The following is a 140,977-nucleotide window of genomic DNA, read 5'->3' on the forward strand; positions in this document are numbered from 1 at the left end:
CTTCAGCTTCTCTAGAATTTTAGAAGACTCTTCATGCTTACATGACGCTTCCCGTTTGCCAAGCGTCATGGATGACGTCTTTTGCTGACGTCTCGATGACGCTTCGCGCTTTGGAAGACGTCCGCTCTCCAAAGGCGTCCTACTTGGCGTCATAATATTGGACGGAGCGTCATGTCTATGCTCCGTTTCCAATGACGCTTCGCGTCTAACAGACGTCTTACGTCTCTCTGGCGTTACGAAACTCTCGTAAGCACCTGTTCTCGCTCTCGCACTAGACGCTTCTGTAAGACGTTTAGCCGTTTCCCGTCTGTATGACGCTTGACGTTGAACAGGTAAGAGAGGACGAGACTTCTTAATTGGAAGCGTCACGTCCTTCCGACGTGGCGCTAAAACTCCCACTAGAGATGACAGTTGCTCTTGCACTGCTATAATGATCTTTCTTGACGCTTCTTCCACGTCCAGTGCATGACGTCTTTCGTCATCACTCGGTGGAGAAGAAGGAAAGGGTACTTCCGCGTACACTTCAGGTGACGCTGACGCCCCCTTCGCTTTTTCTTTGCTAGAAGGACGTGGAGCGTCATCTGAGAAACGCTCTTGACTAGAATCCATGTCAGGCGTCATATGACGCTTCAGCGGTCTCGACAAGTATTCGAATTCCCTTCACGCCCTCGGTTTAGGTGAAGGGAGAGGGAGAGGACGAGAAACACTCGCGAAGGACGCTTTTTCTAAAGCGCCCTTGAGCCGCCTGCAACGAAGCAGAGCTAGCTGAAGGGACGTCTGACCGTTGGGGATTCCCCACAACCTCCTTAAGGCTTTCGACTTTCCTTCTCCTCTGGGCTCGTGAGCTTGGAAGAGGTCTAGGCCTGGGAGCGTCGCAGGGACGATCAAACGCCCCCTCCACAACACTGGGAGAACTCACTTCACTGTAATGCTCACTTTCACTAGCCTTACCTTTGAAGTCAGCCATCTTGGACTTCATGTCTCTAATTGTAGCTTTCAGATTGGCGATTTCCGATGCCGAATCCGAAAAAGCACTCTGAGAATGAGATACATAGGGAGAATCTACATCAGTAGGAATAGAAATATCAGTGAAAGGCTCAATAGGCCTTGAACTCACACCTTTCAATCGTCTAATTCTATCCCTCTCTAACTTCTTCAAATAAGAAGTCAAAGTCTTCCACTCTTCTGCATTCAATCCCTCGCATTCCTTACAAGTATTAATAGCAGAACACTGAAACCCCCTACATTTACGGCATACAGTGTGAGGATCAACCGAAGCTTTCGGTATCCTCACCCTGCAGCCTACATTCACACACATTCTCACACTCACATTAGAATCAGACATACTGAGAAAAATCCAAAAGAGTTATTCCAAAAACAGTCCACTGTAGCGAATGCCAAAACACGATCCAAATACGTCACCAAAAAAGCCGAAAAACGATGATCAAAGGTTGAAAAATGAATCTAAGTCAGGAGGTAATAACAACAATGTTGATACCACCGGCGACAGAGAAAATATGATAGAAAACGGGGATGGTTCCTAGTCCTGCCACCCAGGGCAGGCCGGTAGATCACCTGACCTACCTGTAGCGAGTGGCGCGAAATTTGAATTTCTGTCGGGGACGACGGAGTCTTAGCTATGTATATATCTGACAGGTAAGTTGATTGTATGAAAATTTAACTTATGATAGCGTATGCCTAGCCACAAATCCAAGTCAATAATCGAAAGAATAATTAGGATACTTAAGCGGCTAATGAAGTTTCAAAATCCTAGGCGGAGGTCTGTAAACAGTTGTTTACCGACCGGCGAAAGAATAAATATGAATAGAAAATGGGAATGGTTCCTGATATCCGCCTCCCAGCGGCGGGAATGGGTACTACCACCTGGCCGCCCACTGCGTGTGCCGCGAATTTTGAAATTCTGTCGGACTTCAGAGAATAGCAGCTATATATATATCTGTCAGGTAAGTTTCATGAACAAACTTAAGGGCTCTTACAGGACATAAAGTCCTCTCCGGCTCTTCCCCCGTAATAGAAGAAAACCCTTTTACTTCTAAGCTTCTTGGCCATGGCTTTGATGGGTTCTCATTCTTCGCTAAGAAGAGAGGCTTGAAAGAGCAAATAGCAGAGCTCTTCTTAAATCCAACTCTGCCTTCCAATGCTTGAAGCTCACCTACTCTTTTTGCTGTCGCTAGGGCGAAAAGGAACAGCGACTTCCTCGTCAAGTCTCTAAAGGAAGCCTTATGAGAAGGTACGAACTTGTCCGACATAAGGTATTGAAGGACCACATCCAAGTTCCAACTAGGGTTCTTCTTGGTCTGGCTTTTCGAGGTCTCGAAAGACCTAATAAGGTCATGCAGATCCTTGTTCTCTGAAACATCTAGTCCCCTATGCCTGAAAACAGAGGCTAGCATGCTTCTGTATCCTTTTATTGTTGAAACGGCTAAATTACATTTTCTTCTTAGGTAAAGAAGAAAATCCGCGATGTCAGTTACAGAGGTACTGGAATAGGATACCTTCTGAGACTTGCTCCATCTTCTAAACACCTCCCACTTCGACTGGTACACACGTAACGTGGAAGGTCTGGCTCTTGCGATGGCTTTCGAAGCCTCGCATGAAAACCCCCTCGCTCTAACAAGTCCTTCGATAGTCTGAAGGCAGTCAGACTTAGAGCGGGGAGGTTTTTGTGATACCTGTCGAAGTGGGGCTGTTTGAGAAGATCGCTCCTTAGTGGGAGTGATCTGGGAAGATCCACTATCCACTCCAGCACCTCTGTAACCCAGTCTAGGGCTGGCCAAAAGGGAGCAATTAAAGTCAGCTTCGCTCCTTCTGAGGAAGCAAACTTCCTTATCACTTCCCCTACTAGTTTGAAGGGGGGAAAAGCGTACCCGTCTATGCCCATCCAATCCATCAGGAGGCCGTCTATGGCTATTGCTCTTGGGTCTGCGATTGGGGAGCAATAATTCTCCAGTCTCTTGTTCCAATTGGTCGCGAACAAGTCTATATTTGGTCTTCCCCATAACTCCCATAACTGCTCGCAGACTTGTGGATGGAGGGTCCACTCCGTGGGGAGGACTTGGTTCTTTCTGCTTAGCAGATCCGCCCGAACGTTTCTTTCTCCCAGAGCAGCAAATCCTTCGCTGTCTCGTAAAGGGAGAATGAATGAGTTCCCCCTTGTTTCCTGATATAGGCGAGGGCTGTCGTATTGTCCGAGTTGATCTGAATGACAGATCCTGAGATCTGCCTTTGGAAGTGGATGAGAGCTAAATGAATGGCTTTTAACTCTTTCTTGTTTATGTGCCAGGACACCTGTGCTCCCTTCCAGGTGCCTGACACTTCTTCCGAGCCCAGCGTTGCTCCCCATCCTGAATCCAACGCGTCTGCAAACAACGCTTGGAGAGGGCTCTGTAGGTGCAGAGATACTCCTTTGCCGAGCTTCTTTGGGTCCAGCCACCATCGAAGATCCTCCTTGATCTTGTCCGTCAGCTGAAAGGAGTCTCCTAGCTCCTGGGAACTCTGGTCCCATCTCTCCTTCAGGTAATACTGAATGGGTCTGAGGTGTAGCCTTCCTAAAGAAACGAACTGCTCCAACGAGGAGAGGGTTCCCAGCAAACTCATCCATTCCCTCGCGGAGCAATGTTCTTTCTTTAGAAAAGTTGCAACCTTCGCTAGGCAGCGTTCTATTCTCTCTTGTGATGGAGACTCTAGAAAACCCAGAGAATCCATCTGAATCCCCAGATAGACGATGCTTTGCTGGGGATCCAGCTGGGACTTCTCGAGATTGACTAGGAGTCCCAGAGACTGTGTCAATTTTAGCGTCAAAGAAAGGTCCTCCAGACACTGAACCTTTGATTTTGCCTGTATGAGCCAGTCGTCAAAGTACATTGAGATCCTGATCCCTTTTAAATGTAGCCAATGCGCCACATTCCTTAGGGCCCTTTCACACTATGCGATTCTTCTCGGACCAAGATACGATTGCAGTGCCGGATCTAAATGCGGCACAAAATTGCGCAAATCGTACATTTGTCCGACTGCCGTACAAAGTGATCCAATTATTGGCTTGCAGTCTGCTCTCAGCCTGTAGTGGTGACTAGATGGACAGGAGAAGAAAATTATTGTCTTTATTTATTACATTTGAGAAAAAAGAAGAGATAACCTAGAATTCACTGGGTACACCCTTTGAATACACAAAGGCACTTGTATGGCGCATTTGCCACAATTTTCGAGAAGCTGAAGAGAGATAATGATAAATTTTTTGATTACTTCAGTGTCTAAAACAACCTTTGAGGAATTCTTGTCACGTCTACATGACCAGTTGCTAAAAGAAATACGCATTCAGAGATGATATTTCGCCAGCACAACAACTGGCAGTTACCATCAAGTAAGAGGAAATAATATGGACCTTTCCTTGTAAATTTGCTTTTCCATATAGAAATTAAAAAGGAGAAATGAAAACAACTAGTGTTAGCTGAAACATCTCTATTTATCAAAAGTATAAACTGATATATCTATATAAAAAACTAAAATCTTTTACTTTGATATAAAAAATCCATATCTCTCTCTGTTTCATTAATTAATGTAAATAAAACGTAAGTGTTAACTATAAAAACTTCTCAAAAAATCATATATATCGAAATCAAAAGCTTTTAGTCCTCTTTTATATCAATAATCTGCCGATTACCTTCTAAATAATTTCAGTATCAAAACGTATATGTGACCTTAATGAAAAAAATTGTTTAGTAAATCATTTCTCAGTAGTTTATACTTAAGCTATCCATACCTGTAGTTCTTTCTTATTTACGAATAACACTATTGTTATTATTATTATTGTATGGTGTTTTTTCGTTGCATGGAACCAGTGGTTATTCAGCAACGGGAATAACACTATTTATATCCCTCAAATGTTTTCAATACCCAATGCACCCGATCACCAGAAGCAGTGGAAGTCTACTGCTGTCACACATATATGCAGGAAAAAATCGCATAGTGTGAAGACACGTATTGAAGGCAATGGCCAACTGCAATCGCGTCTGGGTGCAGCACCGGACATGGCCAGTGGGGCCTGTCGGCTGTAATGCGATGCCGGACCGGCAAATTTGCCGGACCGACATAGTGTGAAAAGGTACATTAGAGATAATAATCGACTGCTAGTCGCATGTAGGTCCGACATCGTGTCGTATTTACGTACGGCATAGTGTGAAAGGGCCCTTAGGATGCCCGTAAAGACTTGAGGGGCCATCGATAGACCGAAGCACAGCGCTCGAAACTGGAAGACTCTTCCCTGCGACACGAATCTCAGATATTTCCTTGATGCCGGATGAATTGGCACATGGAAATATGCATCTTGAAGGTCCAGGGTTAATAAAAAAAAAAAGAGGAAGGCGCGAAAAACACATCGTAGGTAATTTGCACAACAAAACTGTTGAAATTTGTGTCAGATATCTGGTAACTTTTACAACAACGAATATTTTCAAACTACGTAATTATCTTCAATATGTAACAAATTTATGCAATTCATAACCACATTCTGGTATTTAACTAATTATTTACATAATCATCTAGCGCATTAGTTATTCTTCTTCCCGAAATATCACCAGGTTTCCTTGGCTGCAACTTCGATTGTTGTAAAGTGTACCAGTGTCTACGAGTACAAATGGTTTGCGGATTTAGCACAGGAAATGGGAAGTTTGTTTACGCAAGTGACACCGCAAACACCGAAATGATGTCAATCTTCTATACGGTAAAACACTGCTGTGCGACCATTGATTGGGAAAAAAAAGACCACTTTTTCACTCTATATTTAATTGGTGAAACAACAATACAGTTGAATACTTAAGCATACCATTCAAAAGATTGAGGTTTCGTCAAAAAAGTGAGATATATGAAACTACCATACAAAGTAAAATAATCATGTGAAGTCTTCATAAAATGTGTATTCAAGGAAGTTTTCAAATCCAATATGGTGTGTGAGGGTTGTGCGTGCAATTCGGTTCTACAATCAGGACCACGTCTTTCCCAGTGCTCATTTGAACAATATTTGTGTATATGTGTAACATTTATTGATATTACTCAAAATTGTATTGTAATCAGCACAGTAAAACAACATTTTGTTGCATATCTAGTGAAAGTATGAGACGTCTTATTCCCGGGATCATGTTTTGAACTGAAATGCATTTTTACCTTGTAATCGGTGATTTTATCCTTATTGCCATCAGAACTGAAACCCCACAGTACTTATTTGATAGTAATTATACACACCTCATTCTTAATTCACTCCAAACTCCACTTGAAATATGTGAGTTTGTTTACAGCACCCATGGTGGGAATAATTTTTCAACCTTGTTGTACATCTGGCAGCCAGAATCCACGAGCAGCAGACGAAGGTGTAGTGAATTGTTTATGACAAAAAATGTGTACTTTTTTGCTAGCACTTTTCATTTAGTTAAGTCTATATTACTATTTTTGCTCTTTTTTTTATTTTTAATAATTGTATGGCTGAAACAATGTAACCTTGAATGTTTGCATGCTAGGAATGGCAAGTCATCGTTGCCAAATTAGTGGAACTTGACACATATGCCGATGCCTTTACAAACTTATTTCCATAGTTTAGTGTAGGTCTTATCCCAAGTTTGGAGGGTAAACATAAACCAATTGGCAACAGTGATAAAAAATAGGAAAGCACAAACAACACATCATAGTTAATGTTCACAGCAAAACCGTTGAAATTTGTCTCAGGAATCTGGTTACTTTTACAACAACGAACATTTTCAAATGAATTATCATGAATAAGTAATAAATTTATGCAATTCATAACCTAACTCTTGTGTTTAAATATTCTTCTTCTTCCTGAACAATCACCAGGTTTCTCTAGTCACAAGCATAAACACCATAGTTGTTTAAAATCATTGTGAAGAAAGTGTACCAGCATCTATGGGTACAAGTGGTGTGTGGATTTGGCACAGGAAATGGGAAGTTTGTTGACACAAGTGACCCTGCAAACATTGAGATGGCATCAATCTTCTATATGTTAGGTGTTTTAATTAAAAATTTCAAAAGCGTTATGGAGGTAAGTTAGCACTGAACTTGACTAGACTTTCACTAACTTCCGTTTAATTGGGAATTATGGCCTTAATTTCTTACTTGGGAGAAAACACTTCGAGAGTAAAGTAGAGGTCTCAAGGTGTTGCCTCCATGGAACTTGGCTTGTGACTAACCTCCAACTTAGCTTACTGGAAGTGCTAAGTTATTTTTTGGGGAAAGTGGTCGCGCTACAGTACATGCGGTCGCCTGGCCGCACAGCCGTGTTTTACCCTACACAAAATGTTAAAGTTGATTTTTGGGATGGTGGCCATGCTACAGTCTAGGTGGCCGCCAGGTGGCTATTTGGTCGTTTGCCCAAGGCTACTTCAAACGTTTCTTGAAGGTGCAATAGGGTAAACAGCCGCAGACGATCCATCGTCATCGTGCTGGCCAGGCCTTATTCACTCGATATTTAATTGGTGAAACAAGAATGCAATTACAACTTTAAGCATACCACTCAAAAGATTGAAGTTTCGTCAACATAATGTGATATATGAAAGCCCCATACGAACTAAAATAAGCATGTGAGCTCTTCGTAAAATGATATTGTTATGATACAATAAAGTTTGTTCACTCTTACCTGGCAGATATATATATAGCTGTATTCTCCGAAGTCCGACAGAATTTCAAAAACTCCCGGCACACGCAGTGGTTCGCCAAGGTGGGTAGTACCCATTCCCGCCGCTGGGAGGCGGGCGTCAGGAACCATTCCCATTTTCTGTCAGATTTTTTCTAGTGCCACTGTCTCCTGAGGGGAGGTGGGTGGGCACTTTGATTATATATATCTGCCAGGTAAGTATGAACAAAACTTTATTGTATCATAACAATATCATTTTTGTTCATGAAACCTTACCCTGCCAGATATATATAGCTGAATCCCACCTTTGGAGGAAGGGGGAGACAGACCGGATTTGGGAAAACAATTGCATTTACACGATTGATATCTTGGTTCCTTACCTGTTAGCATAGCTGACTTCGTGAGTACCGTCACCCAAGTCTGCTTCTGCTTTACTAGAGACTCCAGCAAGGTAGTGACCTGCGATGCTGTTGAGTTCTAGAGGATCTGTCAACTGGGGCGTGACCACAAAACAACTAGATCCTACATTATAGACCTCCAATATTTGGGTAATGCATTCCTAGAGGTGCCAGCAAGGACGTGACCTGTGTAGCTGGTGCGCTCTAATGAACTGTCACGGGGAGCGTGACCACAATGTGACAGATCATATAGGTGTTGATTAGACACCGAATGCTGTTAATGCTTCACTGGAGGTGCCAGCAAGGACGTGACCTATGTAGCTGGTGCGCTCCAGATGATTTGTCAACGGGTACGTGACCATAATGTGACAAAAACATTTTACCCTACTATGAGGGCGAAGCAAAAACATTACCACCTGACCTAGCCTATCTCGTTAAACTTCGTATAACCAAGGCTAATGGAGGGAAGTCCGCCTAAGGTGGCCGACCCAAGACCACAATAACCTAAACACCTAAATAAGCATAATAAACCAAAAAATAAAAAATAAAAAGAAATAAAGTTAAAAAGTCCAAACTAACATATTATTTCCTAAATGATAGGAAGAGTGCTACTCTCTGTCCCCAATATAGTGTCTGCTGCGACATATGGGCCCAAAGAGCAACAGTTCTCGTATGTAGTCCTCACCTCCCGAAGGTAGTGAGAGGCAAACAAAATGTGGCATTCAAGATGTCATTGAGTGCCATGTTCTTTTGGAAGGCTACCGACGTAGAAATAGCCCTCACTTCATGCGCATTCACCTTCAACATTTTCATATCACTGTCTTGACAGGATGAATGCGCTTCCTTGATGGTGTCCCTCAAGAAAAAAGCCAAAGCATTCTTTGACATTGGTAAATTTGGCTTCCTTACCGAACACCACAAGTTATCAGAAAGACCTCTACAATCCTTAGTCTTCTTTAGGTAGAATTTGAGAGCCCTGACAGGGCAAAGAACTCTCTCTGGCTCGTGCCCAACTATTTCGGCCATCCCTTTAATTTCGAAGGTCCTAGGCCAAGGGTTGGACGGATTTTCATTTTTTGCCAGGAACGTTGGGCTCAAGGAACAGACCGCGTTATAACCTTTAAAGCCCACGTATTTGCTAATCGCTTGCACCTCGCTGACTCTCTTCGCCGTCGCCAGAGCAGTCAGGAAGATAGCTTTTCTAGTAACATCCTTCAGGGAAGCCGTATGCATAGGTTCGAATGGACTGGACATGAGGAACTTCAGAATTACATCCAAGTTCCAAGACGGCAACCTGGGTTGTTGAACCTTCGTTGTTTCAAAAGATCTCAAGAGATCGTGAAGGTCTCTGTTGTCCGCCAAGTCCAGGCCTCTGTGCCTAAAGACAACTGAAAGCACACTCCTATATCCCTTGATTGTAGAGACTGCAAGTTTTAGATCCCTTCTCAGATATAAAAGGAAGTCAGCAATCTGGCTCACAGAGGTCGTGGTGGAGGAAATGCCGTTCTTCTTGCACCAACTCCTGAAGACTGCCCACTTCGATTGGTACACTGCATTGGATGAAACTCTTCTTGCACTGGCGATAGCTTTCGCCACTGACCTAGAAAAGCCTCTCGCTCTGGCCAACTTTTGGATAGTCTGAATGCTCGTCGGCCAGAACGGGGCGATCAAAGTTATTCTCGTCCCTTCCGACGCCGCAAACTTTCTCATGACTTCCCCTAGGATCTTGAACGGGGGAAAGGCGTACAGGTCCATCCCCATCCAGTCCCAGAGAAGTGCGTCTATCGCCACTGCCGCTGGGTCGAGTACTGGGAGCAGTACAGTGGAAGCCTCTTCGTTCTGGACGTCGCAAAGATGTCCACTAGCGGACGTCCCCATAACCCCCACAGCTCTTGGCATACCTCCTGATGCAGAGTCCACTCGGTTGGCAGAAGTTGACCTCGTCTGCTGAGGAGATCTGCCCGGACGTTCTCTACTCCTGCTACGAACCTTGTAAGGATCGTGACGTCCAGTGCCCTTGCCCACAGCAAGATCTCCTTTGCCAGGGCAAAAAGGGATCGAGACTGTGTTCCTCCCTGTTTCTTCAAGTACGCCAGAGCTGTGGTGTTGTCTGAGTTGACTTGGACTATTCGATGAGAGACTTTTTCTTGGAAAAACTGGAGAGCTAAAAAGATGGCTGCCATTTCCTTTAGGTTTATGTGCCAGGACACCTGTTCCCCTCTCCAGGTGCCTGACACTTCTTCCCCACCTAATGTTGCTCCCCACCCCGTGGTGGACGCGTCGGAGAACAACACTAGGTCGGGGCTCTGAAGCTTGAGAGACACGCCCTCCGACAACTTCACTGGATCTAGCCACCATTTTAAGTGATGTTTTACCTCTCTTGAAATTTTTAAGCTCATATCCAGATTCTTGTTTTCTTTCCAATTTTCCTTGAGAAAAAATTGTAGCGGTCTGAGGTGCAGTCTCCCCAAGGAAACAAACTTCTCCAGCGAGGAAATGGTCCCCAGCAGGCTCATCCATTCCCTCACCGAGCACGAATCTTTCCTTAGGAAGGCTGACACTTTGTCTAAACATTGCTGCTGACATCCCTGGGACGGAAAAGCTCGAAAAGCCACTGAATCCATCTGGATCCCCAGATACAGGATGGATTGGGTTGGAATCAGATGTGACTTTTCGAAATTCACCAGTAGTCCCAGGGACTTCACCAACGATAAAGTTGTTTGAAGATCCTTCAGACACCGCGTTTGAGTGGAGGCACGAATGAGCCAGTCGTCCAGGTACATAGAGAGACTGATATTTGCAAGATGAAGCCACCTCGCCACGTTCTTCATTAAAGTCGTGAAGATCATAGGGGCCGTGCTCAATCCGAAGCAAAGCGCCCTGAATTGATAAACCGTCCCTTTTAGGACAAACCGAAGATACTTCATCGACTGTGGATGGATGGGGACGTGGAAATACGCGTCTTGAAGGTCTAATGAAACCATCCAATCGTTTGGTCTTAAGGTCCCAAGAACTGACTGAGGTGTCTCCATCTTGAATTTCTGCTTCTGTACGAACCGATTCAGACTGCTCACATCTAAGACTGGTCGCCAACCTCCTGACTGTTTCGGCACCAGGAATATCCTGTTGTAGAAGCCTGGGGATTCCAGGTCTACGACCTGTTCCACCGCTCTCTTTTCTAACATCTGCTCGAGCAGATTGAAAATGATTTGTTGCTTCTCCTGATGGTAAATAGGGGATAAATCCTTGGGTGTCGTGCACAGTGGGGGAGGTTTCAAGAAAGGAATCTTGTACCCCTGCTTGATGACGTTGAGCGACCAGCTGCCCGCCTTCCTTTCTATCCAAGCTTTTGAGAATAGTCGAAGCCTGGCTCCTACTGGTGGCTGAAGGATATCTGGTTCATTTCTTTCCTCTGATCTTAGCTGAGACTCTGCCTCTGGAACGTGTACTTCCTCGAGAAGATGTTCTCGAGGAAACTCCACCTCGAAAGGGCTTCTGCTTCTTGAAAGGTTGCGTCCGTGCAGACGTAGAAGAAACAACCGTACGTTTTGCCGACTGAGCTAGGAGGTCTTGGAGGGTAGCCTTCTCTTTGTAGACTGACAGCCAAGAATCTTTGACCATAGCCTGGGGAAAGAGATGGCTCGAAAGAGGCGCATACAACAATTCTGCCTTTTGAGAGATAGAGACCGCCTTTGCAGTAAAACCACAATAGGCCGCTCTCTTCTTCAAAATCGAAGTGCAGAAGTGCGAGGCCAACTCCTCCGAACCATCCCTGACGGCCTTGTCCATGCATGCAAGCACGCTGGACAGCTCCTCGAGGCTAAGCGAATCAGGACTACGCGACCGGTTATCCAAGACCCCTAAACACCAATCCAAAAAGTTGAAAACTTCTATCGTACGGAAGAGTCCCTTCATATGATGGTCCATCTCAGAAAGGGTCCAGGGCACTTTCGTCATTGACAAGGGATCTCTTCGGTGCATCTACCAGGGTAGCGAAGTCACCTTGGGACGAAGAGGGGGCTCTAAAACCTATCTCCTCCCCTGTCTCATACCAAAGACCTGCCTTGCCTGTCAGTCTTGAAGGGGGTAGGGCGAAAGCATTCTTGTTTCGGGCTTTTCTTGACTCCATCCAATTCTGCATTTTCTTAAAAGCCCTTTTTGTTGATAATGAAGTAGCCATCTTCAACAATCCTGGAGTCTTGATAGCCTTAGACGATAGCAATTGTGAAGGAGGCGACTGCGGGGCTTCAGGTTTAAACTTCTCTTCAAAGGAGGTTCGAAGTAATTGAACCAAAACCTGGTAATCTGAAGATACTGTTGATGATTGTTCTTCAGTTTCCTTCTTGAGATTCATTACTATCCTCCGAATCTCGGCGAATGTCTGAAGAAACATTACGTCGTGCGTCCAGCTGCGCGCCATGCCTGGCGTCAAGCCGAGCGTCCAGCCGAGCGTCCTGCCGAGCGTCACGCTTGGCATCCAGCCAAGCGCCCCGCCCGGCGTCGAGCCGAGCGCCCAGCCGAGCGCCCAGCTGAGCGTCAGGCCTGGCGTCACGTCTCGCTGCCGCCTTAACGTCATGCTCTGCAGACCTTCGTGCACGAAATCTCGAAGGCGAGGTAACAGGAGAAAGAGCAAGGCGATGAGAAGGAGAAGGAGACTGCCTGGATCTCTTGACTGGCAGCTTATCCTTCCTCCTGTGACGTGAATTATCCTCTTTCTCTGCAACTAATAAGGCAATTTGATGTTGCAAATTCTGAATCTTCTTCGATTTAGGGCTGATCCTGTGAGAAGACGAGGGGCGAGGGGAAGCCCTCCTCCTCCTCACATGGACCGCAACCAGGGCACTCAAAAGCATTGTCGTCAACAGACATCCTCTCCGGCAACGATCGCAACACAGAAGAAGAGAAAGGACGTGAAGCGTCCTTCTCCCTAAGACCAAAGGTGCCGACCGCCTGTGCGACATCTTGCACCTTTGCTCTCTTTTGCGGTGGAGAGTCCTCGAATTGTTCTGGAGACGACCGCAAAACAGAAGGGGCTAACGGATGTGCAGCGTCCTCCTCTGAGGAATCAAAGGCGGCGGCCGCCTGTGCAGCATCTAGCGTCTTTGTCCTCTTCAAAGGGCGCGATCGCTTCCGAAAGCTCCAACCGCTGCGCGGGGAGGACGATTCTGATGACGAAAAACACTCTTTCAAGATCCGTTTACGAACTTTGGAAGCCTGGGAAGCGCCCCCAGGTCTTGCCGAAGGAACGTCAGATCGGTTGTCCGACCCCCCTTCCGGTACACTCAGAGCATTATCACTACACACCTCTGCACTATTAACACCTTCTAATGCTTGCACTTTTGATTCCAGGCTACGCAAAGATTCAGGAATCATCGATAGGGTATTACCCTCCACAGACACTAATGTAGGGCCCGAAGGCATCACAGGTTTAGGAGGGATAAATTCCACTGGATGTGTAACTGGCGTTACACTCCTCCTTACCCTATCTCTTTCTATTTTACACACATATGATTCATACGCCTTCCACGCAGAATCAGACATACTCTCACATTCATTACAGCGATCATCAAACATACAAACATGTTTCCGACAATTCGCGCACACTGTATGAGGGTCTACCGAAGATTTCGGTAGCCTCACCTTGCATTCTTCCACACAACATACTCTGGCGCTAGTCGAACTAGATCCAGACATCTTAAGTTTTAAGAAAAACAAGCCAAATTCAAAAAACAATCCACAATTAGCGTATGCCTAACCACCGATCCAAATCAAAAACCAAAAAATCAATCGGGATACTCAAGTGACCAAAAGAGTTCCAAAATCCAATGACGGAGGTGCAGAAAACACTTGTTGGCTGCACCGGCGACAGAAAATATCTGACAGAAAATGGGAATGGTTCCTGACGCCCGCCTCCCAGCGGCGGGAATGGGTACTACCACCTGGCCGACCACTGCATGTGCCGGGAGTTTTGAAATTCTGTCGGACTTCGGAGAATACAGCTATATATATATCTGGCAGGTAAGGTTCATGAACAAAATATGTTTTCAAGGCAGTTTTGAAATCCAATATGGCGGCAATCGCGTGGCTGGCCGTTCTAACCACAGACAATCCACCATATTTCTTAGCCTTCCCAGCACTCATTTGAACAATGTTAGCATATATATGTAATGTTTATTGATCTTACTCAAGATTGCAGTTGTAATCAGCACAATAAAACAACATTTTGTTGCCTATATTAGTGAAAGTATGAAACTTTTTATTCCCAGGGTCATGGCTTGAACTGAATTCATTTTTACTTTGTAATCGGTGGTTTTATCCTTACTGCCATCACAACTGAAACTCCACAGTGCTTATTTGATTGTAATTATACACATTTTGGTCTTAATTCACTCCAAATTGCACTTGCACCACGTTGCTGTTCCTGGTTCCTAAGCACTCACTCCACAAACACAGTTAACAGCAGACAACTACGCTGTTTATGAGGTGCAAAGCTTTATTCCCTTAATTGTTTACTTTACTGATTATTTAGTTTAACTTTACTTCAAAATTTTTATGTAATTCATGTCTATTATCCCTTTTTTGCAACCAAATTAACCCCGAAAAATTACAGATATTTCTGAAGCACGAGCAGACGACAGCAAAAAGATTCATCATGCCAATCTTGTGGAGCTTCACACATATGCTGATGCATTTACAAACTGTTTCCATGAATTCTAGTTGTCATAGTAATGTAGTAATGATAAAATTGCTGTAATTACAAATAGATACGCTAATTTCACTTATTTCCCCGGTTTTGTGTAAGTCTTAAACCCAGTTTGGAGGGTAAACACATACCAATTGACAATACTGATAAAAAATTGAAGAGCGCAAAACACCGCAAAGAATGCTGTAGTTCCCTTAGATAAGTACTGGTTAGAGGTCGGGTTTACGATTGTTGTGATGAAAGTGCCCCAGCGTCTATGGGTACAAGCGGTGTGCGGATTTAGCACAGGAAATGGGAAGTTTGTTGACACAAGCGACTCCGCAAACATCGAGACGGCGTCAATCTTCTAAACTTTTTTAATGGTAAGTAAAAATTTCGAAAGCATTTTGGGGTAGTGCGCACTGTGTTGGCCACACTTTTCATTACCCTCTGTTTAACTCTTAAAATATTACCTTAATTTCTTAGAGGCCTTGAGCTCCTGCTATCACCACCAACTCATGACTGATGACCATCTCCGGTGTCAGGATGTGTTAAAGTACTTTTTCGGAGGGTGGCCAAAACCGCGGTAGTCAGTGAGTTGGCCAGTCCACTCGGTTGTTTACCCTAAACTTCGTTTTTTATTTTTCCAAAAAGTCTCTTTATCCCACTGGAGTCCCCCATAATTCACACAAATAAGGGAGTGATGAGAGGCAAAAATACGAGTGGTTTCCAACAACAAAGAAGGTCAGAAATGCATGAAAAGCAAGATAGGCAGTCATAAAAATACTTGAACAGTTAACGTAGGGTACTACTCAAGAAGAAATTTTTGGCATGAAATTTAAATACCATAGTATTGAAAAACGTATGTTGGACATTATCTAAATATAATAATTACCACAACCTATGCAGGTAACCTGACTAAGCTAATAATTATTTCCCAACGTCATCACTGTCACAGACAGTAGGGCAGCAGGAGATATATTATATGTCCATAAAAAGCAATAACATTCAATAAATATAAGTTTTGTCAGTGCATAATTCAAACCGAAATATAACTGTAACGAATAAACTAACATTCACTTTCAAAATTTACCTCTTTTCAGCTTCTCGAATATGAGCAAGAGCCTCTTCGATTTTCTTCTGGGTTGCAGCCATGTTTGTTATGATCGTCAAATACCAACAAGAAACGTTATTATAGGGTGGATACGTTTCCTATACCTTAATAATTACTGTTGGAGTGTAGTAAAGTATATTTAATAACCATGATCAGTAATGTATTTATAAATAGAGAGAAAATTCATAAAATCAAAATAAAATACTTACTAGGAGGCTTAATATAAGAAGCAAAAGAAAAAGCCACATCTAAAGCCTAAAATGCTTTAGTAGAAAACGGCTCCAAATGCTAGCATCTTTCATGCGTCTTTATCTTTTGACAGTTCTCTTGCATCGTCTGACATGCGCAAAGCGGAACCAGGTAAAATGAATATTCTATCACAAACACAATGGCATGATCAGATGTTAGTACTAAATTAATTTTGACGATGATGACATTTGAATTTTTACAGAGAAGCAGATGACTGTCAATTCCCTGACACAAAAAATGAAACAGGTCTGAAAAATTAAATATTTTAGTACGCATCCGCGGTAAGGTTCCTGCGGTGCACTTTTATCAGTGCTGATTTTATATATGTTTATATATATATATATATATATATATATATATATATATATATATATATATATATATATACCTATATTATATATAATATATTATATATATATATATTATATATATATATATTATATATATAATATATATATATATATAATATAATATATATATATATAACCTCCAGGGGATGTTCCATGATACAACGATTAAAACATAAATTTATTCTAAGAAACGTTTCGCACATGAAATTTTGTGCATCATCAGTCTGTGAAAGATAAAGACACATTTATAAATAACAAACAATAAAAGTGTAAAAAACAGGAATTCACATATATCAAAAATAGTCTTAAAATTACATAATAGAACAAAGTAAAAATGATAAAACAGGTTAAAAGAGACTGCTTAAACACCAACCGTTCATTGTAAGGAGAGAGATGGAATGAACTAAGACAAGTTAAACAGAGACTGATGAAGCACAGAGAATTTCATGTGCAAAACGTTTCTTAGAATAAATTTATGTTTTAATCGTTGTATCATGGACATCACCTGGAGGTTTTATATATATATTATATATATATATATGTATATATATTATATATATATATATATATATAATATATATATATATATATATACTATATATATATATATATATACATATATATATATATATATATAACCAATGATAATGGGCAGCAGGCATATCAAACTATACACCATGTCTTTAATTATGCTGAATTTGCTTTGCAAAATCAGACCAATGAATAAAGAAAACAACTTCCATTTTAACACATATTTTATCAACACTGATAGGCAATTCGAAGCATACGCTTACATATTTTTTGAGGTGGCACGGGTTATGCAAAAGATGTAAGATAACCTCGAAAAACAGCTTGATAGAAGTTAGGACAACAGTTCAGTTACAATAGTCTTCTTATCTGGCCCCATTTCACACAAATTCATTTGATAACAGCGTACTTATTATTGTCAAGTCCACACTACCATACCATTAAGAAAATAAAATCTTTTTGATTATGGTTTATGGACCGATAACTATTGTTGCAGATGCTATGCCCTGCGCCTATAATATTCCATACCGTATAGGTGAAAGGTATGAGATTATGGGAGAGAAAAGCTAGTAGTCCATGAAACTGTACTATGAGATAATGAGATTTACATTCAGAAAACCCTCCGGAGAATAGAAACATTTGTATTGCTTAGCAATCTTTTACTGTGGTGCCTTATTAAAATGTCTACTGGATTTATTCAACGACGTCTCCTACAAAAGAAATCAAATATCTCAACTCACAATTCAAGAAACAGGAGGTGGAGTTCCTCTAACTGGGAAAAACTTTTGTTGCACTTGCAAGTGAGGATTACTGTACAACAAACCTTTTGTCTCAATGAAACGAGGGATATAAACATTTTTAAGGCTGTAAGTACTTTGGGTCTGGAAATAGGATGCACAGTTTCATGGGAAATTGGAATGAACACCGAGCGTTCAGTGTTACTTTAGAGCACACGCATTACTATTATTCAGACACCATTCATAGGAAATGATATCTGCCTAGGAAACATGGAACACATTGTTTGATACAACCATCATTATAGTGAGTGCCTGTGTAGTAGCAGTTGTAATGGCAATTTTAATCACCTGGCTTTGGAGCTGTTCCATGCTATTTAAAGTTTATGAACTGGTTGACTGATTGATTTATGAAAAATAGGCTGTTAACCCACGCACTAGGGTACTCTCGCACTAGGGAGCTGGTGTGGCAGGACAGCTGGAGAGAGAGAGAGAGAGAGAGAGAGAGAGAGAGAGAGAGAGAGAGAGAGAGAGAGAGAGAGATCCATATAACAAGAAATAAAAATACAAGGATCTAATGGTGAAACTGGGAGAAAACTTCACAATTGCACTACGAAGTGATAGTCAGAAAGATTGGACAGGAAGACTGAAGAAAGGAGGCGGGAATGTACGTAAGGCGAAAAGCTAGGAAGTGGGTGGGGTTAGAGGCCGTAGAATCATTGCAAGCACCCGTCAGTAGCGCCTAAAGTGCACCTTGTGAGTTGCACTGACGGCATTAGCCCCTTACCGGGAGGAAGAAAGGAAAGCCCGATGTTACGTCATCAACAGCCCCACCACTTCCATAAGTACAAAACTGCGCTCCTCTCTCTCTCTCTCTCTCTCTCTCTCTCTCTCTCTCTCTCTCTCTCTCGTGTTATGTAATTAGTTTTTCGTTGTTTACAACTCGGCCAGTCGTGTTTTAAAACGTATTATTATTGTTGTGGTTATTATTATTATTATTGATACTATTATTATTATTGATATTATTATTATTATTATTATTATTATTATTATTATTATTACTACTCATATTATTATTATTTTTTATTATTATTATTATTATTGGGCCAAAGAAATCCGGTGTCATACGATGTTAATGATTTGTTGGTCGTCAGTAGCTTTCGCACTTTTTACAAGCACCGTTTACAGCTTAAAATTTTGAGGACTAACAGATTATGTACATCTGCATTATCACTGCCGCTATTTTTACCCACAATCAAAGTATTTACATTTCACTAATCTTAGAAAACTGTCCCAAGTTATTCTAAATTCCTTGACAGTACTTCAATTGACAGTGGTTTTGTTTCACACTCTATCTAAAAAGACACTACGGTTATATTTCCGATAAACAAGCCTATCTGCCTATCTGAAACTATGGTAGTACATGAAAGGAAACTGTGAATACATTGTAAGGCAAGACGTCAATTGATATATATATATAGATATATATATATATATATATATCTATATATATATATATATATATATATATATATATATGATATACAAAACCTGATGTTAAACCTACGGACATGAAACATAATGTTTAAATTTCCCAGAGTTGATTTGTTTGTATGGTGTTTTTACGTTGCATGGAAATTCTTTCCTAGAGTTGACGATCGGCAACAAACTAACAAACAGATATTTTCTATTTGGGTAACCGTATTTTTACAGTGAGCGGAATTCGTTCTGTCACTTAACCTACCAGTAAAAGTAAATTGACTTAAATCTGAACACAGATATATGATTGCGAAATCAAGGTTTTTTTTTTTTTTAGACGGAGTTATACCTCAAATTGTCCAGGACTCTTATCTAACCTTAGTTAATTTTGCTCCCAACTTCTTTGCAAAGGATTTCCACACAGGAGAATGACTCAGGAGTGTTACCCTTTCTTTCTTATCTAAAGATAGAAAACGTATTTGCCCTCAGCCTTCGTAGTATTTATTGCATCACATGCTCCTCGCAAAGACAACATATCTCGTCAGAATACATCGAGATGCACGATGATATTTGAAACATGAGTTAGAATTTAGGACAGTAATCAATTTAATTTTAAATAAGTTTATTCACTTTGCACGCCATGAAAAATGTATAGTATGTCAACTAACTTATGTGTTGCAACACATGAAATTATGACTGAAGTCGTCTTATTAAACGAACTGATCACATCAAATCAATTACAATAATATTCTAATTTACAGAGGAAATAATCCACAAATCAGACGGGCCTTGTGAACAAATAGTCTATATTACTAGTTCTATACACCCTCTCTCTCTCTCTCTCTCTCTCTCTCTCTCTCTCTCTCTCTCTCTCTCTCTCTCTCTCTCTCTCTCGTGTTTAAGGAGATTGTTGTATGTTTTGTCAAGTCACAATTTAATCCTGGGTTCTCTATGACAATGAAGACGCTAGTTATGAGTACCATATCACGAAAATACTTCAATAAAAAGAGTAAGATTTCTAACACGATCTTATTACTATTACCAACGTTATTATCCAGATGACTATCATAAAAGCCTCGTAAAGGACTTAACAGAATCGTCCTTTGATAAATTTATGAACAGTTTTTACTAAGTTGCCCGGCTGCAAGTAATTTTTTCCTTTGATTACCAAGGGAAACGATACCTGCTTTCAGCCTCAAAAGAAAGGGCGACTTTCTTTCGATTTCTTTTCAAGCCGAAAGGATGGACGGTTAGGGAAAGATGAATTAGGAGGAAGTGACCTCAGGGAACGTTGGTCAGAAATCTTTGCGCTTATCAGCAGGCCCAGGAAAGGAGAGAGAGAGAGAGAGAGAGAGAGAGAGAGAGAGAGAGAGAGAGAGAGAATAAGCATAATAGATAGAGCTAATGATTTTGTGTCTGAGTTAACTTGCGCCTGACGCTTCGCAGCAGTCGCTTGTTTGGTTCAACTTCCCATGGAGCGCTGGAAAGGGAATCATCCTGTAGTAGATTCACATCAACCGTGAATTTGATGTCTAGGCCAGTCCCTTACGACGTTCCTGATCGGCCGTTGATAAGCCAATCACAGGGCTGGAATTTCTCAGTCTCTCTCGAGAGTTCACATGGGTAGGATCTACGTTCCACCTCTCCTGAGGGATAAACCTGTCAAAGTATCCCCCAAGAGAGGTGGAACATAGATAATAACCACGTGAACTCTCTCGAGAGATTGAGAGTTTCCAGCCCTGTGATTGGCTTATCAACGGCCAATCAGGAGCCCCGTAAGGGACAGGCCTAGACATCAAATGCACGATTAATGTGAATCTACTATAGTACTCGTACCAAGTACAGTGGATTCAAAGTACATTAACCACATCAACGCGCGTTCAATAAAGGGTTCTCAACTTTCAGTGAAAGCAATATTCTGATGTGCCGGGACACGCTGTTTGATAACTCGCCTTTCAAATATTGGGGTCCCCACACACAGTTTGCTGCCATACCAGTAAAACTCAGAACCAATAGCTGCAGGCAAGTAAAAAAAAAAAAAAAAAAAAAAAAAAAAAAAAACTGCTGCAGTGTCAATTGATTTACACACGCACCCAAAAATTATATATGTACACACACACACATATGTATATATATATATATATATTATATATATATATATATATATATGTGTGTGTGTGTGTGTGTGTGTGTGTGTGAGGGGGGTGGGGGGGGAGTTAGATAGTGATAGACAGATAAACATGAATGCATTTTAACCCCAAGGCCCAAAAGGGGGAAACCGGAATAATCCGGTTCTGGAAGCTTTTCTACACGAACAGTGACCCTTTACGTGGAAAGTAACAAAGCATTGGCGCACCTTCTAAACTTGGAGAAAGTCTCTTACAATTCAAGTTTTTTTTTTCTTTTTGTCAGTCATGCGAGGTTCTGCACTCGTTCTACGTATATGAATAAGCGCATGTATATAACACATTCAGAATGTTGTAAGCATTTACCTTATGCAAGATGTGCTCATTTATTTTTATCGTTTCAAGATACGTGCGTTATATTATGCGTGTCAGATATATAAACATTGACAATACGGATCATTAGTGTCCCTAAATAGAATTTCGAAAGCCACCAGAGCAATACAGCCATTCTATTTTTGAAAGCGATTCGCTCAGGTAAACCCGAGTAAAAAAGAAATCAGTAAGTGTTGGAATGTCCCCGGTTCGTGCAGACTAAATCGACCTTAGCGAGCGACAGAGGCTTTCGAAGAAGCCATGTAAAAGTGTGAGAAGGTCAGGCGGGGGTCAGGGGGCAGGGGAGGGGGATTGGAAGTGAGTGTTTGGTCCATCTCTTCGTAGGTAATCTTAGTTACACAATGGCAATCACATTGTCAACACATCCTCACCCAATTCGACTCTGCTTGGTGATGTTGTTCTGTGCTGTGCGCAAGTCATTTGCTTTCACAGAAGTACAAGTTCTTGTTGGTTAATATGCTTCGCTGATAAAATCACGGGATATACTATAATATCTCAGATATTTACGAAAGAGTTTTTTTTTTTTTTTTTTTGCTTATGATTATATTAAAAGAAATTCGATCTTCATCATCCAAATAAACATGTGTAGAGTTGAAGTGACAGTTTTTAAGTGGAAAGACTGATTACCACTTAGAGGAACAATGTGAAGTGGGACCCATAAGTAACCGAATGAGGACAACAACACAAATTAGTGCAACACATATTGGCCCTTAGGATACTATGATTCTACCTTTGGAATTAACAACACCAAGATGAGGTTTCCACCAATATTCATGAAAGGACGCCCTCGGGCTATGGGTAAGTCTATTCCACCCTCTTCAAATGTTATTAGTGCAGTAATCTGTTTCTAATACCATATGCCTTTCCCTTTATGATGGGATTCCATTTCTCATATATATATATATATATATATATATTATATATATAATATATATAGTATATATAATACATACATACACATGTTATACGCCACACACACATATAGTATATATATATAATATATATATATAAAGATATATATAATATATATATATATATATAATATATATATATATATATATATATATATATATATATATATATATATATATATATATATATATATAACTGAAGGCTACTACCACAGCCTAGTTCCCGCCAGTCGCCGACCTTTCCTTTATTTTTTGTTTGTCCATTGTTTATGTTTACGTAATTTGCTGTTTTTTGTTTGTTTTTTAAAATCATCCACACGGGGCTGGTAATAAACACGGCGCCAGTTTTACAGGTAAACTAGCATTTATCCAACCGGACGGTGTAATTGATAATAATATTAAATAAAAGTCATACTATACTTTTTATGGTTCCTAGAGTAGCCTTCAATCCAGAATACGTAAGTCACCCTAGATTCCATATACAGAGAACGGGAATTGCTCGTCAAGCCACAAAACTTGTTAGTTTTTCTTCTTTTTTTTCATCGCATTCAATCCTTAATCCCGCTGTACACTGCACTACTACGGCCATGGAGAATCTTTCTTTGTGAAAGCTCTCTCGTGTAAACCACTCTGATACTGCCGTATGCATGTTATAACCGTCATTTACACAAGAGAAATGTCAGATTACAGTCTTGAAAAGGAGAATTTCCAAATGTTTGTAGAGCAATAAAAGAGTATTACAAGCAAGAGTATGGACAGTTTACTAATGATGGACGAAATAATGAAACAAAGGTTGAAGAATACAAGATAGTAGAGTTAAAGAGAGCGAGAAAATTGTATACAAGAATTGTAATGAAAAGTATTGCGAAGCATTGCAATTAAAAAGGATAATCTAGAAAACAGGTTTGGACGTACCAGAAACAAAGCATTACTCACTAAAGATGAAAATAGCAATCTGTCGGGAAAAAAAAGACAATAAAATAAATATGAAGATACCGACGAGATAAGAAACAGTATAGGATTATGCGATAAAACAACTCAACGGTCAAAGACGTAAACTAAATGAAGAGGAAAACGATAAACACGTAAAGTACCAACGAAGTATATATATATATATATATATATATATATATATATATATATATATATTAATATATATATAGTGTGTGAAAGTTTGTCGACAAACGACATTGCTAGGTGTTGCTAAGCAAGGCGAAAAGACTTACGCGTGAGGATTGGTAACGTTATTATGTAACCACTGAAGTAAATTAAGAACTCCAGTGACACAGAATAAATAATATAGATAAAAATTCTTTAAAAAGGCTGAAAACTAAATAAAAAGTGAAATGGATTGTTTAAAGTCCGTCTCCTTGAAAGAGGAAAACGAGAGTAAAATTGGTTCAGAAACTTTCGTAAACAGTTACGTAAATCTTGGAAGGAGCAGGAAGACCAACACAAAAAGGAAACGAAAGAGACTTAAATATAAAATCGTTCGTTGGTAAAATATTTTTACCAGCAGCAGCCATAATAAACGCAATTTCATTAATGAAATGGAAAATTACAGAATTATATAAAATCAACTCTTACAGGAACGATGGTCAGCATCACGAAAGCGTTAAGCGAAATAAAATAAAGGAAAGGAGTTAATAAGGGAAAGTTATTAATCTTCTGATGCGCTTGGGGCCTAATATCTTGTAGGTAGATGATATGTTGTTTTGGATTAAGCTGACCTTATGCCAGCACAGGCTCTTGCTTTATACAGAGCAGCCCGTAATATAGATGATACCAGCACCGAGAAGAAACGAGCCTGAAAGCTTCATTATCGTGCACTGGCAACTTGTAGCTTCAGGGGAGTGTTCGAGCTTTCCATAAATTGTAATTAATGGCCTCGAAAATTAACAAAGCAATTGAGTGCAATATTATGCATTCTTTGCTATTAAAAATAAGACTATAATTGGTGGTATTCGTCATTGGTGCTTGTATATTTGGACGAATATTTTTCAATACACATTATATTATACACGAAACAGGGCACGATAATGAAACCTTTAGACTTGGCCTCGGCTACAGGAGCTACGAAAACTACAGGAACGACCAGAATATCCTCCACGGACAGAAAGCAGTGGATGAGAAAATGTGGTATCTTCATTTAAAGAAGAATGGTTGAAAAGTAACAATGGAAGTGCAAGAAAATAAGGACAAAGGTGGGAGAGAATTAACAGGAATCTGTAGAGGAAATTCCACTGCTAAAGAAACCGAAAGCAGCTGAAGTTTAACTTAATTTTCTAAAATAACATATTTACCTAAGCTGGGCGTCTTTGGGAGTGGCGTCTTCAGATTCTTCTTGGGGGGGGGGGGGTGGCGTTGAGGCAAAGGTTTAGAACTTATGGTACGGGAAGGGTGGAAAGCGAAGCAAGCCCTCTCAGCTGGGGGGGTAGGGGGGCTGCTGTAAGGCGACCCCCACCCCCCAAAAAAAGAAGGGTTGGAAATTTGTTTGCATTTTGATGCCATATAAGAGCTCTACTGAGTTAATAAAGCAGCAAACCTTTGCGACAAAGGGCTGGGAATATTTCATCTCTGCTAAAACCCAAGAAAAATAGCGAGATGTTGCCAAAATTAGGCAAGGGGGGAAACCAAGTCTGGGAGTTGGGGATCCGTGTCTTGAGGGGGGGGGGGCAAGTGGACCCCAAGCCCCGCAAAATGACACCCCTGCCTAGGGATGCTTGACCTCAAGCACTGACGGCATAATATGTTGCGCACAAATGAATCAGAACGATGCAATTGGAAGAAATCTACAATTTTGGAATAATTCAGCTTCAGAGGGTTCTCTCTGGAGAATGAATAGTGAGGTTAGGTCTAAGAGACGAAATTCAGGGCAAGGCAGCACACGTGATAGCCCCTCATCAGGCGAGAGCAGTCAGCGCTGCTACTGTCTCCTCAGGATACATACATACATACATACATACATACATACATACATACATACATACATACTACTTTCATGCCACGCTGCTAATAGCACGTATAGGGAAGTCTTTACACGCTACATAGCACTTACCGAGATTGCTGCCAAGTGCTCACTGGTATCCCTTGAACCCACAAGCCCTTTTAAAAGTGTAAGTGAGGTACACGACTGTGGTAGGGGCTCAGTTACTTGTTGCACGGCTTGAAAGTAGGGGTCACGACCATATAGAAGTCGGGTTCACTGATGTCCTCTGACGTAAAAAAAATAAAATGACGGAAAAGTATGCCTGCAGGCTACCCGTGCCTATAGTGGAAGATACCGCTGGTTACGTGACCACGATATTATGGGTAACCTAAGTGATTATGACCCAAAATAGGTCAACTTGAAGATCTGTTCGTCATTTTTGCAGGTGGTATTGTCCTGTGGAGAGAGAGAGAGAGAGAGAGAGAGAGAGGAGAGAGAGAGAGAGAGAGAGAGAGAGAGAGAGAGGCTGAATGACGAAACAATTACAAAGACAAAGGGCTTTTCTTTCTCTGCTTTATATGCTGGGTAAAAGAATTGCATGACTACTTTGCGAATGGATAAAAGGAGGTTCATGAGAATATCCACTTTCAAATGATTAACAAGAAGATGAAAAAGGTACTGTAATCAACTTAATTAGAAAGAGGTCCCTCTTAGAGCATGAAATAGTGTATATATATATAATTATATATATATATATATATATATATCTATATATATATATATATATATATATATATATATATATATATATATATATATATATATATATAATATAAAATCTTATAATGTAAGTTTTGTAATGCAATTATAATTTGTGGTAATATTATTAATTCACCTCAGACCTGTGTATCATGTTATGAAATAAATATGTATTGTGTTTCAGATTCCCACATTTAAAGATAACACATGTTAAGTAGTGTAACTTTAATTTTTAACTTACTAAGTGGAGAGAGGAAAGACGTACGTAAGACAGAGAGAAAGAGTAACAGAGAAGGTTGTTATTCACACCTCGAGAAGGCCTCAGCCAGCTGATTTCTTTATCCGTGCAAACACGCATAGGGACCTCCCATGCCGCATCGAGTCCTTCGAGAACCTTCCCTACAATGATGTTATTCATGTTTAACGTAGAGAGATGACGTAATGTTTTCATCTTGAACTCGATGCTAATCGCCCATATGCCATACGCTTACGGGGATAGAGAACGATTCATTCAATTCCAAGACCTAGCCGCTGGCGTGAGGGATAGTATCTCTCTCTCTCTCAAAGCTCTCTTTCTCGCGCGAACTGTTTAATTTCCGTAACATAATTCATGCTTATATATAAGGTGGTCACTCATTTTTATATAATTCTTAGTAATATATGTGTTGTTTGTGGAATCTGAACATTGTGTTATTCTTATTAGTTTTGTGAGGGCGCCCAAGAAAGTGTAGACGTATGTAACAGGCCTTTTGTTTGAGTGAGAAGTTGCAGCTGTGTATACAGGTATTTTTCAAATGTTTTGCAGTGTACTTCGAGGTTTTATTTTACGGGTGGATAAAATTATAATTTTTATGCAAATCTTCTGTTGCTTTGTTCTTTTGACATGTCCATTTTTATATGCTTAATGTTTTTACTGTCAAAACTTTGTTTTCATATTATGCATTATGTTTTTTTTGCATTGTCTTTATTTTGTTTAATTAGTTTGAATTATTTTGATTGTGTAAATTTTGAATCTTACACTTGTGAATTAATTTGTATTTAATTAAATTTCAATTCAAATATGATTATTGCTCTTGTAATTTAATTTAATTAATTTTCTTGATAAACTTTGATTTAATTTTGCTTAATAATTAATTCAAGAATTAATTAAACTTTTATTTTCAAGTAATAACAATTTCCCTGAGATTGTGAATTTCAATTATAAATTTTTAATTTAGAAATAATTTTTTTTAATTTAAAATTTACATGAGCATTTAATTTAACCACCAGTATTATATTTTATTTTCGTTTAGGTAGAAATATAGTGATAATTGTGCCGTTTACACAAATAAATCAGAATCAGGGAAATACTTATATTTGAAATTGTAGAAGGAGTGATGCGCTTTAGTTAAGATTACCTCACATCTATTTTAACGAACTTAGACTGATTGTTTTCTTGACTGTTCAGTTCTATAAGGGATCACTATTACCTTTAGAGTATTCAGTCGTTTAGTATTTGTGATGAAGGGTCAGGTCTCTGGCTGTAGTGAGGTAAGTAATAACCAGGTAATTGAACAAACTGTGCCCTAAGTACAAAGGGTGTCCCAGACCCAGGAATAAAAGGGCCTCTTGTGCTAACAAGTACAAATGGTAAGTGAAGTAACCAGATACTTGGCAATTTGGGTTAACAAATATTAATGGTGTCCAGACACAGATCTTTGGCTACTTCGTGCACCAAGTATTAATAGTGTCCAGACCCAGATACTCTAGGCCACTTCGTCACAATATATTGTTACGACCTCATTTACAGCCGTAATTTCAAGGGTTCTTGTCTCTACTCAGAATTTGCGGTCAGTAAAAATGCAACACAGCAACTTAGGAAAAAAAGAACAAACACCTCAACAAAAGTTTACAATTTTATATTTCCACAAGAAAAGGTAATGGTTGGCAAAAATAATAATCAAAATGAATATATATATCAAAGCAGAAACACCAACATTAAGATCTTTAAAGATCACCTATAACTAAATTAAACCCTAAACCAAGAAATAGGAAATAAATATGAAACTTCAGGCAGGTACCTTTTCAAATTGTGGCCAGATATATCTAACCTAAGAAACTGAGTTAGTTAGAAGGAAGCAAGAGAAAATAAGAGGGGAAACTTAAAATTATTTCTACCTAACACATACAAACTAACTTAGATGCTAAACTTAAGTTAATAAACAATACATTACAAAAATAACCTTACAAATTGGTTGAAAGGAATAATCACGAAAGGCTTAGTGAATCTCTTCTCAGGTCATACAAGATCCATAAGACCGTACTGCAAACAAGGGCGTGCAAATCTACAGGTACCCAGCGATTCCGATCGTCTTAATAGTTATGAAAAAACATCTCTATACCTGTAGAGAGCCGCCCTACTTGTCTCCACGAGTTCCAAGAACTCACTGCGCTGATGCAGAGGTCAACCGTTGGTCAAGCTGCAATGCTACAGGCAACCCAAAATACCCCCAACGGGAAAACAACGAGAGTGGTAGCCTCCTTCGAGAATCCGGGACGTCAACGGATCTCGCACGCCACACACTGCACCGTTCACAGTAGATACGGGCCAACTCGTTCAGAATCCTTCCGACGAACGAGGGAAGGGGCGTGGCTGAGAAATGCGCGGTGACAAACACCAGCGACCACACACAAGGCAGCGAAGGAATAAAGATGCCGTGATCCAAATCTCCATACAAAATTGTTGAAGTGACCATAAATAAAGTGGCGAAGCGTCAGGATGTGAGGAGGAACTCGAACTAACCCTGTCACGAATCATCACCCTTACGATCAAGCCTTCCACTCGAGTCAACAAAGCTCATAGGAGAGAAAAACAACGATCGTTAATAAGGCACTTCAATGGTTCACTCAATACCGGGGGAGAAGGCGGTAAACAAAACCAAAACTGCGAAGTCATATGACTCCCTTACAGAGTTCATCGAACTAATAAACGATACTAACTTGTTAAAAAAAAAACTTAACCTAAAATAAGATCAAAAGGTTGGACAACTATTAACAATTATAATTAACAAATTATTAATTTCCTTTAAACTAATAATATATATATATATATATATATAACATACATATATATATATATATATATATATATAATAGATATATATATATATACATACATACATACATACATATATATTATATATATATATATATATATATATATGATATATATATATATATATATATAATGCACACAACGCATACATTACCATACGTAGCAGCTGATTTAATATTTTCAACCTTCTTTGTGTTATTATTCCTTTTTCCATTAGCCATGATTTTCTCGATACTTGACCTATGTATACGTGCAATAATAATAACAATATAATTCACGCTACATGATAAAGTTAGTATCTGTATGTTATACCTGTATGGTAGTCAAACCCTTTAACGATCTTATTTTCAAAATACAAAAATAAGATGGGATCATTATAACAAAATATGCTTTTTAGCTCGATTCGGCATACCGTGATTATAATAATAATAATAATAATATGATTGCTGCTTCAGCACTATTAATCTTGTAGAGAGTCTCTCTATTTTTTCTGATGACGGCTTTCTCGTTGTTGCTTAGACTGGCGAGCAAACGCATCAAAGGGCATGGTAAAATTCGTGAGTTATTTGGTTTATTATTGCTTATACAATTCTCTGTCTCTCTACAACGCGACGTTTCTTCCTGATCCACAGGACATTATCAAGCGATGACTGCTGAGGGACTGAATTCGAGTGGCGACTTCAGTCCCTCAGCAGTCATCGTTTGATAATGTCCTGCGGATCAGGAAGAAACGTCGCGTTGGAGAGAAAGAGAGAATTGTATAAGCAATAATAAACCAAATGACTCAACCGAATTTTACCATGCCCTTTGGTGCGTTGCTCGCCATTCTAAGCAACAACGAGAAAGCCGTCATCAGAAACATAGAGAAGACTCTCTACAAGATTAATAGTGCTGAAGCAGCAATCATCTTTAACAAAACATGTCTACGAAAGGGTCTCCTTCCGAAAATAATAAAATAATAATAATAAATTAATAATAAATAATAAAAAATCAAATTAATTTAAATAAAATTAATGAATAAATAAATTAAAAAATAATATAAAAAACTTCCGAATAATAAAACTAATAAATAATAATAATAATAATAAATAATAATAATAATAATAATAATAATAATAATATACTTGCCCACTTACCTGTAATAATTAGACTGCACTATGTTTAAGAATATTTCAATTGTCTAAAACAGTGGTTCCCAGCCTAGGTGGGGCGCCTCTCTAAGGGGTGCCTCAGCAATTTCCGGGGGACACGCGAGCCCTAGGGAAAAATTAAAAATTCTCTAATTATATTCGTTATCCTCTTCACAAGAATGAGGAACTCATATTCAGAAGTTGATGAAAAAATGGAAAAGTATCACCTTCTAACGTTAGTTTCTTATAGTCTACTACTGTAGTTAGACTCGTTGTAACATGTTTTGTTTTTATTGACCTCCCTCCCTATTACTGGAAACCCCCTCTCTTTCTCTTTTTTTTTATTTTCCTTTAAATCTGGGAGGGAATTTTACTCATGGATGCTAAGGGGGAGTGGTAAATAAAAGGTTAAGAACTACTGGTCTAATAGGTCATGACTCCAGAATGAAATAACAATTTGAAATCTTCAGTGGAGTACCGTAGACTTCGGGTCAATTTTAAATATTCGCGAAATCTGTGATGCTCTTCTCAACTTGGCGCATGCGCAAGATCCTGAATGACAGAAACAACGTCACTTCTGTGGTAGGTGAGGTCTGTTAAAACACTGCGGCCTTTTGGTCGTTATTTGGCTTTATAAAAACGTCTCTTGTTTCTACAGTCTCTCAGAAAATGTGGGAATGGAATTGAATATAGAATTTAGGCCACAGGCCAAGCACTGAGACCTATGAGGTTATTCACGCGCGTTGGAACGGAAATTGACAGTTTGAAACGTGTAACAGGAGGAAAAACCTCGCAGTTACATTATGAAAGAGAATATGAAAGAAGGTACAGTAAAAGGAACGAAAGGGGTTGCAGATAGGGGCCGAAGGCACGCCGCAAAGAACCGAACGTAATGCCTACAGTGCACCGCATAAGGAAGGGTCCAAGAAAATTGTAGGGAATCTTGATTTTCTCTTGTAATTTGCATAATCCACCATTTTGAAAGATGTAAGGCGAGACATTGATACGACATATTAATATATGATAGACTGAAATAGTTTTGTTCAGTGGAGATCCTTATCAGAAATTTGAAGGGTTTTTGACACTTCTTTGACCTCGTGACCTTGAAAGTGGGCAAATGTAATAACAATATAGGTCAAATAATCACCGGACGAGTATAACTCTAATAATAATAATAATAATAATAAAATAATAATTTAAAGTTTAATTAAAGGGGAAACAATTAAATTTCGGCGTAATGGTGATGAAGTTTGCTAATGTATACATCACGTTATCGCAGGCAGATGAGGACAATTTTTATTCCCAAAAGCACTTTATATAACTTTGCACTCATAGCTTTATATAACTCTGCACTCATAGCTTTCCTAATAAATGTAGAGGTTTTAACAATTTTTTTGCACTCTTCGTATTTTTACCATTAAAGCTTTCATAAAAACTAAACTATTGCACGGATAGAAATGACGGACTCAGGTGTACTGGAACTCAATTTAACGTATAATGACAACAAATTGGAAAGCAATTTATTCCGATGTTTTTGATACCAGAGATGAGAGAAGAGATGAGAGAGAGAGACAGAGAAGGACGAGAGAGTAGAGTAGAAGAGATGAGAGAGAGAGAGAGAGAATGCTTTTGTTGAGGGGGCTACAGAGATAGATAGAATTTCTGAATTTTCGTTCGCCATTAGGGCAGGTTTGTCTCACCAGTTATGAGGCTCTATCCTAATAATATTAAAAGTTATTGGAGGTATAATAATAATAATAATAATAATAATAATAATAATAATAATAATAATAATAATAATAATATAATAATAATAATAATAATAATAATAATAATAATAATAATAATAATAATAATAATAATAATAATAATAATAATAATAATAATAATAATAATAATAATAATAATAATAATAATAATAATAATAATAATAATAATAATAATAATAATAATAATAATAATAATAATAATAATAATAATAATAATAATAATAATAATAATAATAATAATAATAATAATAATGCTTCTTTGTGTCACACCTTGTTTAACAGGTAATACTGTTGGTTTCTCGTATCTGTTTGCATTCACTATCAGAGAACGAGTTTGTATTCAATTGATTAATGAGAATTAATATTATTAGTTTAGAAAATAACCAGAATAACCTGGGCCTATACAAACCTAGTCATACAAACATTAATATGTACATAGTTAATAGTTTTACAGGAGTATATGTGTATGTATGTATGTATGTATGTATGGATATATATATATATATAAATATCTATATATATATATATATATATATAATATATATATATATAAATATATATTGTTTTAATACTGTTTTTCATTTTTGTTGATTATTTCGTGTATATAATCATCACATTCGCCGCATTAACCAAAACTACAAGAGTTCATGTGATGAATTACAGTTGTTACCTACTGTCTTTGCTTTTTACGGAATTTTGGGTTTATTTTCCTAGCACTCGCCTTCATGGCCACATGTGTGTCCCTTGTTTTCACCGGCCAACAGTAGTAGCAGGCAAAAGGAGAGAGAGAGAGAGAGAGAGAGAGAGGAGAGAGAGAGAGAGAGAGAGAGAGAGAGAGAGAGCAGATAATATAGAGAGCGGGAGAAGATAGGGGCTGGAGAGAAGAGGGGAAAGGGGGCTAAGCTTCCCCTTTTCAGCACCCCCCTTTCGAGCTTGCAGGGGGCGGGTGTGTCTGTGCCTCCTCGACGTGGGGCCTTCTTCGTTCAGTGTTCGACTGGCCAGGCCAGCGAGTAGAGCGCGTCTGTCGGTGGACTGAACGCCTTCACTCCGACGGACTGAAAACAATGGAAAGGGACCATATTGACATGAGACTCATTCCACATTCAGGGCGTCTGTTCTTTTCGAGCGTGTCTTTCGGAAGCTGAAACCGGCGTTCGTGCACCGAGGGACACCGCGGCGTGAATTTCCTCAGGAGAAGGAACGCGGCAATTTTGCAAAGATGGGCGGGAGAGTCGAGGCATAGCAGGAAATTAGAGCGTTTGTGTCTGCATATCTTTTGCGGTGGTGATACCGGATGAGTGCTACAGATGTTTGATGGGTGAACGAGACAGTGTCATCCAGCGACAGATGAAATCGAGGACTCGTTCCCAAAGAGCCACCAGACTCAGGGAGTTCCTGCACCGCTTTGAAGCCCCGTCCACGATTTCAGCAGGAAATTCCCTTCAGAGCTGACCGCTTCAGCAGCATTTCGTATGGGCCTCCGTTCCAAAGTAGTGAACCAACAAAGAGGCGAACAAACTGTGGAAAAGCCTTTGTGTGGGAGGGGAACGTGTTGGGGGGCCCTTCTTGATCGGAGGGAGTGTCTGACGAAGGCTGGGCCTTCAGACTGGGCTTGCGGTAGGTAGCGCATTGCCTCAGGATGTTGGAGTTTGGTCCTCTGAACTCTGGCCCTGGACGGGAGGGGCTGGATCCTGGAAACCTAGGCGCTGGAGGAGCCGGGTGGGAAGACCCTCTGCATCCGACTGGAGTGACAGGTTAGGAGAGGTCGCTCTCTCTCATCTCTCTTGCATTCTCTCTCTCTCTCCATTTTCATCCTTCTTTCTCTCCTCCCCCACCTCCCATTGCTAAAAATAACAGAAAAAATTAGGAACAACGTTTTCCTTTCTTGTTTTAGTATATGTAACAAAACACATCTAACATGTATAAGTGTTCGTTGCTCATATCCCAAATATATATACGTATGTGTATATATATATATATATATATATATATATATATATATATATATATATATATATAGATATCATATATATGTATGTATAAAATATAAACGTTCACATACAAATTGCTCTAAAAAGTACAAAAGGAAGCAGATGAGTTTTTCTACTTCCAGTGTCTTAATCTCGTCTTCCACTCCTCTTATTTACTTTAGTACCTTCAGGGTCATTTTCTCGTTTCCTAGGGACCATTCCATCTAGCTGAAGCTGATTTCATCCTCATGCATAAACGATCATTCAGAAACCTTCGCTCGTTTAATTTTTCAGTTTCGCTTTGTAACGCTGGAGTGTCATGCTTTCCGGCACTGAGGCCTTTTCTAATTCCGCTCTACAGCCGGGCTGGTTCCTCTCCTTGAATGCTGGCAGCATCATGGGATCACACTTTCTAATCTACTTTTATTGTTATGCCTACCGACCCTCCATTTTGTTACTTTCCTCTTTAAAATCTTGTTACTGTTGCTCTCGCTTCCATTCCCATTTCTCTATGCTACTTCATGGGGTCCATTCTTGTCGCTGTCTAACCTTCATACTCTCCTCTATTGCTGTGTTGTCCTTTTCTCAAGAGTTCCCCTGTGTTCGTGTCAAAGGCCCATTCCGTATTTTCTTCAAGGAAAAAAAAGATTGCCCAGTATTCCCCACTTGAAAGGTTTACTCATTTATGCTCCCCAGGAACTGCTCAACATTCCCCTAAAAAGTTGTTAAATGCTCCTGAGGAAATTGTTCATTTCTTGGTACCCACAAAGAGCCCATCATTGTTTCCTTTCAGGGAGTTTTATTCCATTAAAAGGAATGATCTAATTTTTCCCCTCAAAGGAAAATTTGATCAGTTTTCCCATGACTAATCTTACCCCCCTTCCCTCACCCCTTTCCCCTAACCCATTACGACTTCCTACACATTGTCATGATGTTAGATCGTTCGTTTTTATCATTCAGGCAAATGTCTGGCTTCGATTTTCCACCCGGATTCACTTTGCTTTCGTCCATGAACTTCAGTTCTCTCAAGTAAAGATCTCTCCATTTTTTCTTCGAAAAATTGTCACCATCTTTCCATTCGTTATCATTTTCCCATTTACCTTTCGTCTCTTACCTTTATCCATTTACTCCAGTTACTCATTCCTTAATTTCGCTCATTATCTCTTACCTGTTGAGACCCTTCTCCTGCCTTCCCCAATCCAACGCCCTTTCTCAGCCACTTCTTTATTTCTTCTTTTATTTCGTGTATCCAATTACCTCTCTCTCTCTCTCTCTCTCTCTCTCTCTCTCTCTCTCTGGCTCCATTACTTTGGGTTTCTCTTTTTCCAGTCGTTCATTTTGCCCTTCTGGCAGTTGCCCCTTTTCCTTATCTGCTACTATCGACAATCTATAATTGTTCTTTTACTTGTCTCCTTATTCCGTTAATTTTTGTCCCTTTTGCACCCTTCCACGCACTCCCCCATTCATTTGTCTTTCCTCTTATGTTTCACTGCGCCCTACCTCATTTCTCTTCAGTGTTTGCTCAGTCCTCTTGATGGTTTTCTGTTTCCATCGCTCTTTTCATTTCTTGCTTCGTATTTCTGTCATCAACTTTTTTTTTCTTCCAAGTCTGTTTCAACATTGTATTGTGATGTGTTTCGCTCTTTGTCTTAACACTATTGAAATACTTCCTCATCTTTCAGGTCTGATTATCAACATATGATATACCAGGCATAGGCTTTTTCATACGATATTATATAGAAGATCATAGATTTATTCTGTTTTAATTTAAAACACATAAAAGACTTATTGTTTCTGGTGCAGAAAAAAATATTTTCCCGCAGTCATCACAAAATCTCTTCGTACTTTCGAATGGCGAATTTCATTATCCTTCTTTGAATTATTAATATAACATATTTATCCAGAAGATAAATATGTTATATTAATCATTCAAATATCTCTCCAGTATTATTAGGGATCTGTAAAATTTTGCAGTATGATCATCACAAGTTCAATGGCGTTGATTTCATTTCATTGTAAGTATGACAAAATAGCAGTAGCGTTTACTGATAATAATAGAGATAAATGTCCGGTAAGAGATTGCACTGGATATGTATCGTAATATTTTAAGGAATTCTTTATAGTTTCATGATGTTTCTGTTTTCGTAAATTGTATATACACACATCAGTGTGCATGTACGTGTATATATATATATATATATATATATATATATATATATATATACTATATATATATACGTATATATATATATATATGTGTGTTGTGTGTGTGTGTATATGTACATATATATATATATATAGTATATATAATATATATATATATATATATATATATATATATATACATACATACACTATTACACAAATAAACAAACAAACCACTCTTCATTGCAGTAAACTTCCCGTCATTCATCAGGAACAGTAACAAGATCTCTCTCGGCGGAAGGAGGATTCTTTACGGTCAATCTCCTCTTCTTGAAATTGCATATTGATAAAAATGGTCACATTCTCTCTCTCTCTCTCTCTCTCTCTCTCTCTCTCTCCTCTCTCTCACAGTTTCATGACGGCAATTGATTTGACGAGGCAGTTTGATTGCCGAGCGACATGCAGTTCTATAGAACGGATCTCTGGAAAATATCCAAAAGTGGACTGCGACTGACGAGAAACAGCGAGAGACAGAGTTGCCTTTTTGAGAACCTCGGCAAAATAGGGAGCTGTAATAACATTTGAGGAATCTGTATCAGGACACGAATCCGATGGTTTTTTATATTTACTTTTTCGGAAAAGTAAAGGTATCGTCTTCGGTTGCCGAGGGTACCATCTCTTTACTCAGCATACACTAAATGTGTGTCACGGCGAGCGGCGCATTAAGATTTGTTAGTCCTTTGCTAACTTGTTTTCTCAGCTGAGAGAGAGAGAGAGAGGAGAGGGGAAAAGGATTCCGTAGCCTTACTGTTGAATGAGGCACCGGGATGTGTTTGTGCGTGTGTGTGAGTGTATGTGTGCGTTAGCTCAATAATTAAGTGGATGGTTGTTGAATAGGGAGATGAAAGGAGACGCTGTTTGCGTACATGTGGAGTCGTATTTCCTCCTTTTCGCTTACTTTGATATCCAGGTTTATTCGGCCTTATAGCGGCGGTAATGGCGTCTTCGCAACCAGGCAGCATGGCGAGGATTCTCTTATGCCGACAGACATCTGGTCTCGCATTGCTTGATGTTTATGGCGGCGTAAAGCTGTCAAGTTGTTAGTGCGTTTGGATGCGACCAGGTGAAAGTCACTCCGTATTATCCATTTCGCTTTTCGTAACCTAACTTCCAGAAGGAATTGTGAGTTGTATCTGCGCTGCTGGTTTCCTTTCACTGCAAGCTCTCTCTCATCTACAGGCATGAATTAGCTTATGAAATCATTGTTTTACACACTGATGATAGTAAATCACCGTTTTTATTCGATTATGATAGTCCGAACTCGATGGAAACTCATCAAGGTTATAGAAGGGATGGGCAAAATATCTATATTTCAATTCGGAGAGACTCCCTTCAAGCAGTGTTGCCAATTGGTATGTGTTTACCCTCCAAACTGGGTATAAGACTTACACAAAACCGGGGAAACAAGTGAAATTACGTATCTATTTGTAGTATATATACATATTGGAGCAGTTTTATCATTATTGCATTACTATGACAACTAGAATTCATGGAAACAGTTTGTAAATGCATCGGCGTATGTGTGAAGCTCCACTGAATTGGCAACAAGGCCTTCAAGTTTGCTTGTAGACCTACGCACGGTTAATGTTTCTATAGTCATAACTTTCCACGGACGGGTGCTTATCAGTAAACAACTTTGATGTCAAGGCTTGTTGTGCACCGCTGGAATGAATGCCTTTATTCAGACAAAGGTGCCGATATTCATTTCAAGCTGGTTCCAATATCTTAAAGTAAGTGGGCAGTAGACTGCTAGTATTTTTCGAAGTGTACTGTGTCTATCGTAACTTAACGCAATAAAGTGTTAAGCAATCTTTTTGACTCCTTGAGTGCAAATGGTGCAATATTTAAATAGCAATCTTATACGTAAATGCTTAAAGACTTAATTAAAATATTTCAACGCCCTACATACCTACTGTTGATTTAGCGTTTAGTAAATGGCAATACAGATGTATTTCGCATATTCTTAAGACATTTAAACGCGCAAATAGATATTCAGGAAATGGATATCTAAGGAAATTAATAGTTTCAGCTAACGGGTCTTTGAGTCAGATACTGCTGAGATATTCCGCATCAGAGTTTCAGTCAAAAATAATTAAAGTTTTGGGGAGATTATGGGAATGTTTAGGTGAAAAGAACAATATTTACTGAAATTTAGTTTCTGTTGGAATGCCATGGAATAAGAGTAGGCGAGAGAAAGGACCACTATCCCCCACTCATGTTTAAGGGTGGCCAGGAAAAAAATGATCCTACCGAGAGAGGAGGGGCGAAGATTTAAATGAAAATCTGGCGTTTAAATATGGGGTGTAACAGCTTGGAAAGGCTAACTTTGCTGGGATAGCACATTATGCTAATGTGCTAACTTAACGGCTTTGAAACCCATTTTACTCTGTCGTCGAGGATTCTTTTACAAAATATTAGCAGCGCAGGTGCTTACCCCGCCGTCCTCTGACCCTTTCCACTGTTTTCACCGACTTTCAGTAGTTTTCAGATCTTCGTTAAGACTTAAATCATGTTGAATCTACTGGATGTCCTCCTGTCTGGAAACAAAGGTGACGAATTCAAGTAAGGAATGGCGTCTCTTAGCAAGCAACGATTGCTACTATGATAGCAATTTTGTTTTTATCCTACAGTGAGTCTGTTAACCTGTAAATCTCAGGATGAATTCTCCCTTGGGGGTCCTGTTTTCCTGTTTGCAAAGTTGCATATCGGTTTTGGAAGAAGAGGAAATCTGAGAGACTCAAATGCCAAAAAAATAAATAAATGAAATAACGGGAAGCAGTAAGTTATAGGGTCTTTTGTTACAAATCAGAAATTGACCATAAACTTCACCACTGAAATGAGTTCCGAGCAAACTTCTTTTCTTTCGTTAAAGGTGAATGAAGGTGTTAAATTCTACAACTCATTCCAGCTCGTAGAAAGCTGACTGCTAAGAAACCCCATTGCCACTAATGGATGCAGCAGGTCCTGGAAGGTATTCACTGCGGCACCTGTATCAATAAATTTTATCTTGGCTAACAGAGTATGTCATAGAAATATTTCGAAGAATAGCAGCACTCAGCATACCTACACTGAGTACCTCATAAGCAACACTTCTGTTTCTTATGACTGACCTACGTAAGGAAGGACGTATCCGGTGCCATATCTCTGAAATCTAATGACACGTTGGGACGCACTTAAGAAAGAGAAGGAAGCGTGAGCTAATGTTCGGTATATTGATCCAGCGGTCATAAAATCCCCCTACGACACTTATATTATGGCGACACGTCTACCAATTACCGGCTCTGCCTTGGGTATCACATCTACATAAAAGTACGTTCCGTGACTACTTCCGGGAAAATGTTTGGATGGCCGAGGTCGAACGCGAGTTAGATTACCCCAGCAAATGGTACTCGGCAGACAGATCTCATTGGATTGTATTCTGTGTTAGCAGACAAATTAGTTTGATAAAATGATTGACTGACAAGGAAGTAAGGAATGAGATTTTCAATACTATGATCACATTTTTTTTTTTTTTTACATTTACTCATAATATTGTTTAGTTTAAAGATTGCCAGGTACAAATAAAAATTGAGAACTGTTTCTTGTCCACTCACCAACACCTCCCCCACCCCCCAACAAACAACCCCTCCACCACCACCCAAAAAAACCCTGAGATTTTTAATACTATGATCACAATTTTTTTTTTACATTTACTTATAATATTGTCCACTTTAAAGATTGCCAGATGTAAAAATTGAGAAAAGTTCCTTGTCCACTCACCATCACTTCCCCCCTCCCCAACAAACAACCCCTCCCCCCCAAAACAAAAAAAAAAACAGTTACATATCACGAATATACTGATGATATCTGCTATGTCTGCTACAAATAATCAATTCTGGACGTCCTCCTGGAGCTGCTATTCCAGAGGGACGAAGGCTGCATGAGTACATTCAAGAAAAGAAGAAGAAGAAGTAAAAAGAACTGTTTCAGTCCCACCAATAAACACAAATTTGGAGTTGACTGCGATAGCGACATTCCGCTAAATGATGAGGATCGTTGGTCAGATATGTTTTTTTCGTTTTTAAAAGTCCTTTAACTGCCAAACATCGAGTAATGGCCTCCTAAACTTTTATTTCCTTCCCTTTGTGTGTTCATTGGCAACAAAACTTAGATATAACGTCCATATCATTCAACTGTGGCAATTTCTCCAGGGGAGTTTTACAAAGATAACATCTCGTATGTTTTGTTTTTGTTTTCGTTTATTCATTTATCTATCTATTTATTTATTTATCTACTCCCTTGATGCATGATTTGTAATTGGCCTAAATTCTATGACGTTGATGCTACACATAATTTTTCCTTTTTAGCTCATTCACATCTCTCTCTCTCTCTCTCTCTCTCTCTCTCTCGTCTCTCCGCTCATCTCGGTCTCTCTCTCTCTCTCTCTCTCTATATATATATAATAAATATATATATATATATATATATATATATAATATATATATATATATATATATATATCTATATAAGTAAAACTGTGCCCCGTGATTGAGCATACGCAAGAAAATAGACGGCCGAATGTATCCAAACTCCGCACAGATTTCACAGAGAAAAGAAAACCAAGCGAATATGTCCCTGGGGTTAATGACAGCCTTTCCTCTTGAAAATAAAGATCGTACTGAGCTGGGGAGGCAGATGAAGAAGGTAAGGAATGTGAGAGTTTCGAAGTTGAGGATAGGAATGCACGGTCACAACCATTGGCTCCACAGAAGCTGCGGAAATGGCAGCTTATGGGACAAGTTTCGCTGGGAATCGCTCATAATCGTTTAAGGGAACTAGCAACAAGGTCAGCCAAATGAGATCTGGTTCCAGAATGATTATAAGATGATTGATACGTAGGGAAGGGAGGATCAGGTTTGTCAGAAACTACAGAGTTGGAGAAGCTGGCCCAAGACTAGGACTTCCTTCTCGGCAAAGGCAGCAGTTATCTCGACTTTTTCTTTTCAACATTTAAAGCAGCGAACACAAATGAAGATTTAGTAAGTTCCAAAACATCTTGACGTTTGCCAACGTAAACATTCACACTAGCAGGTTGACTTGACATTTGTACACAAAGAATCATCTTGAACTGGTATTTTTCCTGTCCCTTTAGAAAGCTTTTCAGTTCATCAGTGGCTGAGCTGAAACTGAACAGCAAGCAAAGGTTGAAAAGAACTGAAAGAGCACAGGGGCTGTTTTACAGATGGCCAATAATGACAAGGAGTGAAAGGGGATTGAAAGAAAATTGTCTTCAACGGGAACCAGAAGGAAGATGTTAAATTACCTCAGCTGCTGTAAAGGAATTCGACAAAGAATACGAGGGAAATGAGGTTTTTGCACCTGTGACAAAGATACATAAAAAGGACCTTGGTTTAATAAATGCTCAATACTGGGCCATGCCAAATATCTATTTAGAATCAGAATAAATTCTTGGAATAAAAAGTGTTTCTTTATGAGCAAGATTACCAGAAAGTCTTGCACAGCAGATTTTTAATTTATACGACCAGAGGTATTATGAAAGGCAAACATTAGAAAGGACTGAACAGTCTGCTCATGCTAGAAGTCAAGACGAAAGCAAAGAAACAGTTAAAACAAAAAGAAATCTTTCTTCACACATACCTCAGTGGAGACTCATATTTAAGATGGGCGTGAAGGAAACGAGTCTGTAATGAGAGGAGACAATCAGTTACGTTGCCAATTTTCTCAAATAGTGAATAAAAAAGCTGTCATGCTAATAAGGCTGCTCTTCAAGTAACCAGTTTGTATTGCAAGTGGAAAGGGGGGCCCAGGCCATCGTACAAAGACCAAGAAAGTCTCGTACATCTCCTCTGTAAGTCTTTGATCTTGAACACGAGAGGAAAAGTGGAAATTATTAGTAAAAGGATATTCTTTGGAAATGGCACAACAGAACAACTCCATAGAAAAATAACTTTCAGAGCATAAGTTACTTGATACAGATAAACTTTGAGGATTCTGTGTTTATAAAATTTGCAACAGCTCAGCAGTAAACGACGTGTATTTTAGTAAAAGGTAATGAAATGATAGAGGAAATGCCGCTTTTGGCACTTGATAGCTTGTGTACCTAGCATATATCTTGAATGTAGTTGCAATTACGATTGTCATGACTATTTCATGACAAATCTTTTTTAAAAATCGGGGTTTCTTACGCCCACAATGAAGTCAGCATATACGTACATACATGAGCAAGAATAGTTTTACATATATAATGAAATACATGTGTACCTCTGTACCAAACACCTTTTTTCAAAGGGTTTTTGACTGTCTTTCTTTGGGAGATACAGAGAGGCAGAGATGGAGTCCTTGGCTTTACTTGAAGCATGTTCGTACTAACTTTTACGTCAGAAGCATTTGCCACCTTTTATACTGCCACTGATTTGAGGAAGATGTTCATATACGTGTGTTATCGACAGAACTGAATATATTTGGTAATGTAACAATCTTAAATCTTATTTTTCAGTGAATATGATTTTTTTTAATCGCTCATCTTTCCCAGAACTTCAGTCTTTTTCATGAAAGTAAGTTTCTTCGGGCAGCTGATAAACCCGGAGGAAAGGTATAGATAATTAAAGGCCACATTTACTTTCGAAAAGATTCTTGATTATAAAAAAAAATGAAGAAAATGGAGAATGACGAAGATGTCTCGGCTGCTGCCCTTCACACTGACTTCTTGCCACAAGGAACTTGTCGCGTTGATGTCGACGTGTCCTTCACTGGTCTTCACAAGGGAAAAAAAAGACACGGAGAATTTCGGCAGTTTTTCCCCACAGCATCTTGTCTGTTGACTTATCTTTTGCCTTTCTGATGTTTCCGGTTGATTAACGACGCCGAGATTGGTTATCATCGCGCAGCTGGCTTCACGGTATCTTGATTATGGATGCTCTTTTGATAAGAGGCTTTTAATGCAAGTTCTCTTACTTTGCCTCTTTCTTTTTTGAAGTCCAGTAATGTAGACATTAAATATGAGCATGACGGGCTGAAATGACCGTAAACATACTGATTGTATTTATTACAGAGACATCTATGTAAGTATGTTTATATATAAATATTGTATATATAATATATGTAGTGCCTACTATACATTATATATTTCTTACTACATAATAAGTAGTTAGCCAGATATAATATTACATATTATTTAGTTGAATAATATAGCGGTTACCTAGTATTATTATTAACTAATTTATAATTATACTGAAGATTTTATGTAGTGCATGACTGATTTTCAGTGATTATTAGAGAAATCCTGAGAGATGAGCTAAAAGCGTAGTCACTTCCATGCAACATCATTATCATGCAGCCAATTCTAGGCGTGAGTAGAATTCCACAGCTAATTGCAGCACCCAGTACGGCATAGCCATTAAACATAAGCGATGGATATTTCATATTGATGGTACAGCTCGGTGCCAGATATGTTATTGGGTTAATACCAGCTGTCAGTTACACAAATTAGACTCATATTCAATTTGAATTGCAGGCATATTGCACAAGTCATCTGGCAGTTAGGTTTTTCCTCTGGCAATTAAAAAAAAACATGGTGGAGAGACGTGACTTTTAATGAATTTATTTCGGAGTTAGCTGCAGAATGCGTTCGCTTACTCGTTGTTTCTTCACCGAGATTGAATGACATTGATCTCAATGTCTTGTGTGCTTTTTGCATTAGGCGCTTCTCTCACGCCCCTCCCCCCATCTCTCTCTCTCTCTTCGCTTCTTCTCTCCTCTCTCCTTCTCTCTCCTCTCTATGTGCTTTTTTACAATTACTTTCTCCTTCTCTCTCTCCTCTCGCTCTTCTCTATCTATGTGGCTTTTTACATTACCTTCCATCTCTCCTTCTCTCCTCCTATATGGAGTTTCACGAATAATTTCTCTATCTCTCATTTGTGCTTCTAACATTAGTTCTCTCTCTCTCTCTCTCTTACGTGCTTTTTACATTAGTCTCTCTCTCTCTCTCTCTTCTCTCTCTCTCTCTCTATCTCCTCTCTTCTCTTCTCTCTCTCCTTCGTTTTACGTGCTGTTTTTATATTAGGCCCCTCCCCTACTCTCTCTCTCTCTCTCAATATTATGCACATATATGTTTTTCTAATTCATCACAAAACTACTAGTATGGTCTTGAAACTCATGGACTTTGTATATCACAAAGGTATTGTACTCCACTACAATACTCCACTGATGGAATATCTGCATCTTGCTTTTCGGCATATATACTTTGCAACTCTGCTGCATCCCTGTATTTAATCTTAAAAGACTTCCTGAACTCCATCCATCAAGATTCCATACTCTCATTTTTCTTACATTCCTTCTGTTTTCTTGTTTGCAAGTTCATGTGGCTAATGTATTTTTTTCTGTGTTAAAAGTTTATAATCAAATCTCACATAACAAATTTTCTTTAAACGTACACTTTACATCTCGCATGGACGCTTTCACGCTTATAGATCCTATGTTTGTGTCATTATAAGGGTATCTATTCAGACACAGACGTACGTACGTACATGCTTATGTGCATACATGCACACGACGAGTTTTAGAATACACAACAAGTCATTCTAAAACTGAATGGTAATCAGTATACTATAGACATTGCTGACCCAAGAAATGCCAATTATCTGGGACAGTATGCGGCAGTAAGGGGTTGTGAAGCCCTTGGAATACAAAAGACAACTTAAATAAATCGGGAGATATTGTAATCTTAGGATGACACCAACGCATTGCTTCAATATGATGCCAGGGATCACACACCACTTATTTTAACATATTTTGGGGAAAAATGTCCGGATATTAAGGTCGTAAAGACCCGGGGGGTTGGAGGTCGGGGTTGGGGGTGGGGGGTGGGGGGTTGTTGGGAGGAGAGTACCAGGAGCTTTTAGGATTAACAGTGAGATATTGTGAAATGGTGATGACTGTAATTGTAGGGCTTAATACTTTATTACGAATCATCACGCGAGCCTCTTTGAGGGGAATGAATCCCATCAACAAGATGAAAGGAACAGGAGCTCTCTTTGTAGAGGGAATGATGACAACATAAATGCCTAGTTATTATATGGGAAATAAATTGTTCGTAATACCCGGGAAGGTGCGTGGCAGGGCGTCGAATGATAATGAATTACTGATGATCATAAATTTCGAGCGCTCATTGATAAATGACTCGGTGACAAGTTTGAGAATAAAATTAAATATATTTTGCAGATGTTAATTTTGAGAAGGTATGTGAAAAAAATCATAAAAATAGTAAAGAAACAAGTTCGGAAAGGCTGTGAATGAATACGAAAAGAAAAAAGACGGTTGCACATAAAACAAAATAGGAGCACTCAAAATGAAAATTAAACGTGGACTAAAATTATGAATTTGTATGTGATATGATGCTGAATAAGGACAGTGAAGAGAGAGAAGTTTTAGAAACAGGAAAGAGATTTAAAGATGATAAAGCAGATAAGAAACACGAGAAATGCTATGTTTAAAGATCAATTACATGAATTACATCAGTTGAAAACATTTAATGTTTTAGTCTTCAGGAAAAAAAGCTTTGTTTGAAAAAAATTTGATGAGAACTTTTGAGTTTGAACGAAAACAACTCAGATATTTTAGTGTCCATGAGAACCGTAATTGTTTATATTCTTTTGGAGCGAAATGCTCCCTCAGTGCAGAGAGAGAGAGAGAGAGAGAGAGAGAGAGAGAGAGAGAGAGAGAGAGAGAGAGAGAGAGAGAGAGAGCAACGTTTAATATCAAACAATATATTACGACACACGCGTGACAGCTCGCAAGCGAAACAAAACATTTAAACATTTATCATTCCAGGTACAAGTTGTGCCAAGAACATTCTCCTTCTGAATCTGTCTCTACACAATAACAGTTTTGCAGGGACGAGTTATGTTGATATTACCACAAATATCAGCATTTTCCCCCTTAAATATAAAAGCTCGATACAAATGAACGCCATTCAAAGAAGATTCGTCGAGGCTTCTGTGAAATAATACCCAGCATTAAATTACTGTAGTTGCCCAACGTATCTCATGCAGAGCTTAACATCGAAAGTCAAAGGTCTGTAACAAAGGACGTTGACCTTTTGAGAAGCAAAGGGATGTGTAAAGCAATTTAAACGAGTTGTTTCAGAGTTATGAAAGGCTTTTGCGTTCTTTCAGAATTCCCGTTGCACAGGATTGGAAGGTATCGGCAAAGTCCTTTGAATAATGAAGTCGAAACTTCATGAATTTTCTAGGTGAAGTTCGCCGTCAAAATAAATTGCCGAGCGCGCGTATTACACGTAAATGCTGATGTCGGCGAAAACTCCGTTTCTTTCGTTCAGAGAATTTTAGTCATAGTTTACCTTCGTAAGTTTTTTAAAACTCAAAGGTCTCTCTCTCTCTCTCTCTCTCCTCTCTCTCTCTCTCTCTCTCTCTCTCAACAATATTTCCAAGCCTTCAAGAACTTCAAGGGAAACACCTGGAACTTTTTGAATGCATTTTATTAATGTGCCATACAAAAGTTTAATGGGAAATCCAAAGAGCGTAACATTAAACTAACTTAAAAATTCGTATAATTTGTTCTAGAAAGTGTGTGTCAATAAATTTTAACTTTAGTTAAACACAAACCCTTACAAATATGTATGTATGTATGTATGTATGTATGTATGTATGTACTATAAACAGATGCAAACACAGACATGGAACTAAGTAAATGGATAAAAAAAGATCATGAAAGCTAGATGAATTTTATAACTTTTTCCAGGAATGCTAAAAAAGATAATACTCGTTTCTCCGGCCGTAATAATGATTAATTGCAGCCCGCACCAGACCCCCAAGGGTTTTTTATGGGTTGATAAGCACGAAGGAGGACAATAGGCATATGGGGGGTAACTATTGGAGAGAGAGAGAGAGAGAGAGAGAGAGAGAGAGAGAGAGAGAGAGAGAGAGAGATAAACATTCACTCTAATTTTGTAGTTATTATCTTCTAAATTTCGTCACAAAAGTCTGAGACAGCCATTCGTCGTGGAAATGAAAAATTACCTGAATGTTATGGCAGAAAAGGTTGTCAATAAAGTTTGTACATATATACCTATAATATTGTGTAATATATAACATATTTTTTTATATTTTTTTACATAATACAGCACAATTATTATTATTATTATTATTATTATTATTATTATTATTATTATTATTATTATTATTATTATTATTATTATTATTGACAGGAAGCAACATATAAAGTAAATCTACATGGCCAGAAACTTGCAAAGTCCCGAATGAGAAAAAATGAGAAAAGTAAGGAAAGAAAATTAGTAAATAATGAGAAATAAGAAAAATAATTTGAAAAAAAAAATGCAAGTCGGATGAACCCGTAACTAAGTTATCAGGGACAGAAAGCAGATATGGGCGATAAACAATGAAACGCCGTATATTTTAAAGCTTCAGTTTGATAAGAGTCTGAGATTTTACGATTGAGTCTGGGTCACCGTTTGAGTGTTTTCCTGCTACATTCTCTCTCTCTCTCTCTCTCTCTCTCTCTCTCTCGCAATGACAGAAAAGGCTTTATAAATTTTCGAAAATTTGATATTTCCTTATACTAGGAAATGGAGAAATTAAGAAGTCTCTCTCTCTCTCTCTCTGTATACATACATAGTCTATACATACATACATACACATATACATTGTGCTGTATCATGTAAATTTTATAAAATATGTTAAATATTACACAATATCATAGGTACATATACAAACTTTATCAACAACCTTTTCTGCCATAATATTCAGGTAAATTTTCTTACATACATACATACACATACATACATACATGCATACATACATACATACATACATACATACACACACACACACACACAAACATACACCATTAAGCCGACTTTTCCCTCTGCTCCGTGTCATGTAAGTCAATGAAGGCTTCTTCACGTAAGCCGCATCCAACAGGGACGGCGGGAGTGAGTTTAAGAGTGACTCACTCATTCGGTTATCGACCTCCTACATCGAGCAGTTTTCGGGATTTTCCTCTGGCCCTCCTGAAGCCACATAGATCAATAGTTTCACTCGGCATAATGTCAAGTCCTGTCTCCCTGGAACATGTATGTTTACTGTATGTGTGTGTGTGTGTGTGTGGATTTCTATTTAGGATGGATCATTGGTATGTGTTACTTGCATGCGAATGCACACACATGCATATATATATATATATATATATATATATATATATATATATATATATATATGTGTGTGTGTGTGTGTGTGTGTATAAATATACACACACACATAACATATGTGTGTGTATGCCATATGATTATACACATACATATATATGTATATATAGCCTACGCGAGTTTATGCATTATGATTTTATGTATACGTATATATATATATATATATTATATATAATATATATATATATATATATATATATATATAAGCAAATACCACAGGAAAAATAACATTTTTTCTTTGTTATTTATTTATACTATGAAGTGACGTGCATCTACAGTGATTTTTTAGCAAACACACACACATATATATGTATATATAATATATGTATGTGTGTGTTATTAGGCTAAGTATGCGTAACTTTGCAATGTACAGAGTGAACTGAAATTTTATGATATCCCATTATGAACAGCCTTCTGAAAATTTAACAAAAGCGACTGATGCATTATTAAGCATAATTACTGCAGGTTGGTGACCTCGTTTATCCACTAGACGACGAAAGGAGCATTGACCATCTGAACTATTACGATAATATCCTGATCATTCTGTTGGGACATTCGTGAAGAGGAGCCAATATTTCTTTCCTTCATACACACGAAATAAAAAATAAACTTACTGTCTTTTGGTCCTCTGAAAAATCTTCATGTAAATTTCACTCTCGTATCATAAATTTGACTAAGGAAGTCGTTAGCACAGTTTTGGGTGGCCAATGGTACATGTCTACCTTTTATTTTTCGTCCGTCCCTAGAGTAGTGGGTGGGGAGGGAGGTAAAGTAGAACGAGCAAGTGAGCCGTTTCAAAGGCAAATCCCAACGATCACTACTAATGTCAGGGGCGCCGATCGGATGTGTTATTGCTCGATCTCTAGACATTGTGCGATTGTGGATTGACTTGTCGCACGCTTCTCAAGTTCACGAGCAACTTTTCAAGCTTAATTATTTAGGTTTTTCTCGGCATAGCTGTTCATCTTCTTTAATTTTGCATGGTTTCCATCTCAGATTTCCGCTGTTAATAATACGAAAGCATACATATTTTATTGAGCTTAACATAAAACAATTTTTCTATGAAGAGCGCACAATGTTTCATTATAACTTATTTTTTTTCTAGAGCTGTCTAACATCCTCGTACTTCTGTCTCACTATTGCTTCACAGAAGCAGAGCGATATAGAAGAGAAAACCCATGACTGTTTTCCCAGGAGAGCAAGTTTCGCTATTTGTAGCGCTTGGAAATGTGAGCGCTTTCTGTGACAGATTCCATAGTTTGAATGCATTTGCCATTCCAGTACCTAACATAACCGGGAGAATGTTACGGCACAGAAACCATTCGAACACACTGTTCTGCATAAACAAAACACGGGATTCTGCGTCGAACGAACTCCGTTAGTGAAACATGGCTTCAGTACATGAGCAATCACTGCTAAACTGCTAAGTTTCAAATGGCCTTACAGCCAGACAGAAAGCGGTGGAGATATAAACTTGACCATCGGGTGCTTTAGATACCTAGAGTGATGTCAATAGATCCCCTAAGTCATATAGATAGAATGAATCAAAATTAGTAAAATCAAATACTGCTAAATGCATAATCTCAGCCAAACAACAGTTTTTTACCTTTGATATGACAACAGCATTAACGCAAATACAAATATACATACACGCAAACACACACACACACACACACACACACACATATATATATATATATATATATATATATATATCTATATATATATATATATATATATATATATATATACATATATATTATTATATATATATATTATAATATATAATATTAATATATATATTGTAATAAATATTATATAAATTAATAATAAAATAATATATAAATATATATATATAAATAAAATATATAATATAAAAATAAAATATAATATATATATATATATATATAAAAATATATATTTACACGTTTATATATATACATAGGTGTATTACGTACTTATATAATATATTATATATATATAATATATATACGATTACAGACAGTGCGCTATTCTTGTTACAACTCTCGGCTCATGTTAGTTAGGGTTAGATTCGCTCCCAGCTTTCTGTCCAACTGCCCAGTCAGCAATAAAAGGGTACTAGCGTGATATATATATATATATATATATATATATATATATATATATATATATATATATACTTTTTTATCAGAAATGGATGCTTTATTCAAACAATGGATGACAGAGAAAGATGTGAAACGAAAAGAAATCGAGAAACTCTCTTCATATTTCAGAGTAACCGTGACTCTTAATATTCTATAGGTACGATTTAAACGTCACATTCACAGGAACATGTCAGACATCACATACGTATTCCTGTGATTCTTAAGTTCGAATTTATTTTAATTAAAACCAAATCATACAATGCACTGAACCAAATTTCCATTGACACGTGATGGGGGTCTCCTCTGCCGCTGGTTTCAATGGCCTGCAGATTCATTCAGTGTCCCGACCGCCTTTAAATGTTCTTTGCAGCAATGTTGAGGCAATCTCAGGGGATGAGCGAGGCCGAGTAGCCGGTTGCATATGTATCGTATTATAATATGACCCCTGACGTGCCTCTCTCGTATTCTCGTCTTCGTTCATTATCCACGACAGAAGGCGACTTCTATTCTTAGATGGTAGTGATAGCTGCTCTTCATATAATTATGGGGGTATCGATGGTCTTGTCGTGTGTGTGTGTGTATATATATGGATACGTTTTCGCTGGTAGTATATTCTACAGTAGTTTTAGTACGAGTAGAAGCCTTCCTACCATTTTACAATCCAGTTTTAGTCTTTTCGAAAATATTGACGTAAATAAACGAAGACACGCCCACTCTCTGGGGAAGAATTTATCAGTTGCGTTAACGAAAACAGTGCAGGAATACCTTACTTCTCTTCCTCTTCTTCTTCTTATTATTATCCTCCAGGAAAGTTCTATTTACGGCCCTCTAAAGGGCCACTAATGACTGTATGCGGGGACCTCGTGTCAATATTTGTTCTTCGTTATCGAGTACCGAGAACCCTTCACCGCGAGACCAGTTCATAGATGGTACAGATATGTGACAGAGAACAATGTACGTTACCACAGTGAGAGAGAGAGAGAGAGAGAGAGAGAGAGAGAGGAGAGAGTTTCCAGGTGAATACTGCAATGGAGGAACGAGAATGGACGTGAATCGTGCCAGTCGACTCCCGCCCGATCGATTTGTCAACTTTTCCGCATCCACTAAATATAGTCTCGGGTTGCTAATAACCTGGACCAGCAAAAGGTGGTTGCTACAGAGAGAGAGAGAGAGAGAGAGAGAGAGAGAGAGAGAGAGAGAGAGAGAGAGACATTGCGTGGGTGAGTCATCGTCATTCACCTAACGAAAATAAATCGATAAGTGGCAACAATCACACATATGCGAGCAACTAAAGGCAAGGCGGACACGTGTTGTAGCTTCCTAGCAGCTGGCATCGTGTACAAATAAAAAATAGGAGAGCCTTGTGTTTTATGCCGCCATAGAACCATATGCAATAATATAATGGGGAACTGATACCTGCCTTGTGGTATAATAGGGACGTAGTCAGTTTCAGGGATTCGCATTTCTACTACAATCGTTGTACATTAAAAGGGAAGCCTGATCACAATGAACTTATTTTATAAATGATCATTTTTTTGTCAGCCATCACGAAGTTGATTTCATTGTATGTAGGAAGTTGAATATTATTTGCAATGACCAATTTTCCCCTTAGTTTGAACTAAATCACGTCACGTGGCATACTACTGAGTACAGAACTATATTGACATTCAAGCCTAAGTGCCCATATACGATATATCTCCTACCTTTTCACAAAAGCAGTTCAAGATAGAGAGCCGCATTTCCTCTTGTTCTGTGCTTACTTACACGTTAGAGAAACATGCAAAAAATTTTGGCTATTCTTGCAATGTGAATGAAAGCGCATACGTAATATTTTATAAGCGCAGTCCATCAGGCACTCCTGCCATCAATTACTTGATTTCCATGAATCGATGGTCATCAACAAATCTAACACAAGTCTAAAGTAAAGAAATAAAAATGCACGTAAGTCTGTTTCTTTATGGAGCCAAATCGGGGTTCCATTTAAAGTTTAGCCTTACAGTTATTAGAGAATAAATTACGATATTTCAACATGCTTCCGCAAACAGTGGGGCCACATGTAGGGCAAATAGCAGCGGCGCTATTTCACCGGTCCACTGCTGATACCATTTCAGTCGTGCGTTCTATATAACGAAAAGTGTCACGGCATGCTACGATCGCCATCAATCCTTTTCATCGACCATAAATACGTAATAAGGACTTGAGTTGTCGTCACGGTTCCAACAGAAGCTTACGTATATACCTGCTCTGCCGATGCGCGGCGGGAACCCTGAAATCGCGATTACGAAGTGAAAGAAGAAAGGGAAAAAAAAAGCGAAGACTGCCATGCGCACCTGTATTTTCTATGACAACACAAAAGAGCTGGAATGAGTAATGTGTCGGGATTAGGAGTATCAGCTCTCACGTTGCCATTGAATGGACGGGAATATGGCCGCTTAATATTATGTATAGGCCATCTCGTGTGACGTAAGCTTTTGATCTTCTCCTTTATCATGGATGGATTTCAAGCCACGCACTTTTTTTTTTTTTTTTTTTTTACGTGGCTGCGGTTGGTCGATTGAGGATTTTACACATGCACGCACTCTCACGCACACATATATAAGAAGCACCCAAATATTGCGGGATTGTTAACGGGCCAGGTACACTGGTTACTCTATAAAATCCAAAACGGCAACTTTCGTATTTCACGCCATACCGAGGGTCGTAGAATTCAATGACGGTGATTTTACTCGTATCGACGTTCTGAGAACTTCGTGCGTGATTTTGCTTTGACGCAATAACCTTCTTTCTTATTCCTCAGGAAAATATTGACCCTAACCTGTAAGAATATTTGTTCATTTCTTTCAAAATAACTTCAGAAGTTCACTGAGGGACAGGTGTTGTTCTAAGTCCAGACACAGTGATCTGTACTCGATGGTATTTACAAATCTTCTGTTTGTGAGATTTGTGGATGGTTCGGGTAAATGAATCAGCGTTAGTTTCGTTTCCATTTATTTTTCATAAATACCATTCATAAATGTACTCTCGCATTTCTTCGCTTCTAACACTGACTTGGACTTTTGTTTTTTACAGGTAGATCATGTGATGTTTTCATGTAACATTAATAAAATGAAATTATGAAGAGGATATTAAATGGTTAATAAAAGTATACCATTGCCTTGCATTCTATAAAATATCATAACGTCCATAGCAAGCCAAATGCTCATTTATAGTCCGCAAAATAAAGGTTTTTATAATATAATCTAAAGGATGTGAATAGACTCAGGATTCTTATGAGTGCCTAGAATGGCACCACAGTTAGCCCCCACCACCACAACCACCTCAGCCTCTCGAGAAGAAAGCCCCTTTCTTCATTGTAGTGTATTTTCATGGTCGGTAATATTCCAAATTTACGTAAATTGATTTTGAGAGAGAATTTCGTACAAACTTGATAGTATATCGAATTTGACCCAAATCGGTCTTATTATAAAACTGATTTGGAGTTAACGACATGTAGTGTTGTAAGAACTTTCTTTTTCTGTAACGTATTTATAGAGCGTATATATTCATACGAATCTACCCGCTTTCATGACTAGGGTAAGATTTCATGCATATGATAAAGCCTTAAGCAGATCTCTTTTCCAATTTTAATTTGTATTTGAGCAGCTCAAGATATAACAAAATGAAACTCTTTCATGATTAAAATCAAAATTGAGTTGTGATGTTCACAGGTAACTTCGAAGGCAATCAGTCGCTTGATCGCTCACCAGATCAGAAATCAATATTGTCAGAATCCGTTGTCTTTAAATGAGAAGCAATACTCGTACCAATAATACGTCCGTCTTTGTTCTAGTGAAACTTACTGGTAATTCAGTTCTCTAACGCGTAGAATATTTATTATAATAGGAAAAGGGGAATGCTACAGTCATTTATACTTCGTTTTTATATCACAAACGCGCGCACACACTCACACATACAAGGAAAGATAGAGAAAACGTAAGAGATGAAAATCAGTGTGATTTTTTTGAGCTGCTCTCGTTCCGTTGCACAGCCCAATCTTCGAAGATGTAATTACAGGACCAAAAAACCCAGTAATTCGTCACAGAAGAGAGATCCATTCTGGCGTTCGCTGCTACAACACTTCGCCCCTCGGGTTCCAGAATGGATTTCAATGGCGAAACCTTTTAAAGCTCTCTCGAGGTCTTGTAATAATAGATTCGGTTACAGGAGGGTAAGCGGGACTCCGTTGGCGCCAAAATAGGTAACTCGGTCTATCATGCACGCATTGGCGGGGAATAGTTACATGGTTCTTTTCTCCATTTGAATTATAGTTTTGTTTTTTTATTGTACTTTAGTTATCTTTCTTTCTTCTTTCAATCATCTGCTGGAAAGCCTTATAGAATATAAAGCCAAGAGGGTTCCCAAGGGAAATCAGCCTGCAGAGAGACAAGTTATAGGAGAAGGTGATATATCAATGAATAGAAGGGAATAGGCTATAAAAGCAATACACCTGAAGTCAGGAGACTATACATTGGCCTCTTGGAAAAAAATACATTTGGGTGGAGTAAAACTTCAACGTTTAAGATGTGTGTGTGTTTTTTTTTTTTTTTTCAAGAGGCGCCACGATTATGTACCTTTTATCTACAACCTGGGAACAGCAATTTACAATAACGATACATTTGTTTAACTTCAAGAAACGACGGGACTGAGATTATTTCTATCGGCCGCAGGAAATCGAACTTCACATTGCAATGACGATTACTTACGGTACACTTGGGGTCTATAATTCTGCCACCCGGGAAGGAAATACTACTGTTTCCCTTTTACGCAAAACAACCAAATAAACATTTCACGGCCGCGAATTAAATGGGAATTGACGTGAATGAATAATTCTCATTCTCCATGCCTATTTACGCTTTCGTTGTAGTGAAAAGTTACGTAACCCTTAGAACGCCGTTGTAGTGCTTCTCAGCTTGAAAGTTTCCTCGTGTCGTCGAGTTTCCTTCAAGATCTGGGACGGGGGGGAGGCTATCAAACCCAGTTAGCCAGACGGACCCGTCCTGCCCGCACCCATCGGCTGGGTCTCTTTTGGGTTACGGCTTTCTGGATCATTTCACTAACGGAAGCGGAAGCCAGCATTTCTCTCTCTCTCTCTCCAATTCTCTCTTTGTCTGTCAGGTATTGGAGAGAGAGAGAGAGAGAGAGATTTATTGTTTCTTGTAGTATTAAATACTCTTCTTTTTTCTGAGAGAGAGAGAGAGAGAGTTATTGTGACGCTATTCCTCATAACATGAAGTACGATTGTGCCTCCTGATAAGGCACATAATCATTGGTACTTATGATGATATATCTTTATTTGATGAAGCAGTTAAGATATTACATCCATTGTCTGGAAAAATGAACGAAGTGGGATATAAATGTACTGGGGTAGATGTATGGTTAATTGTAGATCGGCCTGACATTACCAGCGTTGTTTTCTTATGTATGCTTCGTTGAATAACATTGTAAGTGAATGAAAAACATGGTGTGTGTGCGTGTGTGTGTGTAAGTCCGTCCGTATATACATGCGCACGAGGATCTATATAACATATATATTGTATATAATATAATCTGCAATAACAATTTCAACTCATCCACCTAACGCCAGTTATATTAGTAACGCCTCCTGGATTCCTCTGTTTTGAATTGGAAGTTGTACTTCTGAAAGAAACGCACAGACACGTAGTCCTTGTTTGTGAGTGTATGTGTGTGCATAAGTATATGTAAGTGCGTCCATATATACACACGCGCACGAGGATCTATATATATATATATATATATATATATATATATATATATATATATATAATCTGCAATAACAATTTCAATTCATCTACGTAGTCCTGTGTGTGTGTGTGTGTGTGTATGGTGAGCATCACCACCTCATAAGGGAAGCCTTTTGTTCATGCTGGTTTCTTGTTAAGACGAGATATGTCCGGTCCATTATGTTAATTGTTCCTTGTTCTTTTCTGTGTTGCTTTTGTTTGGTATGAACTGTTTTTTGGTCAAAAGCGGTATCGTTTTGTTCTACGTTCACCCGCATGAGTGGGACAAAACTCTTGTATTTAGAAGCATTAGACTGAACAAAAGTATTGTTTCAAAATTAATACCTCCCCCCGCCCACACACACACACACACACACACACACACACACACACACATATATATATATATATATATATATATATATATATATATATATATATATACACATACATCGCCAACAGTGTGCATGCGTGTGTATTTGTGTGCGTTTGCATGTGTTAGTGTATTTTAACTCCTATAATTCTCTTGCGTATGTATGCAGTCGAATATGACAGTAAACGACACTATTTCAGATGGGTATATGTTCATGTATACCTGTGGGACGAAGTTGCGCAAAAATTTTATCATCACCCACAGCAAACGTAATGGCGAGAAGTGGCCATTTCCTTTTTACTGCCATCTATCTGTTGACAGTAATTGTCAATAGATTCTACTTTGTTTATTTGTTTATTTTACATAAAACCCGCATCGTTATTTTCTAAATTTCAAGTCCTGTTATTTCTTCTTAACTACTTAAATTCTCTTCTTCTGAATGTCTGCATTAGGTCTCTCTTCTGTCTATGCTAATTCACCCTAAACATCATCTAATTTCCCTTTATCAAACTTCATACTAATCTATATAAATAGTCACATAATATATATATATATCTATATATATTATATATATCTATATATAATAATATATATATAGATAATTATATATATATATATATATATATCTATATATATATATATATATATATATCTATATATATATATATATATATAACACACACACACACGGTCTAAACAAGCTGACCTTGATCGCATGATTCTCAAAAAAAAAGAAAAAAAAATTACAGCCATCTCTTCATTGCATGATTTCAATACAGAATGCTGAACCGCTTGGATTCACCGCAGCCACATGCAACGCATATGATTGAGATGAAGATAGCTTTAGCCTGCAATCACGAAGATAATTTGCTGGCTTTTTTGGAAGTCTTGAAATGCACATCTGATGGTATCTCTTTTTTTTTTTTTTTTTTTTTTTGCTTGGGATTTAATCTAAAAATAGCACCACTTAAGCCATAGGTGGTCAAATCATATTGCACAGAAATGGAAGTCTATAAATAATTTCATGGTCACAATAGAAAAATAATTATAAAATATACTATTGTAATAGTAGTAGTCTACATTTGATACTGATATTCACGGCCAATGAAATGCAAGGGTTCTCAAATAGTTTTAATTCTCATGAAGAATAAATGGTACGTGTATAATAACACGACACGCAGGCAGGAAAAACAAACAAACAAACAAACAAACACCAACATATTCCTGCCATGCCAAGCTCCCTGTGAGCACAATTTTCATCGGCCAGAAAGTGTTAGTTCTGGGGATTCAAACGAAATAGTACAGATTACGAGAAGACATAACGTCTAATGAAACTTTCTCTGCAAAAAATATCAATGTTAAATTTGATTTCTGAATAGTAATAGTAAATACAAGTAAGAATAAATTTGATTTCTGCATTAGTAATAATAATAGTAAATTTGATTTCTGAATAGTAATACTAATAGTAAAAAATAGTACAGTAAATTCTATTTCTGAATAGTAATAGTAAATTTTATTTCTGAATGGTAATAGTAAATAATAGTGATAGTAAATTTTATTTCTGAATAGTAATAGTAAATAATAGCGATGGTAAATTTTATTTCTGAATAGGAATAGTAAATAATAGCGATAGTAAATTTTATTTCCGAAATCTACAGTAACAGAACTTCCCCCCAAAAGTGACAGTCCCACCTCGGGAAAAAATCTTAATCCCTTACTGCCAGACACGACGTCCATCTTTCGTAAAATTCTCGTAAAAATGCAAGCGTCACATTTTACTTGATTCTGCAAGCATCCAGACAAGCATTTAAGGGAAATTGATGTCCTTTTCACTGCGTTCCAGAGATCTGGATTTTTGAAGAAACTGTTTTTGGAGAGAGTTGTGGCTTAAGAAGTTTTTTTTTTATTTACTTTATCAGACTTGCAAGTCCATTTCCTTGGCATAAACGTCCATTACTTTCCGGATTTATGTCCAGTGGATATAGTTTGCATCTCACAAATATGTTTTTGTATTTGCCTACGTAAACGATAAACCTCCCAATTTGTTTAGTTATTTACTTGCTATGTTCATTCAATTCCAGTTTGTCAGTTAGGATTTTATTTTGAGTGAGAAGACGACAATGAAAGAAAATATGGAAACTACAGGTCACTCATATAATAACAAAATCCCATATGATAAACAAGGGAAACTAAATCGACCAAAAAGTGATATAGTGGTGTTTCCTTCAGCTTTTGATTTTTTTCCCTCACAATTCTCCAAAATCCCCCGATGAAGGAGCGGGTAGAGAATTGGGCAGGACAAAGATTAGGGGTGAGAGAGGGGGGGGGGGGGGGGGGGGAGGGGAGGGAGGGGGCCTGGTGGTTCAGGAACGGATGTTGGTACGAAGGATGGCCGAGGGGGGCTTAAGATATTGGGGGAAAAATGTTGGGAAAATCGCAGAAAACTACTTGATCCTCTTCGCATTTGATCCAATACAATACACAAAATTGGAAAGGGACGCAAAGTGTCCTCTGCTTTCCAACAAGATAGGATAGGGATTCTTTCTCCCTCGAGCGCAGAGCCTGACACTGACACAGACATAGACACAGGCAGACAGACAGACAAATACACACACACACGTATATATGTATATATATGAATGTGTGTATGATACACACACACACACACACACATATATATATATACACACAATATATACACACAATATATATATATATATATATATATATATATATATATATATACAACTAGCCACCTGGGGGGGCAACCAAGTCCTTAGGGTGCCGGTCCAAGCCCGGATAAATAGGGAGGGTTGGTGTCAGGAAGGGCATCCGGCTGTAAAAATCTGTGCCAAAACCAAAAATGGAATGAGCCGAAATATGGAAAGAGGTAATGCTAGGCGTACTCCGTAAACGACGCACAGAGACATCGCCCTCCCTACTCTGTGGTAAGGCGAGGGCTACTGCATCAGGAGCGGGAGCAGCTAAAGAAGCGAGCTCACATTGGGTTCAGAGTATGTCAGCTAAATGTTGGTTCCATGACTGGGAGAGGTAGAGAATTGGCTGACTTGATGAGAGAAAAGAAAGTAGATGTTGTGTGTGTGCAAGAAACGCGGTGGAAAGGAAATAAAGCTAAAGAGTTGGGAGATGGATATAAGCTATATTATAGTGGAGCAAATAAACAAGGTAGAAATGGAGTTGGCATAGTACTGTCTAGTGAAAACTAAAGAACTCGGTAATAGAAGTGCATAGAAAGAATGACCGTATCATCAGATTGAAGATAATGTTATGGAGGAGAGATTCTGAATATTATAAGCGCATATGCACCACAAGTTGGTTGCACAGAAGAAGAGAAGGGAAATTTCTGGAGAGACATGGATGGAATAATGCAAGAACTGGAAGAGCATGAGAGGGTGATAGTTGGGGCAGATTTGAATGGCCATGTCGGAAGTGAAAATGAGGCGATTGGGCGGGTGCATGGGGGCCATGGAATTGGGGAGAGAAACCCAGAAGGAGAGAGTGTAGTGGACTTTGCTGTGTCATTCGACATGGCAATAGTAAACACATTTTTTGAGAAGAAAAGGGAACACCTAATAACATATAGGAGTGGGGAAGATTCCTACCCAGATAAGACTATTTCTTGTATAAAAGGATAAATCTGGTGGAGGTCAAGAACTGCAAAGTTATTCCAGGCGACCATGTAGCCCCCCAACACAGGCTGCTATGTATGGACTTGAAGTTGAAAAGGGAAGAAAAAACCAAAGCTAAAGGGATAAGGAAAATTAAATGGTACGAATTACAGAAGGAAGGGGATAAGAAGAGAGAGTTTAAGAGGATGGTTTTGGAGGATATTGATATAGGGATTGAAGATGTTCAAGAATGGTGGGCACGAAATGCAGCAGTAATAAGAAGGCATGGAAAGGAGCTGCTAGGAGAGACATCTGGTATCATATGGGAAGAAAAGGATAGTTGATGGTGGTGGGATGAAGACATTGAGAAAGTAGTAGAAGATAAGAAGGAGGCAAAGAAAAGATGGGAAGAGTCACAGTCAGTGGAAGACAGAGATAGGTTCAGAGAGAAAAAACAAGGTGGTGAAAAAGGTGGTAGCCCAAGCTAAAGCAAAGTCGTATGATGATGTGTATAATGAGCTGGGGACAAAGGAAGGATTAAAGAAGATGATGAAGCTATCAAAGGCTAGAAATAAGAGCACCAAAGATATTAAACACACATCAAACAAATAAAGAATCAAGAGGGTGTAGTGCTTAGAAAGGAGGAAGACATTGTGAAGAGATGGAAAGAATATTTCGAACAGTTGTTAAATGAAGAAAATAATAGACTAATAAGAGAGGATGGGCAAGTGAACACTGGCATGGTAATGAGGTTTTCTAGGCAAGAGGTACTAAATGCACTGAAGAAGATGAAGAATGGGAAGGCAACCGGACCAGACATGATCCCGGTGGAGGCATGGAAAGCATTAGGAGATGAAGGAGTGGATATACTGTACGATCTTATGATAAAGATCCTTGAACAGGAAAAAGATACCAAATGAGTGCGGTCTGGTGGAGTATATTGATCCCAATTTTTAAAGGGAAAGGCGATGTCCAAGAGTGTGGTAATTATAGGGGCATTAAATTGATGTCCCACACTTTCAAGATACTGGAAAGGATGATAGATGGTAGACTGAGAGAAGTACAAATATGTAAAGAGCAGATTGGATTTATGAAGGGAAGGGGAACAACAGATGGTATATTTTGTCTGAGGCAATGATGGAGAAATTCGGGGAAAGGCAAAGGGACCTACATATGGTATTCATTGACCTTGAAAAGGCTTATGACAGAGTCCCGAGACAAGAGGTATGGAGGAGCCTGAGGGAGAAGATGGTGCCAGAGAAGTATGTGCGATTGATACAAGAGATGTACCGGAATGTATTTACCAGAGTGAGGAGCAGTGTTGGGGAGACAGAAGGTTTTGAGGTGAGAGTAGGATTACACCAGGGGTCAGCTCTGAGCCCATTTATCTAACATAGTGGATGGATGTTATAATAGAGGAAGTAAGGGAGACAGTACCATGGAACATATTGTATGCGGATGATATTTGTTCTGTGTGCAGAGAGCAGGGAAGAGCTGGAAGTGAAATTGGAAAGATGGAGACAAGTACTGGAGGACAGAGGAATGAGAATAAGTAGATCCAAGACAGAATATATGTGTACCACCACTGAGGGGGATGATAGAGAAAGTATTCAGGACTTGGTGGAGAGCAAATAAGGAGAGTTGATAAGTTTAAGTATTTGGGATCTTTGTAACGCTGGAGGAAAGTATGGAAGAAGAAGTAAAACATCGGGTACAGGCATGGCTGGAACAACTGAGAGCGGCCTCGGGAGTTCTTTGTGAACAAAAGAGTGCCGCTTAGGTTAAAAGGAAAATTTCACAAGACGGTGGTAAGAACAGCAATGCTGTATGGTACGGAAACAGCAAGCATGAGAAAAGCAGAGCAGAAGAAGATGGATGTGGCAGAAATGAGAATGCTTAGGTGGATGTCTGGGGTAACAGAGTGGATAGGATCAGAAATGACTACATAAGGGGGTCAACTAAGGTGGTGGAAGTATCAAAGAAAGTGCAGGAGGGAGGCTGAGATGGTATGGACACCTGTTGAGGAGAGATGAGGACCACGCTGGGAGACATACTATGGGAGTGGAGGTGCAAGGAAGAAGAAAGAGAGGGAGACCAAGAAAGAGATGGAAGGACTGTGTGAGAGGAGATTTACATGAGAAGGGAATTGATGAGGCAGAAGCGCAAGATAGAAATAGATGGAAACGCTTCATCCGAACGGCGACCCATATAAAAATGGGAAAAAGCTGGAAGAAGAAGAAGATATATATAAATATATACACATATATATATATATTGTGTGGTATATATAATATATCATATTGTGTGTGAGGGGTGACTCCAGAAGGCGCAAGAATTCCTGTTTTCGTAAATTAGTTTGGAATAAGAATGGCAACACCTTACCTTCAGCAGCATGGCTTTGACTCACAACAGTAGTAGTCCAACAGACAGACACCTGATCAACTGCACAGATCAGAAAAGGAGACGTTCTCTTCTCTGTCTCCCTCATTTTGCAAAGAAAGAGTCTGTCTATCCATATAGAGGCCTGTAGAAAGACTTCTTGAATGTCGACGCATCATCTCCTGAAGTTACCTTTCGTGTAAATGAGCGAGGACATAATATGGCTTCAATGAATGAGAAACCACCTGATGCTACAAGGGAGCAAACTCGAATGATCTGACGATGTCGCAGAAGGGGCTCCTGCCTCTCTACTTGACAATGGAAGGTCGATGGCTCTAGACAGCACTTTGCTCTGGAGGGAACAGTGGGGCCTCTTGATCCGAAATCGATCTTCGTCATTCAGACGCTGTCCTAATCCGGATGAGATGATATGTCGTTTGGACTTGTGTTTCGATGGACAGTGAACTGTATTGTATTTTGGCCGTAAGGATGTATGGGTGTGAATGTGCTGGAATTCAGTTTGAAATTATCAGGAGATTAGAAGATGCATTGACGCATATAAACCGCAGATGTTTATTTTATCTTGGTAAAAAAAAGCAAACCTTTAAATACTCGGATTTTTACCTGGCTGCATTTGTTACTTTTATTATTATTATTATTATTATTATTAATTATTATATTATTATTATTATATTATTATTATTATTATTATTATTATTATTATTTTATTATGATTATTTAGGTAGAAGACCCTCTTTCAAGCATGTTCTATTGAAGGAGATTGCTGCTTCAGCTGCATTTATTTTTATAGAAGTTATTTTCTATTCTTCTTATTACGGCTTTTACAATATCATTTAGGTTGGCCAACCTACATAATATTGAAAAAGCCGTAATAAGAAGAATAGAAATTAACTTCTATAAAATAAATGCAGCTGAAGCAGCAATCTCCTTCAATATTATATTATTATTATTATTATTATTATTATTATTATTATTATTATATTAGAATATTATTATTATATTAATTAGAAGATAACCCCATTCTTATGAAGGAAGAACCCACATGAGCCATTGACTTGAAATTCCAACATCCAAAGACTATGGTGTTCAAGCACCAAAAACCACTTTTTCCACTCTGTTGGCAAGAGCTAATATCATTGTTTTTCTTTTCCAGACCATGAATGTCCCGCTACCTTATGCCCCCAACTCAAAGGACTCGCTACCAGACTAAGGTATTCCAGCAGTCCGTCACAATACTCATCAAATTACAGGTGAATCATAATTTCTATATTTTCTCATTTAATAAAATAAATGTCCTCCTGAAATCACGTATACAAACACACATATGTCTTTATATACATACAATATATATATATATATATATATATATATATATATATATATATATATATATATATATATATATATATATATATGTGTGTGTGTGTGTGTGTGTGTGTGTGTATGTATGTATATGCATATAATTATATATATATATATATATACACACACAGTTCATTTATATAGAAAGCACCGTGTGCAATTGCATGCAAAACCTAATTTGCAAAGAGAGTCTAATTGGAGTTTTGGCGGGATATGCATATGCAATACGAGATACGACGTACCTACTACACGAATTCCAGAGCCATGATAACACCTCATCTTTAACTGCCCTTAATTGAGTAAACTCTGAGGCATTGTTAGATAATGTCACATTATGCATCTTTTGTCCGCGGAGTCATTTATTGGCACTCATTAGAGAGAGAGAGAGAGATGGAGATTTTACCTCATGCTGTAAATGACAGCCATTGAAATCGAGTCTGGGTTAAGGGCGTTATTATGATTTGAACATGACGGGAAAACAATTAGTCTAGTGCTCTGTCGAGATCACTTTTTATCTCTTTTGATAAGGAGAGAGATGAGATGAAAGCTGCCAGTCCGTATTATCTCTTCAGAAAGATCACACGTTTCAAGGTTGCAGGTTAGGAGATCATTTAAAATTGTAAATACAAGTTTGCCTTCATGGGGTGAGTCACTTGGAGTGTATAGAATCTATGCATCACTAATATTAGGTTACAAACTTCATCCCTGAAGAGAAAATATAATGATAGATTTCAGCATAACAAGCAAATGAAACCGCGCACCTTTTTCTTAACCTGGTCCCCAGTACGTAAGAAAATAGAAAGTATTTTCCTCGACCTTACACAGAATTCTTTTTAGGAGAAAAAAAAAGGAGCAGGAAGAGAAGGTCTTCCTTAAGGAAAACAACGAAAGAAAGGAGGGAGATTTCGTGTGCAGCTTGCAGCTAATTCCCGTAACGACAAAAAGGGAATTTGGGAAAGAAGGGATTCCTGTTTCCATTCCAGACAACTTTCATTAGGAATACCAGTTAATGAAGAGAGAATTTCCTATTCAGGGTATAAAAAAGCGTGCAACAACGAAAAGGCTCACTTTTAAGACTTTTGTGGAAGTCTTGAAAGTATAGGAAAGAGTGAAACAATGAAACATGTTTCACTTTTAAGACTTTTTCAAGTCTTAAAGGCATAATAAAGGGTGAAACAATGAAATAAGTTTCACTTCTAAGACTTTTGTGAAAGTCTAAAAGTACAGAAAAGAGAGAAACAATGAAACCTGTTTCACTTTTGACACTTTTGTTAAGTCTTAAAAGTACAGAAAATAGGGAAACAATGAAACCTGTTTGACTTTATGACTTTTGTGAAAGTCTGAAAAGCATAATAAGAGATCTGAAATAATGAAACATGCTTCAATTTAAAGATTTTTGTGAAAGTCTTGTAAACATAGAAAAGAGTGAAACAATGACACGTGTTTCACTTCTAAGACTTTTGTGAAAGTCTTAAAGGTACAGAAAAGAACAAAACAATGAAACAGCTCTCACTTTTAAGACATTTTACTGAAAGGGATGAGGAACTGCGTAATACAATGATATTATAGAAGTAACCGATATAAGCACATAAGCTTAAAAATATCTTTTTGTAATACTTTCGGTCATATTCCTTCTTGACTATTAGAAAAAAAAAGTTAGAATGGCTGCATTGTTCGGATTGCTTTAAAAAGAAATGGAATTCTTCCACCTCAAAAGCGCCGTCTGAGAATACAGGAATAAAAAGATATATATATTTTTTATTTCTCCAAAAGTTCCTCTCACTGAATGGAAGAAATCGTCCGAATATTCCTCTAGAAAATAACTGTAGGAATACGAAGTAACTGTAGGAAGGGTCCATGGTATATATATTTATTTTGTATATATCAGATTTTTTTCATTAAAGTTCACAGGTAGCACAAAAACAAGAAGTTTTCAAACCTTCGAAAATATGGCTATACTCCTGTGGTGTTTTTGTATGGTAACACTGCGTCCCGGGCTTTAGATAGTTACCGCTTATATGTTTTAACTTTTAGGTAAATAAAAGGATATCTGGGTGTACATTTGCAACTGAAAAGTGTTTTAATAATTTACTGTATGCGAATTACACCGTTAATATTCGAAATAGGATATTATTATAATCGTTGAATGTAAGCTGAATGTAACTATCTAAAGCCCGGGACGCAGTGTTACCATACGCAAACACCACAGGCGGATGGACAGATGGAAAAAAAAAAAAAAACAGAGTATAGCAGGAATTCACACAAATAAAAATAAAGGCCTCTCACACTAGAGAATATTCCAGCCTTGAGAATATGAAAGAATATCAAAGAATATAAAAGAATATCAATGTTCAGAATTATATTACATCTGTGTTTCTGTTTCCCTAGAGTTCTCTTACGCAATTTACTTAAATGACAACAAACGTTTATCTAATAACTTTAGAAAAACCGCGTTAAAATGGAAGCAAACAAAAACACAGTAAGTTTAGGCCTCTTTGGAATTTATTTTTAAATGCAACATAACGGGAATTTGTATTTTTCACGTTAGATATTTACATTTAAATTGTAACGTGGTGGGGAGAATTCTTTTTCACTTTGGAAAAATCAAGTGTAGGATTAGCAGGCTACGAAATCATAAGATATTTAATTCCTCGACTGTTAATAAAAAGGACGAAAGAAATATGTCGTCATCACGGGAAAATGTAAGATTTTCAAATAATTTAAGGAATTCTACCCGATTAACTCATAAAAACAGCATGTAGTTTTGGCTAAAATTTAAAAAGTTTATTAAGATGTTGAAAGATTTTTTGAAAACTTTTCATTAGTATCACCAGAAAAATTACAGTTGCAGGAAAACAAATGTGAGGGTATGTTTCCCCTTCCATTCCATTATGGTAAAAAAACTGAATAATTAGACTGATATCAATTACGAAAAAGGAAATACTATTCCTCTGTTAATTGAAGATAAGATTACCATTTAACTTGCAAAAGAGAAAAGTAATGAAGGACTCCCACTTAAATATAGTAAAATGTTCTCTCTCTGATTAAAGAAATACAATTTGAAAGTAGATCTCCAAATTCATGACCTGCTTACGTGTTGAACATCAGTGACCTTGTAAAAGAAATGACTATAAAACTGACGAAGGGCCAAGCAGACACTTTTAGCGAAGCGGGTGTTTAAATAGCCACCTCTTTATAGATTTATATATCTATGTTTTTTCTTTCATTACCGCCATTAATTCCAAATGAGCTAACGCGGCTCCTGTTTTCCTCCAACTCAGATCTTTCTGCTAATTAGTTGGAAGTCAATTAATCTTTCATTGGGTATTTGTTTTAGCCAAAGCCCCGATTTTCATTACCATTATCGGGCGATTTTTTTCCCCCACCGAAGTTTGACGAGCAAAGAAATTAATTGATCTGGAATCGAGAATTTTATTTCATTTTTTTTTATTCCGCTTCAGGCTTTGGTTTCAGCATTAGATTTATATAAAGAAGAAGAAGAGGTAATTTTTTCAGAGCAAGGCAAGGTGTCAGTTTCACTACAGATGAGGACGGTTTCGTCGTTTTGTTCTGTCCAATATTTGTTTTTATTGTAATGACAAACAATGCTAATCAGTAATGCTGTAATAAAATCATAAATTCACACTTGTATGAAGTTCACATAAGGCCCCGGAAACATCAACTGTAGGAGAGTTGTAATTTTTTATTTATATAGATTCCTGGCATTACGCCAAGCACTCGGGCAACTAAGGCCATTCAGCGCTGAAACGGAAATTGACAGTAAAAGGTTTGAAAGGCGTTACAGCAGGAAAACCTCGCAGTTGCACTATGAAACAATTGTTAGGAGAGGGTGGACAGTAAGATGGAAGAACGAGAGTATGAACGGAGGCACAGTAAAAGGAATGAAAGTAGTTGCAGCTAGGGACAGAAGGGACGCTGCAAAGAACTTACGTAATGCCTACATTGCACCGAATGAGGTGCGCTGACGGCACTAACTCCCTCCCCCCACCCCCGCCCCTACGGGGTAGGAGAGTTGTGGATCAAGCAAAATTCTGCCATGAATAAAGAGATCGCTGACGGAGGGCGAGACTAATGAACTTCTCATTTAATCAGATCAGTCATTAGGGTCTGCAACTTATAATTAAAGCCGATTACTATTTTGGATAAGCTGCCACCACAGATGTTGGAGGGAGGGGAGCAGGGGGGGGGTTGGGGGGGGGGGGGGAGAGAAAGGGTGGGAAGGGTTAGTGAGAGGATATCTATTACCTCAGAATATCGCCTCTCGTTTCTTTTTCTGTCTCTCTCTCATCTTTGGGACGAAAAGTAAATAGCTGATGGACTGATTGATTGATTTTCACAGACTGGCATTGCAAGAACTATGATCATTGACCTTTAAAGCTTCTTAGACGAATATTGAAATAAATGATAATCTCAATTTCCTTATGAAGAAAGTCATATCAAACTTTTCGATAGCCGTTTTATGAATGTTAGTTAACTTAAAGGAACTTAAAAATACGAACAGAGGTTTCCTTTAATCCTTAATAAATAACTTAAAAAGACAAAGAAACAAGACCCAGGATTTCCCCCCCTGTATATATTTAAAATCTGCTCCAAATCACATAAACAAAAAGACGATTCGGCCAAACCACACATGACCCCAAAAAGCCGACTAAAACAACACGACTCTGAAATGATACAAAGTAATATTGATTTTCTATTATGTCCGCGCCGCTCTATCTCGTCATGACAAAAATGGTTGGTCTTACTTTCCCCGTATGTGATGGTGTCCCTCGATTATCCCTAATCCCGGAGGTTCACGGCTGAATGGTGAATAAACTGATAGAATGGATAATACAGGCGGTTGACTTTCCATTGCAAAACGTTGGAAGATTGATTGCTGGTGTTCATGTGTGGGGCGACTGATGCAGAATCGCTTGTATATCTGTGGTTATCTATTCCTGCCTCTCTCTTTCTCTTTAAACTACCTATTCACTGCTTTAATCTATCCAAGATAGCCATAGATTTACAGTCTATCCTTTTAGCGAGAACATACCTTTATATTATCTCTCTCTCTCTCTCTCTCTCTCTCTCTCTCTCTCTCTCTCTCTCTCTCTCTCAATCCGCTTTGCCTATTCACTGCTTAGGCTATCCAAGATATCCATAGACTTCGATTCTATCTTTTAGTAGGGAACATTCTCTCTCTCTCTCTCTCTCTCTCTCTCTCTCTCTCTCTCTCTCACTGGGAAAGTCTGTATATACTTTCCGGAAGTTCAGAAAATTAGAAACTTTGATCTAAGGTTAGTTTTTAACTCGAAATAAACCCACGATAACCAGAGCGATAATGAACACTATCACTTATTCGTATAATATTACGTAGTCAACAGAGACGATTTTTAATGGAGTTAGGGTAGGACATTTTAGGTCACCTCCTGCGAGTATTGCAAAAAAAAATTCAGAAAGGAAAATATTGTCTAATTAGTATCTGAAAGTATCCATCAACGAACCCAATTCACCAACGTCATATGAATAACCTATTTTCCCTTCTTTTTCAGTCCAACAACACAGGCACCAGAGGACCTTCGATATCAGAGAGGGGCGTCGCTGTAGGCCCCTGGCGGGTTCCGGAGGACCAGCTACCTGTCCTCGTGGGCACCATCACAGGTGCCTCACTCCTGGTGCTGCTTCTCCTCACTCTCCTCCTCTATACGTGTTGTCACCACAACCCGAGACTCAAGAACTATAGTGAGTAAAACAAGAGTTGTTGTTATTTTCGTCCAGGTTGAAAATATACGTAGCGTCACATGTGGCGGACCCCTTGTTTTCATCCAGGTTGAAAATATACGTAGCGTCACATGTGGCGGACCCCAGTCACATCTCTTCTGCCCTGTTCCATTTTTGAAAAGGGATTTTTGAGGTAATATACAACTATGGAATCTCGTTCTGGCTGAATCACGCTGGGATCATTGTTGTGGGATCAGCTACGCCTGTTAAAGCAGATCGTACAGAATGGGCGTTGACTCACGAAAAGGGAAAAGCACAAACCAAACCAAACTGCTGATAGTATGAAGCAAACAAACTTTCATGGATGAGAGGAGAAATGGCGTGAAAGTGTTCCGGGAAAGAAAGAACATCAATAACAAGGGAGCATGAGTGTGCGTGCAAGTTTCGGGTAAGTGATGCGAGGTGTCAGGTGTTCTGTGTGGGTGTGTGAAGTGACTAATGTTGTGTAAGGTATACTACACAAGTGGTTTACCCACGATTCAGCAATTCCAGCATAACTGTGGCATGTATGTTTTGTTGTTATTTCTCTGATTCCATCAACTCAGGGAAACAGCTTGATGTTGACAAACACAAAATGTGAATCAAAATTATTCATACACGCGAGATAGTTCTGCATATATATATTTCTCGTGTGTATGCGAGCATTAGTATATGTCTACATAGCATAAAACTGTAACTTCTCACAACAAAATCGCACACACATACACACAAGCAAGCATTCCGCTCAATGTTAACGAATATATCATCAGCTATTGTACAACTACGAAATCTAGTCGCCTCGACAATAAAAGGCTTTCAGTGAATTCTGTTTTCTAAGTGACGTATTGAGAGCCATCTCTCGCACACGAGGTCAGAGTTTTCTATTTCAGTCTGCAGCACAAAATAATGAATTAAACGAAGTGACTCTATTCAAAGGGGGGGCAAGAGCGCGTGGAAAAAAATAACACAGAAAAATATGTCAGTTATATCGCTAGGTGAGACTTTTAACCTTTTACTGGCAACGGGTTATTCTATATCGGCGATTGAGATGTGAAAGAGAGAAAACAAAGTTAACAGAAAAATGTTTAGATAGATGATAGAATGGCCGTTGTTCCTGGAACCTGCTTCTTGAAGGTAAATTGATTTTTCGATCGAATATGGACGAGTAAGAACCTGATTTCTTAAAAGACCTGAAGGTACACGGATAACAAGAGAGAGATAAACAGGTTTGTTATGGATTGGTCTTCAATACTGTGCGTTTATCACATAACAATTTAGCCGGGCGCGTAGTTTGTGACAAATTGTTGTGGAAGTGAGCGTGCAGTTTGTGACACATTGTTCAGGAATAAGTTTGCAGTTTGTGACAAATTGTTCAGGAATAAGCTTGCAGTTTGTGACAAATTGTTCAGGATGTAAGCGTGCAGTTTGGGACAAATTATTCAAGAGACCTAAACAAGGTAACCGAAGGATAGATACAGAAGTAGCTAACCTAATAAGAAAAAAGTTCATAGTAGTTTCTGATCAAGTTCTCGAAGTAAAAGCGTGGATAAAAGGACACTTTGCATTTAAATATTACATATCAAATACAAAAAGAGTAAGTTCTCAAAGTAATTACTCTTAATGCCAGAGAGAGAGAGAGAGAGAGAGAGAGAGAGAGAGAGAGAGAGAGAGAGAGAGAGAGAGAGAGAGAGAGAGAGTAACTACAAGACCGCGCAAGAAGATAAAGAAATGTATGAGTAAGATCACTCAGAAAACACATCATTTTAAAGAATGGGAAGGCAGATATAGTAGCACTTCACCTGCTCTCACCCCCTCCCCCCAAAAGGCACTGTCTCTTTGCCGGGGCCTGTCAGACGTAGACGTGCGTTTAAGAAATTTTATTGTTCCTAAGAAACGCGGCCGTGTTCTCGGAAAAGGCCTATTCACGTGAAAGGATAATAATGCACAACACAAGCGAAGGGGTTTAGAAAATTAATCTTTGTTATAGTCCTGAAAGAGCGTCGTCTGTGAAAAACGTGTTAAAATCTGTTTGTTTTTCTTTCAGTAGAGTGTTTGTCTGGATGTATGAGTGTACGCACGCACACACACACCACACACACACACACACACACACACACACATATATATTATATATATATATATATATATATATATAGATATATATACATATATATATATATATATATGTGTGTGTGTGTGTGTGTGTGTGTGTGTATGTGTGTGTGTGTGTGTGTAAATCCTCTAACGGGGGCCGGTTACAGAGAGAGAGAGAGAGAGAGAGAGAGAGAGAGAGAGAGAAGAGAGAGGGTGGGGGGAAGACAATGTTCAACCCCACTTTACAGAAAAATAAGAAAAAAAAAAAGCTTCAACGAAACCTTGAACATACCAAAACATTAGACGCACAGAGTACTCAGGAGCCACATACCGATCTTGCGACTAAGGCCCGTGTTTTCCTAATACTTCCTGAACTCCATATATCAAAAGCACTTTACCACGGAAAAATGTTTAGTTGGGTCACTTATGTTTTCAGCAGTTGTAGCATTATCAACTTTACCATTTTTACCTCTTTGCACTTATTTTCTATGTAGGCAATTCATTTTGCCGGAGATTCTTGGTCAAATGAAAAACTTTACCGCTGGCGCTACAGAAATACGTATTTTATGAATTAGAATAATAATAATTTCAAATAAATTAAAATTTTTTACCACGTTATTGTGTCTTCAATAATAACCTATTACCGAAGTGACGTAGGGAAGGCAACATAACCTTTAAAAATGTCAGAACCTTAATTATTTTAAAGAAATTTAAATGACATCAGTCAGTTATATTATTAGAGGGATGGAGAGCAATGCTTTGCATCCTAACGGAAAATGAAACTGAGTATTTGTAATGATTCTAGGTAATAAAAAATATTGACTGAGGAGCCGTCAATTGAAAGTGATGGTTCATATTTTCACTTTCTGTTCATAACAGATTAGTCAGATAAAACCGAAAGGGTATTTGTCTTAAAGACTCACCAGCGCTCCTCCCCCAAATTCGGGAAACACGCCATCTTGGGAGCGAACGCCCGCTATGCAGCATTAATTATTATTCCTCCCGAAGTTGGACGCTCCTGAGACTTTGTTAACCAAGTTTTTAGGTTAAGCAAGAAGCCGGGATGGAGAGGCGTTAACGAGTACTCTGTTTGTAGTGCCGAAGGAAACGGGCCAAGAGAATGCCTAATGAGAACAGAAACGCTTTTAGGCGTAGAGCCTACAGGGGGAATTAACTGACAAAAAAAAAAAAAAAAAAAAAAAAAAAAAAAAAAAAACAAGGTGAACTTTAGGTGACTGAGTGTTAAGTAGTTCCATGCTTTAGGCTAAAGTTATGTCGTTACTCTTGCGTATAAATACTTCACCAAAGGAACAAAGAGAATAATGCTTTAATAGTTATATCAGCATAGGTCTAGAGCTAAAAGCGAGTGAGAATTCATCGTAATTGCGTTGCCCGGTCATCATATACATATAAGTTTGGGAACTGCTTTTGTTTGCCATATGGACAGACAGACCATCAGTATTCAGGGCGTTTCGGAACATCTCTTGTATTATTCAGCAGCTCGCTTACGAACTGTTCTGGTATCTGCTGGCTAAGAGAAAGGATCATGTTATGGAAATAATATAGCAGTACTGTCTGATCCATATGGCTTTCAGATCTTCCGCTGGCGCTTCGACATCCTGTATCAAAAAGGGTTGCATAACTGTTTCTTTATATATATATATATATATATATATATATATATATATATATATATATATATATATATATAAAGCACCATTCTACATAGCTTAAATTATATAAGAGAAGACGGATGAAAATACCAAAATACACGAAAATCAAGCCGTGACTAAGCTAGCTGGCTCTAGTTGGGAAGACTGTGACTTGTAATTTTCTTATGATAATTATTTTTCAATTATCTTCTTATTGCCAAATGTATGATAACATCTACGATAATGATCTCAAGTTACCCGCAGCACAAGTCAACGAACTTTATTTTCATTTGCAGGATGCTACGAGAATGAAATAAAACTCGAACACTGAGGCAAAACCTCGACTTTTAGGCGACTATTTCTTTTGTCAGCATTTATTCCTGAAAATATGATTTGCAATTCATGAAGCATTCTACCAACAAGCGCTCGAGAAAATATTCGCTTACTGCTGACATATCTTTGAGCCTACGAATGAATTATGAGATCTAAGAATACGCGAATGAAAATTATTAAATTAATATTTATATTTTTCTACCTTATTAAATGAGACGCCGCAATTATCATATAATTAAGTAGATTATTATGGCAGAACTAGAAATGTTTCACTACTTAAACTAACTTAACCACATGCTTTTATATGTTCATGTGTGTGTCTACGTGTGTTATGCAAAACTAATGTTATTCATTTCCACGCTTTTGTTAGAAGCTTTACCCTTTAAAGGCGGGAGACTTTTTGTCTTTTATCTAAACTCTGAAGTATATCACAGCTTATGTAAAGGGCAAAATCGTGCAATGCGGAACTGCGGTACTTGGCAGAGCTGCCAAGTTTCCACCCTTTAGTACTAGAGGTTTCACGCAGAGGGACTTTCGGAAGTTTTGCCCTTCCGTTTTCTTTGATGTTTTCATTATTTTTCATCTTCTTATCTTCATTCATCTATTCTACAGTATCAATTCCCCTTGTACTTTAAATGCTCGCTAAATCAGTATTTAGCACCATTTTCTTCTGCAAATTTGTCACTGTATAAGATGCACTACCGTGGAGGAGCACCTAAAAGTCTAGATATTTTAGATCTCTCAGATATGTAAAAATAACCACTTTTTGCTAGCTAATACTCCCCCAAAATTCAGATGAAAGCACAATCTCCTTATTTTTAACTCAAAAACGCCATAACAACTCCCCTGGAAACAAACAAACCGATGAACGTCCAATTTGAAAGAGGAGGAAACTCTAGACTCATAGAGTCAGCGCGAGGCGATCTTTTGACGACCGTCTCGTTGCTTCTCATTGGTCGTCGATCCTCGCCCTTCAATTTGAGAATGTTCCTGAGGATTTTTGTTCCTCTCGTCTTGATCTGCCTTTTCTCTTCCTCCTTCTCCTTCTCCTCCTCAAAGGCTTCATTTGGCGTTATTGGATTCTGAACCTCGTGTGCGAGAGTTCCCTTTTGTTTGTGTGTGTGTGTGTGTGTGCGTGCGTGAGTGTGTGTGTGTGTGTGTGTGTATGTATGTTGAGTGTGTATGTGTAAGTGTTTGTCCACTTTCGATAGCTGTGTATTCATGCCTCGACAGTTCCAGGGGGAGAATGATTTTTGCTTTTGCTCTTGAAATAAAAACGTGGCTCTGGGCATACACACATACACACACACGCATGCACACACGCACGAGTTCCCGTGTTCCAGCAGTCAATGGCCCCAGCCACACGTATTGCAAGAATATTGTCATTCTATCAAATTAACCAGAATCGGGAATGAGATTAGTCGCTGGGTTTGTCACCATCAATAGATATCAATGAAAGAAATTGCGACCGTTACATCCATTTGCATTTTGACTTTGCATTTTTATTCCGTGAAATGTTTGAGCTCGATTCAATCGGCTCGCTTTGAAATACATGTAAATAAAGACAGGGAGCATTAACTGGTATTTGTTTTATTGCATGGGAAGTTATCAAGATAATTCAGTATGCAGGCGAAAGTAATGATAAATAAAAACGTGCATTAAATGCCTTTGGAAAAAGTGTGATTTTTATGAGAAAAAAAATCTTAAGATGAGAGAGAAAAATAAACAATGTTAAGAAAATGAAGATAATTTCGAGTACTGATTCGTCCAGGAAGTCTTCTAAAAAAAAAAAAAAAAAAAAAAACTTTTATCTTTCTCCTTCATTGGAAAACGATGAGAAAAAGATTTCCATTGAAAGAGAGGATTGGTTTGCCAATAAGCAATTTGTTCATTACTATTCATTTATGGTAGTTTCTTTCTTTGTCTGGAGGTCGATACGACTTAGCGTTAGAATAAATAGTGTTTTTTTTTTTACGTTATTTCATCGATAATTTTCATTGCATCTATACTCTTGAGTTCACCTAATCACTTGATCACATATGCAGGAGTTTTTTTTTTTTTGCTCTCTCTCTATCTCTCTTCAGTTAACTAGTGACCGAAGTTTTTCTGCCTGTCAAGAATTGAGACTTTGTTGGGCCAACATTTCGCCCGCAAGTTTTCAACTGATTTCCAAGTTAGTCCAGATTTACAGGAGGCTTCTCCTGTTCACATATTCCCTATAAACCCTTCTTTAATCATCTATGGCAATTTTTTGTTCCTCAACGATAATTTTGACACTTTATTGAACAAAACAATGGAAAAATCCTTTCCATGTAACCTTGACTTTCGACGGTAAACACTAACTTTGCATTTCTGCACGATTTTGAAATGAACGAAATAACGTAAATGTTTCAACCTTGTAATCTCGACTTTCGAAGGTCAACGGTGACCCAGTTTTCCTTCTGGATTCAAACCTGTGACCTTGTCCTTCAAAGGAAAGAGACCTCATCGTCCAAGGAATCGTAGCCTTAACTGGCAAGACTTTAATGGTTCCGAAAAACGTTCCTTGCATAATGGAGTTGGGGTGTTTTTAATCCCTCGGAATACGCTTTCGGGATTTTATGATTTCCAGGGATAAATTCTGTCTCTCGGTATTATTCTGATGGGAAAACTTCGTATCTTAGCATTAGTTCCAGCCTGCGGAGTTCCCTCACTTCCTATTGATTTCCAGGGAGTTAATTTAAAAGGAGGTTTCCAGCAGTATTCAGAGAAGGAAACTCCTCCAGAAGCCAAATGATTAATCTCCTTCCTTGCCCAAGTTTTACCCGAATTTTTCTCTGTGATGTGTAGATGGGAATTTCAACCAAGACGGCGGAGCAAGGGAGTTGAACAAGGCGTGACCCAATCTCCAGCTTACTCGAGACGCGTGCAAAATTTTCCTCTCACGCATAAGTTGTAAACACTATATTCCTAACTTTTAACGTAAATTAACACGTACTAATATCCACAGTCGAATAGTCTTGTCTCACCAACGAAAATTAAAACAAATACGCTACATTTTCTTAGAAATAATTTTTCTGTACTGTTTAACATGCACATTATTTATTCTTTATATTGTCAATCTAATAAATAAACCATAAATATCCTATCCTAAAATTCCTGTATATTTAACTCAACGCGAACCATCTTTTTCAGAACTATTTAGGCTCTTCCATAGACCTTTCCTACCGTCCCAACAACAACTACAACAACAACAACAACAAAGTAAGCGATAAAATATAGCCAAGAGACACAGGACAAGAAGGAATTTTATTGGCAGGCTCAGTAACATATAAAACATAGAAGTTATGAAATAATGGATTCAAAGGTTGATCATGAAATTTCCCCAAGTTGTTAATGGGTTTGCAAAGCTAATGATAGGTGTTCTAAAGGGCAGCAATTATCCTGTGGTAGAATAATAGTTTCTTAATATTCTTCCAGTTAAAAAATATGTCAAATCTTAAGAAATACAAACACACACAAATATATATGCATATATATATATATATATATATTATATATATATATATATATATAATTATACATATATATACATACTTTATAAAACTCTCAAGATATATTCAGATTTAAACAATGCCCCTTTGAATTATACGAAAATGAGACAAAGATTATGATAAGGATCATGACGACAGCAGAGGTGACAAAAAGATGAAATTCTCTCAGATAAATAGTATTTCCCCCTGGCAAAACCTTGCTTTGTGAAATAATGGGCGTTGGTTGAAGTTAAAGATTATCTGTTGTTAGGACTCTCTCTCTCTCTCTCTCTCTCTCTCTCTCTCTCTCTCTCTCTCTCTCTCTCTCTCTCGTTGCTGTTTTCAATTTTCCTATAAATGGTAAAACGGTGTTTTCTGTCTAGAACCTCGACCAAATAGAAATACTGCATTTTTCAAATTCTGCTCTCGGTGTCTCCTGCGAATTTCTCACAAAAATTGTCGCTGTAATTAATAATCCCAGTGATCAGATGAGAAACTTTACCTGCCTTTTGAAATAGGTTGTTGATAATTAGTTTCAAACAAGGCTAAAGTGACATAGTATAGAAATATAATAACTTAATTATGGCTGATGAAAAGTTTTATAATTATAATGGGTTGTGACAGTGTGTCAGTACAGATCTGCAATTTCCAGAAGTAATGAAATAATGGATAATGTAAAGTGAATTAACAATTTTTCTATTTATCATACATTATATCTCGCTTAACTGAGATTCAGATAATGTCTCCAGTATGTATTGATTTTTCAAACAGTATCCTTATGTAGTTTATTTCCTTTGTTAATGCCTGAATAACGCGCTGGGAATATGGATAGACCTATGCTTTTTTGAAAGTTTTGCCTGGATGTAATGACAACATTCACCGTGAAATGGTCCTTTCATTATTAAAAAAAAAAGCTAGGCTTAAGTGTTTTATCTTGCTCTAAAATATTATAAAAACATTCACCGTGAAATATCCCTAGCATTAATAGAAAACTAGGCCTAGGCGACTTCTCTTGCTCATAAACATTACAAAAACATTCACCGAGAAATGGTCCTTTTATTATATATATAAAAACAACTAGTCCTAGGTGTCATCTCTTGCTCTGAAATATCTTAAAAACATTCACCGTCAGATGCCCCTGTCATTAATAGAAAACCAGGCTTGGGCATCTCCTTTGCTCCTAAATATTGCTGTGAATTCTCTGGCTAGGGTTTGCGGCTGTGAAGATTTGCATTGTCCATTATTTTGAGTTTCGGTTTTCTGCAATCGATGTATTGCAGTTTTTCCTGGCTCTTGCGTGCTCTGCTTTTCACGTCTGTGAAGAGATGGTCTCAAGTTGTAGCACTTCTTTCAGGAGTCCGGAGGTTTCTATGCTTCTTTCTTGAAAGGAAGAAACAAGCGAACTCCTCATTGTTCACGTCGAGGTTACTTACTCTTGTTCTGTCCAAAGAGTTCTGCAGAACAGATCTTCCTGTCTTTCAACAGAAACCGTTTTTTATCTCTTCATGTCGAATCAGAAGTCGAATATAACGTTAAAATGCTCTCTGTTGAAACTATACATGCGTTGTTCAGCCCTTTTCACACATGTGAGCTACGTGGTTTTATTAGTCAGTTCACACACACACACATATACACGCGACGCGCGTATTTTACTAACGAGTATTTTATATTTCATTCCTACTTTCCACTTCCTTTATTCCATTTTTTTTCATTATTTCTCTCGCAAAATGTACCTCTTACTTAGCGTTTCACTCTACCTCGGGAGTGAAGCTTCTTTCTCCAGTTCGCTTTCAGATATTTCAGTCTTTTCCCCAGTGGAATCCAGCGTCACTCCCAGCTCGTTCCTTCGTGTCAAAGTAAGCTCGGTTGATGGCAACATTACGACGTACCCCCTCCGATCTCTCTCTCTCTGTCTCTCTCTCTCTTTCTCTCTGAGAGAAACACATAGGACGTCTTCTCGCTTTTTTATTTTTCTTAAGCAACAATACTTTCAGCTCTGCCACATATCATGGGTCTATACCGAAAGGTGGAATTTTCGTCGTCCGGAGATAAAATACGGTAATGTACCTTTCGTTACGGAACTACTACATCATCATGTCCCTCGTAACTAAGTAATACTTCTGTCCTCCCTATTTGGTAGACGCATTCATCTTTAGGCTGCCGTTCGGGTAATCCTCTCTCTCTCTCTTTCTCTCCATAGGAAGGGGTTTGAAAAGGGACCTCTTCAAGTACACGAAGTACTAAGGTGTACTTCACGTACTTACCGTGTTTAATGTCGTTTTCTCCCCTTACACGCGAGTTGCCAGGTTTCTCATTACCCGTGTTTATTGCTCTGTGGATTCCTGTGCTTCCTTACCGAAGGGTTTTGATCTCATATATGCGTGTGTGTATTATACCATATACATACATTCATATGAACTAAGATCGTAAACACACACACAAGTATATATATTTATATTTGTGTGTATTATACTATATATATATATACGTATATATATATCTCCACACATACACATTATATATATATACATATACAGTACTACCATTTCTGTAGTCCGTAAATATATTTTGGATGGATTTGCAACCACCACTCCTAAAACTGCCCTAAGTGTGTTAAAGGCTATACAAACCGATGACGTTTGTTATCTTTTAAAAGGTCACTTTTACAAGTAGGCCAAACTCAATATGCATATATATATATATTATATATATATATATATATATATATATATATATATATATTATATATATATATATATAGTCGTCATTACATACCACAAATATTACGAGAGACGGAGTACAAACAAAAGCTCATTGTTGTGAATCTCATTCCAGATATCAATCCATTTGCTTTTGTTTCGTAAGGACTCTAAAATAAAAATAAAAAAATCTTTAAAAAACGAAAATATTTTCGTTAATTGCGCAGGCAGCAGCTTTCCTTCCAGACGGCGCATTTCATTCGCCTCTTCCAGGAACATTTCATTAGACGGCCGAGCTCTGGAAATGCATTTATTCTCATTCTCTCGTTTTAGCGCAAACTGCGTTCGAGGAGTTTGGTTTCAAACGTTCCTCGAACTGACTGCGCTGATGTTTTACAAGTATGGGTTATTGAAGAATCGAAAGGCGCAATTTGTCGTGACGCCATGGTACATTTTTGCGTCAATCAATCAATCGAAAGGCGCAATTAAAAGCAGTTACGTGACAGAAGAATGAGTTATTCACAACAACCAATTGATACGAACTTGGAAAAAGACCCCAGTGAGACAAGTAATAAACAAACTCTTATTTTTCTGTTTATTGCTTTCCTCTGTCCTACGCTAGAAAAATGTTTTAGGTTGCTCGTCTATTTTCCTATTGACTATTTTCCTCGGGCCTGGGCTAGAAAAACGTTTTAGGTTGCCCGTTTTCCTATTGACTAATTTCCTTGGGCCTGGGCTAAAAAACGTTTTAGGTTGCCCGTTTTCCTATTGACTAATTTCCTCGGGCCTAGACTAGAAAAACGTTTTCGGTTGCCCGTTTTCCTATTGCCTAATTTCCTCGGGCCTGGGCTAGAAGGAGCCATTAGGTCGCTCGTCTCGTTGACCTTTGCTCTTGGAAATAAAAACGTTATTATTCGGTTCGAATTAAACGAGACTATTTATCGTGAATCATTTCACCATTAAAATTTTTGCTCGTGAAAAAGCCAAAGAATTTTATGGATCAGTTTTCAGGTTTTACAAAAAATTGAGGGAAATTTCAGTTACTTTTCATGAAAAAAATGTAAGCATAAAATGTGAGTTTCATGGTGATAACGGCTAAATGGATTATGGCAAGGGTTATAACTGGTATGATTTGAATATTGAATCATCTCTGGTATATATATATATATATATATATATATATATATGTATATATATATATACATATATATATATATATATATATATATATATATATATATATATATATATATATATATAAATCTGAGCTTTAAACCAGTGTTTTTAATGGGCCTTTTATACTTGAGACGTATCCTGTTTTAACAGAAGAATTTATTTACACACACACACGTACGTATATATATATATATATATATATATATATATATATATATATATATATATGTGTGTGTGTGTGGTGTGTGTGTGTGTTTGCGCGTATGCGTGTGTAAACCACGCATAAAACTCGTATAAGACACATTTAGTTGACGTGTCTCTAGCTCGAAAAAAAACACGAATAAAAACTCGGATGCTATATAGTACATTTGAAGTCATTTGAAATCCGCAAAAACGACGCAAGAACTTTCCACTGACCTTGTCGATCGCGACCTGAATATGGCTAAACCTTCGTAATGTTTGAGAGACAAAGGTAAGAAAAATGTATCGTGAGAAAGATCATTTTACCTTCTATAACTTATCCTCCTCCTCCTCCTCCTCCTCCTCCTCATCTTCCTCATTCTTTTTCTCCTTCTTCTAGACCTCGGAATAAGGAGGAGGTGGAGGAAGAGGAGGAGGAAGCAGAACAACAGAAGGCGCAAAGGAAATATCGAATTTATGGGTCACAGGGAGAGAATAGATACTGATTGAAGGGAAATGGGAGAAGAGCAGTGTGGCAGGATGTCGAATAAAGGAGGGTTTGGGAGAGTGAAGAGAGAAACAAGTGAAAGGCGAATGATCGAAGGAAAACTGAGGGAGTGAAGAGGGGAAGAAATGAACGAAGGAAAATGAAAAAAATTAAGAGAGGAAAATGAATAAGAGAAACTAAGGAAGTATAAATAGCACATAATTGAAATTCAGTTCAAATTAAGAGAAAAGGAAAGGCGCAAAAGAAGGAAGGAGAGAGGAGATATAAAGAGGATACATAATAAATGAAAGAGAAAAGGCTACGGAACAAAGAAAATAGGGTAAGTAGAGAACCATAAGCAATAGCTTGATATACGAATTAGACAATACGAGCAACGGAGCAAAATGTAAAAACTGAAGCAAGAGAAGGAAGGAATAAGGAAAAAAGCAATTAAGGAAAGAAGAGCAAAGGAAAATGATAAACGTAACAATGGAAAGTCACAGAGGTAAAAGAAAAAAGTTAAAATAAGCGAAATAAAATTTAATGAAGATAAAAGAGAAGGGGGAAATACGAGGAAATAATGGAAAATTGAAGGGAGACTGAAAAAAAGAATGTACGAAAGCTTGAGGCAAATATTGCTGACAGGAAACGGAATCATAGAAAATAAGAGAAATAAGAGGAGAAATTAAAAATGACGTAATAATTTAAGTAACTGAGAAAGAATCGCAATTTCATTAAAGTGAGGTAGTAAATGAGTTAGTAGATAGAATGTAGGAAAAGCGATTAAGAGATAGGCAAGGGGAACAGATACGGAAAACTCAAGAAGGTGGGAAATAAAAGATGGGAATGAGAAATGTAGGAATTGGAGCATTGAAATGACAAATTCTGTAAAAACAAAAAATAATAAAACAAAGAGAGAGAGAGAGAGAGAGAGAGAGAAGTAAATTGAGTATAAGAAGCATAAAATTAAAAGAGAAAATGTTAAAGGAGTAAAGATTACCCACAAAGGGGAAATGGATAAATGTGAAAAATGGTAAGCCGCTTTTCAAAAGTTAGCAGCCAAAGTTTTCGTAAGATTTGCCGTGTCTATTCTCGTAATCAAAAGGACTTTCCTGAGTCTTTTCGTTCAATAATTCGAAATAAAATTTCCTCATAATATGGTAGCTCTTAGTGTGTTTGGTCTAAAATCTCATAAAAAATTATGGAAACCTAATTTATAGAGTATATATATATATATATATATATATATATATATATATATATATATATATATATATATATATATATATATATATATATTTATACATACATATAACTGAATCACGAAAGTTTGGAACGTGATAAATCCATAAATAAAGGTATAAGCCACGAAGGAAGCTCCGTTGTTTATTTTTCCTTCGTGGCTTATACCTATATATATATATATATATATATATATATATATATATATATTATATATATATAATATATATATATATATATATATTAGGGTTTTATAATTTTTCATCAGATTTTATATGTAAGAGGGCATTGGTGGGTGGCTATTACAATTTCGTACACACACACTCACACACACACACCCATATATATATATATATATATATATATATATATATATATATATATATTGTATATATATATATAATTTAAACTTTAGTGGAAATAACTGTAAGCACACATGCATCGAAATGATTAGATTTCATTCATTTTTTTAAATTAATTTTTTGGATTCGAACCAAACTGACTTGATAAAACAGCGCAGTTCGCAACTCTATCAGCAATTCTTCAATCAGCAATGTAAAACTGGCGCTGGAGGATAGGGAGAATATGCCCCTTCCCATTGGTGAGGCTAATGAAAGGAAATATTTCATTATATAAACCCCGGGCCACGCCCATAACAGAAACCGCAGCTAGCCTGAACTACTACTACCCACTCTGCTTGGATTTAGATCCTCCGAGGTCGACCCCTCCAGCGACTCTTTTTGCTTTCGTTCTTTCGTTTTTGTTTTCGTCTCTCAGCGACGCGACTTGGCAGAAAAACAAATAATTCCTCACCTGGAGCCACCTGTGGTAATATCCACCGCTTAAGGAAGATGAATAACGCATGTGCTCGAGAGCAGAGAAGACTCGGGTACCTGCTTTATTCTTTCTACGATTCTCCTTTTTTTTTTTTCTGCTTTCGTTAGGACGTCGGGTCTCCTCTTTCCCCACAAAGTCCTTGTTTGTTGGGCATGGTATGGCCGCTTTTAGATTCACCCCAATGACGTTGTCCCTAATTTTCGCTTGTCAGGTGAATTCTTTTCAACTCTACGTTGAATTCCGCAGGTTTTTCAACAAAGGAAAATCGCTTGTCAGAGCCAGAATTAATTTGATTACCATTCAGAATTTTCCCCTGTTTCGTGAGTCAATGACAGATGTATTGACAGATAATGGACACGTTTCCCCTGATATTAAAACGCTTATGAACCGCATGAGCATCTCAGGAGACTCCATATTGCGCCAAGAAATACCAACCACTGGTCCTTTTTCCTTTTACGTTAAGGGCTCCCTATGTCCCCCATCTATTCTTCTACTCTATAAGACCTCTTCCTCTATTCGGAATTTTCATTAGTAGCAAAATGACTCCCCTCTGCTCTATTATAGAGCCTCGGGTCGGTAGGTGACACAGAAATTAGCGCAAATGGCTGGGGTAAAAATGTTGACGCTTTTGGGGGCATTTTAAGGGGGGCTTGTATCCCACAGAAAGGTAATTTTACGAAGTGAAGGCTATCACGGTGTGCAGGCATTATAATGCTACGTATTCAGCCGACGTCTGGCGGCCTCTGGCAATAATTACGCGACGAAGTTTGATGACCTGGCAACTGAAGCGAGAGAGAGAGAGAGAGAGAGAGAGAGAGAGAGAGGAGATGGAAAAATTTTGAGAGGGTGGGAGGGACGCTGATGGGAAATAGAGAGAGAGAGAGAGAGAGAGAGAGAGAGAGAGAGATAAATTCTCAGTAGAAGGAAGCAAATGGAGGAAGTGAGAGAGAGTGAGAGAAAAGCTTGTTGGTATATGTCAGTGAGACAGAGAGAGATGAATTGTGCTGGTGGATTTCAAGAGAGAGAGAGAGAGAGAGAGAGAGAGAGAGAGAGAGAGAGAGAGAGATACACACACCACACATGCTGCTCGTGGAGACGTCGGCAGCAGCAGCAGCAGCAGCAGCGACGAGGGCAACAGAAAACGGGAAATAAAGAGGCGGAAAGAGAGCAGAACGGAGTAAACACGACTACAGTACAACCCCCTAGCAACATGAATTACCTTCTATTTATAGTGGACGTCATTTAGGAGCTCATTTCGTTAACCCGGCAAAAGCTCCGAAGTCCTGTATCACGAAAAAATCACCCAAGAATCCTAAATCACAAAGATTGACCATAAAATCCTAAATCACAAAAAATCACCCCAGAATCCTAAATCACAAATATTGACTCCAGAATCCTATATCACAAAAAATCTCCCTAGAATCCTAAATCACAAAGATTGACTCCAAAATCCTCAATCACAAAAAATTACTCCAGAATCCTAAATCACAAAAAAATTGAAAAGATGAAATGCATGAGGGAATTAGGATAGAAGAAAGGAAGGAACAAGAAAGGCAGCAGATAGGGGAAGGAGAGAAGGAAGGACGGAGGGAAGAACTAGAATAAGGATGGAATGGGCGAACGCAAGAACCAACGAACGGGGCGACCGAAGGCGTATTTGCAAAGCATACCTTAAAGTTATAGTATTTCGAGGCTTCTGAATGGTGGCAGAGGGGTTGGAAGGGATAGCTTGGTGCAAGCCACACCTCGAGTAGAGAAAGAGAGAAAGAGAGACAAAGAGAGAGAGAGTAACAAAGAGCAAGACAGAAAAAGAAGAGAGAGAGAACACAAATACAAAGCGCATGTACGAGTAAAAGGGTCTTTCTTGATCGGTTGAATCAATTAACACCATTTTTTTTCGAGGTGGGAGGGGGGGGGGGGCGTTTTTACGCACATAGCACCCTCCCAACCCATCCACCCACTCTTCCTCGAGCAACCCCCACGACCCCTACCGCCCCGTAGCTATACGCATTACGCCGATATCACGCTAAGCATCTTACCATGGTTGTAGCAGCATTCTGAAGGTCAGTTAAAGCTAAACACAAAGAGAGAGAGAGAGAGAGAGAGAGAGAGAGAGAGAGAGAGAGAGTTCAAGGTAGCAAATGGAGAAACACTCAAAGAGAGAGAGAGAGAGAGAGAGAGAGAGAGAGAGATTTCTGGCTAGATGAAACAAAACACAATAACTGGGACATGGAACTGAGTTTGCCATAACCGGCGAGTCCTATACGACGACAAAAGGTCTTTCAAAAAGGGATTTTCGATGCATTGTCATCCCGGATTGGGACAATGTTTCTACGCCTGCTCCTTTGCCTTCATATGGGGTCTTTGTTCCCTGAACAAATGGGAGAGTTTGCTTGGTGATATAAGCATCTAAATTTTGTGTGTGCATCTTTCGTAAGGGAATTTAAACTTCTATGCTCATATATATATAATATATATATATAATATGTCGATATATATATATATATAAAACGTTATAAATTATGAAGAAGGGAAACATACCTTTCTTAAATTCAAGATTCTGAGAACTACGCTTTAACTATTACCGCTATTTAACTTTCTGGTCAAAAAGATACGAATTATATCTCTCTATTACGATCTTAAACCACCTTCCTCTTTATTATAAACCAAGAGGCAATGATTCAGGACTCCATCGCGAGTTGCCAAAACGCTTTCAGGCCAGCAGCAGTGTTTCCACAGAGAACACTGGGGTGTTTTGAAGCATAGCCATTCTTTTAACGTAAACCGACCACCGCAGACTTCATGCCACCGTCCTTTTGAATACAAATTTAGCCTTTGAACTTTTGGGCTCAAGTAATTTGCGTACGTTCCCCTGGCCGTGACAAGCGACTGGTATTTGAGAGACGCAGGGGGATGTGCATCTTTGTTCTCCCCTTGTGAAATGAGCTTTTGCATGCGCGAAATTAATTCTCTCTCTCTCTCTCTCTCTCTCTCTCTCTCTCTCTCTCTCTCTCTCTCTTTACGGGAGGGCAAGGTTTTTCTCTATTGCTCCTCATCTGGATTCAAGGCTTGCAGTAATATTTGTAACCAAAAACTTGTTTATATATATGTAGATATACATATTTTATATATATTTATATATATATATATATATATATATACGTATACACTTACATGTACACACACACACACACACACACACACACACACACATATATATATATATATATAATATATATATATATATATATATATGTATAGACATCCACCAAAGTTTTTTCCTCTTAGAGGGAATAGCACCATAAGGTGTCAGTCTTGTGGTTTCCAGCAAGTATTTACGGGCGGGGTGAGGCTGAAATCCCAGATATGTGGAATATGAAAATTCTATTCGATTCCCCGAGGCAAAGGGTCTTCGGGGAATTCTATTACCGAGCTGATTGACTTTAAATCGACCTTTATGGAAGATTCTATGGTTGGGAAAGAACTCTCCGGTCATTTTCACGCAAGTAGATTTGAAGTTTGGATCGCGAATACGTACAAAAATTATTTTAATGCTAAATAAACGAAATATTAAGTATGATGAAATGTAAGTGACTCAATAGATCTGTGGATACAGAATCGTGTCTTCCTGGTTATAGATATCAGTATAAGTAGTATAGAAAACTGCTTTAAGTGACTCAAACATTTTAAGGTATGCAACCTTTTAAGAGTATAGGTTTCTCTAGTGAGAAGAAACGATTAACTAGTTTTGGGAGGGTGAAAAAGAGTAAGGGAAGGTCAAATGGTAAATTTTAGAGGGGGAAAGAAAACAATAAATAGCTAGTTTTGGGAGTGTCTAAGAGAAGGACAAATACCTGGTTTTGGGAGTGTCTAAGAGAAGGACAAATACCTGGTTTTGGGAGTGTCTAAGAGAAGGACAAATACCTGGTTTTGGGAGTGTCTAAGAGAATGACAAATAGCTAGTTTTGGAAGTGTCTAAGAGAGGGACAAATAGTTGGTTTTGGGAGTGTTTAAGAAAAGGACAAATAGCTAGTTTTGGAAGTGTCTAAGAGAGGGACAAATAGCTAGTTTTGGGAGTGTCTAAGAGAAGGACAAATAGCTAGTTTTGGGAGTGTCTAAGAGAGGGACAAATAGCTAGTTTTGGAAGTGTCTAAGATAGGGACAAATAGTTGGTTTTGGGAGCGTCTATGAGAGTGACAAATAGATAGTTTTGGAAGTGTCTAAGAGAGGGACAAATAGTTGGTTTTGGGAGTGTTTAAGAAAAGGACAAATAGCTAGTTTTGGAAGTGTCTAAGAGAGGGACAAATAGTTGGTTTTGGGAGTGTCTAAGATAGGGACAAATAGTTGGTTTTGGGAGCGTCTATGAGAGGGACAAATAGCTAGTTTTGGGAGTGTCTAAGAGAGGGACAAATAGTTGGTTTTGGGAGTGTCTAAGAGAAGGACAAATAGCTAGTTTTGGAAGTGTCTAAGAGAGGGACAAATAGTTGGTTTTGGGAGTGTCTAAGAGAAGGACAAATAGCTAGTTTTAGGAGTGTCTAAGAGTGGGACAAATAGCTAGTTTTGGAAGTGTCTAAGATAGGGACAAATAGTTGGTTTTGGGAGCGTCTATGAGAGGGACAAATAGATAGTTTTGGAAGTGTCTAAGAGAGGGACAAATAGTTGGTTTTGGGAGTGTCTAAGAGAAGGACAAATAGCTAGTTTTGGGAGTGTCTAAGAGAAGGACAAATAGCTAGTTTTGGGAGTGTCTAAGAGAAGGACAAATAGCTGGTTTTGGGAGTGTCTAAGAGAGGGACAAATAGCTAGTTTTGGGAGTGTCTAAGAGAAAGACAAATAGCTGGTTTTGGGAGTGTCTAAGAAAGAGGCATATTTTAGAAGGTAGTTTTTGTCTAGAAGGACCAGGTGGAGTTTTGAGTGTCTAAGAGAAGGACAAATAGTTAGTTTTGGGAGTGTCTAAGAGAAGGACAAATAGTGGTTTTGGAGTGTCTAAGAGAAGGACAAATAGTAGTTTTGGGATGTCTAAAAGAAGACAGTTAGTTTGGAGTCAAGAAAGACAAAATAGTTATTTTGGGAGTGATCTAAGAGAGTGGCAAATGGCGTAGTTTTGGAGTGCTAAGAGAGGCAAAAAATCTATTTGAAGTGCCTAAGAGAAGGACAAATAGCTGGTTTTTTTGGGAGTGTCTAAGAGAGGGAGCAATAAGCTTAGTTGGTTTGGGAGTGTCCTAGAAAGAAAAGACAAATAGTTGGTCTTGGTTTTTGGAGTGTCTAACGAGAGCGGGGACAAATATGTCTTAGTTTTGGGAGTGTTCTAAGAAGTAAAAGGAACAAATAGCTAGGTTTTTGGGAGTGTCTAAGAGAAGGGACAAATAGTTATGTTGTTTTGGGAGTGTCCTAAGAGAAGGACAGAAACTAGCTAGTTGTTTTTTGGGAAGTTGTCTAAGAGAAGGACAAATAGCTTAGTTTTTTTGGGAGTTGTCTAAGAGAAAAGAGCAAATAGCGTGGTTTTGGTATGTCTAAGGGACATGACAAATAGCTAGTTTTGGAAGTGTCTAGAAGAAAGACAAATAGCTGGTTGTGGGAGGTCTAGGAAAGATGGGACAATAGTTATTTTTGGGAGTGTCTAAGAAAAGAAAGACAAATAGCTTAGGTTTTGGAGTGTCTAAGAGAAGGGACAAATAGCTTTAGTTTTTGGAAGTTGTCTAATAGAAGACATGCAATCTTTTTTTAATGGTTCTAATATATTTACAATAATCCTAAATTTTTGAGTTGTATAAATAAAATACAAATATCTTTTTTTTTGTTCGTTGTTGTTTTAGGGGAGTGTTTTTTTGTTTTTGTCTTCTGTTTCGTAATTTGGTTGTTGCTGTTGTTGTAGTGTTGTTGTTGTTGTGTTGTGTGAGGTGGACTTTTTTTGGGGAAATTTAATTGGTTTGGTTGTTGTGTTGGGGTGGGCGTGAAGAGTGGCGGTGGGTTTTGTTTTGGGGGCTTTTTTTGTGTTGTGTGGTTTTGTTGTTTGTTTTGGTTCTTAGTGGGTTCGTGGATTGGTGTGGGTGTGTTGTGGGGTGGTGGAAGTGAGAAGGGACAATAAAGTAGTCTTAGTTTGTTTTGGGATTCAGTTGTATCTGAAGGGTGTGTGGTTGAAGTTGTTTTTTGTTTGTTGAGTTGGTTTCGGGTCGATTGTGGGTTAATCAAATTGTGGGTTGGTGTTGTGAGAGGGACAAGTTATAGCATATTTTTGGGACAGTGTCTAAGAGAAAGGGACAAAGTAGCTAGTTTGGTGAAGTGTCTTTTAAGGGAAGGACAAATATCTTAGTTTTTGGGAGGTGTCTTAAGAGAGGGACATAACTAGCTTTTTTAGTTTTGGGAGTGTCTAATGTTTGGTTTTGAGAAAGTATCAAAGGGAATAGCTGGTTTTGTGGAGTGCTATAAATTGAGGAAGGGACCAATAGTAGTTTTTGGGTAGTGTTTTCCTAAGGAAGAAGGACAAATAAGATATCTGAGTTTTTGGTAAGTGTCTTAATGTAGGGAATTGGACTTAAATAGTCTAGTTTTTTGGGACTTAGTCTTTGAATTGATGAAAGGGACCATATATAGTTAAATTTTTGTGGTTGGGTTTATTGTCTGGTTTGGGATGGGTCTAAATTAGGTAAAGGTACTAAAATGAGCTGTGGAGTTTTGGAAGGTGGGTCATAAGAAGAGGGACATGAATAGTTCGGTAGTTTTGGAAGTGGTCTAAAAAGAGAGGGACAATAAATTAAGCTAGTTTTGGGAGTGTCTAAGAGAGGGGCAAACAGTTATTTTTGGGAGTGTCTAAGAGAGTGGCAAATGGCTAGTTTTGGGAGTGTCTAAGAGAGGGACAAACAGCTATTTTTGGGAGTGTCTAAGAGAGTGGCAAATGGCTAGTTTTGGGAGTGTCTAAGAGAGGGACAAATAGCTGGTTCTGGGAGTGTCTAAGAGAAGGTCAAATAGCTGGGTTTAGGAGTGTCTAAGAGAGGAACAAATAGATGGTTTTTGGAGAGTCTAAGAGAAGGATAAATAGCTGGTTTTGGGAGTGTCTAAGAGAGGGACAAATGGCTGGTTTTGGGAGCGTGAAAGGGAAGGACAAACAGCTAGTTTTGGGTAGGTGAAGTTGGCTATACCAAGCACTGCACTATTTGGCGCCTGCTTGATAAAACCCACAACGAGCGCTCTCTCTATCTCTCTCTCGTCATGTTGGCCGTAAGATCCGATTGAATTACCAAATGTATGAGTAAATGAGATAAAACGCATGCAAAATAGAATAGTGGACAGATAGGTAGGTGTTGCTGACCTTATTAGAGAGGGATTTTAGTAAATGATTTATTTTTCATTCATATTCTTGAAAATGGCTCTAATTATTTCAAGCATTCGGTACCGATATTTAGTTCAAATTAACTTTTTTTTTTTTTGGCAATTCCTGGAATTTATGAAGGCATGGTAATTATACAATTCTTTGTTGAGCAAATACATTCATTCAATCGTGTACAAACTGACAATACATTCAAGCCGGGAAAAGTGATTCATTAGGCTCTGCATCCACAATGGCGCTGCCTTGAATTCAATTAACCCCTCTTTTCAAAACTTTCCCAAAAGAGTGACGTCACGGAGACCCGCGCTCGGCATCATTAGGAAACCAGAACCTGAAAATAGGTTAGGCTTCGTTTCTCATTTAGGTTCGGTAAATTTCATGAGGAATTTTCCATAACGGAGGAACGTAATCACTTACATCACACTGTGGCTCGGGAATGACACCTTTAAGAACGCAAGACTGAATACATTAGAAACTGGTCCTGTTGCAGCTGTGCTTCATTTCGTCAAAGATAGTTGTTTCGTATAGTCTCCTCAATAGCTTTACTACAATTCTAATGCATTTGATTAACGTGACCCGATTCATTTTGAATTATAATCATGTTTTCTTCAGGGTAAAGGACTCCTTCAGCCATTTTAAAGTTCCAAATATTTCCTTCCACTTTCCTCATCTGCTCTGTATTTTGGCCTTAGCATAACGGCTCTGATATTCCAAATAGGCATCTAACCCTCATTTCCAACGTGAATTGATCAATTAATCTGTATTCGTACCAATAATTAAACAAGGGATAAATTTATTTGTAATCGTACTAATAACAAAACTATGGACCAGTTAATTTGTATTCTTACCAATAACAAAACTATTACTGCACGACTCATTTAAATGTTTTCAGTTATAATATACAGTTCTTCTCTCCACTACACTGAGAATGCATATAAAGTTTCGTGCAAACGTTTGTGTCACATACGTGGTCAATAATTACTACTTTTCTGGTGACAGAACTATTATCTTATTCATTTTTCCCTGTAGACTCAAATGCAGCCTATTTTAATTCTGATAATTTGTTTATCAAAGGATATGGTCTTCTTACAACTCATAACGTTCTTCTTTTACCTCTCCCGTATACCTTGATTTATCCTAATTCTGTATGCTCGAGACCATATTCGAAAACGCGTCCAGTTTCATTTTCATTCTGTGGAATTTTAGCCAAACATTGTAACTGTGTATATACTATAGATATATAATATATATAGATAGATATACTATATATAGATATATTATATATATATAAATATATATATACATATACACACATATATATACATTATACACACCACACACCACACAAACACACTACACATATATAATATATATATATATATATATATATACACATATATATATCCATTATACACGCACACACACACACACACACACATATATATATAATATATATATATATATATATATATATATATATATATATATATTACCATCTTAGAAACCACTTCCAACTTTTTGTTTTTTTTCATTTCTGTGAGCGTTCCAAAGTAGCATTGGGACTGTGCATATTTGTACGTACACATACATAAACACACACACACACATATACTGTGAGCGTTAGACCTAACATTGGTTACTGCTAAATACTCGAAGTAATTATCCGACTCGTTTAACTCAACAACTTGCAAATTTCCCCTGTAGGGAAATTAGCACTTTTTAACCAGGCAACTTTGTAAACGGTATTTATACCATTTCTGTGGATTGTTGTGTATGTATATATGTATATATAGGATATATATATATATATATATATATATATATATATATATATAATAAAAGATATACTTCGTGAGAAACGACGGCAAATGAAGGCAAATTGGATTCTTAACAAATGGCGTTTTCGTCTTACTAGAGCGGCTGCCTCTATCTGGGAAGAATTCAAAGCGAGTACATTTTATTTCCCTTCGAAAAGTAATACAAATAAAGTGCGTTTCATCACCTGAGAGGAATACAAATGACGCTCGTTTAATCCTTTCCGTTAGTGATTGAGGTTTCGAGGGAGGAATACAAAATAAGGCACTGAAAGATTTTACGGAATAAGTGTCGTTTACTTTCGGTTCACGCTTACCACAAATGTGATTCCCCCTGAAATGTGGCAAGTTATAGCCTATATATCAATAAAAAGTGCCTGTGAGTAAGTGTATACATATAAACATGCATATATATATGTATGTATATATATATATATATATATATATAATACATAAAGTATAAAGTAAAACAGAATTGCGCTTGATAAATGAAGTTAAGCAACAGTGGGGATGGTCACTGCTTGAAAAGGTGTCTACCAAGAATAGCCCTTTGAACATCCATGGCGTAGGGTGACGGCCAGCGCCCTCATCCCATTAATATTTGCTGACAAAAAGAAAGAAAAAAAAAACACACACGAAATGGTATACACAAGCGCATAATATTAATATATATATATATATATATATATATATATATATATATATAAATACATATATCACACATAAATATAAATACAGTACACATGTGTACGTGAATGGGTGTGTTCATTACCATTCAACTCAGAGCACACGTACATTGAAAGGCTTGCCATTAATGAAAATATTTATCTTTCCATCAATTTCCTCCAAACTTCTACTGGAAGATATGTTTTCCAGGTCAGGTCAACGCAGAGTAAAGTTTTGTTTGTGTAAACTTCACGTAATGGATTTATTTCTCCTTGTTCAGACAACGTAAAATATACATTATTTTCCAGGATTTAGATGTTGAAGAGTCCCTGTTTCGACACAAGTGCTCTGAAGGAGATTATGAATTAATGATTACGCACAAGTGTTTCTGAGTGTGCGTGTCTGGAGAGAGAGAGAGAGAGAGAGAGAGAGAGAGAAGAGAGAGAGAGAGAGAGAGAGGTGAACTTTTAACCATAATGAAAAGAGGCCCAGACTATTCATAATTTAGGTGTTATTGACGATCCATGAGGCTTTTCATGTAGCCCTGTCAAGTATTGTGGTTGAAGTAGAAGCCTAAGACTGACAGCAGAGTATCTATTATTTCTAACTGAATCTGCTGCTCAGAAGAGAAATTCCCGAGAAGGTATTTTCAACCATCAAATCTTAACATTGGTGGTTTTCTTTGTAGATCAATGTCGATGACCGATGAAAGTACCTGAGGTTCATTTTTGTCCATTTCTACAATTTTGAGACTTTCAGAAACGGGAAATTTTATACATACATACATATAAGTATTATATATGTATGTATATATACATTTATATAGATATATATATATATATATATATATATATATATATATATATATAGTATATATATATGTTGTTGATCAAAACGCTTGACCATTCCTTATGCGAACTGTATTAGCCATCTACCAACACATCGTTTACCAAACACATACTATATATATATATATATATATATATATATATATATATATATATATATATATATATATATATATACATATATATATATATATATATATATATATATATATATATATATATATATACACCTAATCAAATACTATCCTATTGGTTTTTCGTAACTTTCATAGTTAGTCAGATCCATTTAGTAGATAAAGATAAGGGTTCCCTTCACCGAATGTTCCGACCCTTTCTACAGGAGTTCGCTCAATTTCAAAATTGTTCGTACTCGTAGTATACCTCTGCTGGAACCTCTGAACAGTGAGGGAGAGGCTGGTTAACGTTTTTCATGCATTCATTTCAATAAGATACCTTCAGTTATGAGTATGCGAAAAGTTTTGCATCTTTCATCTTAGTGCGATTCCGTTATATAGAAAAACGAACGAAAAAATATGGGAAAAAATCGATTTGGATGAAAATTCCTTTAACAGGTCTAACTTCATCAAGGTGGGGGCTTCGGTTTTAAGTCAAATTTGTTCCTCAGGAAGAAGAAGAAGAAAAGAGAGAGAGAGAGAACAGAGAGAGAGAGAGAAAGAGAGAGAAGAAGAAGACGAGAAGAAGAAGAAGAAGAGAGAGAGAGAGAGAGAGAGAGAGAGAGAGGGGAGTTGGGGGCCGGTGGGCGGTTGGGGTGTGGGAGGGAAAGAAGTTCGACGTTCGTATCAGTGGAAGGAAGGGGGGAGCCAATAACGGAAATTTGTTTCTACTGAGGCATAATTTCTCCGGAAGGGGGAAGCCGGATTATGTAGCTCTGGTTATATCGACGCTCGCTGCCAACATCCTCGTAACTTCTGTGGAAATAACCGAGGGAATCTTTCGACTCTCTCTCTCTCTCTCTCTCTCTTCCTCAGGCTCTGCCTTTTTTTCTTTCTTTCTTTGCTTCTTTTATTGCTTGCGCAATAATCAGCCTCTTCTTGAGGATATGAAACGTTATTGAAGGGGATGGGATCTAGTCTATTTGTTCAAGTGCGTTCACCAACTATGTATTTATTAAAAAAAAAAAAACTTTTTGTAAAAAACAGAGTACTGAAGAAATTTTATTTAATAATTTATTGACATATGATGGGGATGGGAATAAAAAGGTTGAATCTTGCAAGTATCAAGGAACAATAATAACCATTACAGGTTCTCTTGAGTTGGAATTTAATCAGAGGTTAAAACAGCAGCTAAATAAATTAGAAATCCATTGGACTGAAATTATTTTCGAAAGTAGATTATATAATAGTCCAGTACGATCTAGCTGGTATGCTGAAGTCCCATATGTAAATGAGATATTAATGGAAGGGAAATGAAGATAGCTTGTACATGTCCGTCACACCACACTAGAGAGAATGGTGTGTGTAGGTCTCAGCTGAGCTCCATTGGGCACCAGAGGAGCTGGAAGGATCAGATCTAGTGGGATAAGAACTATGAGACGAGGAACGGGGGATGATTCAACTGCATCTTTTACCCTTAACTTTGCATAAAAGTTCCGAAGAGAATTCTAAATAGTATCCGAACATCATTACAAATTCCTAATTTCTTTTCCAGTGTTCGTCTTGTATTTCTTTTGACAACTTGAAAAAAAGATCAGTTGATTTAAATATCCCCTCCAGTAGCAATTCCCGTCTGTGTGTGATTTTTCTCTTTATCAAAAGTAGAAAGGCCAACTGAACGGGTACCCGAAAGCCTTTTTAAGCTCAGGAAGCGATAGCTCTTTCTGCCTCTTAAAGGAAGAAGGGTTAAATATTTAATTAGGAGTATGAAAATTTTAAGCCTCGAAGTAGATGGATAGAAACAGTCGTTGAATAACGTAATCCGGTTACCTCGATTCTCTAATTTGGGGATTAAAAGCAGTAATATGTTCGTGTCTTCATCACGAAGGCTGCTTTCATAGCGAACTGCTTACTCTCTCATTTCGCGAATCTGAAGTTTAACTTTATGTTATACAATGTTTTGACAAACGCTAGTGGCATGCGTTATGACATATCGAATTCGACATAATGGTGCTGAATGATTTGTAGCCCTTTGCGTCACACGGCTTTGGGGCCGCTAGTTCAGGTAATCTGACATATCAAAACGTATCAAGTACCCAGCAACCTCCCCTAGAATATATCTTAAGTACCGTCAAAATCATGAAAACACTACCGGATTATCAAGGATTCTCTTACCCCAGCACAACCATAAAAGGAGTCATATGTCAGACTAAACATTTCGCAAGAACACATACAGCCCTACATTTCAATACAGGCGAGTCCTGTAGTACACATTCCATTACGTAAATCAGCTTAAATCTGATTCTACCGACGTTGCGTGGAGTGAAGGACCCACAGAGATTTAAAATGCGGCGTCAACATGCTCGCTTTCTTCCGTTGCTCGTAACTAGGTCTTTGTTGAGCTCCGGTTTAAGTCAGTGGGGACCCCAGGGAGGACCCAAAGAGAGGGCCAAACTGGCTTCGTTAGTGCCAAAATCCTTACACCCCATTTCCCTTTACGCTGCTTAGCTGAGAATTGTATCCGCGTTTTTTCTGTATTTGCTGTGCCTGCAAATGTTTTGTTTATTTCTTTTAATTATTCTGAATTGTGCTTTTCCATTATACCAGACACTAAAGAAGAGATACCCTATACTGGGTAGATTAGAAAGAGCTTGCATAACAGTAAACGAGTTTTCTTTCTTTATGAAGATTAATGCAAGTGTGAATCTCTGTTCATTTTTACTTATTCCAATACAACAAGCAGATGGCAGGGCATATATATGTTATGTCGATATTTCTCAGGATTTCCAGTGCAAATATTGGTTTATTTATTTCATTTTAACGATTTTAATATTAAAGTTAGTCTGCATCTTATGCTAAAAGAAAACGAAAATGATAAGATTGTAGGGGAAATGTCAAATTTTACAATGGTGTAAGAAACGCTAAGTAAAGAATACGTGAGAACATTAAGCAAATTACAATAAAAACGAAAAACTTGAATTAAGAGTATACATGAACCATATCTCAAAGCTTAAAAACCTGAACATAAAATATGCATAGATCATTAAGTAAAATAAAATGAAAAAAAAATCTGTACAAAGAGTCAATATGAACATTCTAACGAAATCACATAAAAGACACCTCTTTTCTTTCCAACAGTAGCTAAGTGTGAACGAGTGGCACTAAGTGTTGGCGTGTCAGTAACCGAGGTTTCTTCCTTTCAGGCGTGAAGAGCGAAGTGTCGAGTGTCACCTCCGGACGCACGCAAGGGTCAGTGCCAAGCCTAAGCCGGGACTCCCTGGTCGTTGTCACTCACGCCTCCACGGGACATCAGGTAAGAGGCGAGGCAGCAAAGTCTGCCCTACGTCTTGCCCGCTGCCGCTAATGAATATGGACAGGCGTGTTGCTGAGATATTAGGGGGTTTTAGATGGAATAGACCTTTTGCCAGAGTTAGATGTTGTTTCTTCGGGATTTTGTAATGTTTAGGTGCAAAGTCTTGACTTTACTCTTACAAAAAAAAAAAAAAAAAAAAAAAACACACACACACACATCCATAGATCCAAACGAGTTACCTTACGTGATGTAAAGCTTACCATTTATTAAGATTTTTAGTGACTGGTAGGAACTCTTCAGTTTACCTTATCAAGAAATGTTAACTCAACATCTTTGTAAGCGGTATGCTTTTCAGTAGCAAAAGTGAAAGCGAATATTTTTTTATTACATTTCCACTTCATTTCAGACTATCTACGACAACATTTTCGCATCTCAGTAATCTTCAGTACTTTCAAAGGAAATGTAACAGGGTTTTATCACCATTTCATACATATAAATAGCAGCCCTCTATAAGACTATAAATATCTGATATTCTAAGTCACCTTATTAATTATTATATATAAATTATATATATATATATATATATATATATATATATGATATATATATATATATAAGGTGACTTAGGAATATCAAGATATTTATAGTCTTATAGAGGGCTGCTATTTATATGTATGAAATGGTGATAAAACCCTGTTACATTTCCTTTGAAAGTACTGAAGATTACTGAGATGCGAAAATGTTGTCGTAGATAGTCTTGAAATGAAGTGGAAATGTAATAAAAAAATATTCGCTTTCACTTTTGCTACTGAAAAGCATATATATATATATATATATATATATAATATAATATATAATATATATAATATATATTATTATTATATCTATATATATATATATATATATATTTATATATATATAATGTGTGTGTGTATAGCGTCATACTACAATGATGTGATAAAAAAACCTAAAATTGTGTTATCCTGGAACAAATATCCCCATTATCACATTTGCAAGCGTATGCAATTGATTAGAGAAAATAAAAATAGGAATGACAAAAAACGTGGGAATGATAATGAAAAATCCATAGGCGAGGATTTTACTATTTTGATTTGGAATTGGTTAAAAATAATCGTCAAAGTTGTCATTGTGGAGGTGAGGAAAGTTGTTGGAAAAGACTTCAAACTCCTTCTAGGGCGGTAGTAGTGGAGGGTTACCCTATCGTTCTCTTTGAGTTTAACTTAAGGTCTTATCTCTGTCTCTTCCCGCCTTTTAATTTTCATTCTTTCCATTTTTCTCCTCCTACTTAGCAGTCCAACTTCTTTAACTTTAACTTCGCCAAAATTTTTTTAACTTTTTAACTTCTCGTTTCCCCAGATTTTCAACTTCTTTGACTTCCCCTTTTCCAAAAGTTTCCCCTCAGCATTCGAGAACAAATCCTACGGCCGATCATTATCAGACTAGTAATACGAATCAATTGAATCGTTCAAATAATAATAATATAATAATAATAATAATAATAATAATAACAGAAGAAAGGACAATGACGAAAGGGAAAAACACACAAAACAAATTGGGAAACGGAGAGAGAGAGAGAGAGAGAGAGAGAGAGAGAGAGAGAAGAGAGAGAGCCCTTGGGCCCACGAGACATCGATAACAATGGGCTTGAGATTTCGGGAGAGCGGGCCAAATAAGCCCGGCCCACCGGAACCGGTCATTGAGACTCGATCAACCATCCAGTCGACGCTTCAGCCACAAGAAGGGAAAAAATGGTACATGTAGAATATTTCGTTTTTCGTTTTCAATTTTATAGTCTTTAACTTTTTTTATTAAGGTTTTGAGGAGAGATGCTGCTGTGGAAATTGAAATATGATTCACTCTTCTGTTACTGTTTTGATTATAACTGATTATTGATTATATTTATAATAATGTTATGCTTGTTATTCATAACGTACTTATAGTTCATAGAACCACAATATGACTGTTATTCACAGCATACTTATAGTTTATAGTACCAGAATATGACAGTTATTAGTACCATACTTACAGTTCACAGAATCACAATAAGACTGATAGTAGTACCATACTTACAGTTCATAGAACCACAATATGACTGTTATTAGTACCATACTTACAGTTCATAGAACCACAATATGACGGTTATTGGTACCATACTTACAGTTCATGGAACCACAATATGACTGTTATTAGTACCATACTTATAGTTCATAGAACCACAATATGACGGTTATTGGTACCATATTTACAGATCATGGAACCACAATATGACAGTTATTAGTACCATACTCACAGTTCATAGAACAACTATGACTGTTATTAGTACCATACTTAAAGTTCATAGAACCAATATGATACGGTTTACTTGGTACCCATACTTACAGTTCATGGAACCACAATATGACCGTTATTATTACCATACTTACAGTTGATGGAACCAGAATAAGACTGTTATTAGTACCATACTTACAGTTCATAGAACCACAATAAAGACTATTAGAAGTACCATACTTACAGTTCATAGAACCACAATATGACTGTTATTAGTACCATACTTACAGTTCATAGAATCACAATAAGACTGTTAGTAGTACCATACTTACAGTTTCATAGAACCACAATATGACCGTTATTAGTACCATACTTACCTACAGTTCATGGAACCACAATATGAGCGTTATTAGTACCATACTTACAGTTCATAGAACCACAATATGACCGTTATTAGTACCATACTTACCTACAGTTCATGGAACGACAATATGACCGTTATTAGTACGTTATTAGTACCATACTTACAGTTCATAGAACCACAATATGACAGTTATTAGTACCATACTTGCAGTTCATAGAACCACAATATGACGTTATTAGTACCATACTTACAGTTCATAGAATCACAGTAAGACTGTTAGTAGTACATACTTACAGTTCATAGAACCACAATATGACCGTTTATTAGTACCATACTTACCTACAGTTCATGGAACCACAATATGACCGTTATTAGTACCATACTTACAGTTCATAGAACCAGAATATGACCGTTATTAGTACCATACTTGCAGTTTCATAGAACCACAATATGACGGTTATTGGTACCATACTTACAGTTCATAGAACCACAATATGACTTATTAGTACCATACTTACAGTTCATAGAACCACCTATGACCGTTATTAGTACCATACTTACAGTTCATAGAACCACAATATGACCGTTATTAGTACCATACTTGCAGTTCATAGAACCACAATATGACGGTTATGGTACCTATACTACAATTCATAGAACCACATATGACTGTTTATTAGTACCATACTTACAGTTCATAGAATCACAATAGACTGTAGTAGTACCATACTTACAGTTCATAGAAACCACAATATGACGGTTATGGTACCATACTTACAATTCATAGAACCACAATATGACTGTTATTAGTACATACTTACAGTTCATAGAATACACAATAAGACTGTAGTAGTACCATACTTACAGTTCATAGAACACAATATGACCGTTATTAGTACCATACTTACCTACAGTTCATGAAACCACAATATAGACCGTTATTAGTACCATACTTACAGTTCATAGAACCACAATATGACCGTTTATTAGTACCATACTTGCAGTTCATAGAACCACAATATGACGGTTATTGGTACCATACTTACAGTTCATAGAACCCACAAATATGACTGTATTAGTACATACTTACAGTTCATGGAACCACAATATGAGCGTTATTAGTACCATACTTACAGTTCATAGAACCAGAATAAGACTGTTATTACTACCATACTTACAGTTCATAGAACCACAGTATGACGGTTATTGGTGCCATACTTACAGTTCATAGAACCACAATATGACTGTTATTAGTACCATACTTACAGTTCATAGAATCACATAAGACTGTAGTAGTACCATTACTTACAGTTCATGGAAACCACAATATAAGACCGTTATTAGTACCATCTTACAGTCATAGAACCACAATATGACCGTTATTAGTACCATACTTGCAGTTCATGAAGAACCCCACAATATGACGGTTATTGGTGCCATACTTACAGTTCATAGAACCACAATATGACAGTTATTAGTACCATACTCACAGTTCATAGAACAACAATATTACTGTTATTAGTACAATACTTACAGTTCATAGAACCACAATATGAGTTATTAGTACCGTACTTGCTGTTCACAGAACCATAATATGATTTAATGGTACCATACAATTCATAGAACCACAATATGACCGCTATTAGTACTATACTTATAGTGCATAGAACCACAATATGACTGTTATTTACAGCATACTTATTGTTTATAGAACTAGAAAGTGATTGCCATTGGTTCACTTATAGTTTATAGAACCAGAATATGATTGCTATTGGTCCCATATTTCTAGTTTATAAAACCAGAATATGATTGTTATTGGTACTATACTTATAGTTTATAGAACCAAAATAGCCTTAAGTAAAATACAACTATAACAGAAAAAAAATATAACGACACATGGATTTATAAAACCAATAATTAATAACAACAAAACAATGACTGAATTAAGAGTTATTCCTAGTATCAGAGGGGGAAACCATTTATAAAATCTGGAATAATGAATTTTGACCCTTTTATATTATAATATTCATTGCACATGAATATTATGGCTTTCGAACAAACATTTATTTATAAGTATCTTCAGTACATACGAATAAATGCTACACAGCTTTTCGTAATAATAATCTTAATACAAAATACATTGACTATTTGCTTATCATATCTCTAAATTAATTTGTCCTGTTATTATTATTATTAATAAAAAAATATTTTCCGATTATTCAATTATAGTTCATTTGCTCAGAAGAAAAAAATACAACTTTTAAGTTATGAAAAGACAATAGCAGTTCCCCGTCTCCCTGCATTACATTTTTAATATCCATTAATTCTTCTCTCCTTTTACCGCAATATGAAATGAAATAATCATCACCCCATCATTTTTAGCTCTTATTATATTTCAGACTCAAAACTATTCAGAAATGGAAGCAATACTTTTAAAAAGCGATGGTAAGCAATACGAGAAGCAATACTTTCAGGGAATTGGAAATACATCCTCTGTTTATACTCTCCTACCCACTGGCAACTAATACGCAGGTTTTTTTATTTTTATTTTATGCTAAATACGTACTGAAGTGGACGAGGAAGTGGCGGGGAGGAGGAGGAGGAGGACGAGGAGGACGAGGAGGAGGAGGAGGAGGAGGAGCCGTTGCAACGAACGCTTATATATCGACTTTTGGATGTTTGCGTACGAGTTCAACGTTCTCATTAATAACGAGGATATCGCGGGAAACATTAAAAACGAGAGGGATTGAAGCGACAACCCGACAAATAAGACAAAGGAATAAAGGAAACAGGAATGAAAGGAAGTACGCACAAAAACGAAAGAACATTGCAGCCTGTCACATAAACATTGATCGACTGGTAGCACGCACACGCATACACAGTCTCACACACACGCAACCACACACACACACCCATACACGCACGCAGAGAGAGAGAGAGAGAGAGAGAGAGAGAGAGAGAGACTCTTCAGAACATCCATATACGCGTCTGTTCCCCCGCTCTCATTCACATATATAAGTTAACTTATTGTGACACAGCTGTCAAGGCTCATCATTCCACCCCAGCCCCCACACCTTTCATCTCTCTCTGTCTCTCTCTCTCTCTTATATATACACACTCTATAAAGATCGATAAGCAAAAACGCAGACGTAGATGAATTATGTACATCCAAGAGAGAATATAATCATCATATATTTTAACTGAACCAAGGCACAAGACCTAGGAAAGAGAAGGAAAGAGAGAACGAAGAGGATGAGAGTTGAAAGGATCAGAGAGGAGAGAGAGGTAAGAGAGAGAGAAGAGAAGGGGACACAAAAAACGAGTAACCTGGCGTACAAGCGCCGTATCTCTCCCCCTAGCAACGGGGAGATCTTAATCCTTTGTTTATCCGAGATAACCATAAAAGGATCAATCATTCTGCAGGTGATGTTGCGTCCTTCATTTTCGCATCGGATGGATTTTACCTCTCCCTGCACTTATAGAGGACAGATTTATATGTATTTTAGTGTATCTGATCGAAAAAAATGGGCTGAGTGTCACTCGGGTAACAGTATTGAGGGCAAATTACTTTAGACTCTTTTCATGTATGCGCATCGTACATCCATAATAGCAACATCATCACTACCACAACCACAGCAGAAAGTGAAACATAAATTCGAAATAGAAACTTGCTCTGAAATTTGCTTTCAGTCTCTCACCACAAACAAGTTAAAACTTTGGTTCAGTTAGATATCATAATTATATTCTCTCTTTGATGCACATAATTGAGCTACCATGTATTTTTAGGACTTTGTCTTCGTTTCAGGGCAAGTTTCTCTTTCGAATTTGTTTCGCTTTCTGCTGTGGTTGTGGTAGTGGTGATGTTGCTATTATGAATGTACGATGCGCATGCATGAAAAAAGTCTAAAGGCCTCTTCAATCTTATCAGTTGAAGAGTAATTTGCCCTCAATACTGTTACCCGAGTGACACTCACCTACAACATCCTCGGCATCGCATCTCTACCAATTTTGCCAAAGGCGTTTGCTTGGTCAATAAAAAAAACGTACAGGTCTACTCTTTCATTCTCGAACTTTTCACAAATATTGTTTAACGAAAAACACTTGAACGCTTGATCCACACGGCCTCTTCCTTCCTCGTGTAGACCAGTGCTGCTCTTTTTTGTTAAGTGTTAACGTTAAATGTCTTCTTTTCTCAACGAAAACATCCCATATGCTGGCAATGTTATGGCTCAAAATTCTGCCCATCACCTCCATTGTCTTTACCCTTCCGGAATAGAGCAATTATTTGATGAAGCTTATCCCTCATTCGGTCATATTTCGCAACACCCCTGTAAGCTGCCCATAGGCACTTAACTATCACCCTATGACAGCAAATCATTTGTAATCTTTTTAACGCTGGTACCTTACCTTCAACAGTCCCTTCCTCAAACATTTTAAAATGTGCAATCTCCCGATCCAGATCAGCATCATTCAGATCTGCTGGTCCTTTATCTTTCACATTCAACAACCAGTCAAAATGCTCGTTCCACTGGCATTTCTCAATGGTAGCCATGACTATGTAGTACCATTCACAACTACCCTGGTCGCTGTTATACCGAATGATACTATAGTAGATTCACATCAACCGTGCATTTGACGCCTAGGCCAGTCCCTTACGACGCTCCTGATTGGCTGTTGATAAGCCAATCACGGGGCTGGAAACCCTCAGTATCTCTCGAGAGTTCACATTAGCAGGATGTATGTTCCACATCATCTGAGGGATACTTTTGAAAGACGTATTCCTCAGGTGAGAAGGAACATAGATCCTACCCATGTGAACTCTCGAGAGAGACTGAGAGTTTCCAGCCCTGTGATTGGCTTATCAACAGCCAATCAGGAGCGTCATAAGGGACTGGCCTAGACGTCAAATGCACGGTTGATGTGAATACTATAGCCAGTTTTCAAATGACCTCAAACATGCATTTGCATTCGTGGCTTTCAATTGTTCCATTGCTGTGACAGCGGGAAGCATATGACTCGTAGCATCGTGTTTATATAAGGACAAATGACTGGATTTTAATGGTAACTGCATCGTATGGCTCTCTCTAGTATTGATATAATAATACTGTAATTCTCTTTCCTTTTCCATATGCGCTCCACTACAACTCCACCCCCTCTCTCCACAGGCGTGTCTTTTATCGGAGCGAGATTCGCCTTCCGACTACCTCTTCGAGTGCGACTGCTGCTGTGATCCGCCCTGCCAGCCGGTGTGTCTGTGCGACTACACAGACGACGACCTCTTGGGGCCCAACGACAACAGCGTCTTCGAGGACGGTCGCCAGAGCATCGAGGACCTCCCCACCAGGAGTCTCTCCATGCCCATCAAGGAACAAAACAAACTGGTAATTTCAAGAGAAGTTTTTGCTTGGTTTAAGAGCCGTATTCAAGTATTTGGTATTAATCGTCTTTTCTCGTTTTAATACTGTCATTGAATATGGATGCAGGCTAAGATAAGAATGATTTTTCATCTTCGAATAACTTGGTCTAGTCAGTTTCTTAAGGTGTTGCCTCAGATGGACATACGAAGTGAGAATATGTATTAACTTTCTCTGCTTTTGAGATAGATTGAATTTCAAGGGTTGTTATATATATTTCCTCAAAATATGGTTTAAACCCAGTGCTTCTCCATAATGAGGTATTATATTATGGAACATGCATTTTTCCACACCAAATTGTGTTCATCTATGTTTGTATGACTATACTTATATAATATTTGAACAAATGACCTAATGTGAAAGGGGAACACAGAGTTGCCACAGCAGCCAAAGCTTCGTCATGAAATAATTCCATGAGGGTCAAATGGATTTCTCGTGTGAGGGGATAGTGGCCACTCTTCCTTTGACAGCGTTCACTTTTCAGCGTTGCAATGATTTAGGTAAAGGTAATGTCAAAAATCACAACTGACTAACTAAAAAAAAAAAAAAAAAAAAAAAAACTGTTGACCTTCACGTTCTTGATATTCACCATTGGAGGATTTGGACACCAAAGGAACTTCGAATGACTGAACATGTTATAATTACGTTTAGAATGAAGAAACGCGCGAAGATGAAACTGGAAAGCAATATCTGCTTGCTATTCTGCATACTGATGTGCTATCTTCAACACTGGGCATTCAGATAAAGACTCTGGGATTAAAAATGATTAAAGCGTGACTGGGAATGGAGTTACATACAGAAAGGGTTCCAAAAATATTCGATGTATTGGGCACTTTCATGAAAACATTCGCAAGCTCCCTAGATTTGAACAAACAATTCAGAACAGATAAAGTGTTCAGGAGGTCGACTTTCCCTTTGGGGCTGTCAAGAAACCCACAGCCACAACAACAAGCAGCTGATTGATTGTGAAGGATTTATCCTGCATCATCAATCCTTAAGGCCACTGACGTCGTGTGCACCGAAAATAGACTGAACAGCGGAGGTTGCAGAGATCGGATAAGGACTACGGTATTTGTCGCACATAACCTGCCTAAATAACAGAGCAAATGGACACTGAAATACTGAGAGGATTCATCTTAACAGTGCTCAAGAGGAGAAGAAGGCAGACGTGCCAAGAGGTGGCTCTCTTATTTCCTCTGAAAAGAAGCTTCAGGGAAGCACGAACTGATTTCATATAAATAGATTCTCGGCTGCTTGTTTACGAAAGCGACTAATTGGTCAGAGGCCAACATTATTAAGAGAAAGGTAGGCTGCTGGTGTACATCTTTACCGTTCTGGAAAGAAATCAGAATGAGTGACACATATATATATATATGTATATATACCAAATATACATTTAATTTATTATATATATATATATATATATATATATATATCCACACACATATACGGTATATATGTATACATACATACATATTATATATATATATAATATATATATATATATATATGCTTATATGTCACTAAATAGCACGTGACATTATATCTAGCCAAGGCCACAGGAAAAATAAAAGAAGGAGTACCAAGCACTTTCGTGATATTTCAACACATTTTCGAGGTACAATGAAAATGTGTTGATATAACGGGAAAGCGCTTGGTAGAGCTCCATTTATTTTCCCTGTGGCCTTCGCTATATAAATATATTATATAATATATATATAGTATATATATTTATTTATCTAAAAAAACCGTTGGCCAATCTTGGATCTTAAGATTCTCGCCGTATAGTGAAATGAAAGATGGTCCGAATTTGTTTGTGTTTAGAGAGACCACCTACAATCATCATACAGTATCCGCCATTTTGAAAGACAAATTGTTAAAGTATTTCAAAAAAAATTTTTGTAACATTGAAAGCAATGTATTCTAAATGAAAATGTATGTAGTTTTAGATTTGTTATAATCTTTTGTAAATAATCTATTGAATAAAAACTTAAAGAAAAAAAATGAGGAATGGAAATAAGTCAATTTCGGACTGCTGAATCTGTACAAAAGGCATCACTCTTTACCAAATATCAAAAACCTCAACTGGAAAAGTCAGGTTTCCTTCGAAGGGAAAGGAAAATAAAAGGAAAAAAAAAATATATCCACAGCGTGATGTAGAAGCCGATGGAGCTGCAGAGTTGAACAGCCGAGTACATCACGCCAACTTAAAGTTTCTGCGCTGGTGAGCAATTATTTACCCCTGATTTAGAAGACACGTGAACGCCTGGAGGTGGGGTCACCTTTAATACACACTTGAACGAAGTGTGTGGACCTCTCCAGGGAGGCTGTCCCAACTTTTCCTGCCTTCTGGGTTACGCTGTGCTGGAATTATAATGTCACATTGGTTCCGATTGATGAGGACCTAGGAATCCTCTGTATTTTGTGGCTGAGGCTTCGTATAAAAGAAGAAAGCTCTTGGAAAGATCAACTTAATTGGTCTTCCTTTCTCTTAATGAAAATCAACGATGACAATCCCGTTGTGAAAGAACACTCGGTGATAGGCATTGTTTATTTACGTGTCTGTTTTTTGGCTATTTTTGGAGAACAAACTATCGGTCCTCCTGGTCTCATAACGTTCGATAAATCATACAGTTCAATTTTGTTTGCATCTTACAATAACCTGTTTAATCGAATGGCTTTTAATTCCTTATCATAATATACTTCTGTTTTCCGTGTTTATTTTGATGCCTAACTACTATCATAGAACCCCAAATTATTAACTACTTATCATTTGAAAGAGTTTTGAATGAATTTCTATCGAGTTTCATAGCTGTCTAAATAATTGCTTGGTTGGAGAAACAAATCCACAGCTATGTTAATGTACATATATTTAAATTGTTAAAACTTTAAAGATAGCTTTCTTTAAAGTTTTAAAAATTTAAATATATGTACATTTACATAACTGTGGATTTGTTTCTCCATTTGATGAAGACTCGTGCTACTATGAAGATTTTTTTATTACTTGATTACCAAACAGTAAGAGATAGGTACCGCTAACCACCTATCGTTTGAATTATCTGGGGGACCTCGCTTTGCCTGTTTGCAATAATTCGCAGAAGCCGTAACCTAACTTAACCTAACCCTCTCTCAACAGCAAAAGAGCGACGACCCAGACGAGGTCAGCAGCAACAACAACAACAGCGTCAGACGGAAGCACGCCTCTCGCCCCACAAGCAACCCTGCTACTTTCAATCACTGTGATCTGACGCTACCGCCATCCGCTACGTCTGGTAAGCGATATGCCGCTTTCAGCAGTCTTTTTCAATGCTCTTGGTGTTCGTTAAGTCACTAACGATGCAAACAAAGCTTCTTTGCTCGTTTATCGGATTACGTTTTTGCCAGCACTTTAGGAGAGAGAGAGAGAGAGAGAGAGAGAGAGAGAGAGAGAGAGAGAGAGAGAGAGAGAGAGAGAGAGAGAGATTGTTTGTATGGTACTTTTACGTTGCATGGAACCTGTGGTTATTCAGCAATGGGACCAACGGCTTTACTTGACTTCCCAACCACGTCGAGAGTGAACTTCTGAGAGAGAGAGAGAGAGAGAGAGAGAGAGAGAGAGAGAGAGAGAGAGAGAGAGAGAGAGAATCGAAAAAAAAGCAAAGCAAGATCGTTCCAAAAACTGGACATTTCATTAAAGGATGAAACTTGCAACGACACCAACAACAAAATTATCAGATCTACCTAAAATATAGCAAACTACAGCTCACAAAGTAGAATAGTGTAGAGCAAGATTTTTCAGAAATATATGAGGCTTCAATCATTGGCATACATGTGCAAGTTGAAGAAAATTGAAAATGAAATTGCATAGAAACCTGTCAGAATTCTGTAATCTTAGACTTCTGTAACCTACAGCCTTTCAACTTTTTTCGTCAGGCATAAAAAAAAAAAAGAGTGATGGTGAGCGCATGGATCATGGACCTGGTCATGAACATGGTTCATATTTACTAATTGAAGTTCAAGTTCATTATTATGCTTATAAATCTAACAAAAAAATACAAGATAAGATAAGACACATTTCTGATGTATGACTACAGTTGATGTCTCATATGAGAGCTACGTGATTTGTTTGAAAAAAATTGTATTACTGTTGCTGTATATAAAGACGATTGTGGGAAAGCTATAAAGTTGACTAATAGTTATAAATGAAGCCTTTTATAAACTTTTTCAATCACGAGCTCTCGACTTTTTGTTGTATTTCAGAGCAATATAATTTCACAGGTTTAAAAATGTCAGGATGTCAGACACCCATTCACAATAGTGAGTGAGATATTGGAAAATGGGATTCATTCACAAATATTTTTTTTTTTTTAACTCTATATGACATCATTGTGAAATGCTTGGTTTCTTTGATCTTGCATATTTTCTGTTGCATTAACTTATCTAAATGATTTTTAATGAATCCCTATCAATTAATTTCTGGAAAAAGCAACTTCTTAATTTTGAACTCTTAAACACCACATTTCCAGCATACTATGTAAACTATTAAGTTATGCAAATTCGCTATGTATAAAATACACCAAGAAACTTTTTTCCCCTTGAAGACTTATGTCATATGACAGCGCCAATCTATTTGTCTTTCCAGAGTGGCAGGTAATTACAGGTAGTCGGAATCGAGTCCTGGAAGGCCTAAGATTTGGACCGGAGTGTCGCCATGAGGACCAGAGCGCTTCTTCCAGTGGTACGGCTTTGTGAATTCGTTTACTTATTGAAATTAACTTTGCATTGAAATACTTTGTTATACTACATTTAAGCAAACTTTAGGTTTTCATGATGAAGGATTAAGACATAGGCAGAAGGAGAAGATATCTTGGGTTGCTGAGAGCTGTTAATAAAAAATAAATTTGGTTGATATTAGCAACATCTAAAGCAGTTCAACATTTCTGAGATTATTTAGGCAGATAGGCAATGACATAAAAGTTGTTAAAAATAATCAATCGATGGTCATCTCAGATTTTTTATCTAGTAACATTTGTAATAAAAATAATAACGGATTTAACACTTCCCTAGAATCATATAATCATGAACAACTACTAAAGACTTTTTTGTTTTATCTAGTAACATTTGTAATAAAAATAATAATTTCGGATTTAACACCTCCCGAGAATCATATAATCATGAACAACTACTCATGATTCTTCGACTTTCCACAGCCCTGGATATGGTGTCTTCGACCAATCGCTCCAAAGACAGTGACTCCATGGTCATTGATGATACTTTCAAGACGCGCTCACTCCCTGCTTGGGTTAGAAATAAAACGCGACCGCTGGCGGCTTTAGATGATCTCAATACAATCTACGAAAAGGTACGAAAAACTTAGAATGTGTGTGTGTGTGTTATTAATGAACTTCTGAGAAACAGTATATTCTACAAATCTTATTATGAATTTGGCATTTGAAATTAGATTTCAGGCAAGGGTTGCCCACAGGTACTTTTTTAAAAATAAGAAATGTTCCATTAGGCGTCTTCAAAGAATTTCAATTCTGAACTTCCCTGTTGTTAAGTCAATTTCCTCAGTAGATAAAATACTTTCAAGATGGTTCCTAGTTGCAAAAACAGTCATATCAGCCTGTTCAGACATTTCAGTGGACTGGTCAAACCTTGGCAGGATTCTGAGGAAGTATTTGGTTTGTTTCCACCCTCCAGAAAGAGGTTTTATAGGTTAGTTTGTTTCTCCCCTGTAAGAGCTGAGGCTATCGAAGTGGGCTTCTTTCTGTTTACATTGACTCTGGCAATAAAATAAATAATTTCCAGGGTCATTTGCCTTAAAGACCTGAACGGTAAAAGAAAAAAATTGTTTAGATAATGTGGCCTTTGTTACATAACCCAACAAGCCATCTGATCTTATGAAATACCTGTAAGGATTATCCTACGCCACCAAACAAGAAGACGTGTAAAGGTGACAGAATCCCACCTGATGAAAAAGATAATCAACCTTAGCAATCAATGTTTCTGGTAAAAAAAACTTCACATGTTGATACAAGCCTTTTATACGTTTCAAAGCTGAAGTTTCTATAAGTCTTTGGTCACTTCACTAGCTCTAAATTTATGTTTTCAGTTAAACGATAATTGTTTTATCTCGGTATTATGAGAATGAGGGGTTGAATAGATATTAAGATTAAAGCCTAAAATTCTTGGCTATACAAGTGAGCTGCTGAATTTCCTAAAAATCCTTGCAGCGCTATACAGCAAACGTTTATTCGACAAGGAATTAGGATATCTGCAAAATATACTGTGGCTTATGAATCACAAAATATGAAGTTAATCAGCTTTTCACCATGACCTCACGGGATGATATGATTATGAAGCATCCATGAATTTCGGATGACAGAGGCTCTTGATTCATATCTTCTACTTTATTTCTATGGGAGAAACTTGAAAGACAATCAACAGGGCATTTTCCAACTACGTCCATTAGGTCTTCGGTTTTCAATAGGGTTCACTATTCACATCTTTATTTCTATTTGAAATGTTCTTGTGACAAGGTATAAGGCAGAATTTCAGCAGCAGCTGGATACTTCCATATTTTCAGCTTTTTTTTTTTTTTTTTTTTTTTTTTTTCAGCTATTGTTTTTTTTTACAAATCAGGTCTGGACCGTTTAGGTCATCTTAATGTTTGCGACTTGGAAATCCCAAGCGACTAAAACGAACCTTGACAATGGTGAATCGTCTGGACACTCTATAGTATTTTACAGTTTTTTTTACAATGAAATGAAACCGTACCAGAGCTGGAGTCTCGACGTGGTTCGGAAGTCACATAAAGCCGTTGGTCCCGTTGCTGAATAACCACTGGTTCCATGCAACGTAAAAACACCATACAAACAAACAAACAAACTAGAGCTGGAGTAATTTTCATTGATTCAAAATGCACAGCCAGTTCGTAAAATTACAGTTAAGAAAATGTTAAATGGCGACATCATACAATTTAAAAAAATTTTGGGCACAGAAGCCATGGAAAACAGATCAGTTTGGGACGTTGGTGCCACCCTTTCCAAATTATTATTCTGCTTTCCATATTTATTCAGACAATTAATGTGACCATTAAATGTCGGTTTTAACTATAAAAACAGATTTTCACACTTAACTTCGGTAAATAATGACCAGCTGCAAAGGCAATATTCTACACTTTCCAAGCTTATATAATTAAGATGCCATATCTAGTCATTCTGTTATAAAAGCTCAAGACTACATATTTCATAGCCCGGTCTTTTGCGATATTCTTTTTTTTTTTTTTTTTTTTGCAGATGCTTCCTCCTTAGTTTTGACCTTCAAGGGCACTAAAAATTAATTATGCTCAAGAATGGATAGAATCTCAGTCATAATGAGGGCAGGAATTCAAGGACAAAGTTGTAATATTCGTAAACTTTATAAGCTGTGGCATATAGGAACATTATTTTATTTGGCTCAATAACTGAAGGGCAGTATTTGTCCAGTCTTCAGGACTTCACCTAACATATAAAAAAAACGACTAAATCTCGCCCAACTGGGACACAGTTGATCGCGATAGTCTGTCATCTCATCAAGAGATTGAATCTAACTAAACCAAATATTTTAGTTTTGTCATCTTAAAGAAAAACTAAAAGAACTTGCATCAGTGATCAACCTTGGTTTGACAATTTATGTAAAAGGTATACCATAGTAGATCACTTTTCTAACGATAATTTCAAAGCCAAATAAATAGTTTTCATTACAATCAACTTATCCTAAGGAAAAGGCATAGCTAATGCTGAAGCCCTTTGAGGCTCAACGGCATTCTCTTTATATTCACGATACCTGGTATCCTGAGCCACGTCTGGGCACGTTTAAATCTAGTCCGTTGTGACATTCAAACTACTTTCCCAACAATTTTTTAAATGTCCAGGCACTTTTTTGAATATAAAATAAAAATATGTATTTGTTATTTTTTTCTTAAAATCAGAATATTTTTTCATGAGCATGAATGTAATTAGATTTTGAAGCCTTCAACCAAGTACCTTGGAATTCAGACAATTGCTTCCCGACAATCGATGTGCTTACAGTACACACTTGAGTACATGTGATGCTCTTTCAGCTTTCCACATCGTCTGTCTGACACAGCCTTGCTTTCCCACTATCTTCAACTTGTATTTGCTTCAGGCTCTTATTATTAAGTTGAGTAATTAAGTTGAGTAATTGAAGGCCGTTTGTTAAGTGACTGGCAGAAGAGTTTCAGTGGGTGCTACTCATTTCACAGACGATGTTCATCTGCTACACAACAAATCTGGGAAAAAGTCTTCCCAGTTGTATTATGACTGAAAGCTCATGCATTTAGGAGAAGATTTAGGAGAAGTTGAAATGCTTCTTTTGGAGAGAGAGAGAGAGAGAGAGAGAGAGAGAGAGAGAGAGAGAGAGAGAGAGAGAGAGAGAGAGAGAGAGAGAGAGAGAGATTTTAGCCGGCTCAACGCCTGTAGACATCGAGGTTATCATTATGCTTATCACTATTTGAACAAAGACTACCAACAGTGGGAATGAGGAGTTCGCTAAACAGCTTGCCATTTCAGTAAGCGAGATCCGAAGACTAACGGAGCAATCTTTCCATTCTCATAAGTGTTAATATTAACACAAACAGACGCATCCCACAAAAAGGACACAAACACACACACACACACCTATTTAGAAACATGAAGCGACCAGAAACGACCCTTCTCTTACTTTGATCTCTTAATGGTCCTAATGATGCGCCTCCTGAGCTTCAACGGTTTGTGAGATGTCCTTCCAGTAAGTTATGAAAACATAACGAGCTACTCACGCCCTTCGTCCATAGTTGTTATAATCATGTTAAATTTCTACCTCACGCCGGGATCGAACCCAGAACTCTCAAGTGAAAGACAAGGCTGCTGGTACCTTGAGAGTCCCGAGTTTGATATAGAAAGTAGAGTAGAAATTCAATTGTATTCAGAAGTGATTGTATGCTGCTTTCTATTATTATTATTATTATTAAATAATAATAATTTCTTTTTTCAGCCTCACTGGAGCAAGCGTCGGAGGAACCGTATGAGGAGTGACGCGGCAGCAGTGATCGCCCTCAGCAAGTCCAGAGGACGTCTGATGTCTCCCGGACCTCAGTCGTCCTCAGGTGGCGGTGGCGCCGCCTCGTCGTCAACAGGGTCGCACCCGAGTGGGGTGCCAAACTCCTCGTCTGCCCACCCGCCTTCCTCCCCCGACACCGCAGCCCTGGTCAACAACGAGGCAGTCATTGTATACGACGAAAGGACTGCTTTGTAACCGGGACACACACACACACACACACACAGCCTCCTGAAATGACCTGAACATGACTCATTTTATATATCGCTTCTGGACGACACGTACGTCAGCTTTACGTTAGAGAGTGACGTCGTCATCCCATCCCCCCCCTCTCAAAAGACGGCTGGAATCGTGTTAAAACACTTCCACGTCGCATTGCTAGGCATTTTTAGATACGGATGCTGAGAGAGAGAGCGAGAGAGAGAGAGAGAAGAGAGAGAGAGAGAGAGAGAGAGAGAGAGAGAGAGACTGCATATTCGAAGTGATTTTTGCACATATCCCACACACGCTCTCTATACATGCTGAATCTTCGGTACATTCGTTCCGTAGTTATTATTATATATAATATATATATAACGCTAGGAGGAAAAATAACGTTGCGTTGTTTTTTGTAGTAGATAACAACGAATTCGACATTATATCTGGTTTGTACTGGGCTTGTTGAAATAGAGCATAAAAATTGCAATCACATCTGAGCTTACTAAGAACGGCGATCGAGCGAAGCCAAACTTCGGTCGCTCCCAATTCTTTCAGTCGATTTTGACGTATTAAAAAATTCCTATTTATTGTACAGATAGAAGAGATTTTTTAAAGCGAACTATTGACTCGAATTTGAAAGGTCTATGAAGAATGAAGATATTATCCTTAGAAGAAAAGTATATGAGCTAAGTTTAGAGTTTATAGTGTTTACGATTTAATGTATTGAATAATTGTAGCAACGTCCCTTATTCTTAAAAAGTATATATTAAAGCATAGAATGTCCATTGTATATACGTCCAATCAGAATTAATAGAAATGAAAGAATCTAAGTTCTTTCCATTTGATTCTTACTTCATTATCTGTTCATTTGTCCTTCGTCTTATATCACCTTGTTACCTTCTTTCGATTTCGTAGCTACTTACGCACACGGAACTAAACATTGAAAACACACAAACACACGCGCGCGTGCGCGCGCGATTTGCATCATCATCTTTGCTTATTTTTCTTGACTTGTAACAACCATGACTGTTTCATTCACGTACGAAACGTTCTGGATGCAGGTAACGTTTGAATTGGCCAAGGGGCTTAGATGCCATGTGCTGAAAAATTCTGGTCTGGCGAAAGATAACACGGTTGGATGCTTAAGCTTACATTTCGTTTCACCACAAAGTTACTTGCGAATAGAACTAGGATGGGGTCTGTATCATCACGCGACTCGTTGTTTGACTGATTTTACTGTTTTACTGATTTGTGCGTTTCATGGTCCATTTCAATGCAAATTTAATTTTGCCTCCATCCGAGTGAAACACAAATTCTGTCTTTTGATAAAGAGTTTTTTTTTATGGTTTTCATGACAGCGGAAAGCTGTTAAACGAAAAACAAATTCGAAGCGGGATATCGCATCCTCATAACAGAGACATCATTGTCTTCGATTTGGATGAAATATATTTATGTACTGAGCAGCACAAAATACGAAACAGGAAAGCAATGAGTCATTTTATGACTGTCATAATTTTATACTAATTGAAAGCATCAAGTCTCCATGGTTATTCTAAAAGCTTACTAAACATAGAATACGAGAAATTCTGTGTTTACGATTTCGTTCGACAGTTTGTGAAGAAATGTCTGTTGGCTTCGAAGGATGTGCGAACCCCCCCACACCTCCCTACCCCCCCCACCACCCCTCATTCCTCCCTATACCTTCCCCTCGTGTTCATTCTTCTCAGATAGCTTCAGATGCGAATCTACTTATAGGGACGCATAGCTGCGTCCATCTTACAAATTCTTTCTTTAATATTAAGATTGTTGTTGAGTAGTTTATGGCGTGTCTGCATTACGATGATGAGGATGATGATGATGAAGTTAACAAACTGGAATTTCGCGCTGAAGGTGGAAAGATTATTTTGCAATTTTGTAAAATCACTGATCATCGTCTTATCTGTAATTTGTGTGTAGGTTTAAGACAAGAAGCTTCCCTTTGGAAGATTTTTTTTTGGAAACCAGCTGAGCTAGTGGATGGAGGTCACGCCCCGAGAAAGTGGAAAAAAAATATAGCGATTAAATTTAGAAATGAGTGTACAAAAATCTCTGCCTTTCTTATCGGGTGTATTTGGTGTGAGTGGTGTGAGTGAGTGAGTGAATACATTGGAGAGAGAGAGAGAGAGAGAGAGAGAGAGTGAAGAAACTTTTCTTATGAGATGTTAGGAATAAATTTGCCTTCCTAATCTAGCTTTAATTTATGTGAATTACTGATCTGACGGAAATTTAAGCAACGTAGTAACCTTTCACACCTGAGAAAAAATGGATAGTACAAACTTACCACAGATATTTTGTATAGGCGCATTCTTATAAAACAAAAACTTAGAACCTGTTCCAGAGTTACGGATTCTTTTTTAATTTTGCCCAGTTGTTTTGTCTCTTAATAAAAAAAATTGTTACCAAAGCAAAAGTGATAAAGTTAAGGTAGTGAAATACTAGCTTCTATTGACACAAAGATGCTGACCTAAGCAAAACACAATCGCCGTTTACTCATAAGGACGAATCTATCAATGACTTTTTAAATTTCTTTTTTACAACTGAATGTTACTGATGATGTTAAATGTTTACTGTGAGATCTGAGCTTGTATTACGATAGGATAGGGCTCTGGATGACGGTACCTCATGATCAAGAGCAGTCTATATTCTTGCTAATTTTTCTAGGTGGATTTAAAGCTTAAGGGGTGACTTTCTTTTTCGTGGTCAATAGTCGTAAGAAAACTATTGTTCTGCAGTGACTGGTTGGCTGTGTTTACTGTGTGAGTGAATTCCTTTACGTATACTATAGGACTGATACTTCATGATTACAGACGTGGACACACTCAAAGATACTCACACGCTGACGTGGGCCAGCTGCCATATGCAGGTCCACAAAAGAGCAGAGACATGCGCATGTAGACAGTCTTTTCAAGTGAACCCTGACTCGTTTTTATACGAAAGAAATGGCCTCACATGGCTTTACATACTGAGGCTTGCCCTATGAACTACGTGTCCTTTAACGTAAACACAAACTGGAATTTGTAGCTTCTTGATGTCATAGGATTTTATAAGAGAACTTTCCCCTCTCCCTTGTAAGTCTCATCTTCATTCATTCCTCAATGAATTCTCTGCACACAGAGAATACAAAGTCACACCTCAGGGTGGTTTTTTTCCCCAAGATGCCTAGAGAGGGAAAGAAAGGGGGTTTTAACCCCTAACAACCCTCTCCCCCACCAGTAAAGAAATTATGTTATTTTTTTTCTTTTGCCTTTCGAAAAGGTGACGACTAGTGAGTGGCGTGTGTGTGTGTGTTTGAGAGAGAGTGCAAAGCCAAATGATGGGAAAGCCGAGTGAATCTTTTTTAGTGCCTTGAGTGAGAGATGCTTCATTGGTCCAGTCGTTGTTTTTTTCAATACTGAGGAATATAACTGATTATGTACATCAAATGTACTTGCTGATATATTGTCATAGTTTATGTACAATAAATAGTATCCTAAAAAAAATTTTTATTTTTATTTTGTCCTACAGGATTTAATTTTCTGTTTTATTATCAAAGAGGTAAGCCATTACTAGTTTTCACTCAATCCATACACACAAAGATATAATATATATATTATATATAGATATAATATATATATAATATATATATATATATATACACACACACATACATACACACACACACACACACACACACACACATATATATATATATATATATATATATATATATATATATATATATATATATATATGTATATATATATATACACACACACACACTAACATAAATGACACTGAAAAGGGCTACTTAATGTCTTTCATAGCCCAGAAAAAACCTTACCGTTAATCGATAATCAAACTCAAGGGATTACAGGGATTTTATTGATAGCAAACATGAAGCAACCTAACAGTAGTTGGAAGATTAAAAATGGTTGTCTTTCCTCGAAATGCCTGAATTAGTGCAAGCTTCTGAAAGAAAGTAAAACCTCGTGATTTACAAAAAAGGAAAAGGAACTGAAAAGCACAGAAGCTAGTTCATCTGCAGATTCCTGAAGGGATGGTATAAGAATACGATCGTACTAGATGCCTTATAGATTTCTAAGAAAACAATAACACTGTGCTTCGTATGATCTGAGAATATTATAAAGAGCATAGGACTAGACGTGGGTCCAGCTTGAGTATCAGAAACTTTGGAATTGCTTTGAGATGAGTTAGCTTCACAAAAAATCCAGCGAACGTTCCTTTTTCTCTAAAAGAACAAGGACAATATGGTTAGATGAGACCTAGATATTCGATTGTTTTTCTTCTCTCTCTCTCTCTAAAGTACAAAAGTACTACATAAGCAGCAACTGAAGCAGGTTCTAAGAATGACTGAAGAACCCTTTCTCCTTAGCAGGCAACTGAAGAGCATGGCCTGACGAACCAAGCATTAAATGGGAAAGAATGCATCGGGAGAAGCGTTGCATATACCTCAATAGACTATGGACCTACGAAATTGTATAGAGGATATTGGAAAGTGATGGAAGGTAGAATGAGTAAAAAAGGTAGAGGCACCAGAAAACTGAAGGGATCGAGATTTTAGGCGTAATAGATCAAGCGGTTTGAGGTAAAGAAAATATAATATAAAGACTGTGATGGGTGTTGAATCATTTTTTTCATCTCACAACTGAAAAGGTGGGCACATTTTCATCTCCAACATCAGTGAGGTTCGGAATGAACTTTACAGTTTGGTTCATATTGAAGACTCCTTGACAAGGAACTTCAGCATAAGGTTCAGCAGGCTGCAAAGATATGGGAACAACTGATAAGGTAGTTAAAGAAAGAAAGTTTACAGAACAAAGACATCAATAGCCAGGACAGAGAACGATAAGAGGATTGGGATGAAACTGGGATGAATAATTTTGATTCAGATGTCACTATAGTGTTAAATTAAGCTTTAATGTAACATGAAGCACAATTGTCCAATTGAAATGGAAGGAGTAACGAACGCTGTTAGAAACTTAAGAAGACCTGAAGAGCATCGTTGGATAACTGGGTTTCGAGAGAACAAATGAGAAGTAAATGATAAGCCGAAACAATATTGCTGGAGAGAGAGAGAGAGAGAGAGAGAGAGAGAGAGAGAGAGAGAGAGAGAGAGAGAGAGAGCCTTACCTTTACCTTACATCTTGTTCGGGTTGCCCCAGGTCCCGCAGTATGAGGCACCTCTAATGTCTACCAGAGAGTTGCTATTACATCTTCCGGTATATATTGCATCTTCCAATCTTGGATGGTCTGGGATGCAACTGAGATATTTGTCGAGCTTATTCTTAAACACGTCTACGCTCACTCCTGTTATATTCCTCAGATGAGCTGGCAACGCATTGAGTAGACGCTGCATTATTATCGATGCTGGTGCGTAGTGGATTAATGTCCTGTGTGCTTTCCTTATTTTTCCTGGTATAGTTTTGGGCACTATTAATCTACCTAAGCTTGCTCTTTCTGATATTTTTAGCTCCATGATGTTTTCAGCTATTCCTTCTATCTGTTTCCATGCCTGAATTATCATGTAGCGTTCTCTTCTCCTTTCTAGACTATATAATTTTAAGGATTGTAGTCTTTCCCAGTAGTCAAGGTCCTTAACTTCTTCTATTCTAGCTGTAAAGGACCTTTGTACACTTTACCCAGTAGTCAAAGGTCATTAACTTCTTCTATTCAAGCTGTAAAGGACCTTTACTCTATTAATTTTGTGCAATATCTTTTTGATAGTGTGGGTACCATATCATATTGCAATATTCAAGTGGACTACGAACATATGTTTTATAAAGCATAAACATGTGTTCAGCTTTTCTTGTTTTGAAATGCCGTAACAACATTCCCATTTTTGCTTTGCATTTTGCCAATAGAATTGCTATTTGATCGTTGCATAACATGTTCCTATTCATCCTCACACCAAGGTCTTTAACTGCTTCCTTATTTGTGATTGTCTCATTATTAGGTCCCCTATATGCATATAGCTTTCCTTCTCTGTCTCCATAGTTTATTGATTCAAATTTATCAGATTTAAATACCATCCTATTTACCTCTACCCAATCATATACTTTGTTAAGGTCTCTTTGTAGCGCGTTCCTATCTTCATCACAAGTAATTTCTCTACTTATTCTTGTGTCATCGGCGAGTCCTTAACATTACTGTCTATGTCTGCAATCATAATAACAAACAGTAATGCAGCTAACACCTTACCTTGTGGCACACCGGAAATTACCTTAGCTTCATCCGATTTCTCATCGTTTGCAATAACTATCTGTTTTCTGTTGTGTAAAAATTCTTTTAACCATCTTCCTACTTTATCCACTATATTATGTTTTCTAATTTTCTTCGCTAATATATTATGGTCTACCTTGTCAAAAGCTTTTGCAAAGTCTAGATAAACCACATCTGTTTCATTTCCGCTTTTCATATTTTTGTATATGTTTTCACGGTGGACTAACATTTGGGTTTATGTACTTTTTCCGGGTACGAAACCATGTTGTCCTATTTTAAACAGATTATTTTTTATTAAATGTTTCATAATATTTTTCTTCATTACCCTTTCATACACTTTCATAATATGTGATGTTAGACTCACAGGCCTATAATTACTTGCCTCTAGTCTTGATCCACTTTTGAATGTAGGGGTAATATATGCTAATTTGTGCTCATCATAAATCGTGCCTGTATCTACACTTAGTCTTAATAATATTGAGAGAGAGAGAGAGAGAGAGAGAGAGAGAGAGAGAGAGAGAGAGAGAGAGGTAAATAATATTACGTAGTTATGTACAAAAATGATAATCTTTAAAAGTTAGCAAGAAATAATGAGGAAGAATTAAGATCTTGAGAGAGAGAGAGAGAGAGAGAGAGAGAGAGAGAGAGAGAGAGAGAGAGAGAGGTAAGAAAATAATACTTCGTATGAATTATGTTACCAGAGAGATAAACATTAAGAGAGAGCCTTGAGGGAGATTTAAGGAGAGAGAGAGAGAGAGAGGAGAGAGAGAGAGAGAGAGAGAGAGAGAGAGAAGAGAGAGAATTGAATACAGAATTTAGGCCAAATGCCAAACACTGGGACCTATGAGGTCATTCAGCGCTGAAATGGAAATTGACAGTAAAAGGTTTGAAAGGTGTAACATGATGAAAACCTCAAAGTTGCACAATGAATCAAGTGTTAGGAGAAAGTGGAAAGTAAGATGGAAGAAAGAGAATATGAAAGAAGGTACAGTAAGAGTAACGGAAGTTGTTGCAGCTAGGGGCCGAAGGCACGCTGCACCTTAATTGATGCCTACAGTGCTCCGCATGAGGTCCACTGACGGAACTAACCCACTAGGGGAGGGAAGACGCGACCTTCTGGAAAGAAAGTCCTTCTTCCATCCAACCTGAGAAAGAGAGAGAAGTCATGTTTGCTGAGAACCATAACCACACGTCCGTATTACCTGAGAACGCCCCAGGGGGCAATAAAGGCTCCCGGAATCACAGCAGTCTCTGGGAGCTATTCCTTGCCGATATCGAGGATATATCACGTGTGGACGGCTACCTGCTGGGAGTTGCCGTTATGTCTGGGTGTACTCTATGTCGTTGGGACTTGAATTCCAGAAGGATAAGCGAAATGGATTTTTGCTTCAAGGAATTTTGCTTCAATACTTGAAACATGGAAGTCATTGCCGGGATTATGCAATGCTTCAAAATAGCTCTTCCAAGTGATTAAAGGCTAAGTTAAAGAATGCTGAAATGCTTAAAAAAAAATAAATAAAACGTTAAGGAATATGGAATACAAAAGATGAAACAAATCTCTAGTGGTATTCGTGAAGCAAATGTAGAATTTAGGCCATAGGCCCAACACTGGGACCTACAAGGTCATTCAGCGCTGAAACGGAAATTGGCCGTAAAACGTTTGGAAGGTTGTAACAAGGAGGAAAACGTCGAAGTTGCCCTATGAATCAATTGTTAGGAGAGGGTGGAAAGTAAGATGGAAGAAAGAGAATATGAAAGGAGGTACAGAAAAAGAAACGAAGGGTTGTAGCTAGGGCCAAAGTCACGCTGCAAAGAACCTTAAGTAATGCCTATAGTGCACTGCACGAGGTGTACTGACGGCACTATCCCCTTACAGGTTCTAGTGGTATTCGATCTATGGTAATACTTCTTATCATGGCTAGCCGACGACACCCAGGTAACCACACCACTCTCCCCTCCCAACAAAATAAATTAGTAAGTATAATATTATAACAACGTAGTTATTCAACCATACTAATAACACGAAAAATGCCACCAACATAAATTAGAAAGTATAATATTATAACAACGTAGTTATTCAACCGTTACTAATAACACGAAAAATGCCACCAACATAAAACATTCAATGATTTTTGACAAACGAAACAAGCACGAAATACAAAATCGGTTAACACAATTCCTTCGATTTCACTAAGTAATGAAATTAATTTTGACAGAGAGAGAGAGAGAGAGAGAAGAGAGAGAGAGAGAGAGAGAGAGATGTCTTCACTATATTACAGACGATAAGGAAGAGGAAGGTTATAAATATTGTTTTCTCTTGGCTTGGAAATATTTTATTATTACATGTGTTTAAGGGTATTATTACTATTTTACAAAACCTGAGAGATCGTTGGAGGCAAACAAAAGAAAAAAAGTTAAGCTTATTTAAGATTATAATCCGAATTACCCCTGGAAATAAGATAAAAAAAAAAGGATAAAATGATTAATACGAAGATGGGTTAATATAATCGTTCGCGCTATAAAATGCACAACACTGTATCTTCAACCGCCCAAATCTACGGATGACTGTTACCACATTTCACTTACTTTTATTATTTAATTATCTGATACTACACAAGAGTCCGATTGAGAACTGCCACCTATATTATGCTTTAGTTTATCGTCGTCACATTTACTTATACTAAACTATATTTATACAGATATTAACTCAGATATTCTCATTATTCATTACTCGTCACGGCAATGAATGAAGGTAATAACCAAGCTGCTTACAACACTTTAGTTATAGGAATTTTAGTAAATTGCGATATAAACTTTATAAATAATTTGAAAGATATCATTTTGCTCGTTTTGTCTGTCTTCAAATAAATACGAAATTGTCATTTAAGATACCAATTACTCTCTCATTTCATCGAAATGTTAAAAAATAAAATTTCACTCAAGTATTTTACATTGATTCTACCTAGTAACACTATGCTCGGTGTTCGATACAAATGACTTACCATAATTCATTCTCTCGTCTTGCTTGCACTGGTTTTCCTTAAAGAGGAAGTCTCGTTTCGACTTCCTTCTCTCAGTTTGCAATCTCCCTGTTTTACCTTTGTCACAGTCGATGCAAACGACCAGTGAATTTCGTCTACGAGTCAGTTTCCATTGAATTAGACTCGGCAAAGAAAGGAGTCAGTTTCCACTGAATTAGACTCGGCAAAGAAAGGAGTCAGTTTCCATTGAATTAGACTCGGCAAAGAAAGGAGTCAGTTTCCATTGAATTAGACTCGGCAAAGAAAGGAGTCAGTTTCCATTGAATTAGACTCGGCAAAGAAAGGAGTCAGTTTCCATTGAATTAGACTCGGCAAAGAAAGGAGTCAGTTTCCATTAACATTGATTTAGGAAGAAAGAACTGACAAGACAAATAAAAAAAAACTTTGCTTTTTTTTTTGTATGGTGTTTTTACATTGCATGGAACCAGTGGTTATTCAGCAACGGGACCAACGGCTTTACGTGACTTTCGGACCATGTCGACAATGAAATTATATCACCAAGAATACACATATCTAACCCCTCAATGGAATGCCCGAGAATCGAACTAGTGGCCCCCGAGGTGGCAGGCCAAGACCATGCCGATCACGCCACTGAGGAGCGTGACAGACTCTAATTGCGTAGGTGGCTACAGCTGCCGTGTCGTGAATTCGGCTGGTAAAGGAGGATGGAAGAGAGAGAGAGAGAGAGAGAGAGAGAGAGAGAGAGAGAGAGAGAGTGAGTTCAGTCACTTCATGAAATATTAATCGACAAGGTTCGCGGCCCGCGAATTGCAGAAGCAGCGTCAGGGTCGTTCTCTGCCGCCGCCACAGCAACCACAGCAACAAGCGACGCCAGAACAAATGTTCACTCGAAAGAGCAATCGCGATCTTAACATGCGCTTTACCGACGCTGCAGTTGCTCAGCATCGATCAAGTGCAACGGAAACTCAAGGAATTACGGTAAAAAGGTTGTTTTGAAAGTATGGTAACGAGAATGCACAATTACCAATGCAAAACGCAGCGGGGAACGAAGTATCCATTGCGTGTTAGGTAAACAGTTCAGGTTTAATAATTCATGAAGTATGAGAGAGAGAGAAGAGAGAGAGAGAGAGAGAGAGAGCGGCTGCCTGTGTGTGTGTGTGTGCCAACTTTAATGTTTTTCAGAGGTGCACGGCGTCGTGCTCGAGTGGCAGTGGGAGTCCCTGTGAACACCCACTCGCTTGTTTTCATAGGATGTCTGGAGTCCTTCTGGATATCTTTACTAGAAGATATTCATGTTCCACGGCCTGGAATCTACCATCAAATGACAAATTCGACGAGGAGCGGATACTATTTTTTTCCCTCCTTTTTTTTCATTTTTTTATATGCCAATGAACCACATGATTCACCAGCCAAGCGTAGGTGGAATTTGCCCGTTCCAGTAATTCCCCTAAACATGCCAGTGATATAATAACACTTGTTAGAGGAATTCCGTCTGGCCTAGAGTGATAGACAATGTAGGAGAATATAATTATGCCACGATAAAGTCAGACTCATTGCACTTTTGTCTCGACAACCCTCAGTCTCGCTTCGATATATCAAAGCCTCGCGTGTGAGTATCGAGTGGTCGAGAACGACCTGAAATGCAAATACCAACGCCTCTTAGAAGGGAAATGTACTCACAAATCATCCAGCGCAGGTCTGGTTACACACCTTTTGGCGAGTGGCTGGCGCCCTCCCCCACGTTAATTGAGCTGGTTTGTGGTTCCTGGAATAAGCATTTAGGCTGTGGCCTTAGAGTTGTATGAGATCTCTGTTCGTACAGGAATTATGCCATCCGGGTTCATACGATACACTTGATGGTAATGAATAGAAACTGTCAAAGTTGCTTCCTAATTTGCCTTTTTTCTCGATGGAATAGGTTGCATTAATGGTGCACATTATTCTAATATTACAAAAATTACAGTTTCTTTCATGCAAGGAGCAAATATGGATATGATAATGCTAAAGAAGCCATTTAGGTTAGTAAAGTGAAAATGAAGGAGATAATGTCTAGGACTGACATTCGAGTTCACAATCAAGTGTCATTATTATTATTATGAAGCATATCTCCTTGGGGAACAATCATTCAGATTTGCATATCAAAGACGATAGCTAAAGTAAATGTAACAGAAGAGTCTTGACTCATGTATAGAAAGGCAAAGCATGAAAGACCCGGAACTTCTAACCAGTAATCTCAAATATAGGGTGAACCAAATGTAGGTGGACAGTAGATGATAACATTTATTTGGAAATTACATATATAGTTATATTAACTAATACATTAGATTTTTTTATAAACAATCATTACATTTATAATTAAATTTTATTATATTACACACACACACACACAATATATATATATATATATATATAATATATATATATATATATATATATATATATATATATATATAAACCATCGTTATAATATAACCCTAACACAAACCCTATTCCACCTACTTTTGTTTCACCCTATATAGAGGGACATTTAGTACGTACTTATTTGACTACGTAACATAATACTGAAGTAGATTCATTTTGATTAATTCAAATGTAATTGGATGGATGTGTCTGAATTATTTCAGGAAATATAAACAACACTGAATTCGATCAATGTAACAATCACAATCACTATTGATTCAAAATAAAATAAACGAGTAAAAATGCGCGAAATCGACTTTTCTGTTCATCGTATAATCGTATAAATAAATCTGTCTTCGGTGGTCTCGGTATAATGCTGTATGAGCCGCAGACCATGAAACTTTAGTAACGGCCCGGTTGCAAGACGCACGGTTATAGCTAATCTTAACTACAAAAAAAATAAAAACTACTGAGGCTAGAGGGCTAAAATTTGGTATGTTTGATGATTGGAGGGTGGATGATAAGCATACTAATTTGCAGCCCTCAAATCTCAGTTTTTAGGTTCGGGGGGGTAGACAGACAAAAGTGCGGACGGACAATATTTTCTTTTCATGAAACTAAAAAGGATCCCGCAAACTATCTATGAAACGAGTTTTTCAGAGATAAATTTTATTTCTTGTATAAAGGCCATATTATCTTGATTGAAAGCTTTATTACCTCACAGTGTTATGTGCTGTAGGCTAACTACAATATTGGATGCCTAGGTTAATTAGTTGGACTTACAAACTGAATTTACAAACAAGTTCTCGGAACGGAACTCGTTGTATGCTAGGTAATCTCCTAGTGTGATTACTATTGAGGAAATTTATCAGAAACAAATGGTTTAGTCTCTCTTAATATAATGGTTAAAAATTACTCAAATGAAGACCTTCCATATAATTTCAAGATTACCACCTTGATTATTTCTGAAAATATCACACTTTATCTTTGTCCTTAATTAAAGCAATATTTTTGCAAAGTGTAATCTGCTCCTTCAAAGTAAAGTCAGGGACTAACAGTTGTGTTCATCAATATAAAGGATGACCTCTTACTGAAACCTGTCAGTGATCATGGCAAAGAAATGTAACACAAAATTTTAAAAACATATGTATATATATATATATAATATATATAAAACGTCACACAATCACATTTGTGTATTAATAGGTATTCCAACATTATAGCGCATTTATGTCTATTCCTACTTAACTTAAATGAAGCATGCATGCATCATACTTTATTCTAAAATTGTGGTATGTAGTATTGCATTCCTTTACCAACACTGAATAATATCACTGGGAGGTTTCTGGAAAAGATCATCGGTCAGATGAACACAACTGACCGTCCCTGACTTCGAGTTCAATGAAGTAGATTTTACCTTACAAAAATATCGTTTTAATGGCAAAGACTTTTATATTTCTATATCATTTTGCTTGTATGGTGTTTACGTTGCATGGAACCAGTGGTTATTCAGCAACGGGACCAACGGCTTTACGTGACTTCCGAACCACGTCGAGAGTGAACATCTATCGCCAGAAATACACGTCTCTACCTCCTCAGTGGAATGTTCTATATCATTTTTTTCGCTATATATAATCAGGTCCTGAAAAGTATTTGAAAGATCTTCATTTGCGCAATTTTTAACCTTATAATTTAGGAAATCTAGACTATTGCTTTTAATATTTTTGTCAATAATCACACTGGGAGATTTCCAAGCCTATTTTTTTTTTTTTGGTTTTTTTTTTTTTTTTTTTTTTTGGTCTAGTCTACGCCAGACCACACTTTCTTTTCGGCTGTAAATACTTCCCAAGCGCTATGTTAATGACCCGGCAGTTGCACTCTTTGTTCAGAAGTTAGTTCTGGCCAGTTCTTTGCGAACTGCGTCAAGGAACTGAGTCAGGCAAAAGAATCTACGGCATTCTAAGAACGTGGGAATGGTTTTCCAGTCTCCAAGGTTACTTTAATACTTAATGCTTCGTGCTCTTCGAAATTCCAGCCTTCTCGGAAATGCATTCGGGAGAGAGAGAGAGAGAGAGAGAGAGAGAGAGAGAGAGAGAGAGAGAGAGAGTGAGTTTAGCTAACGTTGAAATGATCAATGACAATTAAAATTATCATAGCACTAAAAGAGAGAGAGAGAGAGAGAGAGAGAGAGAGAGAGAGAGAGAGAGAGAGAGAGAGAGAGAAAGTTTAGTGCCTTCTTCCTCTTTGTTTAGGAAGGAATTCTGAGCACTCGCTATTGATCGAATCATAGATTCAATAATGTTAAGTGTCAAATCAACAGCAAAGTTGACCACAAAGCACTTCAAAACAATGGATGTTAAAATTTTGAACAAATGAGAATGAAATGTATACGAAAACTGAACTTTCATTAAAACATTCAACCGTAACGGCGCACATAACCCAACTTCTTCCTGGCCAGTTCAAGAATTCCTTTCCAATGGAATTTCTTTGTTTACTTCTGCATCTCATGCTACCATGTGTCATGGATTTTTATAATTTATCTCATTCTTTCTTTCTGTCTTTGTCTATCATACTTCTGTTCCAACCAAACAGAATGTTAGGCGTAACTGCTTAAAACAAAGAAACGTAGTTAGGAAAGCTAATGATGTCTTTATAAAAAAAAATTTAGGTTATAAGGTATAGAATGAATACAGCTTTACTACTTAAGTATATATATTATTCATAGGTTTACACAATGTGATTTAGATTTATTACGAAGCTTCTGGTTTTCTCTGTATTACACTGATCTCTGAATAAACATATTCATTTTTCCACTGGCTAAAGCAGAGGCATGTCATTATATAAATATAAAGTCTATGGGAAACAATGGGAATAATACTATTCTTGAATTAATCATCTGTGGAAGTAACTTCCACGACATGTAACTGCCCCCTACGCTTAAGGCTCATCAGTAGCACATCAAACACTTCTTACACACACTAAATCACTTGAGATTTAATGCACCCTCTCTTTTAGTACCTTGGGTAAAGCAGAGAAGACTATTTTGATCAAGAGGGAGTTTCTTTTTTTATTTACTTTTAATTTTCTTTTAAATCTCAGGCTTACTCTATAAAACATTCAGAAGAAATTTGATGGCTCCTCTAGTCTTGATTGTTCTATAATAACTTTCTTAACCTTTCTCCTTCTAGAGATGGAAAATAACTGAAACGTGAAGAATGACATCCTGGAATAGAATAATGACATCCTGGAATAGAATGATGGCATCCAGGAATAGAATGGCGATATCCTCAGAGATCAATCTTGCCATGATCTCATTCGGCAGTTTCTTTCATGTAGACGGTCGTTGTTTAAAAGCTCAAAATCAAAAGGGGTATGACCCACATTTCTACTGCAGTTTTCCTCCTAGCAAGGCGAATTTGTATTTATTCTTCTACAATGCAGTTGTCACGTCCCGTTAAAAATTTCAGTCGATCCCACAAAATGACAAAATTTCAGTCACTTGTCTCGTTGTTTCAGTGTTTATAAGAACAAAAAACGACCAGTTTTTGGGGAGATAGTTTACACTGAGTATGAATCGTAGAGTTAAATTTGAAAGAGAATTTACGTGATCAAGGTCAAGTTACTGAAGGTTTAATTCAGCAGAAGCATAAAAATTGACCAGGAATAGGCCTGTATTATTTCAAGTGAACCATTCTGTTTGCCTACAAATTGTCGCAAAGGAAACATAGTCTTCCATAACTCAACTGGGGGAAAAAAAATATGGGGGTTTTTGGGGTAAGCAAAAACATGGCCCTCCCCCCTTCTTCAGAAAAAAATTATTAAATGCTATAAACACGAAGAGAAATTCATTAACTATGTGCCCAGGTTATACATTTCCTTAGTAAAGTTATTGAAAACTTGTTTTTTCTTACCCCAGATGGTTTTGGGAAATTTGTGAAACATGGGTTGTAGTCGATATAGAGTTGCTGTGGTGGCCTAGTGATCCCAGATCAGTAACCTCTATTGTTTATTGTCATAAGGGCTGTTTTTTTTTTACCCCACCAAATTTTCAAATAGTCGGGTAAGAAAAAACAGATGATGATGTTTTCTGTTAACCCACGTGGTGTTTTTTGTTACCCCATTATCTGTTTTTTTTCGTCCCAAGTTTTAACATAACTAAATAACTACTAGTAGTTTAGCTGACAAGGAACAGTATATGGACATCATTTAGCTTGTTTTCTCTGAAGTGTTTCCTAGGTGCATAAACTTCCTGCTTACTGTACTGATGTTCTTGAATGATCATGTCAATAAAACCGGAGCTCGAGAACCACTGAGAAGATGAGGTTTTGTAAATATGTTATGTTCAGTATAGTAGAAAGGACTCTCCCCACAGAATGTAAAGAAAGGATTCGAGAATACTGGGATTTATCCCTGCAACAGGGATAAATATAAGAAAAATAGGCTGAATCCCCTGAGACTGAAAACTTAGTCCTGCTACAAGAGCATCAACACCTCAGTCAGAAGCATCAACATCTAACATCAGTAAAATTTGCAAGAATGATCCATTCCTTTTGAAATACTCGGACTTCGAGCTGAACAGAATTCTACATTGATGTGCTTTATAAGGAAATTCAACGAAGAGCCTTTCATAATATGTGCTACAGTGTGATTCTACAATAATCCAATGAGGAAACATTAGGGGCTGTTATGCAGGCAAGATGGAAGACACCAAATACATCCAAGCCCACACTTCGTCGCATAAATATAAAAGCCCAAATCATAACAGGAGAAGAAATCACATAACAGAATAGAGTAGCAAATCTAGGTCTAAGAAAAAGTGCAAAATCTCCTCAGACAGTGACTCAGAAGAGGATGACGACCAACAACCAGTGATGGAACTACAGGACACAGATGATACAGATGCTTTGGACGATGACGAATCCCCAGTTGAAGAACACATCCCTGATGAGAAGGTCCCCAAAGAAGAATTATTCCAAATGCCAATGTTAGATGACAGTGCTGTAGGAAAATTTTATGGAGTTTTTTTTTATCCTGCTCATACAGTATTACTACTGGGGCAAGATTACAGACTTTTGAATATGATGAACATGACAGTGTTTCATCAGTAGAAGTGGACTTTTTAAGAAGAAAAAACATTTCATCTGACCCAGAAAAACTCACATGGATGCAACCAGTATCTACAGATATTCAGATTGTTTGCTCTGAATTTTTATCTTTTTGGTCCTGCAAATGCAGATATCATAAAAGGGGATTATTTCAAGTTTCCCGATAAGCCAGCATTGATTGCTTTTAGGAGATATTCTTTAAGCCTTAGTGGTGAACAATGAGAATGGTGTAAAAACATTAAATGAAATACCATACATTTCGCATATTATATTAATGAACTATATATTAAGTTGTATGAAATGAAAGACAGTTTATTTTATTTTATCTTGAGCCACAGGAGGATCCCTAAGTTGTCTTAAAATACCAAAAATGGAGGTTGTTATTTTTTACCCCAAGTATGTTTTTCTTATCCCCTTTTTCGGGTAAGAAAAAATACAAAAAAAAAAAAATCACAAAAAATTTATTTTTACAGGAAATTAAATGTAACTGTATGGTAATGTTTCTACATACTCATTCCACCTTTATTTTTTCTGATCAATAAAAATGAGAGCGAGTAGCTCATTCAATTTTTTGCAGTTTTGTCGTTCTACAGCCATGACAACACTGATTTAAAAATAAAATCAGAGAGCCACAGTACTTTTGTTTTGTTTGTTTGTTTGTATGTTGTTTTTACGTTGCACGGAACCAGTGCTTATTCAGCAATGGGACTAATTCCGAACCACGTCGAGAGTGAACTTCTATCACCAGAAATACACATCTCTCACTCCTCAATGGAATGCTCGAGAAGCGAACTCGCGGCCACCGAGGTGACAGGCAAAGAGCATACCAACTACGCCACTGAGGCGCTCACACAGTACTTTTGAATACGATTTAGAATAAATCCCTGAAATGGCGATAAGCTGGATTATAAACTCCAGAGTAAAAAGAAACCGTAGAATCTCCAGTTCTTTTTGTTGTCACCTCAGCCGATAATTATTGATATTTTTACTCTTCTAGAACTTTCCCAAGAAAATGAATTTCATAACACTACAATTCTTTTGAAATGCTCTTGGCAACAGCGGTTCTGAAAACTCTCAATATCATAAACACCAGCGATCTTGTAGGGGGGGGGGGGGGGGACTGAAACACACAAGATTTATGGCACTGTTTATTTTAGCACACCATTACAAAAAACCATATTGTTTAAATGAAAAATTGTTTTTTAAAGAATGCATATGTATAAACATTTACACTTATATTTATACATACATATCCAACTACCAGAATTACTGCTACGTTTAGCCATCAAATAATCCCTACAACTGAAATTGGTTGCCCCAAAAAATGTCCACAGAAATGGGTCAACTGATCTCTAAGTCGAAAAAAGGGAGGCGAAGAAGAAGAGTAAGAAGCAGAAATAGAAAACGGGGAGAGAAAATGGAGAAGAAAGGTCCAATGACATACAGAAGAATTTGGCTAAACCTTCCTTAATACTAAGAAACACACTATTTATATTATTATGATTAGCCATCGATATAATCTTGAACTGGTATTTTCTTCATCTAAACAGAGGCTTGTGGTTGTGACATTATATTCATCATCACTCTAAGGCGACATCAAGCACAAATGAATAGCACACACAGAGAGAGAGAGAGAGAGAGAGAGAGAGAGAGAGAGAGAGAGAGAGAGAGAGAGAGAGAGAGAGACTTGGGTAAACACTACTTGTGTATAGTTGGTAATAAGCTGATGACTCTTTGGACATTGGCCCAAGTAGAAAAGATGTCAAGTCCTTTGCAGTTTAAATTCAAAGTTACTGGATAATAATAATAATAATAATAATAATAATAATAATAATAATAATAATAATAATAATAATAATAATAATAACAATAATAATAATAATAATAATAATAATATTTTGGTAGAAGACCCTCTTTTAGGCAAATGCTGTCAAAAAGATTGGCAGAATTAAGCGAGTTGATTTTATATATTGTTTTTAATAATAATAATAATAATAATAATAATAATAATAATAATAATAATAATAATAATAATAATAATAATAATGGGAGAGAGCTGCATTGCTTCATTATAATGAGTAACAAAAACATTGATAATAATAATAATAATAATACTAAAGTAATAACGTCTGGAAACACAATATCAAAATGCATGAAACCCCAATGAACGCTTATTACCAAATACGCAATAATAAAATATAAAGAATAATCAAGACGAAAATAGTAAGGTGGGGAAAGGGAAAAAAAAAAAAAAGATTCCACTCAGTGCCACAAAAGTTTCCCAGGAGTGGTTAACGCCTCTACTCGGTCGCTACCTCATTGAAAAAGGGCTAATTAATAATTGTTCATCGTGTGTAAAAAGACATCACTTCAAAGGATTAGAAAAACTGACAAGTAAAACTCGATAAGACACTTTCATCAAAGAGAAGGGAACGCGGAGGTCCTATAGCCTATGAGTTTGAACTTAAAATGTCTTTTTTCTTTCTTTTTTTTTGTATGGGTGGAAAAGGGATGTATACGTATTACGTACATCCCTTGGCAAGACTTCATTGATGTAAGCGATGGAATTTGCTCTAAGATGTGAGTATGGGAAGCTAAAATCAATATTGAAAAAGTTCTGTGCAGTTCTTATCTAAAAATTCAGTTAAAGCAGTTCTACCAAATGACAGCCGTTGTTTCCTTTCAGTTCGGTTAGGTCATTTTTTGCATATATGCGAGTGTCAACTCGCGGTTACTATAGTAGACTCACATCAACCGTGCATTTGACGTCTAGGCCAGTCCCTGACGACGCTCCTGATTGGCTGTTGATAAGCCAATCACAGGGCTGCAAACTCTCAGTCTCTCTTGAGAGTTCACATAGGCAGGATGTATGTTCCACCTCTCCTGAAAGACGTATCCCTCAGGAGACGTGGAACATACACCCTGCCTTTGTGAATTCTCGAGAGAGACTGAGAATTTCCAGCTCTGTCATTGGCTTAACAGCCAATCAGGAGCGTCGTAAGGGACTGGCCTAGACATCAAATGCACGGGTGATGTGAATCTAATATAGCACAAACATACATACGCACACACACTCATATGCGTCTATATGCCAAGAGCTGAACTGCGTGTGTGCAAACATACATACGTACATGTACTGATATCAGTTGAAAGTTTACTATATTTATTTGTGGGTATAAACTTGGTCTTATAAGCTACTGTGTTGATCATATGAGTGTATTTAAATGAGGTTTTCGTTAAGCATCAGATAGATGTTTGAAAGAATCCAAGATATGAACATTAACAGTTATATATCAGTAATCTTAAGGAAGTACGAAGTCCTTATAAAATATTCAGCTGATGTTACGGCTTTTTTGTCATGAAAATTTATGATAACTCTCAAAGTAGAGATTTAAGTTCAACACAATTAATATATATACGTTCACAAATACTGCATTATTCATGCACACACGCGCATTCACATTTATATGATATACATATAGACATCTATTTGTATATCAATATATTTGCATATATCTATATACTTATGTTAACGCATACATATAAAACATTAAATCTACGTGCTCGAGTGTGTGTGTGTGTGTGTGTGAGTATGCGCGTGAGTGCTTTATGTTATATAACTCACTTGCATATATGCTCACACACGCCATCAGCCTATTTCTCCGCAAACTGAAATTCTCCTTGAATGAGACTAGGAGGGTCGAAGTGACCACTCCATCGCGCCAGGTCAAACCGTGGAATCCTATCGCGGCCACGACACGAGACCACTTCATTCAGAAGGATCTGTCGCTCTTTTTCTTCTCGTTTCTTTGGTAGAAATAGGATATATAGACATACATGCCATGCAGCACCAGAAAAATAGGGGGGGCAAAGGTCATTATGTACACACCAAAATATATTCCTTTTTTTATAATATTATCATCTGGCACACGTAAGGAATTGAGTGAGGATGAAAATGGATTCTTCAGTATTTAAAAATGTATACAAAAGAGCTGAGACAACTTAAAAAAGTGGAAAAAGAATGGTATTGGTCCACTCCAAGCAGGAGTCTCTCAGTTCATCTAGCACTGACGATACTTTCCTCCAATTGACATCCGTTCCTCAATCGTTATCACATTATGGGATGTGAAGAAAATATTTATTAACACACTGACATTTCGTTTATAGATTCACACTACTGATATGAAACCTGATGAGAGAGAGAGAGAGAGAGAGAGAGAGAGAGAGAGAGAGAGAGAGAGAGAGAGAGATTGACACAACTCACCCAAAAAGCTGCTGACAATGGCTGACAAAACTCTAGCCAGAGTTTTACTTATAATTTGGACACGGGGATACTATTGATGGAATCCCTCCCTCTTGTCAACCCACCCTGCCTGTTACAGAAAACCCTCTGGGACCCGAAAGAGATCGAGTTCTGTCCCTTTTGCTGTTAAGATGTTTCAATTCCCCTATTTCGTCTGAGCACAATTCAACAGCTGTCTTTTGTTCCCGTATCATCACAGACTAACTGGTTTCTGTCACCTAATTTCTCTGTTGCACATCTCAGGGAATATATATATATATATATATATATATATATATATATATATATATATATATATATATATATATATATATATATATATATATAACCGTTCTCTTATAAAATTTGACACATTTGCTAAACTAACAAAAGGTTTCGATACATATTCTCTTACACTATCTGAAACGGAGCGTTATCTCTTACGTGGTTTTTAAGACACCGATAGTTTGACAGCAAAGGGGAGTATTATAATATCTGACACTGCACGTTTATACAGCTGATGGATGGAGTTAAAACACAGTGTTTTTTTTACTTAATGCATAGAACACTTAGTGAACGTTATGCCTAATGGGGTATACATGTTAGCTATGCAAGATTACAGTATACGATGTGTTGAAGACCTCCCCGAAAAAAAGAAAAAAAAAAAAGTCAGGGTAACTCAGGGGGCGACTCACACTTAGACCAGCAGACAGGGACTCGAAAGATACAAGGCCCTTCCCTCTTGACCTCTGCCCTGGGCACTGGGGGGCACTTCTTCGGGACCTCTGGCCAGGATTGCCTCCTCTCTCCCCCGGGGTCCCACTGTCAACCTGAGGGCTTCTCCGTGAACTCGGCTTCAGGAAATAAGTCAGTGGCATTTTGGTGGCTGGAAAGAACCAAAGCATTGACGTTAAGAGGCTGCCGCACTGTAAACACGCATTGACAACCTAATCGTAACTGCATATCAGTATACATTACGAAAACACATATAATGTGTGTATGTGCATGAGTGTGAGTGTGTGTGTGTACCTGTACAATGTGGCTGTAATTTTGTAAGCCTACTCGCACTGAATAAACATTTACATTATGTATGAATGTACGTATAAAAAGTAATGTTGTCTTGACTAGTTGGAAATGCTTGTCTCTCTGATATAATCTATCCATGTTAAACTTGAACTAACGGAATATAAATTAGTCACTTGCCAAAAGGGAACGAACGATTCTAGCAGCAGAATTTTTCTTCCTCGTGATACATAAAGGGCAAATATTCCGTGAATGATGTCGAAAAGCTCAGTCAGGTAGGTAGTTCAGGTATTCGTCTTGCATAAATATCGTGCAACGGTGTGTGTGTGTGTGTGTGTGTGTGTGTGTGTGAGAGAGAGAGAGAGAGAGAGAGAGAGAGAGAGGAGAGATAACATCTGAACAAGAACCAAGTAATGCTTTGCCCATGAGGAACCCGATCCTTCCCTTAGTGACGTACGCCAAGTTTTAAAGAAATGTGAGGTAAGGTGAGGTCCTGTTAAAATGGGTCACTTAGGATGAATTTCCATAGGATGGAATTCGACTCAGGTTCTTTAGTTGAAGGTGGGGTCAAGGAGGCCGATAAACTTTGTCATTTTAGAAGTTTAAGAGGTGTGTGTGTGTGTGTGTGTGTGTGTGTAGGGCGGGGGCTGGGGGGATAGGAGCCTTGAGAACATAGCACCTAGGTCAGGTAGGACAATAAGCCGTATGTCATATAGTATAACATAAAGATGCATAGAGCTTAGTTGCTTTTAAATCACGAGGTATAAAGGCACTTTCTCTTATTACGATTTGCATGATGCATAAAACATTCCCACCGCTCCTATTGTGTTTTGCCGTTTATGTATATCTTTCATTGTTCTACCCCGCCAAAAAAACCCTAGTTTCCCCCTTCATGGTCTCCCATACTAGCTCATGTTAAGCCCCATAACGAGCGATTTGAACAACAAACTCTCAAATTCACAAACCACGAGAAGAGTAATCTAAAAAATAAATGCCTTAAGTTATTGGCAAGAAATGTATTGCACCAAGATGCGTGTCAGGGCACAGCCGAACTTGATCTAAACCGGAACGAGTGGGCAATAAACGGGAATCCGTGCTTCGACCTTAAAATGACACCGGAGGCTAAAGTGACTGATATAGACCCTTTAAAGATGAACAGATCAGATGAAGCAGAGAAGGGGACTGACTATACACTCCGTGGCTGTGACGTCGCACAGCTGCCAACATAATAATCAAACATCAAATGCAAAGCGAAAAACTTTATGCCCTTTCGAATCATTATTTGGAGCTTGCAGCAACTTCCCAAAAAGTTTCTTATTTTTATTTAAAGGAACTCTGAATTCAATGTTTACATATTTTCAAAAGGTGTTAAGACATAAGGTAAAAGATGTAGGAAAATTATACTTCACTCGAAAAACAAACACATAAAATTGGATTATTGGATATCACTTTACTGAAGAAAAAGAAGAGGAATGAGGTTGGTGATAAAAATGACAACAATACATTAAACAAAATAAGTTTACAATATTTATGCTTGAATAAAAAGTTTTTGTAAATCTGTATAATCAAGTACAAATATAAACAAGATTGAGTTAATTACTAAATTGATATGAGTTCTTATATCAAGTGACTGAGGAGTATGGAATATAAGACTAAATATAAAGCAATATACTAAAAGTCAGATTTTTCAATCATGAAAATTTTAGCAGCCTGCATGAGTAGGTGCTTGTGAATACATGCACACGTAATGCAAGAACACGTACATTCATAAATGTACACATACATAAATAAATATATAAACTCTCTCTCTCTCTCTCTCTCTCTCTCTCTCTCTCTCTCTCTCTCTCCTGGGAGGATTTTAAATCCCTGATTTAAATGGCATTTTAGGAGATATTTTGCTAAATACAAAATAATTCCAAACAATGAACCTACCAACTCATCATTAATCCTAAACTCTGCTTGATCATCGTAGACATATTTCGTTCATCTGGTTCTTACAAAATCATTGGGATTCCTATAGCTACCCTAATTTTACCCACTTAATGCACTCGTATAAAACAGTGTAAGTGTGAGAATGAATATATCGTAGCTCAGCGGCATTGCAACTTTCTTAGCTTAGCTCAAATTAGAGTGCTTTTATAAATTTGTGTTTTGGTCTGAAGGTGTGTATGTGCACGTGTTTGTGTGTACATTACTGATGGGATGGAATGCGTATATAAACTCAGGATAAGATAGTGTATCGCATACGTTAACACACACGGGAAGTATTAACACTAATATGCTGTATTCCTGAAAATCACTTGTGAACATTATCCCAGTCAATATTACAGCTGTTTCTATACCTATAATCTTACCGCTCCCTGAAAGCAGTTCTACCACTTCCACGGAGGTTAAATCTAACTCTTTTCCTTCTCTTTCTTTCCTATCCTCCCCTCAGGCTTGGCTGGAAAAGATTGCTACATAGAAGGGCAACGTTCTAAGATTGCTACGTACAAGGGCATTTTTCCCAACTAATACGGATGGTAGAAAGAATTTTGCAATCAGAGAGAAAATCCATTATCTTCTTTATTACTACACTGGACAGATAATGCTCCGTATTTAGAAATATATAGGACAGAGGAAGACAGAACAAGATTAGACTTGTCTTGATATTACAGACGGGACAGAAGAGGTCTACCTGTGTCTACAACTCAAGTCTTTCATTCTTCCAATCTGTTGGTCTCTCCTGCTCGCCAACACTCACTACTGTTGAGCTTTCCCTACAACTGGAGGGTGCCATAGGGTTTAAAGGGTTCCAGCCTTGCCCACCAAATCTCTCATTCAATATCAATATCACCTTCACCACGTCATATTCATATATCACTAATAAAGTTTCATATGCAAAACGTCTCACATTCTCATCATTCACTATGACCTACGGGGTGCTCTATGAGCAAGAGCCCGTGCTGGCATAAGGCCAGCTTAATCTCACACAACAACAACAGAAGAGGTAACATCAGTTCGTGTGCTGGATAACTAGATATATTTTACTCCCACACATTCTTTTGCTATCAACAGTTCTAAACGTCGAATGACGTTGGGACTCAAGTTATAAAAGCAAGATTCTTGTGTAATCGAAAAAAA

The 140,977-nt window shown here is 37.7% G+C and overlaps 3 protein-coding genes across 4 annotated transcripts in view; 1 reads left to right on the forward strand and 2 right to left on the reverse strand.

Moving 5' to 3' along the window:
- The window catches only part of LOC135212561 (gamma-soluble NSF attachment protein-like), a 265,650-nt gene extending 249,708 nt beyond the window's left edge, over window positions 1-15,942 (reverse strand). For both annotated transcript variants that reach the window (XM_064246104.1, XM_064246105.1), the window contains exon 1: window positions 15,831-15,942. In XM_064246104.1, the coding sequence (XP_064102174.1) occupies window positions 15,831-15,892 (62 nt within the window). In that variant the 5' untranslated portion in view covers window positions 15,893-15,942. The remainder of the gene's footprint in view (window positions 1-15,830) is intronic.
- Window positions 15,943-64,168: 48,226 nt separating this feature from the next.
- LOC135212562 (uncharacterized) lies at window positions 64,169-119,290 on the forward strand. The gene is made up of 8 exons (XM_064246106.1): window positions 64,169-64,276; window positions 69,941-70,130; window positions 98,329-98,438; window positions 106,257-106,472; window positions 109,642-109,777; window positions 111,127-111,222; window positions 111,695-111,846; window positions 115,524-119,290. Exons 1-8 carry the CDS (start codon window positions 64,187-64,189, stop codon window positions 115,782-115,784), a joined length of 1,251 nt encoding a protein of 416 aa, XP_064102176.1. The 5' UTR covers window positions 64,169-64,186; the 3' UTR covers window positions 115,785-119,290.
- A 14,393-nt stretch (window positions 119,291-133,683) lies between these two features.
- LOC135212563 (protein tipE-like) overlaps window positions 133,684-140,977 on the reverse strand; it is a gene marked incomplete at its 5' end in the record, with an annotated part of 35,563 nt that continues 28,269 nt past the window's right edge. The window contains one exon of the mRNA XM_064246107.1: window positions 133,684-137,717. Within this exon, the coding sequence (XP_064102177.1) occupies window positions 137,657-137,717 (61 nt within the window). The remainder of the gene's footprint in view (window positions 137,718-140,977) is intronic.

The sequence above is a fragment of the Macrobrachium nipponense genome, chromosome 41, assembly GCF_015104395.2.
Source record: "Macrobrachium nipponense isolate FS-2020 chromosome 41, ASM1510439v2, whole genome shotgun sequence".
In the NCBI taxonomy this organism is placed as follows: domain Eukaryota; kingdom Metazoa; phylum Arthropoda; class Malacostraca; order Decapoda; family Palaemonidae; genus Macrobrachium; species Macrobrachium nipponense.

What these genes read in the sequence shown, in the direction of transcription:
- LOC135212562 (XM_064246106.1), top strand. Translation starts at nt 64,187, where the DNA reads ATGTCCCGCTACCTTATGCCCCCAACTCAAAGGACTCGCTACCAGACT. An exon ending in ACGCCTCCACGGGACATCAG is followed by an intron (nt 98,439 to 106,256) that starts GTAAGAGGCGAG and finishes CTCTCTCCACAG; the next exon opens with GCGTGTCTTTTATCGGAGCG. An exon ending in TCAATACAATCTACGAAAAG is followed by an intron (nt 111,847 to 115,523) that starts GTACGAAAAACT and finishes TTCTTTTTTCAG; the next exon opens with CCTCACTGGAGCAAGCGTCG.